Raw genomic sequence first — 144,179 nt, 5'->3', positions numbered from 1 at the left:
GGTCAAACTTGATCTTTGCATATGTGAATATGAGCAAATGTGAGTATGAATTCCAGCAACAATTCGATGCAAATTCTCATTCAAGCTTTCAAAATGAAGAGATGAGGGTCTCTTAAATAGACTTTCCTAGAATTCATCAACGGTTGAGATCGATTTCAATCAACGGTCAAGATTAAAGGTGAAGTTCAGTCATAAAGGGAGATTTCCAAATTAAAGGGAGTTAACAGATTTAATTTTAGTAAAGTAAGGAGTTAACTAATTCAATTTGAGTAGAAAAAAGAGTTAACTCATTTAACTCATTTTTTATTAATAGTGAACTGAAAATTTCCCGTTTTGAACTGAAGAGATATTTTCATGAGATATTTAATTTAATAAGATGAGATATGCTCTCATAATTACTTTTTCTACTTAATTAAATAATCTTTAATTAATTAGAGACAGTTTTCTTATTTAATTAAATAACTTCATTTAATTAATTAAGAATGGCTTCTCATTTAATTAAATAACTTTATTTAATTAACTAGAAGTAAGTACTCAATTTAATTAAATAATTTCATTTAATTATTTCAATTTTTTTTTAAAACTAGTCAACTCAAGTCAACCGTGGTTAAATTTGGTCAACTTTTGGTCAATCTTGATCTTTACGTATGTGAATATGAGCAAATGTGAGTATGAATTCCAGCAACAATTCGATGCAAATTCTCATTCAAGCTTTCAAAATGAAAAGATCAGGGTCTCTTAAATAGACTTTCCTAGAATTCATCAACGGTTGAGATCGATTTCAATCAACGGTCAGGATTAAAGGTGAAGTTCAGTCATAAAGGGAGATTTCCAAATTAAAGGGAGTTAATAGATTTAATTTGAGTTAAATAAGAAGTTAACTGATTCAATTTGAGTAGAAAAAAGAGTTAACTGATTTAATTCAGTTTTGATCAATAGTGAACTGAAAATTTCACTTTTTGAACTGAAGAGAGATTTTGCTGATATATTTAATTTAATACAGTGAGATATGCTCTCATAATTACTTTTTCTATTTAATTAAATAATTTTAAATTAATTAGAGACACTTTTCTTTTTTAATTAAATAACGTCATTTAATTAATTAGGAATGGCTTCTCATTTAATTAAATAACTTTGTTTAATTAATTAGAAGTAAGTACTCCATTTAATTAAATAATTTCATTTAATTATTTTAAAATTCTTTTCAAAACTAGTCAACTCAAGTCAATCGTGGTCAAATATAGTCAACATTTGGTCAAACTTGATCTTAGCGTATGTGAATATGAGCAAATGTGAGTATGAATTCCAATAACAGTTCGATGCAAATTCTCATTCAACCTTTCAAAATGAAGAGATGAGGGTCTCTTAAATAGACTTTCCTAGAATTCATCAACGGTTGAGATCGATTTCAATCAACGGTAAGGATTAAAGCTGAAGTTCAGTCATAAAGGGAGATTTCCAAATTAAAGGGAGTTAATAGATTAATTTGAGTAAAATAAGGAGTTAACTGATTCAATTTGAGTAGAAAAAGGAGTTAACTGATTTAACTTATTTTTGATCAATAGTGACCTACAAATTACACTTTTTGAACTGAAGAGAGATTTTGTTGAGATATTTAATTTAATAAAATGAGATATGCTCTCATAATTAATTTTTTTATTTAATTAAATAATCTTTAATTAATTAGAGACACTTTTCTTTTTTAATTAAATGACTTCATTTAATTAATTAAGAATGGCTTCTGATTTAATTAAATAACTTTGTTTAATTAATTAGAAGTAAGTACTCCATTTAATTAAATAAATTTGTTTAATTATTTCAAAAAAAAAATTGAAACGAGTGAACTCAAGTCAACCCTGGTTAAATCTGGTCAACTTTTGGTCAAACTTGATCTTTGCATATGTGAATATGGGCAAATGTGAGTATGAATTCCACAAACAATTCGATGCAAATTCTCATTCAACCTTTCAAAATGAAGAGATAAGGGTCTCTTAAATAAACTTTCCTGTAATTCATCAACGGTTGAAATGGATTTCAATCAACGGTCAAGATTAAAGGTGAAGTTCAGTCACAAAGGGAGATTTTCAAATTAAAGCGAGTTAATAGATTTAATTTGAGTAAAATAAGGAGTTAACTTATTCAATTTGAGTAGAAAAAGGAGTTAATTGATTTAACTCATTTTTGATAAATAGTGAACTGGAAATTTTAACTTTTGAACTAAAGAGATATTTTGTTGAGATATTTAATTTAATAAAATGAGATATGCTCTCATAATTACATTTTCTATTTAATTAAATAATCTTTAATTAGTTAGAGACACTTTTCTTATTTAATTAAAAAACTTCATTTAATTAATTAGGAATGGCTTCTCATTTAATTAAATAACTTTGTTTAATTAATTAGAAGTAAGTACTCCATTTAATTAAATAATTTCGTTTAATTATTTCAAAATTCTTTTTGAAACTAATCAACTCAAGTCAACTGTGGTTAAATCTTGTCAACTTTTGGTCAAACTTTATCTTTGCGTATGTGACTATGAGCAAATGTGAGTATGAATTCTAGCAACAGTTCGATGCAAATTCTCATTCAACCTTTAAAATTGAAGAGATGAGGGTCTATTAAATAGACTTTCCGGGAATTCATCAACGGTTAAGATCAATTTCAATCAACGGTCAACATTATAGGTGAAGTTCAGTCATAAAGGGAGATTTCCAAATTAAAGGGAGTTAACAGATTTAATTTGAGTAAAATAAGGAGTTAACTGATTCAGTTTGAGTAGAATAAAGAATTAACTTATTTAAGTCATTTTTGATCAATAGTGAAATGGAAATTTCAACTTTTGAACTGAAGAGAGATTTTGTTGAGATATTTAATTTAATAAAATGAGATATGCTCTGATAATTATATTTTCTATTTAATTAAATAATCTTTAATTAGTTAGAGACACTTTTCTTATTTAATTAAATAACTTTATTTAATTAATTAAGAATGGCTTCTCATTTAATTAAATAACTTTGTTTAATTAATTAGAAGTAAGTACTCCATTTAATTAAATAATTTCTTTTAATTATTTCAAAATTTCTTTCGAAACTAGTCAACTCAAGTCAATCGTGGTTAAATCTGATCAACTTTTGGTCAAACTTGATCTTTGCGTATGTGAATATGAGCAAATGTGGGTATGAATTCTAGGAACAATTCGATGCAAATTCTCATTCAACCTTTCAAAATGAAGAGATGAGGGTCTCTTAAATAGACTTTCCTTGAATTCATCAACGGTTAGGATCGATTTCAATCAACGGTCAGGATTAAATGTGAAGTTCAGTCATAGAGGGAGATTTCCAAATTAAAAAGAGTTAACAGATTTAATTTGAGTAAAACAAGGAGTTAACTGATCCAATTTGAGTAGAAAAAGGAGTTAACTAATTTAACTCATTTTTGATCAATAGTGAACTGGAAATTTTTCTTTTTGAACTGAAGAGAGATTTTGTTGAGATATTTAATTTAATAAAATGAGATATGCTCTCGTAATTACTTTTTCTATTTAATTAAATAATCTGTAATTAATTAGAGACACTTTTCTTATTTAATTAAATAACTTCATTTAATTAATTAGGAATGGCTTCTCATTTAATTAAATAACTTTGTTTAATTAATTAGAAGTAAGTACTCCATTTAATTAAATAATTTCGTTTAATTATTTCAAAATTCTTTTCGAAACTAGTCAACTCAAGTCAACCGTGGTTAAATCTGGTCAACTTTTGGTCAAACTTGATATTTGCGTATGTGAATATGAACAAATGTGAGTATGAATTCTAGGAACAATTCGATGCAAATTCTCATTCAACCTTTCAAAATGAAGAGATGAGGGTCTCTTAAATAGACTTTCTTGGAATTCATCAACGGTTGACATCGATTTCAATTAACGGTCAGGATTAAAGGTGAAGTTTAGTCATAAAGGGAGATTTCCAAATTAAAGGGAGTTAACAGATTTAATTTGAGTAAAATAAGGAGTTAACTGATTAAATTTGAGTAAAAAATGGAGTTAACTAATTTAACTCATTTTTTATCAATAGTGAACAGGAAATTTTCCTTTTTGAACTGAAGAGGGATTTTGTTGAGATATTTAGTTTAATAAAATGAGATATGCTCTCGTAATTACTTTTTCTATTTAATTATATAATCTTTAATTAATTAGAGACACTTTTCTTATTTAATTGAATAACTTCATTTAATTAATTAGGAATGGCTTCTCATTTAATTAAATAACTTTGTTTAATTAATTAGAAGTAAGTACTCCATTTAATTAAATAATTTTGTTTAATTATTTTAAAATTCTTTTTGAAACTAGTCAACTCAAGTCAACCATAGTTAAATCTGGTCAACTTTTGGTCAAACTTGATCTTTGCGTATGTGAATATGAGCAAATGTGAATATGAATTCCATCAACAATTCGATGCAAATTCTCATTCAACCTTTCAAAATGTAGAGATGAGGGTCTCTTAAATAAATTTTACTGGAATTCATCAACGGTTGAGATCGATTTCAATCAACGGTCAGGATTAAAGATGAAGTTCAGTCATAAAGGGAGATTTCAAAATTAAAAAGAGTTAACAGATTTAATTTTAGAAAAATAAGGAGTTAACTGATTCAATTTGAGTAGAAAAATGAGTTAACTAATTTAATTCATTTTTTATCAATAGTGAACTGAAAATTTTCTTTTTTGAACTGAAAAGAGATTTTATTGAGATATTTAATTTAATAAAATTAGATATGCTCTCGTAGTTACTTTTTCTATTTAGTTAAATAGTCTTTAATTAATTAGAGACACTTTTCTTATTTAATTAAATAACTTCATTTAATTAATTAGGAATGGCTTCTCATTTAATTAAATAAATTTTTTTAATTAATTAGAAGTAAGTACTCCATTTAATTAGATAATTTCGTTTAATTATTTCAAAATTCTTTTTGAAACTAGTCAACTCAAGTCAATTGTGGTCAAATCTAGTCAACTTTTGGTCAAACTTGATCTTTTCGTATGTGAATATGAGCAAATGTGAGTATGAATTCCAACAACAATTCGATGCAAATTCTCATTCAACCTTTCAAAATGAAGAGATGAGGGTCTCTTAAATAGACTTTCTTGAAATTCATCAACGGTTGAGATCGATTTCAGTCAACGGTCAGGATTAAAGGTGAAGTTCTGTCATAAAGGGAGATTTCAATATTAAACGGAGTTAACAGATTTAATTTGAGTAAAATAAGTTGTTAACTGATTCAATTTGAGTAGAAAAAGAAGGTAACCGATTTAACTCATTTTTTATCAATAGTGAACTAGAAATTTCCCTTTTTGAACTGAAGAGAGATTTTGTTGAGATATTTAATTTAATAAAATTAGATATGCTCTCGTAATTACTTTTTTTATTTAATTAAATAATCTTTAATTAATTAGAGACACTTTTCTTATTTAATTAAATAATTTCAATTAATTAATTAAGAATGGCTTCTCATTTAATTAAATAACTTTGTTTAATTAATTAGAAGTTAGTACTCCATCTAATTATATAATTTTGTTTAATTATTTAAAAATTCTTTTCGAAACTAGTCAACTCAAGTCAATCATGGTTAAATCTGGTCAACTTTTGGTCAAACTTGATCTTTGCGTATGTGAATATGAGCAAATGTGAGTATGAATTCTAGCAACAATTCAATGCAAATTCTCATTGAACCTTTCAAAATGAAGAGATGAGGGTCTATTAAATAGACTTACCTAGAATTAATCAATGGTTGAGATTGATTTCAATTAACGGTCAAGATTAAAGGTGAAGTTCAGTCATAAAGGGAGATTTCCAAATTAAAGGAAGTTAACAAATTTAATTTGGGTTAATTAAGGAGTTAACAGATTCAATTTGAGTAGAAAAAGGATTTAACTCATTTAACTCATTTTTGATCAATAGTGAACTCGAAATTTCCCTTTTTGAACTGAAGAGAAATTTTTTGAGATATTTACTTTAATAAAATGAGATATGCTCTTGTAATTACGTTTTCTATTTGATTAAATAATCTTTAATTAATTAGAGACATTTTTCTTATTTAATTAAATAACTTCATTTAATTAATTAGAAATGGCTTCTCATTTAATTAAATAACCTTGTTTAATTAACTAGAAGTAAGTACTCCATTTAACTAAATAATTTCATTTAATTATTTCAAAATTCTTTTCAAAACTAGTCAACTTAAGTCAACGGTGCTTAAATCTGATCAACTTTTGGTGAAACTTGATCTTTGCGTATGTGAATATGAGAAAATGTGAGTATGAATTCTAGCAACAATTCGATGCAAATTCTCATTCAACCTTTCAAAATGAAGAGATGAGGGTCTCTTAAATAGACTTTGTTGGAATTCATCAACGGTTGAGAACAATTTCAATCAATGGTTAGGATTAAAGGCGAAGTTCAGTCATAAAGGGAGATTTCCAAATTAAAAGGAGTTAACGGATTTAATTTGAGTAAAATAAGGAATTAATTGATTCAATTTGATTAGAAAAAGGAGTTAACTGATTTAACTCATTTTTTATCAATAGTGAATTGAAAATTTCCCTGTTTGGACTGAAGAGAGATTTTGTTGAGATATTTAATTTAATAAAATGAGATATGCTCTCATAATTACTTTTTTTATTTAATTAAATAATCTTTAATTAAATAAAGACACTTTTCTTATTTAATTAAATAACTTCAATTAATTAATTAGGAATGGCTTCTCACTTAATTAAATAAGTTTGTTTAATTAATTAGAAGTAAGTACTCCATTTAATTAAATAATTTCGTTGGATTATTTCAAAATTCTTTTCGAAACTAGTCAACTCAAGTCATCCGTGGTTAAATCTGGTAAACTTTTGGTCAAACTTGATCTTTGCGTATGTGAATATGAGCAAATGTGAGTATGAATTCCAGCAACAATTCGATGCAAATTCTCATTCAATCTTTCAAAATGAAGAGATGAGGGTCTCTTAAATAGAGTTTCCTGGAATTAATCAACAGTTAAGATCGATTTCAATCAACGGTCAAGATTAAAGGTGAAGTTTAGTCATAAATGGAGATTTACAAATTAAATGGAGTTAACAGATTTAATTTGAGTAAAATAAGGAGTTAACTGATTCAATTTTAGTTGAAAAAAGAGTTAATTGATTTAACTCATTTTTGATCAATAGTGAACTGCAAAATTTCCCTTTTTGATCTGAAGAGAGGTTTTGTTGAGATATTTAATTTAATAAAAGGAGATATACTCTCATAATTACTTTTTCTATTTAATTAGATAATCTTTAATTAATTAGAGACACTTTTCTTATTTAATTAAATAACTTGATTTAATTAATTAGGAATGGGTTCTCATTAAATTAAATAACTATGTTTAAGTAATTAATAGTAAGTACTCTATTTAATTAAATAATTTCATTTAATTATTTAAAATTCTTTTCGAAACTAGTCAACCCAAGTCAACCATGGTTAAATTTGGTCAACTTTTGGTCAAACTTGATCTTTGTGTATGTGAATATGAGCAAATGTGAGTATGAATTCTAGCAAGAATTCGATGCAAATTCTCATTCAACCTTTCAAAATGAAGAGATGAGGGTCTCTTAAATACACTTTCCTAAAATTCATCACCAGTTGAGATCGATTTCAATCAACAGTCATGATTAAAGGTGAAGTTCAGTCATAAAGGGAGATTTCCAAATTAAAGGGAGTTAACGGATTTAATTTGAGTAAAATAAGGAGTTAACTGATTCAATTTTAGTAGAAAAAGGAGTTAACTGATTTAACTCTTTTTTGATCAATAGTGAATTGAAAATTTCCCTTCTTGAACTGAAGAGAGATTTAGTTGAGATATTTAACTTAATAAAATGAGATATGCTCTCATAATTACTTTTTCTATTTAATTAAATAATCTTTAATTAATTAGAGACACTTTTCTTATTTAATTAAATAACTTCATTTAATTAATTAGGAATGGCTTCTCAATTAATTAAATAACTTTGTTTAATTAATTAGAAGTAAGTACTCTATTTAATTAAAAAAAAATGTTTAATTATTTCAAAATTCTTTCTGAAACTAGTCAACTCAGGTCAACCGTGGTTAAATCTGATCAGCTTTTGGTGAAACTTGATCTTTATGTATGTGAATATGAGCAAATGTGAGCAAATGAGAAAGGAGTTAACTGATTTAACTCATTTTTTATCAATAGTGAATTGGAAATTTATCTTTTTGAACTAGAGAGAGATTTTGTTCAGATATTTAATTTAATAAAATGAGATATGCTCTCATAATTACTTTTTGAATTTAATTAAATAATCTTCAATTAATTAGAGACACTTTTCTTATTTAATTAAATAACTTCATTTAATTAATTAGGAATGGCTTCTCATTTAATTAAATAACTTTGTTTAATTAATTAGAAGTAAGTACTCCATTTAATTAAATAATTTTGATTAATCATTTCAAAACTCTTTTCAAAACTAGTCAACTATGGTTAGATTTGGTCAATTTTTGGTCAAACTTAATCTTTGCGTATGTGAATATGAGCAAATGTGAGTATGAATTCCAGCAACAATTCGATGCAAATTCTCATTCAACCTTTCAAAATGAAGAGATGAGGGTCTCTTAAGTAGACTTTCCTAGAATTCATCAAAGCTTGAGATCGATTTCAATCAACGGTCAGGCTTAAAGGTGAAGTTTAGTGATAAAGGGGGATTTCCAAATTAAATGGAATTAACAGATTTAATTTGAGTAAAATAAGGAGTTAACTGATTCAATTTGAGTAGAAAAAGGAGTTAACTGATTTAACTCATTTTTTATCAATAGTGAACTGGAAATTTCTCTTTTTGAACTGAAGAGAGATTTTGTTGAGATATTTAATTTAATAAAATCAGATATTCTCTCATAATTAGTTTTTCTATTTAATTAAATAATCTTTAATTAATTAGAGACACTTTTCTTGTTTAATTAAATAACTTCGTTTAATTAATTAGGAATAGCTTCTCATTTAATTAAATAACTTTGTTTAATTAATTAGATGTAAGTACTTCATTTAATTAAATAATTTCGTTTAATTATTTCAAATTTTTTTTCAAAACTAGTCAACTCATGTCAACCGTAGTTAAATCTGGTCAACTTTTGGTCAAACTTGATATTTGCGTATGTGAATATGAGCAAATGTGAGTATGAATTCCATCAACAATTCAATGCAAATTCTCATTCAACCTTTCAAAATGAAGAGATGAGGGTCTCTTAAATAAATTTTCATGGAATCCATCAACGGTTGAGATCGATTTCAATCTATGGTCAGGATTAAAGGTGATGTTTAGTCATAAAGGGAGATTTTCAAATTAAAGGTAGTTAACAAATTTAATTTGACTAAAATAAGGAGTTAACTGATTCAATTTGAGCAGAAAAAAGAGTTAACTCATTTAACTCATTTTTGATCAATAGTGAACTGGAAATTTCCCTTTTTGAACTGAAGAGATATTTTGTTGAGATATTTAATTTAATAAAATGAGATATGCTCTCATAATTAGTTTTTCTATTTAATTAAATAATCTTTATTTAATTAGAAACACTTTTTTTATTTAATTAAATAACTTCATTTAATTAATTAGGAATGGCTTCTCATTTAATTAAATAACTTTAATTAATTAGAAGTAAGTACTCCATTTAATTAAATAATTTTGATTAATTATTTCAAAATTCTTTTCGAAACTAGTCAACTCAAGTCAACGATGGTTAAATCTGGTCAACTTTTGGTCAAACTTGATCTTTACGTATGTGAATATGAGCAAATGTGAGTATGAATTCCAGCAACAATTCGATGCAAATTCTCATTCAACCTTTCAAAATGAAGAGATGAGGGTCTCTTAAATAGACTTTCTTAGAATTCATCAACGATTGAGATCTATTTCAATCAACGGTCAGGATTAAAAGTGAAGTTCAGTCATAAAGGGAGATTTCCAAATTAAAAAGAGTTAACGGATTTTATTTGAGTAAAATAAAGAGTCAACTAATTCAATTTGAGTAAAAAAAGGGGTTAACTGATTTAACTCATTTTTGATCAATAGTGAACTAGAAATTTCCCTTTTTGAACTGAAGAGAGATTTTGTTGAGATATTTAATTTAATAAAATGAGATATGCTCTCATAATTACTTTTTCTATTTAATTAAATAATCTTTAATTAAGTAGAGACACTTTTCTTATTTAATTAAATAACTTCATTTAATTAATTAGGAATGGCTTCTCATTTAATTAAATAACTTTGTTCAATTAATTATAAGTAAGTACTCCATTTAATTAAATAATCTCGTTTAATTATTTCAAAAAAATTTTTGAAACTAGTCAACTCAAGTCAACTGTGGTTAAATCTGGTCAACTTTTGATCAAACTCGATCTCTGCGTATGTGAATATGAGCAAATGTGAGTATGAATTCCAGCAATAATTCGATGCAAATTCTCATTCAACCTTTCAAAATAAAGAGATAAGGGTCTGTTAAATAGACTTTCCCTGAATTCATCAATGGTTGAGATCGATTTCAATCAACGGTCAGGATTAAAGGTGAAGTTCATTCATAAAGGGAGATTTCCAAATTAAAGGGAGTTAATAGATTTAATTTGAGTAAAATAAGGAGTTAACTGATTCAATTTGAGTAGAAAAAAGAGTTAACTGATTTAAGTCATTTTTTATCAATAGTGAATTGGAAATTTCTCTTTTTGAACCGAAGAGAGATTTTGTAGCCCATATTTCCCACAATGTAACAGCTAGGCAGAGCCAACTAACAAAACCCTCCTCAAATTCCTAAAGAAAGTTGTCAATGATTTTGGCCGTGATTGACACCTACAAATAAATCCAGCCCTATGGGCCTATCGAACTTCCTTCCATACATCCACAGGAACAACTCCATACTCCCTAGTCTATGGTGCCAAAGCGGTACTACCTATAGAGGTTGAACTTCCCTCCTTGCGCATATCTTTGCAAGGGCAAATATCAAATGAAGAATACAGAGTAGCTCAGCTCACCTAGCTAGATTTCTTAGATGAGAAGCGACAACAAGTTTATGATCATCTCACAGTCTATCAAACTCGTCTCAAAAAGAATTTCAACAAGAAGGTGCTTCCACGACACTTTCAGCCAGGTGACATGGTCCTCAAAGAAAACATGAAAGTCCAAGTAGATGAAGAAGAGAAAGGCAAGTTTGAACCTACATGGCTTGGTCCTTATGTTGTCACTACTTCCTTTGGCTCCAGAGCCTATCAGCTATCTACACTGGAAGGAGAACTCTTGAATGGTCCTATTAACATCATTCATCTCAAGAAGTTCTATGCTTGAAGATCCTTGGTATACCTAGCTTTTGAAAAATAAAAAATAAAAATAGTAAAGAGAAATAAGCGTCCAATGGTGAAAACTTGCCAATTCAAGCGCCTTGGATAGGCACCTTAGTGAAAACCTGGTAATTCAGGCACCTTGTGTACTAAGAATAATCCATTATCTATCACTATCCTATCCCTCATCCATTTATCCACCATCCAATAAAACACCTTCTTGTTCCCTGAGTGTTCCAACCAAATATCCAAAATCTAATGGAGCTTGTAAATACCTACTGTACAGCTTGTAAAATCTTGTACCTCAGCTTGTAAAATCTTGTACCAAAGCTTGTATTATACCTTGTAAATCTTGTACCATACCTTGTATATCTGAATCTTGTCCAAAGTTTGTACCATATTCCAGCTTGTAAATAAACTTGTATCCTAGCTTGTATACTATCACGTGCACACACAAAACCCCATTTTCACTTAAGCTTTTCGCAAACCATCTACCTATCCACCTATCACCTATTATAGACATCCCATCCTTCACAAACATTTCCATCTCACAAAAACCAAAACATGAACAAACTTGTACATTTGTAACATATCTTGGTCCATCAGCTTGTACATCCTCTTTAACTTAGTATTATTGTACCTATCCAGTGTTCGTGTTAGTTCGTCCTTGATCAGCATCTTGCACCCATCGCACATCTTGATTAGCTATTCCAATGCATCCTTTAGCTAGATTTCCTGTCACCAAAGTGTTATCTTTCTTAGTTCAGCTTGCCAGACGCATCACTCATCCAAATCCACCAGCTTAGGTTCTCTCCGATAGGTCCTTGCAGGATATAGCTTTCCTCATGTCTGATCTTGGTCCATTAGTACCTCATCCTACCCATCTCATTGGCAAATAGTTCTCATTTGGATTTTCACTTTATTTTGATTTGGACTCTTCCCTGTTGGGTCTTGAAATATCTTTTCCAAGCAATCTCCTTGTTCCCTCCTCAAGGTTGCCACGATCTTCCATATCACGGTATACTGCGAATGGGGCAATCAGAGCGTAAGGTCTTGATCATGTCTTTTGCTTGTTTTCTTTTTTGCTTGTGGGTTACCTAGTGTCGTTTCCACACTGCTTCCTTTGGGATTCATGTTTGATACTTGGGCAATCCTTGCATGTTTGTTTTGAGTCAGTTCGTCAGTCCTTTGGATAGTTGGTGAAAAGGCCTTGATGTTCTTGGTAACCTTGGCAATTAACCAACAGTCCTATAGCAAATCTAGTGCTCAACTACATGGTGGTACTTCTCTTTGAAGTATCCCCCCACTCAAAAAGCTTCAATGGTTTTCTTTCATCTCCATTATCCCCCATCTATATCCAACATTCATCTCTCCTACCTCAGCTTATGCATCAGTATCTCTTTGGATCAGTCCTCACCTTTAGCTTCAGGGATCCACAATCCTAGTCTTAGGGATCCACCAATCCAAATCAATCCACCAAGCCTCATCTTTCGAGATCCACAATCCTAGTCTTAGGGATCTTCGAAACCCATCTTCTGCCAATTTGACTCTTTGAAATCCTGTTGAAATCCTTAAGACCACTAACCTCTTTCAAAATCTTCTAATCCTTCTTTAATTTTGATTAAAGGCTAATCCCATCATTTCCTACCCCTAATCCCAATTCAAAATATTTAATTAAGATTAAATATTAATCCTCATGTTTATTAAAAAAGTTTTAATAAATATCTCCTCAACCCAAACCCTTGAAATAAATAAAACTTTATTTATTTTCCAAAAATCTAATTTATCCTCATCCTAAGAAGTTCTAGACTCTTCTAGAAAGTCTTCATCATCATCCTAGGAAGTTCTAGACTATTCTAGAAAGTCTTTATTCTCATTAAAAGTTTAGACTCTTCTAGAAGATGTCTTTAAACCTAATCCTAATCCCCTCCTAACCTTGTCACATTCTCTAAACATGGGTTAAGACTTACTAACCCAAGCCAAAGTTAACAAATATCTCCTCCTTCACCCACCCTCATTAAATGCCATCCACTTGCCTATCCCTAAGCTAATCCTAAACCATCCTAATCCATCCTCTAATCATTTGCACAATCCTAAGCAACCTTAAAACCCTCCTAATCAAACCCAAGTCAAAATTGCTCTCATCTCCCTCAAAATATCTCAACCATAAAACTTTATGAAGCCCACTAGGCCATAAATGACTCTTCCAAGCCTTTTTATTGCTCTTACAAGCCATTATGAGGGTCTTTATGAATGATTTATCCCTTGAGCCTCCTTTGTTGACTCATCCTTGCCCTTTCCTCTATCCTCTCACCCTGTGACATGTGTCATTCTCTGATTGGCTGTAAGGAAGCACAATCCATGTGTTCTCTTCTCATGCAATCTGAGCCCTCCATGAGCTTTTTCCCATCCTTGCATCTTAGCCCTCAATCCCTCAAGCCTCTTTCCTATAAATTGGATCCTTCCCCTTTGCAAAACAACACAATCCATGCAGTAAAGTCATAATGTCATTTTAAGAAACCATTTTACATCAAAACCATACACTCACACCCAAATTCCAACTCCATTTGAAGCTCTTTTTGAAGCATAATCTTGAGCATTCATCCTATTTATTTAGACAAAGCCACTCAACAAGAGAGCTTCTTATTGAGAGAGCCCATTAATGGATCATATTCTCAATTGAGAGCTCATCTTAGTCTATCTTGAAGTTTATGAATTTTGTTTAGTTTGTAGAAGTTTTATTTAAATTTGGTTTTTATTAGCATACTAACATTGCTCATATACAAGTACTCCATTTAATTAAATAATTTCATTTAATTATTTCAAAATTCTTTTCGAAACTAGTCAACTCAAGTCAATCGTGGCTAAATCCGATCAACTTTTGGTCAAACTTGATCTTTGCGTATATGAATATAAGCAAATGTGAGTATGAATTCTAGCAACAATTCGATGCAAATTCTCATTCAACCTTTCAAAATGAAGAGATGAGGGTCTCTTAAATAGACTTTCTTGAAATTCATCAACGGTTGAGATCAATTTCAATCAGCAGTGAGGATTAAAGGTGAAGTTCAGTCATAAAGGGAAATTTCCAAATTAAAGGGAGTTAACAGATTTAATTTGAGTAAAATAAAGAGTTAACTGATTCAATTTGAGTAGAGAAAGGAGTTAACTCATTTAACTCATTTTTTATCAATAGTGAACTAGAAATTTCCCTTTTTGAACTAAAGAGAGATTTTGTTGAGATATTTAATTTAATAAAATGAGATATACTCTCATAATTACTTTTTCAATTTAATTAAATAATCTTTAAATAATTAGAGACACATTTCTTATTTAATTAAATAACTTCATTTAATTAATTAGGAATGGCTTCTCATTTAAATAAATAATTTTTTTTAATTAATTAGAAGTAAGTACTCCATTTAATTAAATAATTTCATTTATTTATTTCAAAATTCTTTTCGAAACTAGTCAACTCAAGTAAACCGTGGTTAAATCTGGTATACTTTTGGTCAAATTTGATCTTTGTGTATGTGAATATGAGCAAATGTGAGTATGAATTCCAGCAAAAATTCAATGTAAATTCTCATTCAACCTTTCAAAATGAAGAGATGAGGGTCTCTTAAATAGACTTTAATGAAATTCATCAACGGTTGAGATCGATTTCAATCAGCGGTCAGGATTAAAGGTGAAGTTCATTCATAAAGGGAGATTTTCAAATTAAACGGAATTAATATATTTAATTTGAGTAAAATAAGGAGTTAACTAATTCAATTTGAGTAGAAAAAGGAGTTAACTAATTTAACTCATTTTTTATCAATAGTGAACTAGAAATTTCCCTTTTTGAACTGAAGAGAGATTTTGTTGAGATATTTAATTTAATAAAATGAGATATGCTCTCATAATTACTTTTTCTATTTAATTAAATAATCTTTAATTAATTAGAGACACTTTTCTTATTTAATTAAATAACTTCATTTAATTAATTAGGAATGGCTTCTCATTTAATTAAATAACTTTGTTTATTTAATTATAACTAAGTACTCCATTTAATTAAATAATTTCATTTAACTATTTCAAAAAAAAATTCGAAACTAGTCAACTCAAGCCAACCGTGGTTAAATCTGGTCAACTTTTGGTCAAACTTGATCTTTGCGTATGTGAATATGAGCAAATGTGAGTATGAATTCCAGAAACAATTCGATGCAAATTCTCATTCAACCTTTCAAAATGAAGAGATGAGGGTCTCTTAAGTAGACTTTCCTAGAATTCATCAAAGGTTGAGATCGATTTCAATCAACGGTTAGGCTTAAAGGTGAAGTTTAGTCATAAAGGGAGATTTCCAAATTAAATGGAATTAACAAATTTAATTTGAGTAAAATAAGGAGTTAACTGATTCAATTTGAGTAGAAAAAGGAGTTAACTCATTTAACTCATTTTTTATCAATAGTGAACTGGAAATTTCCCTTTTTGAACTAAAGAGAGATTTTGTTGAGATATTTAATTTAATAAAATAAGATATGCTCTCATAATTACTTTTTCTATTTAATTAAACAATCTTTAATTAATTAGAGACACTTTTCTTATTTAATTAAATAACTTCATTTAATTAGTTAGGAATGGCTTCTCATTTAATTAAATAACTTTGTTTAATTAATTAGATGTAAGTACTCCATTTAATTAAATAATTTTTTTAATTATTTCAAAAAAAAATTCAAAACTAGTCAACTCAAGTCAACCGTGGTTAAATCTGGTCAACTTTTGGTAAAACTTGTTCTTTGCGTATGTGAATATGAGCAAATGTGAGTATAAATTCCAGCAACAATTCGATGCAAATTCTCATTCAAGCTTTCAAAATGAAGAGATGAGGGTCTCTTAAATAGACTTTTTGGAATTCGTCAATGGTTGAGATCGATTTCAATTAGTGTTTAGGATTAAAGGTGAAGTTCATTCATAAAGGAAGATTTCCAAATTAAATGGAGTTAACAGATTTAATTTGAGTAAAAGAAGGAGTTAACTGATTTAATTTGAGTAGAAAAATGAGTTAACTCATTTAACTCATTTTTTATCAATAGTGAACTGAAAATTTCCCTTTTTGAACTGAAGAGAGATTTTGTTGAGATATTTAATTTAATAAAATGAGATATGCTCTCATAATTACTTTTTCTATTTAATTAAATAATCTTTAATTAATTAGAGACACTTTTCTTATTTAATTAAATAACTTCATTTAATTAGTTAGGAATGGCTTCTCATTTAATTAAATAATTTTTTTAAATTAATTAGAAGTAAGCACTCCATTTAATTAAATAATTTCATTTAATTATTTCAAAATTCTTTTCGAAACTAGTCAACTCAAGTCAGACATGGTTAAATTTGGTCAACTTTTGGTCAAACATGATCTTTGCATATGTGAATATGAGCAAATGTGAGTATGAATTCTAGCAACAATTCGATGGAAATTCTCATTCAACTGTTCAAAATGAAGAGACCGGAGTCTCTTAAATAGACTTCCCTAGAATTCATCGACGGTTTAGATCAATTTCAATCAACGGTCAGGATTAAAGGTGAAGTTCAGTCATAAAGGGAGATTTTCAAATTAAAGGGAGTTAACAGATTTAATTTGAGTAAAATAAGGAGTTAACTGATTCAATTTGAATAGAAAAAAGAGTTAACTGATTTAACTCATTTTTTATCAATAGTGAACTGGAAATTTCTTTTTTTGAACTGAAGAGAGATTTTGTTGAGATATTTAATTTAATAAAATGAGATATGCTCTCACAATTACTTTTTCTATTTAATTAAACAATCTTTAATTAATTAGAGACACTTTTCTTATTTAATTTTGTCATGCCCTAAATTTACCCTAAGTGTACATTAAGCACAATTTTTTTCTTTTTTAAATTATTATTATTATTATTATTATTCTTAATTAATTAATTTTATTAGCCAAAATAACCTCCAAAAGACATATGTGTGTTACAACTATATCATCACTGAGTTGGACATCCCTCTGACATCTACCGACCCATGGTTTGGAAAGAGAATACTCATACCTACTACTTCAATCTATACTCCACATTTCAATGTCATCTTTACTAATTTGTCATATGAGTTAACATTTCTTTAATGCATGTAACCCTTGATTAACCATCCATTAGAACTATCATCAACTTTGATGCCAACTATGCTACTCTAGGCAATCGATTCAAATAACAATATATACATAATTAACACTTTTGTAGAGTATTTAAAATGTTCCCAAAATCAATGGGTGTATATTTTAATTTTTTCATATCCCAACTTACATCTTTCATTGAAATAGTTATTAAGATTGAATTATCTATTTATTATTCATATTATATCTCTAATGCAAGCGACATCACATTTTAATATTAGGGTCAATACCTACTACAGTTGAAATTGTAGTGAAAAGAACGATCAATTCATTTATATAAACATATATCATAAAAGAATGATTTTAAAAGATAATCTATCCTTACTAATACTAAGGTAACAAAATGAATGCATATGAACATATTAACTATCCATCTATCTAAAATATCCTATTAGTCATAGTCCATTCACTTGACCCCACTCACATTTCTTTTAAGAAGATGAAATACTTTTTCTCTAGCAAAGTTCCAAATCACCCTACTACCCATGTGCTACTACCCCATAATCTTCTTCACTTACCCATAGATCAAGAAAATTCCTTGGGTTTCTCTCCATGGTGGACTCACTTACCAAATTTTTGGCCAAGACAAGCATAGGCACCTTTTTCATGAGTCAAATCCTATTAATTTTGAGCTAGAAGATATGCATTTCGAATTCCCATGTTAAATCGACTTGCTAGTTGGTCCCATATTGTTGGCAGTGTGGAGTTTATCCTAGTCTTAATTAGGTGGGTGAAGAAAGACATATAAAATGCCATAACTTCTTCCAAGGAAAATCAAGGCGTCAAGGACAAAATGGAAGCCATTCCCTCTTGTCAGAATTATGTCATAAACTTGCACGGTATTCCAATATAATATTTGAAGGCACAAAGTGCCTAGGGAATAGGTGGATGAAATAAGTCTTGGTCATGTTGGAGAAATTAAATACCTTGGTCTCCATAGCATATTAAATTGTTTTCTCATTCACCAACCTATGCTAGCCTAGGGTAGATAATATAGTAGGTTGTTTGTCATGCTATGTTTTGTTTAAAATATTACTTGGTGCTAGTTTAGGTTTTTTTAACATGAGCATTGTATATTTTTTTTTAAAAAGTTTCTTTTGATTTGATAGGGTGTTGACTCGAGTTATGTGTCTCATATGAGGTCCCTTCTAATGCAATTAATATGATGGTTAGTTTATTATGTTAAAATATGCTTTATAGGTTAAAGGGTCCTAGGAGTCTAAGGAATACTCTTGAATATTTTAATGTCTATATTAAGAGAAGAGATTTATTTTACTTTCTCATACATTTTCCAGAGGATAAAATGTACACCTACAACAAGCTTATGTATTAAGTCTTGTATATTTTATATCATCACTTGATTTTCTTCTTCTGTAATCTAGGATATTCAAGGTAAGTTATTGCAAGGATAATTAGGAGATAATTATAAACTAAGTACAATTTTAAAATTGTGATTCATTTAGCATTCAAAACATTAACTTAATCCAATAACTCAACATTTCATGACAAGACTTTATATGAAGTTATCTGGATTATCCCTATCTATGAATTATGAAATTTAGAAACCATTTTCTCAACATTATCTTCTTATGCAAATCTAGATTTGAATGTACATTCACAATTGGTAAACAACGAAACTAAAATGATAATAGCAATCCACCAGGATAATCCTTCCTATGAATATTATCTCTTCTATGATATCAAATTTCTTTTGCATTCCACTCAAGAGCATCAAGTAATTTGGATTTTTGATTGGTGTTACCATCCAATAAAACAACAATATTATTACAATGAATTATCTTCAATGATACCCTCATGATACACAAAAAGGTGGTGAAGTCAACATATCATAATATACACAATGGAAAATACTTTTACTACACATGAGCACTCACAACCTTTCCATTGACAATCAAATCAAGACAATAGCTTTGTCTTACAATACATTTAGGCTCACATAACAAAATGGAGTTTTTCTCTCTATCTCATCTCAATGCAATATTGTCTTCTCCTCCTATGCACATGGAAGATAACAAGGACTCCAAGTTTCCAAGATTTTTCTCTAAGAACTAGCAAATGCATCTCAACAAAAAAACAAGGACCATGGGTGCTTTCCACCCAACCATAGGCCTCAAAGAGACAACCCCCACGCTAGGGGAACAAGGCTCAAACAAAATCCACATACACACTTGTAAGAAACATATACACCACATAACAAAACTGCAACAAATCCCATCCCAAGGATATTTCACAAAGGCTCACCATTGGAACTTTGAACATAGGGTGAAGGTGGAAACACAAGGAGGTTTACCATTTCATATCATATTTGCCATAAAACTCATGCCCTTTCCGGGCTAAATCAACAAAATGCATGGCCCTTTCGGGGCTTCATAATATCATGCCCTTTTGGGGCTTCATAAACATCTTCCACCACACACACTACCAACACAACATCCTCCACCACACACAACCAACAGCTTTAGCTTCCTACAAACCCATACTTCAGTTACTTCCTTCCTCATTATTATTATTATTTTTTTTTCTTATCCTCCCCTAAGGAAAAATATGAATATGACAATGGGATACAATGGAGCCCATACTCCAAGGTCCTCAACTATGCAATCCAATTGCTTCCCGTTCACCCTGGACTTCTCTTCCGTTCCCACAAGGGTGAGTGTAAGTCCCACACCCATAAGAACACTCAAGCACAACAAGAAAACAAAACCAAGTAGCAATAAAATAACAAATTTTCAAGAGCACATCACATTATCATAACACAATATCAACACCCTTAATGCAACAAGGAAATAGAGGAAATCCAAACCTCGTACTCACAATACTCCACACAATACAACAAGATGCACAATGGTGTCACACTAATCTACATGGAATGAACACCATTCAAACACTCACATGAATGCTACTCCACAATGCAATGCAATGCATACTCCATTGATAAACTCCACACTTGCAGATTTGCTTAACAATGCTAAAAGAAAGAAAAAGGAAAGGAAGCAAGCTTGAGATACCAACCTTGGTCCAAGCTAGGGTAAGGATAGTTGCAGTAGAGCTCCCCTCCTCTCCCTCCAAAACCTAACTATCTCTGAAATTAGAGAGTGGCCAAGTGGTTCCTCATTTAGCCATACCTCTATATATATATCCTTCTCATTTTTGGATTCCATAAAGAATTTCATTTTCATGGGGTCTCCTAGGTCCACTAGACACCGTAGAGGTCATTAATAGCTCCCTATCCTATAGTACTAACATGGGTGGGGTTAATTTTAATCCCAACTTACCTTAAAGTTACTTTATGACCCTCCCAAAGCTAGGTGATTCAAATTTCAAATTCCCCAAGGTGATGACCATGTCCTTTTACTGACTAAGGTAATAATCAAATTCCTCAATTGAGACATTTATCACGGAATAAGGTGGCCACATGATCCATTGACGAATAACATGTCATATCACATAACAAGCACAAGTGTCAAGTGACACACACAAAATATCACATTATATTTTTAAAAAATGACTTGTTTTACAATAATACATGAACTAGGCTACTACGCACACATACAATTCACATATACGAAATAAAACACATTACAATTAGGTTTGAATATTTTCCACTGATTCAACCTTGGTATGTCATGTTTGTAGTAGTTTGAGCCTTAATTCCCCTTTAACCCATGGTCAAATTCCTGCACACTAAACTCGAGCGTCAGTAGTCCAAGAAAATCATATAAGCATATGTAAAATAAATCATTATCTCATTCAACATTAGACTTGCATATATTTCATCATCTCAAATGAACTTTCCCTTTCTTAATCATTTCAAATATAACCTTCAAAATATTAAAATATCAAAACTTACATATCGATTCGACATTTGAGTTCCATACTTCATTCCTTATAATTACATTACTTCTTATAACAATTTTCATGTAAAATGTTCAAAATACTATAAAACTAAACTTTACTTATCAACATAACATGGTCAATTTAATATTCTGAATAACTTCATATTCTACGACAAGATGCTGAATCCATAACTATTGAATCCCTAGGTATGCGGGTTAGGTCTCAATGCATAAAAAAATTTATCTTTTAACTCTAATTTCCACTTCAACATTACCTTCTTATATTACAAGCATCTCTACCATTCAATTTCTATTAAAGCAATGTCAATAGCTTACAACATGAAATAGAATCATTAAATGCATCAATTAGGTCATAATATGCAGACGTAATTGCGGATCATCAAAATGCAAATATTAAAATGACATAACCCTACAGTCTGAAAAGTGTATCAAACATAGGATTAAAATCACCGTAATGCAATCATCTCATTGGTACTATGATGAATTGGGTGAGGCCTCACAAATTAAATAACTTCATTTAATTAATTAGGAATGGCTTCTCGTTTAATTAAATAACTTTGTTTTATATAACCTTTCAAAATAAAGAGATGAGGGTCTCTTAAATAGACTTTCCTGGAATTCATCAACAGTTGTGATCGATTTCAATCAACGGTCAGGATTAAAGGTGAAGTTCAATCATAAAGGGAGATTTCCAAATTAAAGGGAGTTAACAGATTTGATTTGAGTAAAATAAAGATTTAACTGATTCAATTTGAGTAGAAAAAGGAGTTAACTAATTTAACTCATTTTTGATCAATAGTGAACTGGAAATTTCCCTTTTTGAATTGAAGAGAGATTTTGTTGAGATATTTAATTTAATAAAATGAGATATGCTCTCATAATTACTTTTTCTATTTAATTAAATAATCTTTAATTAATTAGAGACACTTTTCTTATTTAATTAAATAACTTCATTTAATTAATTAGGAATGGCTTCTCATTTAATTAAATAACTTTGTTTAATTAATTAGAAGTAAGTACTCCATTTAATTAAATAATTTTGTTTAATTATTTCAAAATTCTTTTTGAAACTAGTCAACTCAACTCAACCATGGTTAAATTTGGTCAACTTTTGGTCAAACTTGATCTTTGCGTATGTGAATATGAGCAAATGTGAGTCTGAATTCCAACAACATTTCGATGCAAATTTTCATTCAACCTTTCAAAATAAAGATGTAGTGCTTACCCTCGTTCACATATTTTCTAGACTTATTGTCGCTATTATTATCAGAGTATTTAGACTAGTTTTATGTTGATGGTTTAGTGGTGTTGTTTTGACACTATCAGATATTATGATAGGGATTTAGTTGATATATGATGAGATCATTTAGAGTTTACATTTCATGTATGTATGATGATCATTACATTGTTTTTAGTTATTAATGATTATTAGTTAGATGGTTTATTATCTCATGTGTTTTATTATGGTTACTTACCCCATACTTGCATGTGTATGGTGTGTGTGTTTTCTTATTGTATGGCATTTCTAATGTGGTTAAGGAAGGGAGTCGTAGTCACCTGCTTAGTCGAGATCTATACGATGCACCACTTCTTGCCATTTTTTGTTTAGCTTAACATTATATATTGTATGTACATTCATAATTTTTTTGCAGGTTGCAGGTACCAGGTATCGACTTCCCTGAATTGCCAGGATGAGCGTACCCTATTATACTATCTCAATGATAAGAGAAGTGAGATAAATTCTCAAGTCCAAATCCCAAACCTAAAAAAAACCATTTGTCCTAATGAGTTAGGACAAGTAACAGAGTTGAATACCCACCAAATGTGTCGAATGACATATTTCATGATTTTTAACCCTTTAGATTGATTTTGTATGATTTGTTCTATGATGGGTTTTCATATTTTATCTTGGAGGTCTATGGTGAATTTTCCATTAATTAAGTCTTAATAAATAGATTTAATTAACAAATTATTTATTTGAGAAAATTAATAAAATATCATGATCTTTGATATTTTGATTGTGATTAATTAAATGTGAATTATTGGGGAAAAGGAATTAAATAAAAGAAAACTAGAAATTAAAATTAATAATAATTATAAAATAATAATAAAGTAATAAATAAAATAATAATAATAAAAGTTATAAAAATTAAAATGAAATAAAATTTAAATAGAAATTATTTAAAAAGTAAATTGGAGTTATAAGCTTGCATGGGAATTAACATGTGTCAACAACACGGGTGTTAGTGCATCAATTAAGCACAAGGTGTCTACAATTCTATGACTCATCAAAAAGGTTGGAAAACACCCATGCTTAGTTGGTGACACCTTTCAGCGGTTTCAAGAAGCATTCCAAAGGTTTCTTGAGAGCTCTTTATATTTAGGCATACATAGAAGCTTAGGGAGAGAGAGCATGGAGAGCAATTGGAGCATTGGAGGACTCAAGAACTTTGAAGAAGGGAGCTTGCTCTGCGGGTTTTCTGAGGAAAAGTGAATTAGCATCAGAATTCGGGTAGATTCTTGTGATTTTTCTTATGCTATTTTCGCATCATGCATTCTTGTCTTCTTCGTGTCTTCCATATGTCTTCTGAGAAATTTCATATTTTTATTGTATGCATTTTCAATTTGGGTAATTAAATTTATTTGAGAATTTTATATGCATGGATTTTTAAAAAAAAAGAGAAAATAGGGCTAGGGTTAATTCATAGCCAAACCCATTAGATTATTTATTGGATAAATTTGAGATCAAAGTTTATAGGAAATTTCTGAAAATTAAAATTTTTAAATAAACTGTGTATATACATGTTTTTATTTTTTTTAATCTGCACACACACACACACACACACACACACACACACACACACACACACACACACACACACACACACACATATATATATATATGCAATATGTATACATGATTATATGCTGTGATGTTTTTTTTAAATTCTGCAAGTATATATATATATATATATATATATATATATATATATATATATATATATATATATATATATATATATATATACATACATATGTATATATAATATATATATTTAATTAAAAAAAATGAATATCATTAATCAAAAATATTTTTTGAAAAACATTGAACTTTATTTAAAAATCAAATCGCATACTCGCAAATGGAAATCGCATAAGCAATTTTTTTTTTAAAAAAAGAAAATTTAATGCAAATTGAGGCAATTGGGGAGGGTCGAGCCTGTACCCCCACCCCACTACGTATATGTGGCAGAGGTCGGCGGCTCTGCGACATTGTCGCAGGCCTACGACAATAGGCCCGCACGGTACCTCCTTTGTGTAGTGATATAGATATATATGAATTGACTTCCAAGGTTGTGACACAATTTTGCGATTTGCAAATTGCGATTTGATTATTATATTTTGTTTTATAAAATGTTATTATTATTATTATTTTTTTATATGTATAGATGTATATTTATGTATGTATATATATATATATATATATATACTTGTATATATATGTATATATATATACACATATATATACATATATATATGTATATATATACATATATATATATGTATATATATATACATATATATACAAGTATATATATATATATATATATATATAAGTATATATGTATATATATATTATTAACTATAAATGATTATTATAAAGTTCTTAATTAATGGATCACTCTTTTAATGATTAAAATATTGCTATTAAGCTTGTCAATTATGAAAAGATATTAACAATTAATTTAATTAAACTTAGTTATTTTTTAATTAAGATTAATTATTAGAATATATAATCGAAGTTTTTTCATTGAGAATGTCAATTTTCAAACATTGTCATACAAATCAATTAGAAAATTGAGTCTGATGGAGAAAACTTTTATCTATCAAATGAATACTTGGGTTAGGAAAAACGTGAAATTTTTCCACTTGATATAATTCGGAAAAACATAAACAAAGACTTTTAAAATTCAAAAAAAACTAGCAAAACCAAAACATGTGTTTACATTGTGTATTCCTTATCCTATTGTTTTGGGTTTTGGGTTGACTAGTGTTGACCAGTATAGGACATCTACCAGAGGCTTGGGGGTTATGTGATTGTGATGCCATGATGATGTTTTAATCTCGATCTTTATATCCCAACTATGGTTATGTGATGGAATGCTCTATGTATTGGATGTGAATACTGATTGTTATAGTTGAGATTCTTATTTATGAGACTTAACCATTATTTTTGGTCATCGATCAATTATCCTTGGTTATTTTCTAGTCGCCATGATGGGACTAAAATGTGGATTTATTCTTGATGATGTCATGTTGTGACATGTTTGACTCAACCATTTTTGGAGTCTTCGATCAGTGTGTTTGAGATATATTGTTGGTAATTGAGAACCATTGGATACTTTTGATTATCAGTGATGCTTCAGTTGCCAATAGAGAGCTGTTGTGCTCATGATTTTCTATGGATGTTTGCTCATGGAGATTTGATGCTTTTATTTGATGATTTTATCATGGATTATTTTTGTGATTTTGAGATTTATGATTACATGAGCATTAGGGTAGGATATCTGCATGTAGTGACGGGAAGTGGCTTGCAATGGAGGTCGAGGCCCTAAGAGGCTGCCAGGGTAACTCATTGTAAGTTGGATTAATAAGTGATAACATTCACACCTAATACTAACTGAATGAACCTAAAAAGATAAGTGTTTTGGTTCTCGCCCATGCCTTGAGTGCTTGTATAGGCTAGGATGGGAGTAGTGAGAATGCATGGTTGCAACCTTGCATTCCATAGTATGCCTTGTCAGTATGAGAGGATACTAGTGGCCGCATGAGATCAGTATGGACCCGTGGAGTTTAGCTAACTACCAGGGTAACTTGTACGTGATAAATGCCATGACACTTTTCCGCTTGCATAGTAGGTTCTTACATGTCATTGTGTGCCTCTGGGATTAGATGTCAGTTTTGTGATTGGAACCTTTGAGTTAGTATACTTTTAAGATTGCTGGATTATAGGGATTTATGCTATGTGATTTTGATAACCTGTTTGGGACTTGAGATTATCTCCTCAGCATGGTGGGAGTGGACCACTTAGGTACCACGCGGTCGAGTGGTAGTGTATTTTCCACTCTTATCATTTGAGATTCATTGAGACATTGTGGTTGATGCATCCTTCATGATGGTGGATATGTATCCTTTCATTGATGATTAGCATATGTTAGATGATGTTATCTTATGCTTATATTTGCATGTTAGATTTCTTTCTACATATGATGTTGTATATGTTAGGAGTGACATTCCTACTATGTTAATACTGATGATCTCTTCGGTGATTTGAGATGTTACGCACGGAGAGATGGCTATGGCACACGATGGTCTAATGATGCTATTAATGGTTGGGAGGAACCGTGCACTTAGTTAGTTATGTTTGAACTTACGATGGATGTATATGTATTCTATGATGATGTATCATGTGTATCATGTGATTGTCTTTGATGTATCATGGATTAGAATAGGATGATGTACCTTATTTCACATATGTATATTCTTTTAAGCCTTCATACCCTATGACATGTACAGTGGATGATTGAGCATTTGGAAATGTAATGTATGAACATTGGACTTATCATTATTATTTCATGTGGTTGTTGTACTAGATGGATTCATGTATGTAATTCAACGTTAGGGATCTTAAAGAATGAAATCGGTTATGTATGGTATGTTTACTTTTAGATGGACATTGCTATTGCTTCCGTTATTATGTACAAGTTATATGTGGTATTTACTTCCATGTTATTGTAAAAAAAAAAAAAAAAGTTACCAAACTTAGTGAAACTCTAGGTTAATTATTTGGATCCCTTGGCAGGGCATTACATTTGGTATCAGAGCCCAAGTTTCTACATTGGGAGCTCTAGGTATTTTGGAACAACTAGAACTGTGAACTATTAAGTGTATCTCTTCAACTTGAAACTAGGTGAACAGAAATAGAACTTGAATTGTTACTTGAATTTTTTTCATACTTCAACACTTAGTTTTCAAAACTGGAGATTTTACTTAAACCTAAACATAGAATTGAACTTAGTCTATTGCAAACATGTGTCTTTTGATTGTAATAGTAGCTTGTTCTATTGTGGGATGGTGTCTGGGATCGAGTCTTCTATTAGAGGCTGTGGTAGAGGCCGAGGAAGAGGTTGTGGTCGTGGCAGAGCTGTCAGTGCCCATGAGTCTGCCCATGAGGGATCGGCTCATGTAAAGAGTAGGGAAGAGCACTCTAATAGCTAGCAGGAAGAGAGCCGTAGAGAGGACCAAGCTAAGTCTAAAGAGGTTGGTTTGAGAAAAATGTTGCAGACTATTTTAGAATGTCTACCTCCTATTCAAGAACAGCCTACAGTGCATCAGACAGAACAAGAGCATAGACCCAAATCTAGAAGTCCTCGGAAGGATCGTCAGAGGTCCATTGTGTCTACTGAGTTGAAGGATCTTTCAAGATCCAAGGTCAAGCCTTTCAATGGGCAAGGTTATAGTTATGTGGCCGAGTAGTGGTTGATTTCCCTTGACAGGATTTTTGCCATGCAGGATTTTGATAGCAATGTTAAGGCAAGATTTGCGATCACTAATTTAGAGAATTTTGGGTCCACTTGGTGGACGATTGAGGAGAAGAAGCTGGGAATCGATATGAGTAGTGTCACATGGGAACTATTCTTAGAGAGTTTTCGTGAACAATTCCTACCAGAGGAATGGAAACTACAAAGGGCGGATGAGTTTCATAATCTCAAGTAGTACACTATGTCAGTGACCGAGTATGAGCGTAAGTTTAATGAGCTTATGCCTTTTTCAGGGTTCAGTGAAAATTCAGTTCAGTTGACACAACACTTTATTAGGGGTTTGAATAACCGTATAATTGGGGGTGTCAAGGTATTTGAGCCAAAAAATCTCAAGGATGCGGTACATCGAGAAATCCTTGTTGAGAAAAGTGTCAACCTTGGTCAAGGTGGTTTTGTAGGAGCACCAGCAGCATCAGAATCTAAAGGCAACTTCAATTCAGGTGGTAACAAGAAGCCTTTCTTTTCTAAGGGAAAACAATATTAGCAGCAGTCTCAATAGACGCAGCAGTAGAAGAGATCAAATTCTCAGGCTCAAGGTGGTGGCAAAGGTTCTAACTTTAAGAACAACCCTAATTCTCATCGCAATAAACAAAATCAGTCCAATCAGCCAGCTCAGAGTAGCCAGTCTTTTGTAAGCAGGAACAGTCGCCAGCAATCTAATGTACGACCTATGGGAAGAGGATCTGGCAGGAATACAGAATGTTTTTCATGTGGTCAGATTGGACATTATGCAGCTCAGTGTCCATAGCGAGCACCTCAGTTTTTAGGACCTAGGCCTACAGCTTCAGAACCCACAGTTGGTGATGCAGGGAGAGCTCATAGAGTTTTTGCAGTAGTTGATCAACATCAGGCAGATCATCAGGGAATAGTGGTTGAGACCACAGGTGCTATTCGAGGTATATCTCTTTCAGTATTGTTTGATTCAGGAGCTACAAATTCATTTATTTCATCATCTATAGTTTCTAAGTGTAAGCTGGATGCGGTGAAGCAAGATCATGGTTGGCAAGTGGAACTAGTCTTAGGGATTAAGGCCTCCACGGATTCTGTAGTTTATAAGTGTGGGCTTAGCTTAGGGAGCTTTGATACAGCAATGGATCTTCGAGTCATACCCCTTGGTTCCTATGATGTGGTTCTAGGCATGGACTGGCTTGGATCTCATAGAGCTAGTATAGATTGTAAGAAAAAAATTATTTTGTGCCAAGATGACCAAGGGAATGATGTGAATATAGTTGGGATACCGAGGCCTATATCTCTGCGAATGATTTTTGCTATGCAAATAAAGCGAAGTTTCCGTAAGGGATGTCAGATATTTGCTATTATGGTAAATGATCTTGATGAGGAAGATCCTGTGAAGAAGACTTTAGATCACTCAATTTTACAGGAGTACATAGATGTCTTTCCAAGTGAGATTCCAGGAATGCCTCTGAAGAGGGACATTGATTTTAGCATTGACCTAATTCTTGGAGTGGAGCCTATCTCTAAAGCTCCTTATCATATGACTACTCAGGAACTGGGTGAGCTACGTCTTCAGCTAGAGGAACTTCTGGCCAAAGGGAGCATTCGACCTAGTGTATCACCATGGGGAGCTCCAGTGCTCTTTGTGAAGAATAAAGACGGTTCTTTGCACCTTTGTTTTGACTACAGACAGTTGAACAAGGTGACTATTAAGAACAGGTATCCTTTGCCTAGGACTGATGACTTATTTGATCAGATCAAGGGAGCTACAATATTCTCCAAGATTGACCTTAAGTCAGGATACCACCAGCTTCGTATTAAGGAAGTAGATATTCACAAGACCACTTTTCGAATGCGCTATGGGCATTATGAGTTCATAGTGGTACCTTTTGGGTTGACTAATGCTCCATCAGTGTTCATGAGTTTGATGAATGGTTTTTTTCAATCATATCTTGACAAGTTTGTTCTCGTGTTTCTTGATGACATATTGAGATTTTCTAAGACTCAGAAGGAGCATGAGGAACACTTGCGGTTGGTATTGTAGTGTTTGAGAGGCAATCAGCTTTACGCCAATGCTGCTAAGTGTGAATTTTTCAAATCGAAGATTCAATATTTAGGGCATGTTATCTCAGGTGATGGTATTTTAGTGGATCTTGCAAAGATTCAGGTGATAATAGATTGACCTACCCCGACTAATGTGTCAGAGATTTGTAGTTTCATGGGTTTAGCTAGTTATTATCACAGATTTTTCTAGAACTTCTCTAGTATAGCACATCCTATCACTTCTCTTCAAAGGAAAGGTAAGAAGTTTGTGTGGATAGAGAAATGTGAGGAAGCATTTCAGAGGCTGAAGGAGCTTTTGACTAGTGCACTGATTTTAGCTGTACCTGAACTAGAAGGTGATTTCATGGTTTGTACAAATGCTTCTCTTGAAGGAATTGGAGCAGTGTTGATGCAGAATGGACGGGTGATTGTGTATGAATCACGCAAGATCAAGGATCATGAGTTAAATTACCCTACACATGATCTTGAGTTAGTAGCAATAGTTCATGCTTTGACAAGGTGGAGACATTTCTTGTTGGGGCACAAATTTGAGCTACATAGTGATCATCGTAGTATTCAGTAATTTTTTACTCAGCCTAATTTGAATGCTCGCCAGAGACGATGGATGGAATTCTTATGCGAGTATGATTTTGAGGTTAAGTACATTCAAGGTAAGGAGGATGTGGTGGCAGATGCTTTGAGTCACAGGAGACATGTGGTAACATCGATAACTCTTAGTGTGGATTTGAGGAGTCAGATTCTTCAGGCACTTCCTACGGATTCCTGGTATCAGGAACTGTGCAGAGACATAGATTCAAGGAGACCCTTGGAAGGTAAGTTTGCAGGTTACGTTTGAGAATCAGATGGTCTTTTGAGATATTTGGGGAGGATTTATGTGCCATTACTGGATGAGCTTCGTACCTTGATTGTGGCAAAACCCCATCGTACACCTTACTCAGCACATCCAAGTGTCAAGAAGATGCATGCTGATTTGAGACATTTGTTCTTTTGGTCCAGAATGAAGCGAGATATTGCTGATTTTGTGGCTAGGTGTCTTGAGTGTCAGAGAGTTAAGGCAGAACACCAGCACATGGCAGGACTATTGCAGCCTAATCTCATTCCTTCTTGGAAATGGGATATCATCTCTATGGATTTTATAGTAGGATTACCTATGACAGTTCGATGTCATGATGCTATCATGGTTACCATTGATCGGTTGACTAAGGTGGCACATTTTTCATTGATCAGGTCTTCCTACACATCAGCTTCTGTAGCGAATGTCTTCATGCATGACATTGTAAGATTACATGGTATTCCTAGAAAGATCATTTCTGATAGGGATCCTGCATTCACATCTGCATTTTGGACATCGTTGCAGCATGAGCTTGGAATGCAGCTAAACTTCAATTTGGCATATCATCCAGAGACTGATGGTCAAACAGAGAGGGTGAATCAGGTTTTGGAGGATATGTTACGAATGTATGTGATGGATAGGCAGACACATTGGGAGGACTATCTCTACCTAGTGGAGTTTTCTTACAATGGGTATCATAGTTCTATTGGCATGACACCATTTCAGGCATTATATGGACATCCTTGTCGTACACCCTTGAGTTGGGACAACCTTGAGGATCACATCCTGTTGGGTCCTGAGATGCTTCGTGATATGGAGCAATAGGTAGTGTCTATCTGTGAGCACTTGACTACGGTACAGGATAGGCAAAAAAAGTATGCGGATGCTCATAAGACAGATAAGTAGTTTGCTGTGGGTGATAAGGTTTTCTTGAGAGTGCAACTGCGAAAGAGTCTGATCCCGCACGGAAAGGGTTCTAAGCTAAAACCTCACTTTGTGGGACCATTCAAGATTTTGGAGAGGATTGGCCCGATTGCTTACCGCCTTTCTCTATCGCCCAGCCTAGCTCGTATTCATGATGTTTTCCATGTTTCAGTGCTTAGGCAGTATATTCCTGATATTGTGCATGTTCTTGATTGGAATGCGTTGCAGGTAGAGGACAGGCAACTGGCTTCGAAGTCGGTTCATATTTTGGAGCAGCGGGGGTTGACCCTCAGGGGTTGAACCATTGAGCAAGTAAGGGTCCAATGGGACCCTACTGATGATTCTTTATCGACTTGGGAGAATGCAGCTAGATTGAGGGAGTTATATCCCTATTTGTTTGTAGGCTTCCAAGAGTAAGCCTAATCCAAGGGGGGGTGGATGTAGTGCCTACCCTCGTTCACATCTTTTCTAGACTTATTGTTGCTATTATTATCAGACTATGTAGACTAGTTTTATGTTGATGGTTTAGTGGTGTTGTTTTGACACTATCAGATATTATGATAGGGATTCAGTTGATATATTATGAGATCATTTAGACTTTACATTTCATGTATGTATGATGATCATTACATTGTTTTCAGTTATTAATGATGATTAGTTAGATGGTTTATTATCTCATGTGTTTTATTATAGTTACTTGCATGTGTATGGTGTGCGTGTTTTCTTATTGTATGGCATTTTTGATGTGGTTAAGGAAGGGAGTCGTAGTCACTTGGTTAGTTGAGATCTACACGATGCACCACTTCTTGCCATTGTCTGTTTAGCTTAGCATTATATATTGTATGTACATGCATGGTTTTTTTGCAGGTTGCAAGTACCAGGTATCGACTTTCCTGAATTGCCAAGATGAGCGTACCTTATTATACTATCTCAATGATAAGAGAAGGGAGATAAATTCTCAAGTCCAAATCCCAAACCTAAAAAAAACCACTTGTCCTAGTGAGTTAGGACAAGTATCAGAGTTGAATACCCACCGAATGTGTCGGATGACATATTTCGTGATTTTTAACCCTTTAGATTGATTTTGTATGATTTGTTCTATGATGGGTTTTCATATTTTATCTTGGAGGTCTATGGTGAATTTTTCATTAATTATGTCTTAATAAATAGATTTAATTAATAAATTATTTATTTGAGAAAATTAATAAAATATCATGATCTTTGATATTTTGATTGTGATTAATTAAATGTGAATTATTGGGGGAAAGGAATTAAATAAAAGAAAACTAGAAATTAAAATTAATAATAATAAAGTAATAAATAAAATAATAATAATAAAAGTTATAAAAATTAAAATGAAAGTTATAAAATTTAAATAGAAATTATTTAAAAAGTAAATTGGAGTTATAAGCTTGCATGGGAATCAACATGTGTCAACAACACGGGGGTTAGTGCATCAATTAAGCACAAGGTGTCTACAATTCTATGACTCATCAAAAAGGTTGGAAAAGACCCATGCTTAGTTGGTGACATCTTTCAGCGGTTTCAAGAAGCATTCCAAATGTTACTTGAGAGCTCTTTATATTCAGGCATACATAGAAGCTTAGGGAGAGAGAGCATGGAGAGAAATTGAAGCATTGGAGGACTCAAGAACTTTGAAGAAGGGAGCTTACTCTGCGAGTTTTCTGAGGAAAAGCGAATTAGCATCAGAATCCGGGTAGATTCTTGTGATTTCTCTTATGCTATTTCTGCATCATGCATTCCTGCCTTCTTTGTGTCTTCCATATGTCTTCTGAGGAATTTCATATTTTTATTGTATGCATTTTCAATATGGGCAATTAAATTTATTTGAGAATTTTATATGCATGGATTTTTAAAAAAAAGAAAAAACGGGGCTAGGGTTAATTCATAGCCAAACCCATTAGATTATTTATTGGATAAATTTGAGATCAAAGTTTATAGGAAATTTTTGAAAATTAAAATTTCTAAATAAATCGTGTATATACATGTGTTTATTTTTTTTAATCTGCATACACATATATATATATATATATATATATATATATATATATATATATATATATATGCAATATGTATACATGATTATATGCTGTGATGTTTTTTTTAATATATACATATACACACACATATATATACATACATATGTATATATAACATATATATTTAATTAAATATATATATATATATCATTAATCTAAAACATTTTTTGAAAAATGTTAAACTTTATTTAAAAATTGAATCGCATACTCGCGAATGGAAATCGCATAAGTGATTTTTTTATTTTTTTTTTAAAGAAATTTAAAGCAAATTGAGGCGGGCGGGGAGGGCCGAGCCTGTAGCCCCACCCCACTACGTATATGTGGCAGAGGCCGGCGGCACTGCTGCCGCAGGCTCTACGACACTCTCGCAGGTCTGCGATAGCAGGCCCGCACGGTACCTCCTCTGTGCAGTGATATAGATATATATGAATTGACTTCCAAGGTTGTGACACAATTTTTTGATTTGCGATTTGCGGTTTGATTATTATATTTTGTTTTATAAAATGTTATTTTTTTAAAAAAAAATTTATATGTATAGATCTATATTTATGTATATATATATATATATATATACAAGTATATATATATATACAAGTATATATGTATATATACAAGTATATATGTATATATATATTATTAACTATAAATGATTATTATAAAGTTCTCAATTAATGGATCACTCTTTTAATGATTAAAATATTACTATTAAGCTTGTCAATTATGAAGAGATATTAACAATTAATTTAATTAAACTTAATTTTTTTTTAATTAAGATTAATTATTAGAATATATAATCCAAGTTTTTTCATTGAGAATGTCAATTTTCAAACATTGTCATATAAATCAATTAGAAAATTGAGTCTGATGGAGAAAACTTTTATCTATCAAATGAATAATTGGGTTAGGAAAAACGTGAAATTTCTCCACTTGATATAATTTGGAAAAACATAAACTGAGACTTTTAAAATTCAAAAAAACTAGCAAAACCAAAACATGTGTTTACATTGTGTATTCCTTATGCTATTGTTTTGGATTTTGGGTTGACTAGTGTTGAACAGTATAGGATGTCTACTAGAGGCTTGGGGTTTATGTGACTATGATGCCATGATGATGTTTTAATCTTGATCTTTATATCCTAACCATGGTTATGTGATGGAATGCTCTGTGTATTGGATGTGAATACTGATTGTTATAGTTGAGATTCTTATTTATGAGACTTAACCATTATTTTTGGTCATCGATCAGTTATCCTTGGTTATTTTCTAATCGCCATGATCAGACTGAAATGTGGATTTATTCTTGATGATGTCATGTTGTGACATGTTTGACTCAACCATTTTTGGAGTCTTTGATTAGTGTGTTTGAGATATATTGTTGGTAATTGAGAATCATTGGATACTTTTGATTATCAGTGATGCTTCAGTTGCCAATAGAGAGCTGTTGTGCTCATGATTTTCTATGGATGTTTGCTCATGGAGATTTGATGCTTTTATTTGATGAGTTTATTATGGATTATTTTTGTGATTTTGAGATTTATGATTACATGAGCATTAGGGTAGGATATCTGCATGTAGTGATGGGAAGTGGCTTGCAATGGGGGCTGAGGCCCTAAGAGGTTGCCAGGGTAACTCATTGTAAGTTGGATTAATAAGTGATAACATTCACACCTAATACTAACTGAATGAACCTAAAAAAATAAGTGTTTTGGTTCTCGCCCATGCCTTGAGTGCTTGTCTAGGCTAGGATGGGAGTAGTGAGAACGCATGGTTGCGACCTTGCATTCCATAGTATGCCTTGTCAGTATGAGAGGATACTAGTGGCCGCATGAGATCAGTATGGACCCGTGGAGTTTAGCTAACTGCCAAGGTAACTTGTACGTGATAAATGCGATGACACTTTCTCGCTTGCATAGTAGGTTCCTACATGTCATTGTGTGCGTCTGGGATTAGATGTCAGTTTTGTGATTGGAACTTTTGAGTTAGTATACTTTTTGGATTCCTAGATTATAGGGATTTATGCTATGTGATTTTGATAACCTGTTTGGGACTTGAGATTATATCCTCAGCACGGTGGGAGTGGACCACTTAGGTACCACGCGGTCGGGTGGTAGTGTATTTTCTACTCTAATCATTTGAGATCCATTGAGACATCGTGGTTGATGCATCCTTCATGATGGTGGATATGTATCCTTTCATTGATGATTAGCATATGTTAGATGATGTTATATTATGCTTATATTTGCATGTTAGATTTCTTTCTACATATGATGTTGTATTTGTTAGGAGTGACATTCCTACTATGTTAATACCAATGATCTCTTTAGTGATTTGGGATGTTACGCATAGAGGGATGGCTAGGGCCCACGATGGTCTAATGATGCTATTAATGGTTGGGAGGAACCATGCACTTAGTTAGTTATGTTTGATCTTACGATGGATGTATATGTATTCTATGATGATGTATCATGTGTATCATGTGATTGTCTTTGATGTATCATGGATTAGAATAGGATGATGTCAAGTCAACCGTGGTTAAATCTGGTCAACTTTTTCTCAAAGTTGATCTTTGCGTATGTGAATATGAGCAAATGTGAGTATGAATTTCAGCAACAATTCGATCCAAATTCTCATTCAACCTTTCAAAATGAAGAGATGAGGGTCTCTTAAATAGACTTTCTTGGAATTCATCAACGGTTGAGATCGATTTCAATCAACGGTCAGGATTAAAGGTGAAGTTCAATCATAAAGAGAGATTTTCAAATTAAAGGGAGTTAACAGATTTAATTTGAGTAAAATAAGGAGTTAATTGATTCAATTTGAGTAGAAAAAGGAGTTAACTCATTTAACTCATTTTTGATCAATAGTGAACTGAAAATTTCCCTTTTTGAATTGAAGAGAGATTTTGTTGAGATATTTAATTTAATAAAATGAGATATGCTCTCATAATTACTTTTTCTATTTAATTAAATAATCTTTAATTAATTCGAGACAATTTTCTTATTTAATTAAATAACTTCATTTAATTAATTAGGAATGGCTTCTCAATTTATTAAATAACTTTGTTTAATTAATTAGAAGTAAGTACTCCATTTAATTAAATAATTTCATTTAATTATTTCAAAATTCTTTTTAAAACTAGTCAACTCAAGTCAACCGTGGTTAAATATGGTAAACTTTTGGTTAAACTTGATCTTTGCGTACGTGATATGAGCAAATGTGAGTATGAATTCTAGCAACAATTTGATGAAAATTCTCATTCAACCTTTCAAAATGAAGAGATGAGGATCTCTTAAATAGACTTTCCTAGAATTCATTAACAGTTGAGATCGATTTCAATCAACGATCAGGATTAAAGGTGAAGTTCAGTCATAAAGGAAGATTTCCAAATTAAAGGGAATTAACAGATTTAATTTGAGTAAAATAAGGAGTTAACTGATTCAATTTGAGTAGAAAAAGGAGTTAGCTAATTTAACTCATTTTTGATCAATAGTGAACTGGAAATTTCTCTTTTTGAACTGAACAGATATTTTGTTGAGATATTTAATTTAATAAAATGAGATATGCTCTCATAATTACTTTTTCTATTTAATTAAATAATCTTTAATTAATTAGAGACACTTTTCTTATTTAATTAAATAACTTAATTTAATTAATTAGGAATGGCTTCTCATTTAATTAAATAACTTTTTTTAGTCAATTAGAAGTAAGTACTCCATTTAATTAAATATTTTTGTTTAATTATTTCAAAATTCTTTTCGAAACTAGTCAGCTTAAGTCAACCGTGGTTAAATCTAGTCAACTTTTGGTCAAACTTGATCTTAGCATATTTGAATATGAGCAAATGTGAGTATGAATTCCAGCAACAATTTGATGCAAATTCTCATTCAACCTTTCAAAATGAAGAGATAAGGGTCTCTTAAATAGACTTTCCTGGAATTCATCAACGGTTGAGATCGATTTCAATCAACAGTCAGGATTAAAGGTAAAGTTCAGTGACAAAGGGAGATTTCCAAATTAAAGGGAATTAACAAATTTAATTTGAGTAAAATAAGGAGTTAACTGATTATATTTGAGTAGAAAAAGGAGTTAACTAATTTAACTCATTTTTGATCAATAGTGAACTGAAAATTTTTCTTTTTGAATTGAAGAGAGATTTCGTTGAGATATTTAATTTAATAAAATGAGATATGCTCTCATAATTATTTTTTCTATTTAATTAAATAATCTGTAATTAATTAGAGACACTTTTCTTATTTAATTAAATAACTTCATTTAATTAATTAGGAATGACTTCTCATTTAATTAAATAACTTTGTTGAATTAAATAGAAGTAAGTACTCCATTTAATTAAATAATTTCGTTTAATTATTTAAAAATTCATTTCGAAACTAGTCAACTCAAGTCAACCGTGGTTAAATCTGGTCAACTTTTGGTCAAACTTGATCTTTGCGTATGTGAATATGAGCAAATGTGAGTATGAATTCCAGCAACAATTCGATGCAAATTCTCATTCAAACTTTCAAAATGAAGACATTAGGCTCTCTTAAATAGACTTTCTTGGAATTCATCAACGACTGAGATAGGTTTCAAAGAACGGTAAGGATTAAAGGTGAAGTTCAATCATAAAGGGAGATTTCCAAATTAAAGGGAGTTAGCAGATTTAATTTGAGTAAAATAAGGAGTTAACTGATTTAATTTGAGTAGAAAAAGGAGTTAACTGATTTAACTCATTTTTTATCAATAGTGAACTGGAAATTTACATTTTTGAACTGAAGAGAGATTTTGTTGAGATATTTAATTTAATAAAATGAGATATGCTCTCATAATTACTTTTTCTATTTAATTAAATAATCTTTAATTAGTTAGAGATACTTTTCTTATTTAATTAAATAACTTCATTTAATTAATTAGGAATAGCTTCTCAGTTAATTAAATAACTTTGTTGAATTAATTAGAAGTAAGTACTCCATTTAATTAAATAATTTTGTTTAGTTATTTCAAAATTCTTTTTGAAACTAGTCAACTCAAGTCAAGCGTGGTTAAATCTGGTCAACTTTTTGTCAAAGTTGATCTTTGCGTATGTGAATATGAGCAAATGTGAGTATAAATTCTAGCAACAATTCGATGCAAATTCTCATTCAGCCTTTCAAAATGAAGAGATGAGGGTCTCTTAAATAGACTTTCTTAGAATTCAACAACGGTTGAGATCGATTTCAATCAACGGTCAAGATTAAAGGTAATGTTCAGTCATAAAGGGAGATTTCCAAATTAAAGGGAGTTAACAGATTTAGTTTGAGTAAAATAAGGAGTTAACTGATTCAATTTGAGTATAAAAAAGGAGTTAACTAATTTAACTCATTTTTGATCAATAAAGAACTGGAAATTTCTCTTTTTGAACTGAAGAGAGATTTTGTTGAGATATTCAATTTAATAAAATGAGATATGCTCTCATAATTACTTTTTCTATTTATTTAAATAATCTTTAATTAATTAGAGACACTTTTCTTATTTAATTAAATAACTTCATCTAATTAAATAGGAATGGCTTCTCATTTAATTAAATAATTTTTTTTAATTAATTAGAAGTAAGTACTCTATTTAATTAAATTATTTCGTTTGATTATTTCAAAATTCTTTTTGAAACTAGTCAACTCAAGTCAACTGTGGTTAAATCTGGTCAACTTTTGGTCAAACTTGATCTTTGCGTATGTGAATATAAACAAATGTGAATATAAATTCCAGCAACAATTCGATGCAAATTCTCATTCAACCTTTGAAAATGAAGAGATGAGGGTCCTTTAAATAGACTTTCCTGTAATTCATCAACGGTTGAGATCGATTTCAATCAACGGTCAGGATTGAAGGTGAAGTTCAGTCATAAAGGAAGATTTCCAAATTAAAGGGAGATAACAGATTTAATTTGTGTAAAATAAGGAGTTAACAGATTCAATTTGAGTAGAAAAAGGAGTTAACTGATTTAACTCATTTTTGATCAATAGTGAACTGAAAATTTCTTTTTTGAACTGAAGAGAGATTTTTTTGAGATATTTAATTTAATAAAATGAGATATGCTCTCATAATTACTTTTTCTATTTAATTAAATAATCTTTAATTAATTAGAGACACTTTTCTTATTTAATTAAATAACTTCATTTAATTAATTAGGAATGACTTCTCATTTAATTAAATAACTTTGTTTACTTAATTAGAACTAAGTACTCCATTTAATTAAATAATTTTGTTTAATTATTTCAAAATTCTTTTCAAAACTAGTCAACTCAAGTAAACCGTGGTTAAATCTGGCCAACTTTTGGTCAAACTTGATGTTTGCGTCTATGAATATGAGAAAATGTGAGTATGAAATCCAGCAACAATTTGATGCAAATTCTCATTCAACCTTTCAAAATGAAGAGATGAGGGTCTCTTAAATAGACTTTTCTGAAATTCATCAACGGTTGACATCGATTTCAATCAACGGTCAGGATTAAAGGTGAAGTTCAGTCATAAAAGAAGATTTCTAAATTAAAGGGAGTTAACATATTTAATTTGAGTAAAATAAGGAGTTAACTGATTCAATTTGAGTAGAAAAAGGAGTTAATTCATTTAACTCATTTTTTATCAATAGTGAACTAAAAATTTCTCTTTTTGAACTGAAGAGAGATTTTGTTGAGATATTTAATTTAATAAAATGAGATATGCTCTCATAATTACTTTTTCTATTTAATTAAATAATCTTTATTTAATTAGAGACACTTTTCTTATTTAATTAAATAACTTCATTGAATTAATTAGGAATGGTTTCTCATTCAATTAAATAACTTTGTTTGATTAATTAGAAGTAAGTACTCCATTTAATTAAATAATTTCGTTTAATTATTTCAAAATTCTTTACGAAACTAGTCAGCTCAAGTCAACTGTGGTTAAATCTGGTCAACTTTTGGTAAAACTTGATGTTTGCGTATGTGAATATGAGCAAATGTGAGTATGAATTCCCACAACAATTCGATGCAAATTCTCATTCAACCTTTCAAAATGAAGAGATGAGGGTCTCTTAAATAGACATTCCTAGAATTCATCAGCGGTTGAGATCGATTTCAATCAATGGTCAGGATTAAAGGTGAAGTTCAGTCATAAATGGAGATTTCCAAATTAAAGGGAGTTAACAGATTTAATTTGAGTAAAATAAGGAGTTAACTGATTCAATTTGAGTAGAAAAAAGAGTTAACTGATTTTAACTCATTTTTTATCAATAGTGAACTGAAAATTTCCTTTTTTGAACTGAAGAGAAATTTTGTTGAGATATTTAATTTAATAAAATGAGATATGCTCTCATAATTACTTTTTCTATTTAATTAAATAATCTTTAACTAATTAGAGACACTTTTCTTATTTTATTAAATAAATTCATTTAATTAATTAGGAATGGCTTCTCATTTAATTAAATAACTTTGTTTAATTAATTAGAAGTAAGTACTCCATTTAATTAAATAATTTTGTTTAATTATTTCAAAATTCTTTTTCAAAAAAGTCAACTCAAATAACCGTGGTTAAATCTGGTCAACTTTAGGTCAAATTTGATCTTTGCGTATGTGAATATGAGAAAATGTGAGTATGAATTCCAGCAACAATTCGATGCAAATACTCATTCAACATTTCAAAATGAAGAGATGAGGGTCTCTTAAATAGTCTTTCCTGGAATTCATCAACGGTTGAGATCGATTTCAATCAACCGTCAGGATTAAAGGTGAAGTTCAGTCATAAAGGGAGATTTCCAAATTAAAAGGATTTAATAGATTTAATTTGAGTAAAATATGAAGTTAACTGATTCAATTTGAGTAGAAAAAAGAGTTAACTAATTTAACTCATTTTTGATCAATAGTGAACTAGAAATTTCTTTTTTTGAACTGAAGAGAGATTTTTTTGAGATATTTAATTTAATAAAATGAGATATGCTCTCATAATTACTTTTTCTATTTAATTAAATAATCTTTAATTAATTAGAGACACTTTTCTTATTTAATTAAATAACGTCATTTATTTAGTTAGGAATGGCTTCTCATTTAATTAAATAACTTTATTTAATTAATTAGAAGTATGTCCTCCATTTAATTAAATAATTTCATTTAATTATTTCAAAATTATTTTTGAAACTAGTCAACTCAAGTTAACTGTGGTTAAATCTGGTCAATTTTTGGTCAAACTTGATCTTTGCATATGTGAATATGAGCAAATGTGAGTATGAATTCAAGCAACAATTTGATGTAAATTCTCATTCAACCTTTCAAAATGAAGAGATGTGGGTCTCTTAAATAGACTTTCCTAAAATTCATCAATGGTTGAGATCGATTTCAATCAGCGGTCAGGATTAAAGGTAAAGTTCAGTCATAAATGGAGATTTCCAAATTAAAGGGAGTTAACGAATTTAATTTGAGTAAAATATGGAGTTAACTGATTCAATTTGAGTAGAAAAAGGAGTTATCTGATTTAACTCATTTTTGATCAATAGTGAACTGGAATTTCCCTTTTTAAACTGAAGAGAGATTTTGTTGAGATATTTAATTTAATAAAATGAGATATGCTCTCATAATTACTTTTTCTATTTAATTAAATAATCTTTAATTAATTAGGAATGGCTTCTCATTTAATTAAATAAGTTTCTTTAATTAATTAGAAGTAAGTACTCGATTTAATTAAATAATTTTATTTAATTATTTGAATATTCTTTTCGAAACTGGTCAGCTCAAGTCAATCGTGGTTAAATCTGGTCAACTTTGGGTCAAACTTGATATTTGTGTATGTGACTATGAGTGAATGTGAGTATGAATGCCAGAACCAATTCGATGCAAATTTTTGTTCAACCTTTCAAAATGAAGAGATGAGGGTCTCCTAAATAGACTTTCTTGGAATTCATGAACGGTTGAGGTCGATTTCAATCAACGGTCAGAATTAAAGGTGAATTTCAGTCACAAAGGGAGATTTCCAAATTAAAGGGAGTTAACAGATTTAATTTGAGTAAAGTAAGGAGTTAACTTATTCAATTTGAGTAGAAAAAAGAGTTAACTCATTTAACTCATTTTTTATCAATAGTGAACTGAAAATTTCCCTTTTTGAACTGAAGAGAGATTTTGTTGAAATATTTAATTTAATAAAATGAGATATGCTCTCATAATTACTTTTTCCATTTAATTAAATAATCTTTAATTAATTAGAGACACTTTTCTTAATTAATTAAATAACTTCATTTAATTAATTAGGAATGGCTTCTCATTTAATTAAATAACTTTGTTTAATTAATTAGAACTAAGTACTCCATTTAATTAAATAATTTCGTTTAATTATTTCAAAATTCTTTTCAAAACTAGTCAGCTCAAGTCAACCGTGATTAAATCTGGTCAACTTTTTGTCAAACTTGATTTTTGCGTATGTCAATATGAGCAAATGTGAGTATGAATTCCAACAACAATTCAATTCAAAATCTCATTCAACCATTCAAAATGAAAAGATGAGGGTCTCTTATCTAGACTTTTTTGGAATTCATCAACGGTTGAGATCGATTTCAATCAATGGTCAGGATTAAAGGTGAAGTTTAGTCATAAAAGGAGATTTCTAAATTAAATGGAGTTAACAGATTTAATTTGAGTAAAATAAGGAGTTAACTGATTCAATTTGAGTAGAAAAAGGAGTTAACTAATTTAACTTAGTTTTTATCAATAGTGAACTGAAAATTTCCCTTTTTGAACTGAAGAGATATTTTGTTGAGATATTTAATTTAATAAAATGAGATATGCTTTCATAATTACTTTTTCTATTTAATTAAATAATCTTTAATTAATTAGACACTTTTCTTATTTAATTATATAACTTCATTTAATTAATTAGGAATGGCTTCTCATTTAATTAAATAACTTTGTTTAATTAATTAGAAGTAAGTACTCCATTTAGTTAATAATTTCATTTAATTATTTCAAAAAAAAATTTGAAACTAGTCAGCTCAAGTCAACCGTGGTTAAATCTGGTCAACTTTTGGTCAAACTTCATCTTTGCGTATGTGAATATGAGCAAATGTGAGTATGAATTTCAGGAACAATTCGATGCAAATTCTCATTCAACCTTTCAAAATGAAGAGATGAGGGTCTCTTAAATAGACTTTCTTGTAATTCATCAACGGTTGAGATCGATTTCAATCAACGGTCAGGATTAAAGGTTAAGTTCTGTCATAAAAGGAGATTTCCAAATTAAAGGGAGTTAACAGATTTAACACATTTTTGATCAATAGTGAACTGAAAATTTCTCTTTTTGAACTAAAGATAGATTTTTTTGAGATATTTAATTTAATAAAATAAGATATGCTCTCGTAATTACTTTTTCTATTTAATTAAATAATCTTTAATTAATTAGAGTCACTCTTCTTATTTAATTAAATAACTTCATTTAATTAATTAGGAATGGCTTCTCATTTAATTAAATAACTTTGTTTAATTAATTAGAAGTAAGTACTCCATTTATTAAAATAATTTTGTTTAATTATTTAAAAATTCTTTTCGAAACTAGTCAGCTCAAGTCAATCGTGGTTAAATCTGGTCAACTTTTTGTCAAACTTGATCTTTGCATGTGTGAATATGAGCAAATGTGAGTATGAATTCCAGCAACAATTTGATGCAAATTCTCATTTAACCTTTCAAAATGAAGAGATGAGGGTCTCTTAAATAGACTTCTCTGGAATTCATCAACGGTTGAGATCGATTTCAATCAACGGTCAGGATTAAAAGTGAAGTTTAGTCATAAAGGAAGATTTCAAAATTAAAAGGAGTTAACAGATTTAATTGGAGTAAAATAAGGAGCTAACTGATTCAATTTGTGTAGAAAAAGGAGTTAACTGATTTAACTCATTTTTTATCAATAGTGAACTGAAAATTTCCCTTTTTCAAATTGAAGAGGGATTTTGTTAGGATATTTAATTTAATAAAATGAAATATGCTCTCATAACTACTTGTAATATTTAATTAAATAATCTTTAATTAATTAGAGACACTTTTTTTATTTAATTAAATAACTTCATTTAATTAATTAGGAATGGCTTCTGATTTAATTAAATAACATTGCTTAATTAATTAGAAGTAAGTACTCTATTTAATTAAATAATTTTGTTTAATTATTTCAAAAAACATTTCGAAACTAGTCAACTCAGGCCAACTGTGGTTAAATCTGGTCAACTTTTTGTCAAACTTGATCTTTGCGTATCCGAATATGAGCAAGTGTGAGTAAGAATTCCAGTAACAATTCGATGCAAATTCTCATTCAACCTTTCAAAATGAAGAGATGAGAGTCTCTTAAATAGACTTTTCTGAAATTCATCAATGGTTGAGATCGATTTCAATCAACGGTCAGGATTGAAGGTGAAATTCAGTCATAAAGGGAAATTTCCAAATTAAAGGGAGTTAACAGATTTAATTTGAGTAAAATAAGGAGTTAACTGATTCAATTTGAGTAGAAAAATGAGTTAACTGATTTAACTCATTTTTGATCAATAATGAACTAGAAATTTCCCTTTTTGAACTGAGGAGAGATTTTGCTAAGATATTTAATTTAATAAAATGAGATATGCTCTTATAATTATTTTTTCTATTTAATTAAATAATCTTTAATTAATTAGAGACACTTTTCTTGTTTAATTAAATAACTTCATTTAATTAATTAGGAATGGCTTCTCATTTAATTAAATAACTTTGTTTAATTCATTAGTAGTAAGTACTCCATTTAATTAAATAATTTCGTTTAATTATTTTTTAAAAAAAATTCGAAATTAGTCAACTCAAGTCAACCGTCGTTAAATCTGGTCAACTTTTGGTCAAACTTCATCTTTGCGTATATGAATATGAGCAAATGTGTATGAATTCCAGCAACAATTCAATGCAAATACTCATTCAACCTTTCAAAATGAAGAGAGGAGGGTCTCTTAAATAGACTTTCCTAGAATTCATCAACGGTTGAAATCGATTTCAATCAACGGTTAGGATTAAAGATGAAGTTCAATCATAAAGGAAGATTTCCAAGTTAAAAGGAGTTTACAGATTTAATTAGAGTAAAATAAGGAGTTAACTGATTTAATTTGAGTAAAAGAAGAGTTAATTGATTTAACTCATTTTTGATCAATAGTGAACTAGAAATTTCTCTTTTTGAACTGAAGAGAGATTTTGTTGAGATATTTAATTTAATAAAATGAGATATGCTCTCATAATTACTTTTTCTGTTTAATTAAATAATCTTTAATTAATTAAAGACACTTTTCTTATTTCATTAAATAACTTCACCTTATTAATTAGGAATGGCTTCTCATTTAATTAAATAGCTTTTTTTAATTAATTAGAAGTAAGTACTCCATTTAATTAAATATTTTTGTTTAATTATTTCAAAAAAAAATTCGAAACTAGTTAACTCAAGTCAACCGTGGTTAAATCTAGTCAACTTTTGGTCAAACTTGATCTTTGCATATGTGAATATGAGCAAATGTGAGTATGAATTTCATTAACAATTCGATGAACATTCTCGTTCAACCTTTCAAAATGAAGAGATGAGGGTCTCTTAAATAGACTTTGTTGGAATTCATCAACGGTTGAGATCGATTTCAATCAACGGTCAGTATTAAAGATGAAGTTCAGTCATAAAGGGAGATTTCCAATTTAAAGGGAGTTAACAGATTTAATTTGAGTAAAATAAGGAGTTAACTGATTCAATTTTAGTAGAAAAAGGAGTTAACTCATTTAACTCATTTTTTATCAATAATGAACTGAAAATTTCTCTTTTTGAACTGAAGAGAGATTTTGTTGAGATATTTAATTTAATAAAATGAGATATGCTCTCATAATTACTTTTTCTATTTAATTAAATAATCTTTAATTAATTAGAGACACTTTTCTTATTTAATTAAATAACTTCATTTAATTAATTAGGAATGGCTTCTCATTCAATTAAATAACTTTGTTTAATTAATTAGAAGTAAGTACTCCATTTAATTAAATAATTTTGTTTAATTATTTGAAAATTCTTTTCGAAACTAGTCAAGTCAAGTCAACTGTGGTTAAATTTGGTCAACTTTTGGTGAAACTTGATCTTTGCGTATGTGAATATGAGCAAATGTGAGTATGAATTCCAACAACAATTCGATGCAAATTCTCATTCAACCTTTCATAATGAAGAGATGAGGGTCTCTTAAATAGACTTTCCTGAAATTTATCAACAGTTGAGATCAATTTCAATCAGCGGTCAATATTATAGGTGAAGTTCAGTCATAAAGGGAGATTTCCAAATTAAAGGGAGTTAATGGGTTTAATTTAAGTAAAATAAGGACTTAACCTATTCAATTTGAGTAGAAAAATGAGTTAACTGATTTAACTCATTTTTTATCAATAGTGAATTAAAAATTTCCCTTTTTGAACTGAAGAGAGATTTTGTTGAGATATTTAATTTAATAAAATGAGATATGCTCTCATAATTACTTTTTCTATTTAATTAAATAATCTTTAATTAATTAGAGACACTTTTCTTATTTAATTAAATAACTTCATTTAATTAATTAGGAATGCCTTCTCATATAATTAAATAACTTTATTTAATTAATTAAAAGTAAGTACTCCATTTAATTAAATAATTTCGTTTAATTATTTCAAAATTCTTTTCGAAACTAGTCAACTCAAGTCAACTGTGGTTAAATCTGGTCAACTTTTGGTCAAACTTGATCTTTGCATATGTGAATATGAGCAAATGTGAGTATGAATTCTAGCAACAATTCAATGCAAATTTTCAATCAACCTTTTAAAATGAAGAGATGAGGGTCTCTTAAATAGACTTTCATAGAATTCATCAATAGTTGAGATCGATTTCAATCAACGGTCAAGATTAAAGGTGAAGTTTGTTAGTGTAGTTTTTTATTTTTCCTATTTTGCTAAGTTTTTCCTACATCTTTTAATAATCTCGCTTAGGTTAATAAAGTATGTCTTATTAGGTGAATGGTTGTGAGGTGTCACCTTCCTACATGTGAGCATCCATTAGCTATCTTGGGAAGATACTTTGCTATCTTTAGTCTGACAGATGGTTGCTCATCATTGGTTGGTGTTGCCACCTCCTCCTTCTTCCTTGCCTATATAAGCATGCTACCTGGCTTGTATTTGCATCTCTGGTTTTTGCATCCTCTTAATGCTATTTTGCTTCCAGCATTTGCATTACTCTCTTGGAGACTAATTCTCATTTGCATTCATAGTTTAGATATTTACTCTTTGCACTAGTTTTCTGGGTTATTAATTTTTTCAGATTCTAACATGGTATCAGAGGTTTTCTATGTGCAAGAGTAGATTTTAGTTTCTTTATTTGAGAGATTCGGGGGGTGGGGGTGGGGAGCAAATAAACTTTATTGTAGTTTTTTGAAAAACAAAGTATGCTATTCTCTTGCATCTTTGGATGATCCTGAGAATCAGAAAAGTTTTGACAAAAGTAGTTTTTCTTTGGGGTTTCAATCTCAAATCTGATAACCAACTTGCATATTTGGAGTTTTCAATCAGTTTTGCAGGTTCCAGCATGCCATTGATGGACTTAAGAAGCTGATCCAGCATTTGCATATCATATTTTGGTTGCTGGGGTCATATTTTAATTTTTGGAGCCATTTTTTACTATTAAAGGCATCTAATTTACACCACAAAAACATGTTCTGTACATCAGCAAGAAAAATGCTTTCTGGGTTTTGTTCGCAGCCCTGAAAAACTATCTGGGTATCTTTTAGATTTTGCATGCAAGCTATATATTTTTTAGAATCGAGCATGCAAAGCTACAGCCATACCCCTCTCCGTTGGCAGTCGGAGATTTGAAAGCAGTTTTCAAATGTCTCGTTCTTGCTCATACGGACTCCAATTTTGATGATTTTTGTTATGAACTTGACTATTTTTTTGTGCTCTATCCACAAGTGGAGTTGTTTTTTGATTTTCATGCATGAATTCTTCAAAAATTGCAAATTCTCAGCCGTGACTGTGCACAGTTCTCATTTTGAAAACTTTGAAGGATCATAACTTTTTCATACGACCTCGTATCGAGGCGATTCTTTTTTTGAAAGTGCATGATTTTTTGAGTAGATCGCAATGGTGCTATTTGTTTTCTTGATTATTGTGCCCAAGTTTCACTTTTAGCATATGCTCTTCATGAGGGTTTGTAATGCATTGAAATCAAGACCACTAAGTATCTCTTTCTAGTGGTAGTTGTTAATGCACTAAAATAAAATGCAAAATCATATTTCTTTGGAGGGGGTTCTTCTATTGAGTAAAAAGGGAGGGGGGGGGGGGGGGCATTGTCGTGGTTGGGTTCTCTTCTTTTTAGCATTTTTTTGCATTTCTTCATCATGGATCAAACAAATATGCCCATCCTAACTCCATACAATTACTTTGAGTGGAAATCACGCATGATAATTCACTTAAGGAAAGCTGGATTAAATAGGATAACTATGGGACTTGAAACTGAACCTGCTAAAGATGAAGACAAGCCTAAGTGGTTTAACAAATGTGATGAGGCATATGGAACATTGTGTTTTTCTGTTTCTCCTGACTTGCTATTTCACATTGAGTCTTTAGATACACCAAATGAAGTATGGACAAAGCTAGAAACATTATTTGGCACACAAGATTCAATGAGGGGTCATATGTTGGAAAATGAATTAATTAGTTTGAGTCCAGGCAATTTCAACACAATCCAAGATTTCTTCACCAAATTGAAATCACTAAGGCTGCAGTTAAAACAATGTGGAATTAAAAAGAAAGATGAACAACTGATTCTCAGTATTCTCTTTAAGCTAAGTTCAGAATATTCTGTGTTTGTCTCTACCTTCTATGCTACTAAGGGTGCACTTGGTACTCAATTCACCATGCCATCTCTAGATGATTTTGCTGTCAATCTCACTCGAGAACAGGACAAGCTAATCTAGATGGGCACTCTTAAGTCCTCTAAGTCACATGCCTTAGCAACCAACCAAGGCACAAAAGAACAAAAAAGACAAAGTAGTTACAACAATAGTAAGGATGAGAAACAAAATAATAGTAAGGAAAAGAAGGATCAGATACCAATTGCTTCAAAAGCAACTATTGATACCTCATCCTCTAAGGGCGATAAGCCTAAGAAAGAAAAGGTTAAATGTGCCTATTGTAAAAGACCCGATCATGATGAACATAAATGTTTGAAGAAACAAATTGATCACTTGACATACATTCTTGAGAAGAATAATATTAGTGTTCTTGAGTCTATCAAACAAAGTTCTAATGAAGAGTCTAACAAGGCAAAAGAAAACAACAAAGGGAAAGGAAAGGGCAAAGCTCTTGTTGCAGTTGCTTCCTCACCATCCACTTGGGTTTTTGATTCGGGTGCTTCGCACCACATGGCTTCATCTAAGGAAGAACTTGCATCCTTGGAGCCATGTACTATGCCTTCTATTTTGATGGGTGATGACACTCCTATTGAGGTGTGTGGGAGAGGGTCTATTGATGTGGGGGATGGCACATTCCATGATGTTCTTTGTGTACCCTCATTATCAACTAATCTCCTATCAATATACCAAATCACTCACACAGGTTTAGGCAAGTGGGTTGAGTTCACTCCTGATTTAGTGGAGATATGTGAGTTGCATAGTGATTCTGTAGTTGCAGTTGGGAGAGCAGATCATCAGTCACGACTCTATCTATTTTCTCACTTTGTTCCTGATCCTCCTTCATCTGTTTTGCTCACTCACTCTAATGATGTGAGTAAATTATGGCATGAGCGGTTTGGCCATCTTAACTTCCGCTATTTGCATCAGCTCAACTAGCAGAGCATGGTCATAGGGTTTCCTTCGGCTCAATTCTCATGAGGTGTTTGCCAAGGTTGCATTCTTGGTAAGCATCCTAAGGAAAAGTTTGACAAAAGTAGGGCATGGAGAGCTTCACAGATACTAGAGTTAGTTCACAGTGATTTGGCTGGTCCATTTCAACATGCTTCTTTCAGCAGGGCTCGATATGTCCTCACATTCATTGATGACCTTTCTCGATATACATGGGTGTACTTTCTCAAACAGAAGTCAGAGGTATTTGATCATTTTCAAGACTTCAAAAATTTTGTAGAAAAGCAATCTGGGAAAGCCATCAAGGTTTTGCGCACAGACAATGGTGGTGAGTATGTCAACCATCGATTTGAAAGATTTTGCACTTCAGAGGGGATTGATTTACAACATTTAGTTCCATACAATCCTTAGCAAAATGGTGTTGCAGAATGGAAGAATAGATCCTTGAAAGCAATGGCAAACTGTATGATTCACTCTAGATCTCTTGCACCACAATATTGGGTAGAAGCCATTAACTGTGCTTGTTATATCCAGAACCGTGTTCCTCACCGAGCCTTGAAGGGAGTTACTCATTTTGAAGCTTGGAGCAGTCGGAAACCATCAGTTAAGCACTTTCGAGTTTTTAGCTCCCCTGCATGGGCCCACATTCCTACAGAGAAACGTAAGGCCTTGGATCCACAAAGTAGACCTTGCATATTTGTAGGTTATCTTGATGGTGTGAAGGGTTATCGGTTGCTCCACCCTACTACACATGAGTTATTCATTGAGAGGAGTATTCAGTTTGAGGAGGGATCTTCAAGCTCACTTTCTATCACTCCTCCAACTCCTTCTACCTTGACATTAGAGTCACCTGGAATACATGACAGATCTTCCGATGAGTCAGATTCACCTGAACAGTCTTCTACCTCTACTTTTGATGCAGAAAGTGATTCAAAGAACTCACCTCCTTCCTCTCCTAGTCATCATTCAGAGGTTAATGATTCTCCACCAGATTCTCCATCTTCTTGCCCACTTTGGGCTAGACAGACCTTGCAGTCTGCAGGTAATTGGGTTGGGGATCCATAAGACACTAGACAAAATCGTTCACAATTCCAAGATGCTCCACATGTCTTCATTGCTACTGCCTCAGATCCACAGTCCTTTCATTAGGCTTCTGGTATTTTTGAGTGGGATATAGCTATGCAGGAAGAGTATAGTTCTTTGATGAGGAACCACACTTGGGATCTTGTCCCTCTTCCTAAACGAAGAAAACTTGTTCAATGTAAGTGGATCTATCAGACAAAATTTGCAGCAGATGGGTCAGTTGACAAACACAAGGCTCACTTGGTCGCCAAAGGATTCTCCCAAGTTTCTGGGATTGACTACTCTGAGACTTTTGCACCAGTTGCCCGAATGAATTTCATTCGAATTGTTCTTGCCATTGCTGCAGCTAATCGTTGGGAAGTACATCAGATGGATGTGAAGAGTGCTTTTCTTCATGGTGACCTTCATGAGGAGATCTACATGGAGTAGCCACAGGGCTTCCTTCAGGATTCTTCACTTGTGTGTCATCTTCGAAAGTCTCTCTATGGCCTCAAACAGGATCCTTGGGCCTAGTATGCCAAGATGGACTCCTTCCTTCTATCAGTTGGGTTCACTCGGTGCCATTCTGATCCTAATGTGTACATTTTGCAACAGGGTGATTCACTTCTATTTTTGGTTTTGTATGTTGATGACTTGTTGATCACAGGAAGTTCTTCACCCACCATTAAGGCTATCAAAGTGGCCCTTCAAGACAGTTTTTTGATGACTGACTTGGGCTTGTTGCATTACTTTCTTGGGATTGAGATCCTTCAGTCTCCTTCTGGGATCACCATCACACAATCCAAGTATGCTCTAGATTTACTCTCGAGGTTTCATATGGTTGACTGTAAGCCTGCTCTAACTCCCTTCCTTTCTGGAGTCAAACTTGAGGCTCAATGTTCTTCTCCACTTGTTGATGGCACTTTGTACCACCAACTTGTTGGGAGTCTCATTTATCTGACTCATACGAGACCTAACATCTCCTATGGTATAGGCATGGTCTCTCGATTCATGCAGGAGCCCCATGAGTTACACTGGAAAGTAGCCAAGCGGATCCTTCACTACATTCAGGGTTCTCATAATTGTGGGATTCACTACGCAGTAGGTATTGAGCTTGATTTGGTGGGCTACACAGATTCAGATTGGGCAGGTAATTCTGAGGATCACAAGTCTACTTCAGGGTATAGCTTCTCACTTGGGTCAGGTCCAGTTTGTTGGTCGAGCAAAAAGCAGTCTGGTATTGCTTTGTCTTCTACCGAGGCCGAGTATCGGGGGGCTGTAAATGCCGCCATTGAGGCCATTTGGATTCAACATCTTCTCACTGAGTTTGGTATCTAGATCAGACGGCCATCAGTCATATTTTGTGACAACCAGAGTGTAATTTAGATCTCATGGAATCCAGTTCATCATCAACGGACCAAACACATAGAGGTCCACATGCACTACATCCGGGAGCTCATCCATGGTCATGTCATTGACCTTCGCTATTGTCCAACTTTTGAGCAAGTTGCTGATATCTTCACCAAACCCTTCACTGAGAGCAAGTTCCTTCATTTGCGAGCTTTGCTGGGGGTGCGGGATGCTTCATCTTTTGGGGGGGCCTCTTCCTCTCACTTGGAGTCCTAACATTTTGTGGGGGGGTCTCTTTTCTCTCTCTTTTGAGAAATCTTATGTACATGGGTACCTCATCAGGCTTGACTTGCCGAGACCCATTTCTACATCCACCTAAGCTTTGCTTATGGGGGGGTGTTAGTGTAGTTTTTTATTTTTCTGATTTTGCTAAGTTTTTCCTACATCTTTTAATAATCTCGCTTAGATTAATAAAGCATGTCTTATTAGGTGAATGGTTGTGAGGTGTCACCTTCCTACATGTGAGCATCCATTAGCTATCTTGGGAAGATACTTTGCTATCTTTAGTCCGATAGATGGTTGCTCCTCATTGGTTGGTGTTACCACCTCCTCCCTCTTCCTAGCCTCTATAAGCATGCTACCTGGCTTGTATTTGCATCTCTTATTTTTGCATCCTCGTAATGCTATTTTGCTTCCATCATTTGCATTACTCTCTTGGAGACTAACTCTATGATGCTATTTTGATTTTGTATCATTTGCATTCATAGTTTAGATATTTACTCTTTGCACTAATTTTCTAGGTTATTAATCTTTTCAGATTCTAACAAAGTTCAGTCGTAAAGGGAGATTTTCAAATTAAAGGGAGTTAACAGATTTAATTTGAGTAAAATAAGGAGTTAATTGATTCGATTTGAGTAGAAAAAGGAGTTAACTGATTTAATTTGAGTAAAATAAGGAGTTAACTGATTCAATTTGAGTAGAAAATGGAGTTAACTGATTTAACTCATTTTTTTATCAATAGTGAACTAGAAATTTCCCTTTTTGAACTGAAGAGAGATTTTGTTGAGATATTTAATTTAATAAAATGAGATATGCTCTCATAATTACTTTTTCTATTTAATTAAATAATCTATAATTTTTAGAGACACTTTTCTTATTTAATTAAATAACTTCATTTAATTAATTAGGAATGGCTTCTCATTTAATTAAATAACTTTGTTTAATTAATTAGAAGTAAGTACTCCATTTAATTAAATAATTTTGTTTAATTATTTCAAAAAAAAATTTGAAACTTGTCAACTCAAGTCAACTGTGGTTAAATCTGGTCAACTTTTGGTCAAACTTGATCATTACATATGTGAATATGAGCAAATGTGAGTATGAATTCCAGCAACAATTCGATGCAAATTCTCATTCAACCTTTCAAAATGAAGAGATGAGGGTCTCTTAAATAGACTTTCTTGCAATTCATCAACGGTTGAGATCGATTTCAATCAACGGTCAGGATTAAAGGTGAAGTTCAGTCATAAAGGGAGATTTCCAAATTAAAGGGAGTTAACAGATTTAATTTGAGTAAAATAAGGAGTTAATTGATTCAATTTGACTAGAAAAAGGAGTTAACCGATTTAACTCATTTTTGATCAATAGTGAACTAGAAATTTCCCTTTTTGAATTGAAGAAAGATTTTGTTGAGATATTTAATTTAATAAAATGAGATATGCTCTCATAATTACTTTTTCTATTTAATTAAATAATCTTTAATTATTTAGAGACACTTGTCGTATTTAATTAAATAACTTCATTTAATTAATTAGGAATGGCTTCTCATTTAATTAAATAACTTTGTTTAATTAATTAGAAGTAAGTACTCTATTTAATTAAATAATTTCATTTAATTATTTCAAAATTCTTTTCGAAACTAGTCAACCATGGTTAAATCTGGTCAACTTTTGGTCAAACTTGATCTTTGCGTATGTGAATATGAGCAAATGTGAGTATGAATTCCAACAACAATTCGATGCAAATTCTCATTCAACCTTTGAAAATGAAGTGATGAGGGTCTCTTAAATAGACTTTCTTGAAATTCATCAACGGTTGAGATCGATTTTAATCAACGGTCAAGATTAAATGTAATGGTCCGCCAAGGGATCCAAAGAATTTCACTAAGTTTGCCAAACAATTTTTATTTTTTTTAACATGAAAGTAAATACCACATATAACTTGTACATAATAATGGAAGCAATAGCATTGTCCATCTAAAAGTAAACATAACATACATAACCAATTTCATTCTTTAAGAATCCCTTAACGTTGAGTTACATCTAAACTAACTAACATACATAAATCCATCTAGTACAACATCCACATGAATAATAATGATAAGTCCAATGTTCATACATTACATTTCCAAATGCTCAATCATCCACTGTACATGTCACAGGGTATGAAGGCTTAAAAGAATATACATATGTGAAATAAGGTACATCATCCTATTCCAATCCATGATACATCAAAGTAGAGATAATCACATGATACATCATCATAGAAGACATATACATCTATGATAAAGATCAAAAAAAATAAACTAAGTGCACGGTTCCTCCCAACCGTTAATAGCATCATTAGACCATCATGGATCCTAGCAATCCCTCCATGCGTCACATTCCAAAGCACCGAAGAGATCATCGGCTCTTAACATAGTAGGAATGTCACTCCTACAAACATCCTACTAACATGCAAAGTAAAGCATAATAAATCATCAACTAACATATGCAAATCATCAATATAAGAAACATACCAATAAATACATTCATCATAAGGTATATCATCTTTCATAATGCTCCAAGAACATAATGAAGATAAATACCAACCAAGAATGCTCCAGCCACGGTGTCTCCGACAGATCTCGAATGATAAGAGTGGAAAATACACTACCACCCGACCGCATGGAACCTAAGTGGTCCACTCCCACCATGCTGAGGAGATAATATCATGTCCCAAACAGGCTATCAAAACCACATAACAAAAGTACTCTATAAGTCCAGGAATCCTAAAAGTATACTAACTCAAAGGTTCCAATCACACACAAAATCGACATCTAATTCCCAGAGGCACACAATGATATGTAGGAAACCTACTCCACAAGCGGGAAAGTTTCATCATATTTATCACGTACAAGTTACCCTGGCAGTTAGCTAAACTCCACGGGTCCATACTGATCTCATGCGGCCAGTAGTATCCTCTCATACTGATGAGGCATACTACGAAATGCATGGTCACAACCATGCATTCTCACTACTCCCATTCTAGCTTGTACAAGCACTCAAGGCATGGGCGAGAACATCAAAACAATTATCTTTTTAGGTTCATTTAATCCCCATTTAGTGTGTAAATGTTATCACTTATTAACCAAACTTACAATGAGTTACCCTGGCAGCCACTTAGGGCCCTGGCCCCCATTGCAAGCCACTTCCTGACACTACAAGTAGATTACCTACCCTAAGCTCATGGAATCATAAATTTTAAAATCACAAAAGATAATCCATAATAAAATCATCAAATATGCATAAAAGCATCAAATGTCCATAATAAAAATCATCAAATCTCCAAGATAAGAATCATCAAATCTCCATGAGCATCCGAAAAGCATCCATAGAAAATCATGACCACAACAGTTCTCTATTGGCAACTGAAGACATCACTGATAATCATTGTAATGCCCCGCCAAGGGATCCAAAAGAATTAACCTAAATTTTTACTAAGTTTGCTAAACATTTTTTTTTTAAAACTAGAAAGATAGATCATACACATCAAACACATAGTAGCGAAATCAATAACATACTATCAACTGTAAACATATATAATAGGTTACATTCCTTAAGGATCCCAAGATGTTGAGTCACATTTAAATTTAATTAATTCTAAGTCTAACAACTACCACATGCACATGAAAGAATAATAAAAAAGTTCAATGTCCATTTAATATACATTTGTTCTAAATGCCTCTTGGCAAATTAATTCGAAATGCTCAATCATCCACTGTACATATCACAGGGTATGAAAGGCTTAAAAGAATATACATAAGTAGAAATAAATATACATCATCCTCCAAGAATCCATGATACTAAGTACAGTAAAATAAATGAAACCATATACCATACATGATACATCCATCCATCATAAAAGATATAAACTTCCAATCATGAAATACAACTATCCATTAATGTTGAGCAAGGAACGAGAAACAATCCAAGTAAGTTAAGTGTGAAACAATATTACCATAAGATAAGCAACTCCAAGAGCATACACCAAGATGGTTCAACAATGGAGACAAGGATTTATAAGGGGAAAGCAAAGAAAACCCCTTGTGAGTATTATGAATGAAGGCAATTGCCTAGAGAAGAGAGAGAGAGTGTGTTGGAGCAAAAGTAGCTCAATACAATAACATCAAGTGCTTAGAGTGTTGTTGTAGTTGTGAAGAAAGAAGGAGGAGCATCTCTTATATAGAGATGAGAGAGGAGTTGCATTTGTAACTCCCATTTCTATGAATGCCACATTCATAATAGGTGTGTGCAAAGTGTCACAATCCTCTTAAGGAGGATAAACTAAATAAAGAAATAAACAAGAGTTGTCCTTACATGTGGAATAAAGGACAAACAATGACATGTCCTCCACATGTGTACAAGTGGACAAACTACATGTAGGGACCCTTGGAATATCCCAATTAAAATATATATCCAAGGAAAGATTAACCTTTCTAACACCCCCCCTTAATCTTTACTTGGGGAGTTTACTTCAACGGGTTGTAAACCCAAATTTTTACAATGGAACTGAAATCTCTCTTTAGAAAGTGGTTTGGTTAAAATATCAGTCACTTGATCTTCTCCTTTACAATAAAGAAGAATAATTTGATTGTCTTCAACTTGTTCTTGAATGAAGTGATGTTGAAGTGGAATATGTTTGGTGCGTGCATGATAAACTGGATTCTTTGCCAAGGCAATAGCACTTTGATTGTCACAATGTATAGGTGTAGGTAATTGTTGAGGTAGACCCAAATCATCAAGAAGTCTTCGAATCCACAAAGCTTCCTTAGCTGCATTGGTACAACCTTTGTATTCAGCCTCAGTTGAGCATAGGGAAATAGAGTGTTCTTTTTTGCTTTTCCAAGAAATTGGACCTGAACCAACAAAGAAAAAATAACCACAAGTGGATTTCCCATCATTGGGATCTCCACCTAGATCGGAATCAGTATAGCCATGTAAAATAAATTCAAAGTTTGGATCATAAAATAAGCCTATATTAATAGTTCCTTTAATATACCTTAAGATGCATTTAGCAACTTTAAAATGAGTTTGTTGAGGTTTAGACATAAAGCGAGAAACTAAACCAACACTATAAGCAATATCAGGTCTAGTAAGAGTTAAATAATTTAAGCTTCCTACTAACTGTCTATACAAAGTTTCATCAACAAAAGGAGTATTCATATCATTCATTAATTTAGTTCCTAATTCACATGGAATTGAAACATGGTTAGAGTCATTCATCTTAAATTTTTCTAAAAGATCATAAGCATACGTGCTTTGAGAAACAAAGATACCTTTAGGAGTTTGAAAAATTTGCATACCTAAGAAATAATGTAAGATACCTAAGTCTGTCATTTAAAATTTTTGTTTAAGTTGGAATTTAATATCAGAAATCAAAGTGTCTGACTTAGAAGTGAGAATTAGATCATCTACATAAACAATAACAATGATAATATCATCGTTAGTATGTTTAATATACAAATTAGGATCATTTTTGCTTCTAGTAAAACCTTGAGAAATGAAGAAAGAATTAATTTTAGAATACCATTCTCTAGGTGATTGTTTAAGACCATAAATAGATTTGTTCAATTTTCAAACTAGATTTTCACTACCTTTCTTAACAAATCTAGGAGGTTGAGCCATATAGATTTCTTCATGTAACTCACCATTTAAGAAGGCACTTTTAACATCCATTTGATGAATGGGCCAATTCAGTTTAGATGCTAAAGCAAGAAATAATTTGATAGTAGGCATTTTAGCAACAGGAGCAAAAGTTTCATTATAGTCTAATCCTTCAATTTGGGAAAAACCTCTAGAAACTAGTCTAGCTTTAAATTTACTAATTTCATTATTAGTATTCAATTTTTTTTTGTATAACCATTTACATGAAACTAGATTTTTGCCAGGAGGTAATGTGACTAAGTTCCAAGTTTGATTAGCAAGTAAAGAATCATATTCCTCTTGCATGGCTTTTTGCCAATGAGGTTGAGAGTTAGCTTGATCAAAAGACTTAGGATCGTTAGAATTCATAATAGTAGTCATCAAAGCATAATTACAATAATTAATCCTTCTATGTTTAATTCCACCAGATTTAGAAATATAATCATCAGCTTCATTGATGAGGTTTTGAGCCCATTTAGGTTTACGTTTAGTTGTAATGGAATTATCACTAGAGGAAGAATCATGAGTAATAAAAGTATCATTAGTATCTAATTGAGTATCATGAGATGTAGGAGTAGAAATAATCGGTGGTACTTGATTAAGAGAAAGAGTAGGGTTAAGAGGAGGTTGGTCCTCCACCAGCACAATTTTAGTGCCACTCAATTCTTCATCCTGTGTAGTAGAGCAATCATGAACTCCATTTTCTGCAATACAAACATCTCTAGCAATTTGAACTTTGTTAGTAGTGGAATCATAAACACGATAACCCTTAGTGTTTTCATCATAGACAACAAACATATAAGGAGATGACTTAGCATCTAATTTATGCCTTTTCTGTTTAGGCGTATGAACATAAGCAATAGAACCAAATATCCGTAAATGATGTAAATCCGGTTTCCTACCAGACCAAGCCTCTTCTGGAGTGATAGCCTTTAGAGCTTTGGTAGGAGTCCGATTAAGAATATAAGTTGCACAAAACATGGCTTCAGCCCAAAATTTATAATGCAAATTCTTAGCATGCAACATGCTTCTAGCCATTTCAACAATGGTCCGATGCTTTCTTTCCGCTACACCATTTTGTTGTGGTGTATAAGGAATAGTAAGCTCGTGCTTAATTCCACATGATTTCAAATAAGAATGAAAAGCATTATTCACATATTCCTTCCCATTATCAGTTCTAAGAATTTTAAGTTTATACCCAAATTTCCTTTCAACATATAACTGAAATTCAATAAATATATCAAGAACTTGATCCTTGCTATGCAAAAAATAGATCCAAGTTCGTCTAGAAAAATCATCAACAAAGGTAAGTGCATACCGAGAACCTTGGATGGAGGTATTCTCCATGGGGCCCAAAAGATCACTATGGACAAGATGCAACTTATGAGTTGCTCGCCATGATTTTCCACTTGGAAAGGGCTCCCTATGCATCTTACCACTCATACAACTTGTACAGGCAATCTTGGAAGGAATAATGTGAGGCAAGCCATCAACCATATTATGCTTTTGCATGAAAGTAATATAATCGGAATTTAAATGACCAAGTCTTTCATGCCATATATTGAAATCAATAGAAGTATGTAAAGAATATCGTGAACTAGCAAATTCATGGAATTTAAACAAATTGTCATTATCCATTTTAGCATGAGCAATAACTTTGAGAGTTTGAGGATCTATAATATAACATCTATCTTTGTAGAATTCAACTTTATAGTTCTGACATAGCTGTGAAACAGAAAAAAAATTAGTTTTCAAGTCAGGTACATATAAAACATCATGCAATTTACCATTAGGAATAGTAACATCACCTAGTCCTTCAACTTTACAAGTCTGATTATTAGCTAACTGAATAGGAATGTTAGCAATATCAGGTTGTAAAGAATCAAAAATTTCTTTATGAGAAGTGGCATGTTGTGATGCACCACTATCAACAATCCATTCTAAAGGTTTACAAAGATTAAAGCTACAAGTAAAAGCATGATGAGGATTAGAACTAGTCGAATTACCTTTTTTATGGTTTGAGGTTTGATGATTGTTACTATGATTTATAGGTTTTTTATCATTTTGCTTTTTAAAACAGTTATTGACAAGGTGACCATCTTTGCCACAATAAGAACAATGAGGTTTGGAATTGGAATGGTTCTTTTGATTATTAGTATTACGATTATTATTAGGATGATTGGTATTATTATTATATTTGGGATGAAATTTATTGTTGGTGTTATTTGAATTAGAATTAGATTGTTTGTAATTATTATTATTGGAACAAAAATTATTAGTTGAATTTCTAGACACAAATGCATGTTCAGTTGATTTGAGGGTACCAAACTGAATTAGCTTAGATTCTTCCTGTCTTAATAAAGTTTGAAAATTAACATAAGTTAACTGAGAAGTTAAAGTAGGAATAGCAAGCTGTGCATGAATATTAGTTATAAATTGTTGAAACTATCTAGGAAGACATTTTTTAAGAATAAGATAAATTAAACGAATGTCCTCTAATTGAACACCTAAAGCCATAATTTGGCTTTTAAGAGAATCAAATTTTAAGAGGAATTCATCCATACTTTTAAAATCTGCATACCTGAGATCTTCGAGTTGATCTTGCAATTGTATTTTGCGGTATTCATCACCACTGTCATACTTGGTTTTCAAGATGGATCATGCATCATGAGCTTTAGAAAAATGAGCAATTAAGACATATAAATCTGGAATAATGGAAATACCAATTAACCCTAAAGCTTCTTCATTTTTAGCTTTCCAAGTATCTTTCTCGTCTTGAGTAGCCGCTGAACTGGGCTCAAGAGAAGGGTCAGTGGCTATTTCGAAGAGATGTTTAAAACGAAAAATAAATGAGATATGAGTTTTCCAAGAATGATAATTAGAATAATTAAGTTTGATTTCTGGAATTAATGTTGACATGATTAAGAAAAAAAATTCTTCTCTTTTCTGAAAAAAAAATCCTTAATTGGAAAAAGTTAAATGAAAAAAATATATATATATATTAAAATGATTAAAAAAGTTTTATTTTATGTTTTTTTTTTAAAAAGAAAAAATTAAGAAGATATCTTTTGTTGGTTTTTGAATTAATATTTTATTTGTTTTAAAAAAAAGAAAAAAAATGTGATAAAAAATGTTAGAAAAGTTTTGTTTTAATAACTAAAACATGTTTTTGTTTATTTGAAAAGGGTGGAAAAGGCGGGATGCTAGAATTTGAAAAAAAAAAGGATAAGGTTGCGGGCTTGGCCCGCGCGGGCGGCGGTTGCCGCGTGGCCGGGACGCGGGCCGTGCCAAGAAGCTGAGAAGTGGGTTTAAATGGTGCGGGTGGCGGTTGGATAAGGCAAGGTGCAGGTGTAAATGGCAGAACCTTGCGGCGGAGGCTTTGGAGTGTAGCCACGGACGCAACCGCGACTGGGTTTCGTGCGGCGGCGCGGCGACTCTGCAAACGGCGGCGGCAGCAGCGGCGATGCGGGGTTTTGCAAATAGCGGCGACAGCGGCGGTGTTTTACAAACAGTGGCGGCGATGCGGGGTAAACAAACTACAGGCAGTGGTTGTGCACGGGGCTCTGTGCGAAAGTGGCTGCAGAAGTGGCGCCTCGGCGGTGGTTGCTCGTGGAGGCGCGGGGGTGGCGCGGCCGCCCAACACAAACCAAGTTTTTGTTTATTTATTTATTTATTTTTATTTACAAAATGAAATAATAATGCAATTTACAAATTATAAGAAATAATGGATGTACCAAAATAATAAATAATAAGAAATAATTATAATAATGCAATATACCAAAATTTTGAAAGCATATAACATAAACCCAATATGTAGGAATATTTAATTTTTTTAAAAGGAAGTAAGAAATAATAGAGAATTATATAAAACTTTAATAATGTAATACTTTTTGTTTTGGCGGCATGCCGTCCAAAACAAAAAGAAATTGAAGATTAATGAGAAAACCCTTTGGCGGCAAGCCTTCCAAAGAGGGTTAGATAAAAAAGATGAAGCTTTACAAGAAAACCCTTTGGCGGCAAGCCTTCCAAAGAGGGTTAGTAAAAAAAATATGAAACTTGCATGCACAAGATTAGTTAAAAAGAGCTAAAATCACAACACAAACTTCTTCTCTCAATAACGTCTCCAAATAAGGTGTGCTCCAATGCATGGCAACCTTCACCACAAAACTTAAAACAAGGATTAGATAACCAAGCTCTGATACCATGTAAGAAATGATAATGTTGAGCAAAGAACGAGAAACAATCCAAGTAAGTTAGGTGTGAAACAGTGTTACCATAAGATAAACAACTCCAAGAGCATACACCAAGATGGTTCAACAATGGAGACAAGGATTTATAAGGGGAAAGCAAAGAAAACCCCTTGTGAGTATTATGAATGAAGGAAAATGCCTAGAGAAGAGAGAGAGAGAGTGTTGGAGCAAAAGTAGCTCAATACAATAACATCAAGTGCTTAGAGTGTTGTTGTAGTTGTGAAGAAAGGAGGAGGAGCATCTCTTATATAGAGATGAGAGAGGAGTTGCATTTGTAACTCCCATTTCTATGAATGCCACATTCATAATAGGTGTGTGCAAAGTGTCACAATCCTCTTAAGGAGGATAAACTAAATAAAGAAATAAACAAGAGTTGTCCGTACATGTGGAATAAAGGACAAACAATGACATGTCCTCCACATGTGTACAAGTGGACAAACTACATGTAGGGACCCTTGGAATATCCCAATTAAAATATATATCCAAGGAAAGATTAACCTTTCTAACATCCATCAATCATAAAACACAACTAATATAAGTGTGTGGTTCCTCCCAACCATCAATAGCATCATTAGACCATCGTGGGCCCTAGCCATCCCCCACGCATAACATCCCAAGTCACCAATAAGATTGTCGGTACTATAGTAATAGGGATATCCCACCTAAAACATGCTACAACATATGCATAAAGAAATCTAACATACTAGAATAAAGCATAAGTATACAACATCATCTAAATATGATAAACAAGCATACCAAGAAGCTCCAACCACGGTAGCAACAAGCAGATGGATCTCAAATGGTAAGAGTGAAAAAGCACTACCACCCGACCATGTGGAACCTAAATGGTCCACTCCCACCGCGCTGAGGAGATAGTCTCAAGTCCCGAATAGGATATCAAATCACATAATCACAAGTACTCCCTAAGTCCAAGAAATCCTAAAAGTATACTAACTCAAAGGTTCCAACACATAGATTGACATCTAGACCCAGAGGCACCACAAAGACACAAGTAAGAAATCTACCATGTAAGCGGGAAAGTGTCATCGCAAAAGTCACGTAGAAGTTACCCGAGCAATCCCTTAGGAATCTCGGGTCCCTAGTGATCCTTGTGACCACTAGTATCCTCTCATATTGACGAGGCATACTACGGAATGCAAGATCGTAACCAAGCATTCTCTCTACCCCATCCTAGCCTATACTAGCACTCAAGGCATGGGAGAGAACATACAATTATCTTATTAGGTTCATTTTAATCCCCATTTAGTGTAAATATTTTCACTTATTAAAATAACTTACAATGAGTTACCCTGGTAGCCACTTAGGGCCCTGGCCCCCATTGTAAGCCACTTCCCAACACTACACATAGATTACCTATCCTAGGCTCATGAAATCACAAATCTCGAAATCACCTCAACCCTATACAAGCGACTGGAAAGCATCACAAGTATAATCCACAATAATCACATCAGTTCTCATGAGCAACTGACAAGCATCAAATAATAATCATATGATCACAACAGTTCTCTATTAGCAACTGAAGGCATCAATGATAAATCACAATATCCAATGGTTCTCTAATGAGCAACCTGAAAGTATCCCAAAATAAATCACAATACTAATCGAAGACTCCAAAATGGTCAAGTCAAAACATGTCACACAATGACATCATCAAGAACAAATCATACACCTCAGTCCTCTCAAAGTGACTGGAAGTAACCCAAATATAACTGATCGAGACTCAAAAATGGTTAAGTTAGGTATCTCAAATACATACACCTCAGCTTCACACAAGGAAACTGGAAAGCAATAACAACCAGAAATACATCACATCATAGAGCATATCACAACTCAAAATTAACTTTTATTAACCTTTTCTTTTATCTTGCATTAATATTTTTCATGCACATTTATGAATTATAAAATTACTTTATTTAAATATTTTGGAGAGGGCCAAGTTGAGTCGATTCTGACTGGAGTGATCGAATAAATTCGATCACGATAAAAAATTATGAATGACTGAATTCAGGTCTATCCAAGGGGCAACGACAAGACAATTTGTGATGAATTAATAATTTTCTCTTCAAATAATTGTTCTCTAAATTTAACCATAAAAGGGTTTGTTCATATGCATCTAAAAATATAATTGATAGAAAGATTACATCTAATCATTCGAATTTTCACCATAAAATTTCTATTTTAATTCCAAATCTTGTCTATCTAATTTCACACGTCACAACTCAAAATTAACTTTTATTAACCTTTGCTTTTATCTTGCATTAATATTTTCCATGCACATTTATGAATTATAAAATTACTTTATTTAATATTCACTCAACTTCTATTTTCAATCTTTATTGCTTTTAATCCCATGCGCACTTTATGAAATTAAAATAACATTATTATTTTCACTTATTTTATCTTTTAATTAATTTCTCATATTTTAACCTCATGCATACATCATGTGATCTAAAATTCTCTAATAATTTAATATCTTTTCACTTCTTAATTTTATTTTAGAAACTTAATTGATAAAATATTTATTAATTCAATTAATAATAATATTTAGCATTTATTTAAAAATGAACTCTAAATATTTTATTATTAAATTAAATAAATATTATCACATTCTAAATTTAAACTTTTAACTTTTATCTCCAAATTTAATTCTTTTTATTTAATTAATTTCTCAATTAATTAAATATTAAAATGTCATAATAATGTAAAATATTAAATTAAATAAATATTATCACATTCTAAATTTAAACTTTTAACTTTTATCTCCAAATTTAATTCTTTTTATTTAATTAATTTCTCAATTAATTAAATATTAAAATGTCATAATAATGTCTAATCAGGACTTATTCTCCTCATATCACAAGTCACAACTCAAAATTAATTTTTATTAACCTTTGCTTTTATCTTGCATTAATATTTTCCATGCACATTTATGAATTATAAAATTACTTTATTTAATATTCACTCAACCTCTATTTTCAATCTTTATTGCTTTTAATCCCATGCGCACTTTATGAAATTAAAATAACATTATTATTTTCACTTATTTTATCTTTTAATTAATTTCTCATATTTTAACCTCATGCATACATCATGCAATCTAAAATCTTTTAATAATTTAATATCTTTTCACTTCTTAATTTTATTTTAGAAACTTAATTGATAAAATATTTATTAATTCAATTAATAATAATATTTAGCATTTATTTAAAAATGAACTCTAAATATTTTATTATTAAATTAAATAAATATTATCACGTTCTAAATTTAAACTTTTAACTTTTATCTCCAAATTTAATTCTTTTTATTTAATTAATTTCTCAATTAATTAAATATTAAAATGTCATAATAATTTTTTCATTAAATTAAATCATTAATTAATATTTTAATTAGACTTAATTAATAAAAATTACTCCAAAGACTCATAAAGCAACATACGAAAACCCATCATTGCAAAACACATACTAAATCAAACAAAATGGTTATAATCATGAATTAACGTCATTCGACACATTCAAAGGGTACTGACTCAAATACTTGTCCTAATTTTCAATTAGGACAAATGGCTTAAAGGTATGGGCATTTGGACTTAAGAATTCATCTCCCCTCTCTTATAATTGAGATAATGCGATAGAGTACGCTCATCCTAGCAATTCAGGGAAATTGATACTCGGTACCTACAACTTGCATAAAATTCATGCATGTACAGACACAATATTCTAAGCTAAATAGGCAATGGCAGGAAGTGGTGCATCGTGTAGATCCCGACTAGCAGGTGACTACGACTCCCTTCCTTAACCACATCAGAAATGCCATATATAAAGAAAATAAACACGCACACCATACACATGCAAGTATGGGGTAAGTATCCGTAAGAAAACACATGTGATAATAAACCATCAATATATGAAAATAGTGTATAATCATCATGCATATATGAAATATAGAATAAAAATCAACTGAATCTAAGATAATATTTGATAATCACCAAACAAAACTACTAATCATTAAACATAAAATTAGCCTAAAAGAGTTCGACAAAAATAACAAAAATGCGAACTAGGGGCAGGCACTACAATCATAAGTATCCATTGGTTCTCAATAACCAAAATATATCTCAAAATAAATCACAATATCCATTGGTTCTCAACAAGCAACCAAGAATATCTCAAAATCATACTGATCGAAAACTCCAAAATGGTTGAGTCAAATATGTCACAACATGACATCATCAAAAAATAAATCAACACTTTAGTCCCATCATGGCGACTACAAAGCAATCCAAGGATAACTGATCAATGACTCAAAAATGGTTAGCTCAAGTGTCTCATACACATACCTCTCATCTTTACACATGAAGATTGATGAACAAATACAAACATTTCATAGAGCACATGATCACATAACCATGGTTGGGCTTATAAAGAGCGAGACCAAATAAGATCAACATGCCAACACATCTCATAACCCCCAAGCCTCTGGTCACAACCTAGGACTGGTCAACACTATTCAAACCAAAACTCAAAACAAGAAGCATATAGAATACACGATGCAAACACATGTTTTGGTTTTGCTATCTTACATAGTTGAATCAAGTGTAGAAGTTTCCAGTTTTCTGTTTGCAAGTATATTTTCAAGTGTCTTAAGTTTCATCATTTGACCTACAAGTCAATCCATTTGTTTCTCGATAGCATTATCCTTCCATTATTAAGAATTACATTCTAAGAATAACTTAAGGATAACTATTTACTCATTAAACTGATCATCATTAAATTTTCTTAATTTATCTATGATCCATATTCTAATTGATTAACCTTTCAACTTTTTTAGGATCCTTATTCGTTATATTATAAGAGGACCAATTATCATTCTTCGAATAAGAGATTATAACTTTATTTATCTCAATCCATTAACATAGGTACACCATCCATGACCTATTAACATCTTATTAGTTTTCAATTAGAAACTTAATTAAGTATTACTAAAGTTTGAGTCTTTGAATTTAATCGTCGCCATCGTTGATAACCATACAATATCTAAAGTCATAATTCAAGTCATAAGAATAAGACCTATCAACTTTAATATAGATAATCTACAATCTCGTTAAAAGAATTATATCAAATAAATCTCTATTACATAACTTAATTATTAATTAAATCTAATTAACTCTCATTAATTGATTTAATTAATAATTGTATAACCATAGCAATGTTCTAATTAACATCAGTTGACTAATAACTAACTAGAATTCTGTAAGTTAAAAGTCAACTATAATTCAATACTCAAGTGATCATATTAATAATTTAATAATAATAACTTGTTAATATTTAATGACAAGCTATATTGAGAATCTTATTATTAAATCTTTAATGATCACATACATCACTCTGCAACAATGTTCTCATTTATATTTTAATAATAACAAGTTATAATAAATCCTCAATACCAAGTATTATTATTTCAAATAAGTTTTCCTTATGTACGTTGATTCAGTTAACTGATAATCCTCCAAATTATTAACCAATTCAATTTGATTAATATCTTTTACAGTACTTCGATCATTAACTAATCTCCTTTAGAGTAACACTATTTGTATTAGTTGATAACTATTTAAACTATTTATACTATTATTTATTAATAGTTTGTTAGACCCAACAAACATTAATAAATAATAAACTTATCACAACTATAAATAATCAATCTAGAGAACTTTACATAGAACTTCATTAGCTAACTCTTAATACCATTAAGGTATTCAAATGTATTAACCAATAACATAATAATTCAATCTTAATCCAATATCATTTAGAATTTCTAAATTTAAATCAACATAATATAAATTATCATCTTACAATTATTTAATCAATATTAAAATCAACCTCCTGAATTATTATTTTTCTCTTGCTCTTCATCCTGATGATGGATCACTATGTGTGATCCGAAACGTTGATGCAAAAAACTTACAACACAATCAAATTCCAGAAGTACGAACCAGTTTTTATTAAAATCAACCATTAGACTCTATTTTCTGATTGTTCTAATAATTTTTTGTCTATATAAAAGTTGTTTGAAAAAGATCCCTATCAAAAACCAATAAGACGCATTATAGATTTTAACATGAATAATCTCCAAATTCTTAACATTATCATCTTCATTAAACAACTCTAAAATTGTTTTATATATATTAAATAACATTTAATATACATTATAAAAAGTCCACTATATAAACTATATTAAAATATCTTTTCTTTTAATTTTCTCTCATTTAAAAATTCATTTACTTAGATTGACTAATAATTAATTACACTTCTTCTACTATTAACTAATCTTAATTAAATTTGATTTAATTAGATTAGATAATAGACCATATAAAACTAATGCATATTAATAAGATTCCAATAAGGAAAGATTACAATAATATCTTTAATTCATTTCATGCTTTGATATATATTATTTTTGTGAAGTTTAAGCATAAAGAACTCTTGGTTATGAGAAATGAAGAGAAATCCGTTCTTGAATAAAATAGTCCCAGTACGACGACCATATCTCTCTAATGAACTATTGGATCAGACTAAAATTTAAATATGTTGGAGAAGGCCAAGTTGCGTCGATTCTGACTGGAGCGATCAAGTAAATTCGATCACGATAAAAAGTTATGAATGACTGAATTCAGGTCTATCCAAGGGGCAACGACAAGACAATTTGTGATGAATTAAGAATTTTCTCTTAAAATAATTGTTCTCTAAATTTAACCATAAAAGAGTTTGTTCATATGCATCTAAAAATATAATTGATAGAAAGATTACATCTAATCATTTGAATTTTCACCATAAAATTTCTATTTTAATTCCAAATCTTGTCTATCTAATTTCACAATATAAATTCGAACCCAAACTCGATTAAGATCTAATTATTTCTCTTTAATTGGATCTAAGATTTTTCTATCGTTTCCTTCTCAACCAAATAAAATATCTTGATTCCAATTTCAAATAGTAGATTCAATCATAGAGAGTATTCAAATACATAAAACATATATGATGAAGATAGGAAGAGAAAGAGTGCAAAGGAAATATGAGAATATCACGAGTGCACCTGGACACTGATACTAATTTGCTATGCCTCAAAAGTCCATAGAAAATTCCTTCCTTCTCTATCATTCGCAATTCTTCCAAGAATCCAGGCCGATCGAATCCTCCAAGTGATTAGAAATGCTAGGAGCATAGAAGCAAGTAGAAAATATATGAGCATATGAATCTTCTCCCATGCATGTAAGCTTTGAAGCTTCTATTTTTTCTTGTAACTCGTGGCTTCCATTAAACTTGTAGCTTCCATTAAGCTTTTCTTTTAAGCTTCTATGAATGCCTGAATATCAAGAGCTCCCAAGAAACCTTTGGAATGCTTCTTGAAACCGCTGAAAGGTGTCACCAACTAAGCATGGGTCTTTTCCAATTCTTTTTGATGAGTCATAGAATTGTAGACACCTTGTGCTTAATTGATGCACTAACCTTTGTGTTGTTGACACATGTTAATTCTCATGCAAGCTTATAACTCCAATTTACTTTACTCTTTCCAATTTAATTTATTTATTTATTAAGTCTCATGCACTAACTTTAATATCTCCACTTTTCAATCTTAATATATTTATATTTTAATCATATGAGATTTATAATCTTTTAATAATTTAAAATATATTTTCTACTTTTAAATTTCATTGCTAAAATATTTATTAGCTTTAATAATATTATTATTTAGTCATTTATTTAAAAATGAGCTCCAAATATATTATTATTAAAATAAATATTGTCACATTCTAAATTTAATATTATAACTTTTATCTTCCAATTTAATTGTTTTATTTTCAAATTTAATTATTTTATTCAATTAATTTTTTAATTAATTAAATAAAATAAATATTAAAATTATCATATTAATTTTTTCATTTAATTAAATCATTAATTAAATCTTTTAATTAAGCTTAATTAATAGAAAATACATCAAAGACTCATAAGGTAAAAATACGAAAAAATCCATCATAGCCAAAATACATACAAATCAAATTAAGAGGTTTATATCACGAATTATATCATCTGACGCATTCGGAGGGTACTCAACTTAGATACTTGTCCTAATTTTTTAATTAGAACAAATGGCTTAAAGAGTTGGGATTTGGACTTAAGAATTTATCTCTCCTCTCTTATCATTGAGATAATGTGATAGGGTACACTCATCCTGGCAATTCAGGGAAGTCGATACCCGGTACCTACAACATGCATAAAAACCATGCATGTACAAGCACAATATATACTAAACTAAACAGGCAATGGCAGGAAGTGGTGCATCGTGTAGATCTCGACTAGTAGGTGACTAAGACTCCCTTCCTTAACCACATCAGACACACCATACAAAAGAAAACACACAAAGCAAACACACACACCATACACATGCAAGTATGGGGTAAGTATCGATAAGAAAATACATATGATAATAAATCATCTTATTAATCATCATTAATAACTGAAAGCAATGTAATGCTCATCATTAATAATTGCGAACACTAAAAATAATCATTATACATACATGAAATGTACAATCTAAGTAATCTCATCACATATCAACTGAATCCATAGTACAATATCTGATAATCTCATAATAATGTTACTGACCATCAACATGAAACTAGCTCTAAAAGAGTTCAACAATGATAACAAAATGCGAACTAGGGGCAGGCACTACATTAAAGGTGAAGTTTAGTCATAAAGAGAGATTTCCAAATTAGAGGGAGTTAACAGATTTAATTAGAGTAAAATAAGGAGTTAACTGATTCAATTTGAGTAGAAAAAGGAGTTAACTGATTTAACTCATTTTTTATCAATAGTAAACTGGAAATTTCCCTTTTTGAACTGAAGAGAGATTTTGTTGAGATATTTAATTTAATAAAATGAGATATGCTCTCATAGTTACTTTTTCTATTTAATTAAATAAACTTTAATTAATTAGAGACACTTTTCTTATTTAATTAAATAGCTTCATTTAATTAATTAGGAATGGCTTCTCATTTAATTAAATAACTTTGTTTAATTAATTAGAAGTAAGTACTCCATTTAATTAAATAATTATGTTTAATTATTTCAAAATTCTTTTCAAAGCTAGTCAACTCAAGTCAATCGTGGTTAAACCTGGTCAACTTTTGGTCAAATTTGATCTTTGTGTATGTGAATATGAGCAAATGTGAGTATGAATTCCAGCAAAAATATGATGCAAATTCTCATTCAACCTTTTAAAATGAAGAGATGAGGGTCTCTTAAATAGACTTTTCTGGAATTTATCAATGGTTGAGATCAATTTCAATCAACGGTCAGTATTAAAGGTGAAGTTTAGTCATAAAGGGAGATTTCCAAATTAAATGAAGTTAACGGATTTAATTTGAGTAAAATAAGGAGTTAACAGATTCAATTTGAGTAGAGAAAGGAGTTGACTAACTTAACTCATTTTTTATCAATAGTGAATTGAAAATTTCCCTTTTTGAACTGAAGAGAGATTTTGTTGAGATATTTAATTTAATAAAATGAGATATGCTCTCATAATTACTTTTTCTATTTAATTAAACAATCTTTAATTAATTAGAGACACTTTTCTTATTTAATTAAATAAATTCATTTAATTAATTAGGAATGCCTTCTCATTTAATTAAATAACTTTGTTTAATTAATTAGAAGTAAGTACTCCATTTAATTAAATAATTTTGTTTAATTATTTCAAAAACAAAATTGAAATTAGTCAACACAAGTCAACCATGGTTAAATCTGGTCAACATTTTGGTCAAACTTGATCTTTGCGTATGTGAATATGAGCAAATGTGAGTATGAATTCTAACAACAATTCGATGCAAATTCTCATTCAACCTTTTAAAATGAAGAGATGAGGGTCTCTTAAATAGACTTTCCTGAAATTCATCAACGGTTGAGATCGATTTTAATCAACGGTCAGGATCAAAGGTTAAGTTCAGTCATAAAGGGAGATTTCCAAATTAAAGGGAGTTAACAGACATAATTTGAGTAAAATAAGGAGTTAACTGATTCAATTTGAGTAGAAAAAGGAGTTAACTGATTTAACTCATTTTTTATTAATGGTGAAACATAAATTTTCTTTTTTGAATAGAAGAGAGATTTTATTGAGATATTTAATTTAATAAAATGAGATATGCTCTGATAATTACTTTTTCTATTTAATTAAATAATCTTTAATTATTTAGAGACACTTTTCTTATTTAATTAAATAACTTCATTTAATTAATTAGGAATGGCTTCTCATTTAATTAAATAACTTTTTTTAATTAATTATAAGTAAATACTCCATTTAATTAAATAATTTCATTTAATTATTTCAAAAAAAATTTTGAAACTAGTTAACTCAAGTCAACTGTGGTTAAATTTGGTCAAATTTTGGTCAAACTTGATCTTTGCATATGTGAATATGAGCAAATGTGAGTATGAATTCCAGCAACAATTCGATGCAAATTCTCATTCAACTTTTCAAAATGAAGAGATGAGGGTCTCTTAAATAGACTTTTCTGAAATTCATCAACGGTTGAGATCAATTTCAATCAATGGTCAGGATTAAAGGTGAAGTTCAGTCATAAAGGGAGATTTGCAAATTAAAGGGAGTTAACACATTTAATTTGAGTAAAATAAAGAGTTAACTGAATCAATTTGAGTAGAAAAAGGAGTTAACTGATTTAACTGATTTTTGATCAATAGTGAACTGGAATTTTCTCGTTTTGATCTGAAGAGAGATTTTGTTGAGATATTTAATTTATTAAAATAAGATATTCTCTCATAATTAACTTTTCTATTTAATTAAATAATCTTTAATTAATTAGAGACACTTTTCTTATTTAATTAAATAACTTCGTTTAATTAATTAGGAATGGCTTCTTTTTTAATTAAATAACTTTGTTTAATTAATTTAGAAGTAAGTACTCCATTTAATTAAATAATTTCGATTAATTATTTCAAAATTCTTTTTGAAACTAGTCAACTCAAGTCAACCGTGGTTAAATTTGGTCAACTTTTGGTCAAACTTGATCTCTGCGTATGTCAATATGAACAAATGTGAGTATGAATTCTAGCAACAATTCGATGCAAATTCTCATTCAACCTTTCAAAATGAAGAGATTATGGTCTCTTAAATAGACTTTGCTTGAATTCATCAATGGTTGAGATCGATTTCAATCAGTGGTCAGGATTAAAGGTGAAGTTCAGTCATAAAGGGAGATTTCCAAATTAAAGGGAGTTAACAGATTTAATTTGAGTAAAATAAAGAGTTGACTGATTCAATTTGAGTAGAAAAAGGAGTTAACTGATTTAACTCATTTTTGATTAATAGTGAACTAGAAATTTCCCTTTTTGAACTGAAGAGAGATTTTGTTGAGATATTTAATTTAATAAAATGAGATATGCTCTCATAATTACTTTTTCTATTTAATTAAATAATCTTTAATTAATTAGAGACAATTTTCTTATTTAATTAAATAACTTCATTTAATTAATTAGGAATGGCTTCTCATTTAATTAAATAACTTTGTTTAATTAATTAGAAGTATGTACTCCATTTAATTAAATAATTTCATTTAATTATTTGAAAATTCTTTTTCGAAACTAGTCAACTCAAGTCAACCGTGGTTAAATCTGGTCAACTTTTAGTCAAACTTGATCTTTGCGTATGTGAATATGAGCGAATGTGAGTTTGAATTTCAGAAACAATTTGATGCAAATTCTCATTCAACCTTTCAAAATGAAGAGATGAGGGTCTCTTAAATAGACTTTCCTGGAATTCATCAACGGTTGAGATCGCTTTCAATCAACGGTCAAGATTAATGGCGAAATTCAATCATAAAGGGAGATTTCCAATGTAGTGCCTACCCTCGTTCACATCTTTTCTCGACATATTATTTATATTATTATCAGACTATGATAGACTAGCTTTATGTTAATGGATTAGTGGTATTGTTTTGATACTATCAGACATTATGTTATGGATTCAGTTGTTATATGATGAGATCATTTAGACTTTACATTTCATATATGTATGATGATCATTATATTGTTTTCAGTTATTGTTGATGATTAGTTAGATGATTTATTATCTCATGTGTTTTATTATGGATACTTATCCCATACTTGCATGTGTATGGTGTGCATGTTTTCTTATTGTATGGCATTTTTGATGTGGTTAAGGAAGGGAGTCATAGTCACCTGCTTAGTTGGGATCTACACAATGCACCACTTCCTGCCATTGCCTGTTTAGCTTAGCACTATATATATATATATATATTGAATGTACAAGCATGGTTTTTCTGCAAGTTGCAGGTACCGAGTATCGACTTCCCTAAATTGCCAGGATGAGTGTGCCCTATTATACTATCTCAATGATAAGAGAGGGGAGATAAATTCTCAAGTCCAAATCCCAAACCCTAAAACCATTTGTCCTAGTGAGTTAGGACAAGTATCAGAATTGAGTACCCACTGAAGGTGTCAGATGACATATTTCGTAATTTTTAATCCTTTAGAATGATTTTGTATGAATTGTCCTATGATGGGTTTTCATATTTTATCTTGAAGGTCTATGGTGAATTTTCTATTAATTAAGTCTCAACAAATAGATTTAATTAATTAATTTATTATTTGAGAAAATTAAATATCATGATCTTTGATATTTTGATTATAATTAATTAAAGGAGAATTAATTGAGAGAAAAGAATTAAATAAAAGAAAATTAGAAATTAAAATAAATAATAATTATAAAATACTAATAAATTAATAAAAAAATAATAATAATAAGATTTATAAAAATTAAAATAAAAGTTATAAAATTAAAATGGGAGTTATAAATATTTAAATGGAAATTTTTTAAAAAGTAAATTGGATTTATAAGCTTGCATGGGAATTAACGCATTTCTCTATTTCTTATGTGTCAACAACACGGGGGTTAGTGCATCAATTAAGCACATGGTGTCTACAACCCTATGGCTCATCAAAAAGGTTGGAAAAGACCCATGCTTAGTTGGTGACACCTTCCACTTGTTTCTAGAAGCATTCTAGAGGTTACTTGAGAGCTCTTTATATTCAGACATTCCTAGATGCTTAGATATAGCGTGGATAGCATGAAGAACATTTGGAGCATTGGAGGACTCGAGAATTCTGAAGAAGGGAGCTTGCTCTGCGAGTTTTCTGAGGAAGAGTGAATTAGCATCAAAATCTGGGTAGATTCTTGTGATTTTACTTATGCTATTTCTGCATCTTGCTATCCTTGTCTTCTTCGTGTCTTCCATATGTCTTCTTAGGAATTTCATATTTCTATTGTATGCATTCTCAATTTGAGTAATTATTTTTTCTGAGAATTCTATATGCATAGATCTGAAAAGGAAAAACGAGACTAGAGTTTTAAATTCATGGCCAAATCCATTAGATTAATATTTGGATAAATTTGTGATTTAGAGACTTATAGAAAAATTCTGACAATTGAAATTTATATATATTTATATTTCCAAATCTGAATACATATATATGTATATATGTCTAAACCCTATATATATATATATATACACACACACATATATATATACATATATACTTATATATATATATATATATATATATATATATATATATATATATATATATATATATATATATATATATAATTAAAAATTCTAATATCATTTACAGCGAGCGAATGACGCATCGCTATGGTGGAATGCATTTTAATGAAGTGCAAATATAATTATAAACTTTGTGCGAGGGGACGTGTTTTCCCACCCCCACCGGTGGAAATTGATATAGTAAATCTGCGGCACCGCAGTGTACCTGCGGTCTGTAGTGTACCTGCGACCGCAGCGTACCCTATGATCCGCAGGTATTACGTATATATATGTTTCGTATAAAGTTTTTAACATTGTTTTATGATATAAATGAAATCGTATTTCATTTCAATTTTCATATGATATTTGGATTCAATCGAAATTAATGTTATTCGATTTTCTTTATAAATCGAGATAAAAATAAATATTTATATATTATATATGTATGTATATATATATTTAATTATAAATATATGTATATGTATATATGTAATATGTAAATATGTTATTTATAAATTTAAATTGTTTGATAAAAGATTTAAGGATTCATTTTTATAATGATGAATTATTTTATAATATTATAATTTGACTATTAAGACTGAATTAATAGTTTTAAATTATAAAATATATTAAGTATATGAAATTTAATTGAAAGTTGGTGGGGAACGATTTTATTAAAATATTATAATTGGAAATTGGAGTTTAGAGGAAAAATTTTAATCCATCCAAAAATAGTACATGGGAAAAACATACAAAATGTTCCTTTAAATTCTTTCTCTTAACTTGGAAATGTAAACTGAGACTTTTGCATTTGATTTCAAAATTTGAAAACTTAGCAAAACCAAAATATGTGTTTACATTGTGTATTCCTTATGCTAATGTTTTGGGTTTTGGGTTGACTAGTGTTGACCAATTATAGGACGTCTACCAGAGGCTCGGGGGTTATGCGATTGTGATGTCATGATGATGTTTTATTCTCGATCTTTATAAACCCAACCATGATTATGTGATGGAATGCTCTATGTATTGGTTGTGACTACTAATTGTTAAAGTTGAGATTCTAGTGTTTGAGACCCTTGACTTAACCATTGTTTTTGGTCATCGATCAATTTTTCTTGGTTATATTCTAGTTGCCATGATGGGACTGATATGTGGATTTATTCTTAATGATGTCATGTTGTGACATGTTTGACTCCACCATTTTGGAGTCTTCGATCAATATGATTTTGAGATATTCTTGGTTGCTTGTTGAGAACCAATGGATATGGTGATTTATTTTGAGATATATTTTGGTTATTGAGAACCAATGGAAACTTTGATTATCAGTGATACTTCAGTTGCCAATAGAGAGCTGTTGTGGTCATGATTTTGTATGGATGATGCTCATGGAGATTTGATGCTTTTATGCATATTTGATGATTTTATCATGGATATTTGATGATTCTTATTGTGGATATTTGATGATTTTATTATGGATTTTCTTTGGTGATCTTGATGATTTATGATACCATGAGCATTAGGGTAGGATATCTGCATGTAGTGTCGGGAAGTGGCTTGCAATGGGGGCTGGGGCCCTAAGAGGCTGCTAGGGTAACTCATTGTAAGTTGGATTAATAAGTGATAACATTCACACTTAATACTAACTGAATGAACCTAAAAAGATAAGAGTTTTGGTTCTTGCCCATGCCTTGAGTGCTTGTATAGGCTAGGATGGGAGTAGTGAGAATGCATGGTTGCGACCTTGCATTCCATAGTATGCCTTGTCAGTATGAAAGGATACTAGTGGCCGCATGAGATCTGTATGGACCCGTGGGGTTTAGCTAACTGCCAGGGTAACTTGTACGAGATAAATGTGATGACACTTTCCCGCTTGCATAGTAGGTTCCTACATGTCATTGTGTGCCGCTGAGAAGTAGATGTCAGTTGCTTCATGATTGGAACCTTTGAGTTAGTATACTTTTAGGATTCCTGGACTTTAGAGATTTGTGCTATGTGATTTTGATAGCCTGTTTGGGACTTGAGATTATCTCCTCAGCACGGTGGGAGTGGACCACTTAGGTTCCACGCGGTCGGGTGGTAGTGTATTTTCCACTCTTATCATTTGAGATTCATTGAGACAATCGTGGCTAAAGCGTCCTTCGTGATTGTGGATATGTATCCTTTTATTGATGATTAGCATGATGTTATCTTATGCTTATATTTGCATGTTAGATTACTTCTACATATGATGTATTTATTAGGAGTGACATTCCTACTATGTTAATACTGATGATCTCTTCGATGATTTGGGATGTTACACACTGAGGGATGGCTAGGGCCCATGATGGTCTAATGATGCTATTAATGGTTGGGAGGAACCGTGCACTTAGTTTATTTTATTTGATCTTTATGATGGATGTATATGAATTCTATGATGATGTATCATGTGTATCATGTGATTATCTTTACTTTGATATATCATGGATTAGAATAGGATGATGTACCTTATTTCACATATGTATATTCTTTTGAGCTTGTCATACCCTATGACATGTACAGAGGATGATTGAGTATTTGAAATGTAATGTATAAACATTGGACTTATCATTACTATTTCATGTGGATGTTGTACTAGATGGAAACATGTATGTAATTCACGTTAAGGGATCTTAAAGAATGTAATCTATTAAGTATGTTATGTTTGTTTTAGATAGACATTGCTATTGCTTCCATTATTGTGGATAAGTTATTTTTGGTATTTACTTTCATGTAATTTTTAAAAAAAAATGTTACCAAACTTAGTGAAATTCTAGGTTAATTCTTTGGATCCCTTGACGGGGCATTACATTTGGTATCAGAGCCTGAGTTTCTACATTGGGAGCTCTGGGTATTTTGGAATAACTAGAACTTGAACTATTAAGTGTATCTCCTCAACTTGAAACTAGGTGAACTGAAAAACAGAACTTGAACTGTTACTTGTATATTTTTCATACTTCAACACTTAGTTGTCAAAACTGAAATTTTACTTAGACCTAAACATAGAAATAACTTAGTCTATTACACACATGTGTCTTTCAATTGTAATAGTACTTTGTACTATTGTAGGTTGGTATCTGGGACTAGGTCTTCTGTTAGAGGCCGTGGTAGAAGCCATGGAAGAAGCCGTGGTCATGGTAGAGCCGTCAGTGTGCATGAGTCTTCCCATGAGGGATCGACTCATATAGAGAGCAGGGAAGAGCACTCTAATAGGTAGCAGGAAGAGAGTCGTAGAGAGGACCAAGAAGAGTCTGAAGAGGTTGGTCTAAGATAGTTGATGTAGACTATTCTAGAACGTCTACCTCCTGTTCAAGAACAGCCTAAAGTGCATCAGACAGAACAAGAGCATAGACCCAGATCTAGAAGTCCTCGGAAGGATCATCAGAGGTCCATTGTGTCCACTCAGATGAAGGATCTTTCAAGATCAAAGGTTAAGCCTTTCAATGGGCAAGGTTCTGGTTATGTGGCCAAGCAGTGGCTTATTTCTCTTGATAGGATTTTTGCTATGTAGGACTTTGATAGCAATGTTAAGGCAAGATTTGTGATCACCAATTTAGAGAATTTTGGGGCCACTTGGTGGACAATTGAGGAGAAGAAGCTGGGGATGAATATGAGTAGTGTTACTTGGGAGCTATTCTTAGAGAGTTTTCATGAACGATCCCTACCAGAGGAATGGAAATAGAAAAGGGTAGATGAATTTCATAATCTCAAGCAGTACACCATGTCAGTGACCGAGTATGAGCGTAAGTTTTATGAGCTCATATCTTTTTCAGGGTTCAGTGAAAATTCAGCTCAGTTGACACAACACTTTATTAGGGGTTTGAACAACCATATTATTGGGGGTGTCAAAGTATTTGAGCCAAAAACCCTCAAGGATGCAGTACATCTAGCAATCCTTGTTGAGCAAAGTGTCAACCTTGGTCAAGGTTTTTTTGTATGAGTGCCAGCAGCGTCAGGATCTAAAGGCAACTTCAATTCAGGTGGTAACAAGAAGCCTTTCTTTTCTAAGGGAAAATAGTTTTAGCAGCAGTCTCAGCAGACGCAACAGTAGAAGGGATTCAATTCTCAGGCTCAAGGTGGTGGCAAAGGTTCTAACTTTAAGAACAACCGCAATGCTCAACGCAATAAACAAAATCAGCCCAACCAGCTAGCTCAGAATAGTCAGTCATTTGTTAGTAGGAACAGCCGTCAGTAATCAAATGTACCACCTATGGGTAGAGGATCTGGCAAGAATACAGAATGTTTTTCATGTGGACAGATTGGTCATTATGTAGCTCAGTGTCCACAGTGAGCACCTCAATTTTCAGGACCTAGGCCTACAGCTTCAGAGCCTACAGTTGGTGATGCAAGTAGAGCTCATAGAGTATTTGCAGCAGTTGAACACCGTTAGGTGGATCATCAGGGAATAGTGGTTGAGACCACAGGTGCTATTTGAGGTATATCTCTTTCAGTATTATTTGATTCAGGAGCTATAGATTCATTTATTTCACCATCTATAGTTTCTAAGTGTAAGCTGGATGCAATGAAGCAAGATCATGGTTGGCAAGTGGAACTAGCCTCAGGTATCAAGGTCTCCACGAACTCTATAGTACATAAGTGTGGGCTTAGCTTAGGGAGATTTGATACTGCAGTGGATCTTCGAGTCATACCCCTTGGTTCCTATGATGTGGTTTTAGGCATGGATTGGCTTGGAACTCATAGAGCCAGTATAGATTGCAAGAAGAAGATTATTATGTGCCAAGATGAACAAGGGAATGATGTGAAGATAGTTGGGATACCAAGGCCTATATCATTGTGGATGATTTCTGCTATGCAAATGAAGCAAAGTTTCCGTAAGGGATGTCAAATATTTGTTGTTATCGTAAATGATCTTGATGAGGAAGATCCTGTGAGGAAGACTTTAGATCACCCAATTTTGCAGGAGTACGCAGATGTTTTTCCAAGTGAGATTCCAGGCATGCCTCCAAAGAGGGATATCAATTTTAGCATTGATCTAATTCCTAGAGCGGAGCCTATCTCTAAAGCTCCTTATCGCATGACTACACAGGAACTGGGTGAGCTACGTCTTTAGCTAGAGGAACTTCTGGCCAAAGGGAGCATTCGACCTAATGTATCACCATGGGGAGCTCCAATGCTCTTTGTGAAGAAGAAAGATGATTCCTTGCACCTTTGTATCGACTATAGACAGTTGAATAAGGTGACTATTAAGAACAGGTAGGATTGATGACTTATTTGATCAGAACAAGGGAGCTACAGTATTCTCCAAGATTAACCTTAAGTCAGGATACCACTAGCTTCGCATTAACGAAGCTGACATTCACAAGATCGCTTTTCGAACTTGCTATGGGCATTATGAGTTCAGAGTGGTACCTTTTGGATTGACTAACACTACATCAGTGTTCATGAGTTTGATGAATGGTGTATTTCGAACATATCTTGACAGGTTTGTACTTGTGTTTCTTGATGATATATTGATATACTCTAAGAATCAAAAGGAGCATGAGGAACACTTGCGGTTGGTATTGCAGTGTTTGAGAGACAATCAGCTTTATGCTAATGCAGCTAAGTGCAAATTCTTCAAATTGAAGATTCAGTATGTAGGGCATGTTATCTCAAGTGATGGTATTTCAGTGGATCCTGCAAAGATTCAGGCGATAATAGATTGGCCGACATCGACTAATGTGTCAGAGATTCATAGTTTCATGGGTTTAGCTAGTTATTATCATAGATTTGTACAGAACTTCTCTAGGATAGAACATCCTATCACTTCTCTTCAGAGGAAAGGAAAGAAGTTTGTGTGGAAAGAGAAATGTGAGGAAGCATTTAAGAAGCTCAAGGAGCTTTTGACTAGTGCACCGATTTTAGCTGTACCTGATCCAAAGGGAGATTTCATGGTGTGTACAGATGCTTCTCTTGAAGGGATTGGGGCAGTGTTGATGCAGAATGGATGGGTGATAGTGTATGAATCGCACAAGCTCAAGGATCATGAGTTAAATTATCCTACGCATGCTCTTGAGTTAGCAGCAGTAGTTCATGCTTTGACAAGATGGAGACATTTCTTGTTGGGGCACAGATTTGAGCTACACAGCTATCATCGCAGTCTTCAGTATATTTTTTACTCAGCCTAATTTGAATGCTCGCCAGAGACGATGGATGGAGTCTCTATGCGAGTATGATTTTGAGGTTAAGTACATTCAAGGTAAGGAGAATGTGGTGGCAGATACTTTGAGTCGCAGGAGACATGTGGTATCATCTATGACTCTTAGTGTCGATTTGAGGAGTCAGATTTTTCAGTCACTTCCTATGGATTCATGGTATCAGGAAGTGTGCAGAGAGATAGATTTAAGAAGACCATTGCAAGGTAAGTTTGCAGGTTACGTTCGAGAATTAGATGGTCTTTTGAGACATTTGGGGAGGATTTATGTGCCATTACTGGATGAGCTTCGCACGTTGATTCTAGCAGAAGCCCATCGTACACCCTACTCAACACATCTAGGTGTCAAGAAGATGCATGCTGATTTGAGACATTTGTTCTTTTGGTCCAGAATGAAGCGAGATATTGCTGATTTTGTGGCTAGGTGTCTTGAGTGTCAGAGAGTCAAGGCAAAACACCAGCACTTGGCTGGACTTTTGCAGCCAAATCTCATTCCTTCTTGGAAGTGGGATATCATCTCTATGGATTTCATTGTAGGATTACCTATGACTGTTCGTCGTCATGATGCTATCATGGTCACTGTTGATCGGTTGACTTAGGTGGCGCATTTTTCACCCATCAGGTCTTCCTACACAGAAGCTTCTATAGCTAATGTCTTCATGCGTGACATTGTGAGATTACATGGTATTCCTAGAAAGATCATTTCTGACAGGGATCCTGTATTCACATCTGCATTCTGGACATCGTTGCAGCATGAGCTTGGAGCGCAGTTAAACTTTAGTTTGGCATATCATCCAGAGATTGATGGTTAGACAGAGAGGGTGAATCAGGTTTTGGAGGATATGTTATGGATGTATGTGATGGATAGGCAGACATATTGGGAGGACTATCTCTATCTAGTAGAGTTTTCTTACAACAATGGGTATCATAGTTCTATTGGCATGACACCTTTTCAAGCATTATATGGTCATCCTTGTCGTACACCCTTGAGTTGGGATAACCTTGAGGATCGCATCATGTTGGATCCTGAGATGCTTCGTGATATGGAGCAACAGGTAGTGCGTATCCGCGAGCATTTGACTATGGCACAGGATAGGCAGAAGAAGTATGCTGATGCTCATAGGACTGATAAGCAGTTTGCAGTGGGAGATAAGGTTTTCTTGAGAGTGCAACCGTGAAAGAGTCTGATCCATTACGAAAAGGGTTCTAAGCTAGCACCTCATTTTGTGGGACCATTCGAGATTCTAGAGAGGATTGGCCCGATTGCTTACCGCCTTGCTCTACCGCCCAGCCTAGCTCGCATTTATGATGTTTTCCATGTTTCAGTGCTTAGGTAGTACATTCTTGATACTCTGCATGTTCTTGATTGGAATGCATTGCAGGTAGAGGACGGGAAGCTGGCTTTGGAGCTGGCTCGTATTCTGGAGCAGCGGGGGTTGACCCTTAGGGGTCGAACCATCGAGTAGGTAAGGGTCCAATGGGACCCTACTGATGATTCTTCAGCTACTTGGGAGGATGCAGCTAGATTGAGGGAGTTATAACCCTACTTGTTTGTAGGCTTACAGGAGTAAGCCTAATCCAAGGGGAGGTGGATGTAGTGCCTACCCTCCTTCACATCTTTTCTAGACATATTATTGCTATTATTATCAGACTATGATAGACTAGCTTTATGTTAATGGATTAGTGGTATTGTTTTGACACTATCAGACATTATGTTATGGATTCAGTTGTTATATGATGAGATCATTTAGACTTTACATTTCATGTATGTATGATGATCATTATATTATTTTCAGTTATTGTTGATGATTAGTTAGATGGTTTATTATCTCATGTGTTTTATTATGGATACTTATCCCATACTTGCATGTGTATGGTGTGTGTGTTTTCTTATTGTATGGCATTTTTGATGTGGTTAAGGAAGGGAGTCATAGTCACCTGCTTAGTCGGGATCTACACGATGCACCACTTCCTGCCATTGCCTGTTTAGCTTAGCACTATATATATATATATATATATATATATATATATATATATATATATTGTATGTACATGCATGGTTTTTTTACAGGTTGTAGGTACCAGGTATCGACTTCCCTGAATTGCTAGGATGAGCGTACCCTATTATACTATCTCAATGATAAGAGAGGGGAGATAAATTCTCAAGTCCAAATCCCAAACCCTAAAACCATTTGTCCTAGTGAGTTAGGACAAGTATCAGAATTGAGTACCCACTGAATGTGTCGAATGACATATTTCGTGATTCTTAATCCTTTAGAATGATTTTGTATGAATTGTCCTATGATGGGTTTTCATATTTTATGTTGAAGGTCTATGGTGAATTTTCTATTAATTAAGTCTCAACAAATAGATTTAATTAATAAATTAATTATTTGAGAAAATTAAATATCATGATCTTTGATATTTTGATTATAATTAATTAAAGGAGAATTAATTGAGAGAAAAGAATTAAATAAAAGAAAATTAGAAATTAAAATAAATAATAATTATAAAATACTAATAAATTAATAAACAACTAATAATAATAAGAGTTATAAAAATTAAAATGAAAGTTATAAAATTAAAATGGGAGTTATAAATATTTAAATGAAAATTATTTTAAAAGTAAATTGGAGTTATAAGCTTGCATGGGAATTAACGCATTTCTCTATTTCTCATGTGTCAACAACAAGGGGGTTAGTGCATCAATTAAGCACATGGTGTCTACAACCCTATGGCTCATCAAAAAGGTTGGAAAAGACCCATGCTTAGTTGGTGACACCTTCCAGCTATTTCTAGAAGCATTCTAGAGGTTTCTTGAGAGCTTTTTATATTCAAACATTCCTAGAAGCTTAGATATAGCATGGATAGCATGGATACCGTGAAGAACATTTGGAGCATTGGAGGACTTGAGAATTCTGAAGAAGGGAGCTTGCTCTACAGATTTTCTGAGGAAGAGTGAATTAGCATCAGAATCCAGGTAGATTCTTGTGATTTTACTTATGCTATTTCCGCATCTTGCTATCCCTGTCTTCTTCGTGTCTTCCATATGTCTTCTGAGGAATTTCATATTTCTATTGTATGCATTCTCAATTTGAGTAGTTATTTTGTCTGAGAATTCTATATGCATAGATTTGAAAAGGAAAAACGGGACTAGGGTTTTAAATTCATGGCCAAATCCATTAGATTAATATTTGGATAAATTTGTGATTTAGAGACTTATAGAAAAATTCTGACAATTGAAATTTATATATATTTATATTTCCAAATCTGAATACATATATATGTATATATGTCTAAACCCTATACACACACACACACACACACACACACACACATATATATACTTTAATAAATATATCTATATATACATATATATATATATATATATATATGTATATATACATATGTATATATATATATATATATGTATATATACATATGTATATATACATATGTATATATATATATATGTATATATACATATGTATATATATATATGTATATATACATATGTATATATACATATGTATATATATATATATATAAAATTAAAAATTTGAATATCATTTACAGCGAGCAAAAGACGCATCGCTATGGGGGAATGCATTTTAATGAAGCACAAATATAATTATAAACTTTGGGCAGGGGGACATGTTTTCCCAACCCCGCCGGTGGAAATTGCCATAGTAAATCGGCGGCACCGCAGTGTACCTGCGACCGCAGCGTACCCTACGATCCGCAGGTATTACGTATATATATGTTTTGTATAATTTTTTTAACATTTTTTTATGATATCAATGAAATCGTATTTCATTTCGATTTTCTTTATAAATCACGATAAAAATAAATATTTATATATTATATATGTATGTATATATATATTTAATTATAAATATATGTATATGTATATATGTAATATGTAAATATGTTATTTATAAATTTAAATTATTTGATAAAAGATTTAAGGATTCATTTTTATAATGATGAATTATTTTATAATATTATAATTTGACTATTAAGATTGAATTAATAGTTTTAAATTATAAAATATATTAAGTATATGAAATTTAATTGGAAGTTGGTGGGGAACGATTTTAATAAAATATTATAATTGGAAATTGGAGTTTAGAGGAAAACTTTTAATCCATCCAAAAATAGTACATAGGAAAAGCCTACAAAATGTTCCTTTAAATTCTTTCTCTAAACTTGGAAACGTAAACTGAGACTTTTGCATTTGATTTCAAAATTTGAAAACTTAGCAAAACCAAAACATGTGTTTACATTGTGTATTCCTTATGCTAATGTTTTGGGTTTTGGGTTGACTAGTGTTGACTAGTTATAGGACGTCTACCAGAGGCTTGGTGGTTATGGGATTGTGATGTCATGATGATGTTTTATTCTCGATCTTTATAAACCCAACCATGATTATGTGATGGAATGCTCTATGTATTGGTTGTGATTACTGATTGTTAAAGTTGAGATTCTTATGTTTGAGACCCTTGACTTAACCATTGTTTTTGGTCATCGATCAGTTATCCTTTGTTATATTCTAGTTGCCATGATGGGACTGATATGTGGATTTATTTTTAATGATGTCACGTTGTGACATGTTTGACTCAACCATTTTGGAGTCTTCGATCAGTATGATTTTGAGATATTCTTGGTTGCTTATTGAGAACCAATGGATATGGTGATTTATTTTGAGATATATTTTGGTTATTAAGAACCAATGGAAACTTTGATTATCAGTGATACTTCAGTTGCCAATAGAGAGCTGTTGTGGTCATGATTTTCTATGGATGATGCTCATGGAGATTTCATGCTTTTATGCATATTTGATGATTTTATCATGGATATTTGATGATTCTTATTGTGGATATTTGATGATTTTATTATGGATTTTCTTTGGTGATCTTGATGACTTATGATACCATGAGCATTAGGGTAGGATATCTGCATGTAGTGTCGGAAAGTGGCTTGCAATGAGGGCCGGGGCCCTAAGAGGCTGCCAGGGTAACTCATTGTAAGTTGGATTATAAGTGATAACATTCACACTTAATACTAACTGAATGAACCTAAAAAGATAAGAGTTTCGGTTCTCGCCCATGCCTTGAGTGCTTGTATAGGCTAGGATGGGAGTAGTGAGAATGCATGGTTGTGACCTTGCATTCCATAGTATGCCTTGTCAGTATGAAAGGATACTAGTGGCCGCATGAGATCTGTATGGACCCGTGGGGTTTAGCTAACTGCCAGGGTAACTTGTACGAGATAAATGCGATGACACTTTTCCGCTTGCATAGTAGGTTCCTACATGTCATTGTGTGCCTCTGGGAAGTAGATGTCAGTTGCTTTGTGATTGGAACCTTTGAGTTAGTATACTTTTAGGATTCCTGGACTTTAGAGATTTGTGCTATGTGATTTTGATAGCCTATTTGAGACTTGAGATTATCTCCTCAGCACGGCGGGAGTGGACCACTTAGGTAAAACGTGGTCAGGTGGTAGTGTATTTTCCACTCTCATCATTTGAGATTCATTGAGACAATCGTGGCTGAAGCTTCCTTCGTGATGGTGGATATGTATCCTTTCATTGATGATTAGCATGATGTTATCTTATGCTTATATTTGCACGTTAGATTACTTCTACATATGATGTTGTATTTATTAGGAGTGACATTCCTACTATGTTAATACCGATGATCTCTTCAGTGATTTGGGATGTTACGCACGGAGGGATGGCTAGGGCCCACGATGGTCTAATGATGCTATTAACGGTTGGGAGGAACCGTGCACTTAGTTTATTTTGTTTGATCTTTATGATGGATGTATATGACTTCTATGATGATGTATCATGTGTATTATGTAATTATCTTTACTTTGATATATCATGGATTAGAATAGGATGATGTACCTTATTTCACATATGTATATTCTTTTGAGCTTGTCATGTCCTGTGACATGTACAGAGGATGATTGAGTATTTGAAATGTAATGTATAAACAATGGACTTATCATTATTATTTCATGTGGATGTTGTACTAGATGGAAACATGTATGTAATTCACGTTAAGGGATCTTAAAGAATGTAATCTGTTAAGTATGTTATGTTTTTTTTCGATGGACATTGCTATTACTTCCGTTATTGTTGATAAGTTATTTGTGGTATTTACTTTCATGTAATTTTTTTAAAAAAATGTTACCAAACTTAGTAAAATTCTAGGCTAATTCTTTGGATCCCTTGATGGGGCATTACATCCAAATTAAGGGGAGTTAACAGATTTAATTTGAGTAAAATAAGGAGTTAATTGGTTCAATTTGAGTAGAAAAAGGAGTTAACTTATTTAACTAATTTTTGATCAATAGTGAACTGAAAATTTTGCTTTTTGAACTGAAGAGAGATTTTGTTGAGATATTTAATTTAATAAAATGAGATATGCTCCCATAATTATTATTTTTATTTAATTAAATAATCTTTAATTATTTAGAGACACTTTTCTTATTTAATTAAATAACTTCATTTAATTAATTAGGAATGGCTTCTCATTTAATTAAATAACTTTGTTTAATTAATTAGAAGTAAGTACTCCATTTAATTAAATAATTTTGTTTAATTATTTCAAAAAAAATTCGAAACTAATCAAATCAAGTCAACTGTGGTTAAATTTGGTCAACTTTTGGTCAAACTTAATCTTTGCGTATGTGAATATGAGCAAATGTGAGTATGAATTTCAGCAACAATTCGATGCAAATTCTCATTCAACCTTTCAAAATGAAGAGATGAGGGTCTCTTCAATAGACTTTCCTAGAATTCATCAACGGTTGAGATCGATTTCAATCAACGGTTAGGATTAAAGGTGAAGTTGAGTCATAAAGGGAGATTTCCAAATTAAAGGGAGTTAACAGATTTAATTTGAGTAAAATAAGGAGTTAACTGATTCAATTTGAGTAGAGAAAGGAGTTAACTCATTTAACTCATTTTTGATCAATAGTGAACTGGAAATTTTTTTTTTTGAACTGAAGAGAGATTTTGTTGAGATATTTAATTTAATAAATGAGATATGCTCTCATAATTACTTTTTCTATTTAATTAAATAATATTTAATTAATTAAAGACACTTTTCTTATTTAATTAAATAACTTCATTTAATTAATTAGGAATGGCTTCTCATTTAATTAAATAACTTTGTTTAATTAATTAGAAGTAAGTACTCCATTTGATTAAATAATTTTGTTTAATTATTTCAAAATTCTTTTCGAAACTAGTCAACTCAAGTCAACCATGGTTAAATCTGGTCAACTTTTGGTCAAACTTGATCTTTGCATATGTGAATATGAGCAAATGTGAGTATGAATTCTAGCAACAATTTGATGCAAATTCTTATTCAACCTTTCAAAATGAAGAGATGAGGGTCTCTTAAATAGACTTTCTTAGAATTCATCAATGGTTGAGATCGATTTCAATCACCGGTCAGGATTAAAGGTGAAGTTCAGTCATAAAGGGAGATTTTATAGGATTTCCTTGAGTTAGCATACTTATAGGATTTCCTGGACTTAGAGAGTATTTATGATTATAGGTTTGTTATCCTATTTGGGACTTGAGACTATCTCCTCAGCGCGGTGGGAGTGGACCATTTAGGTTCCACGCGGTCGGGTGGTAGTGCTTTTTACTCTTACCATTGAGATCCGTTTCGTGGTCATCGTGGCTGGAGTTTTCATGATTGGCATTTACCTTCACTATGTTCTTGGATTATTATGATGGATGGTTAGATTTTATGATAGATGTTTTATCATTATGGATGGATGGATGTATCAAGTATGGTGAATAGTTTTGTATATATCTTTACTGTACTTTGTATCAATAATTCGTGGAGGTTGATGTATTTCTATTTTTACATATATTATCACTTATCTTTTTAGGTTCCATTTGTTAGTATTAGGTGTGAATGTTATCACTTATTAATCCAACTTACAATGAGTTACCCTGGCAGCCTCTTAGGGCCCCGACCCCCATTGCAAGCCACTTCCCGTCACTACATGCAGATATCCTACCCTAATACTCATGGACTCATAAATCTCAAAATCACAAAAGATAATCCATAATAAAATCATCAAATATGCATAAAAGCATCAAATCTCCATGAGCAAATATCCATAGAAAATCATGAACACAACAGCTCTCTGTTGGCAACTGAAGTATCGCTGATAATCAAATATCCAATGGTTCTCAATAACCAAAATATATATCTCAATCATACTAATCGAAGACTCCAAAAATGGTTGAGTCAAACATGTCACAACATGACATCATCAAGAATAAATCCACATCTCAGTCCCATCATGGCGACTAGAAAATAATCAAGGATAACTGATCGATGACCAAAATAATGGTTAGGTCAAGAGTCTCATACACAAGAATCTCAACTTTAACAACCAGTAATCACATCCAATACATAGAGTATTCCATCACAAACCATGGTTGGGTTTATAAAGATCGAGATTAAAACATCATCATGACATCACAATCACATAACCCCCAAGCCTCTGGTAGATGTCCTATACTGCTCAACACTAGTCAACCCAAAATCCAAAACAATAGCATAAAGAATACACAATGTAAACACATGTTTTGATTTTGCTAAATTTTCAAATTTGAATTTAAAAGTTTCAGTTTACGTTTTTCCAAATTATATTAAGTGGAAAAATTTCATGTTTTTCCTAACCCATGTATTTGTTTGATAGATAAAAGTTTCTCCCCAAAACTATTAGACTCAATTTTCTAATTGATCTAATAATATTTTGTTTATATAACATTGTTTGAAAATTGACACTCTCAATGAATCAAAACTTCAATTATATATTCTAATAACTAATCTTAATTAAACTGAGTTTAATTAAATTAATTATTAATATCTCTTCATAATTGACAAGCTCAATATCAATATTTTAAATAATTAAAAGAGTGATCCATTAATTTAGAACTTTATAATATGTATTTATAATTAATTATATATACATATATACTTATATATATATATATATAATAACATTTAATAGTTAATAATATTGCAACAAAATTGAGATTCCTATCCAAATCTCATATGAAATAACGTTGCAAATAAAATTTTATATAATTTAAAACCAAACTCAAATCACAATGCGATTTTAAAATCGCGTGGCCCAATACATCCGCACCACAGGTACACTGTGGATTGTAGGTACACTACGGTCTCGTAGGCCTACGTTGGGTGGGGTATATAATACTCACCCAACATCATATATATATATTTTTTAAACGCGATTTTCAACAACATTTTTTATAAAAATGTTCCCATGCGATATGATATACTATTAATATGAAACTCTATCGCGATTTGACATTCGATTATTATATAAATAAATATATATGTATATATATACATATGCATGTATATATATATATGGGTATATATATGTATATATATGTGTATATATATATATATATACATGTAGAGTTTATCACCATCACATCACATACGTATATATATGTATATAATGATATATACATATATGTGTATGCAGATTCACAGTTTACTTAGAAATTCTAATTTTCAGAATTCTCCTTTAAATCTTTGATCTTCAAATTTATCCAATAAATAATCTAATGGGTTTGGCTATGAATTTAAACCCTAGCCCCGTTTTCTTTCAGATCTATGCATATAAAGATTTCTACATAAATTCAATTGCCCATATTGAGAATGCATACAATAAAAATATGAAATTTCTCAGAAGACATATGGAAGACACGAAGAAGACACGGAATGAAAGATGCAGAAATAGCATAAGTAAAATCACAAGAATCTACCCGAATTCTGATGCTAATTCGCTCTTCCTCAGAAAACCCGCAGAGCAAGCTCCCTTCTTCAGAATTCTCGAATCCTCCAATGCTCCAATTGCACTCCAAACACTATATCTAAGCTTCTATGAATGCCTAAATATAAAGAGCTTTCAGGAAACATCTAGAATGCTTCTAGAAATAGCTAGAAGGTGTCAGCAACTAAGCATGGGTCTTTTCCAACTTTCAAGATGAGCCATAGGATTGTGGACACCATGTGCTTAATTGATGCACTAACCCCCGCGTTGTTGACACATGAGAAATAGAAAAGTGCATTAATTCCCATGCAAGCGTATAACTCCAATTCACTTTTTATATAATTTCTATTTAAATATATATAACTTTTATTTTAACTTTATAACTTTTATTTTTATTATTTATTTATTACTTTGTTAGTATTTTATTATTATTAATTTTAATTTCTAATTTTTTTTTATTTAATTCATTTCTCTCAATTAATTCTCATTTAATTAATTATACTCAAAATACCAAATAACATGATATTTTATATTAATTTTTTCCAAGATAATTAATTTATTAATTAAATCTATTTATTAAGACTTAATTAATAGAAAATTCACCATAGACCTCCAAGATAAAATATGAAAACCCATCATAGAACAAATCATACAAAATCAGTCCAAAGAGTTAAAAATCACGAAATGGTTTAAGGGTTTGGAATTTGGACTTGAGAATTTATCTTCGTTCTCTTATCATTGAGATAGTATAATAGGGTACGCTCATCCTGGCAATTCAGGGAAGTCGATACTCAGTACCTGCAACCTGCACAAAAACTGTGCATGTACATATAATATATATAATGCTAAGCTAAACAGATAATGGCAGGAAGTGGTGCATCGCATAGATCCCGACTAAGTAGGTGACTACGACTCCCTTTATTAACCACATCAGAAATTCTATACAATATGAAAATACGCACACCATACACATGCAAGTATGGGGTAAGTATCCATAATAAAACACATGAGATAATATACCATCTAACTAATCATCATTAATAACTGAAAATAATGTAATGATCATCATACATACATGAAATGTAAACTCTAAATGATCTCATCATATATCAACTGAATCCATATCATAATATCTGATAGTGTCAAAACAATAACACTAAGCCATCAACATAAAATTAGTCCATCAAAGTCTGATAATAATAACAATGTCAAGAAAAGATGTGAACGAGGGTACGCACTACAGAGGGTCTCTTAAATAGACTTTCTTAGAATTCATCAATGGTTGAGATTGATTTCAATCAGCGGTCAGCATTAAAGGTGCAGTTCAGTCATAAAGGGAGATTTTCAAATTAAAGGGAGTTAACAGATTTAATTTGAGTAAAATAAGGAGTTAACTGATTCAATTTGAGTAGAGAAAGGAGTTAATTGATTTAACTCATTTTTTATCAATAGTGAACTGAAAATTTTCCTTTTTGAACTGAAGAGAGATTTTGTTGAGATATTTAATTTAATAAAATGAGATATGCTCTCATAATTACTTTTTCTATTTAATTAAATAATCTTTAATTAATTAGAGACACTTTTCTTATTTAATTAAATAACTTCATTTAATTAATTAGGAATGGCTTCACATTTAATTAAATAACTTTTTTTAATTAATTAGAAGTAAGTACTCCATTTAATTAAATAATTTTGTTTAATTATTTGAAAATTAATTTCGAACCTAGTCAACTCAAGTCAACCGTGGTTAAATCTGATCAACTTTTGGTCAAACTTGATCTTTGCGTATGTGAATATGAGCAAGTGTGAGTATGAATTCCAACAACAATTTGATGCAAATTCTCATTCAACCTTTCAAAATGAAGAGATGAGGGTCTCTTAAATAGACTTTCCTAGAATTCATCAACGGTTGAGATCAATTTCAATCAACGGTCAGGGTTAAAGGTGAAGTTCAGTCATAAAGGGAGATTTCCAAATTAAAGGGAGTTAACAGATTTAATTTGAGTAAAATAAGGAGTTAACTGATTTAATTTGAGTAGAGAAAGGAGTTAACTGATTTAACTCATTATTTATCAATAGTAAACTGAAAATTTCTCTTTTTGAACTGAAGAGAGATTTTGTTGAGATATTTAATTTAATAAAATGAGATATGCTCTCATAATTAATTTTTCTATTTAATTAAATAATCTCTAATTAATTAAAGACAATTTTTTTATTTAATTAAATAACTTCATTTAATTAATTAGGAATGGCTTCTTATTTAATTAAATAACTTTGTTTAATTAATTAGAAGTAAGTACTCCATTTAATTAAATAATTTCGTTTAATTTTTTCAAAATTCTTTTCAAAACTAGTCAACTCAAGTCAACCGTGGTTAAATCTGGTCAACTTTTGGTCAAAAATGATTTTTGCGTATGTGGATATGAGCAAATGTGAGTATCAATTCCAGCAACAATTCGATGGAAATTCTAATTCAACCTTTCCAAATGAAGAGATGAAGGTCTCTTAAATAGACTTTCCTGAAATTCATCAATGATTGAAATCGATTTCAATCAGCAGTCAGGATTAAACGTGAAGTTCAATCATAAAGGGAGATTTCCAAATTAAAGGGAGTTAAAAGATTTAATTTGAGTAAAATAAAAAGTTAACTGATTCAATTTGAGTAGAAAAAGGAGTTAACTCATTTAAGTCATTTTTGATCAATAGTGAACTAAAAATTTCTCTTTTTGAACTGAAGAGAGATTTTGTTGAGATATTTAATTTAATAAAATGAGATATGGTCTCATAATTACTTTTTATATTTAATTAAATAATCTTTAATTAATTAGAGAAACTTTTCTTATTTAATTAAATAACTTCATTTAATTAATTATGAATGGCTTCTCATTTAATTAAATAACTTTTTTTAATTAATTAGAAGTAAGTACTCCATTTAATTAAATAATTTCGTTTAATTATTTGAAAATTCTTTTCGAAACTAGTAAACTCAAATCAACCGTGATTAAATCTGGTCAACTTTTGGTCAAACTTGATCTTTGCATATGTGAATATGAGCAAATGTGAGTATGAATTCCAGCAACAATTCGATGCAAATTCTCATTCAACCTTTCAAAATGAAGAGATAAGGGTCTCTTAAATAGACTTTCCTGGAATTCATCAACGGTTGAGATCGATCTGAATCAGCGGTCAATATTAAAGGTGAAGTTATGTCATAAAGGGTGATTTCAAAATTAAAGGGAGTTAACAGATTTAATTTGAGTAAAATAAGGAGTTAATTGATTCAATTTGAGTAGAAAAAGGAGTTAACTGATTTAACTCATTTTTGATCAATAGTGAACTGGAAATTTCCCTTTTCGAACTGAAGAGAGATTTTGTTGAGATATTTAATTTAATAAAATGAGATATGCTCTCATAATTACTTTTTCTATTTAATTAAATAATCTTTAATTAATTAGAGACACTTTTCTTATTTAATTAAATAACTTTATTTAATTAATTAGGAATGGCTTCTCATTTAATTAAATAACTTTGTTTAATTCATTAGAAGTAAGTACTTCATTTAATTAAATAATTTTGTTTAATTATTTAAAAATTATTTTCGAAGCTAGTCAACTCAAGTCAACTGTGGTTAAATCTGGACAACTTTTGGTCAAACTTGATCTTTGCATATGTGAATATGAGCAAATGTGAGTATGAATTCTAGCAACAGTTCGATAAAAATTCTTATTCAAACTTTCAAAATGAAGAGATTAGGGTCTCCTAAATATACTTTCCTAAAATTCATCAATAGTTGAGATCGATTTCAATCAGCGGTCAGGATTAACGGTGAAGTTCAGTCATAAAGGGAGATTTCCAAATTAAAGGGAGTTAACAGATTTAATTTGAGTAAAATAAGCAGTTAACTTATTCAATTTGAGCAGAAAAAGGAGTTAACTAATTTAACTCATTTTTAATCAATAGTGAACTAGAAATTTCCTTTTTTGAACTGAAGAGAAATTTTGTTAAGATATTTAATTTAATAAAATGAGATATGCTCTCATAATTGCTTTTTCTATTTAATTAAATAATCTTTAATTAATTAGAGACACTTTTCTTATTTAATTAAATAACTTCATTTAATTAATTAGGAATGGCTTCTCATTTAATTAAATAACTTTGTTTAATTAATTAGAAGTAAGTAATCCATTTAATTAAATAATTTCGTTTAGTTATTTCAAAATTCATTTCGAAACTAGTCAACTCAAGTCAATCGTGGTTAAATCTGGTCAACTTTTGGTCAAACTTTATCTTTGCATATGTGAATATGAGAAATTGTGAGTATGAATTCCAACAAAAATTCAATGCAAATTCTTATTCAACCTTTCAAAATGAAGAGATGAGTGTCTTTTAAATAGACTTTCTTAGAATTCATCAACTGTTGAGATCGATTTCAATCAACGGTCAGGATTAAAGGTGAAGTTCCGTCATAAACGAAGATTTCCAAATTAAAGGGAGTTAATAGATTTAATTTGAGTAAAATAACGAGTGAACTGATTCAATTTGAGTAGAAAAAGGAGTTAACTGATTTAACTCATTTTTTATCACTAGTGAACTGGAAATTTTCCTTTTTGAACTGAAAAGAGGTTTTGTTGAGATATTTAATTTAATAACATGAGATATGCACTCACAATTACCTTTTCTATTTAACTAAATAATCTTTAATTAATTAGAGACACTTTTCTTATTTAATTAAATAACTTTATTTAATTAATTACGAATGGCTTCTCATTTAATTAAATAACTTTGTTTAATTAATTAGACCTAAGTACTCTATTTAATTATTTCAAAATTCTTTTCGAAACTAGTCAACTCAAGTCAGCCATGGTTAAATTTGGTCAACTTCTGGTTAAACGTGATCTTTGTGTATGTGAATATGAGCAAATGTGAGTATGAATTCCAACAACAATTCGATGAAAATTCTCATTCAACCTTTCAAAATGAAGAGATGAGGGTCTCTTAAATAGACTTTCTTGAAATTCATCAACGGTTGAGATTGATTTCAATCAACGGTCAGGATTAAAGGTGAAGTTTAGTCATAAAGGAAGATTTCCAATTTAAAGGGTGTTAACAGATTTAATTTGAGTAAAATAAGGAGTTATCTGATACAATTTGAGTAGAAAAAGGAGTTAACTAATTTAAATCATTTTTTATCAATAGTGAACTGGAATTTTTCCTTTTTGAACTTAAGAGAGATTTTGTTGAGATATTTAATTTAATAAAATGAGATATGCTCTCATAATTACTATTTTTATTTAATTAAATAATCTTTAATTAATTAGAGACACTTTTCTTATTTAATTAAATAACTTCATTTAAATAATTAGGAATGGCTTCTCGTTTAATTAAATAACTTTGTTTAATTAATTAGAAGTAAGTACTCCATTTAATTAAATAATTTCATTTAATTATTTCAAAATTCTTTTCGAAAGTAGTCAACTCAAGTCAACTGTGGTTAAATCTGGTCAGCTTTTGGTCAAACTTGATCTTTGCGTATGTGAATATGAGTAAATGTGAGTATGAATTCCAGCAACAATTCGATGCAAATTCTCTTTCAACCTTTCAAAATGAAGAGATCAGGGTCTCTTAAATAGACTTTCTTGGAATTCATCATTGATTGAGATCGATTTCAATCAACGGTCAGGATTAAAGGTGAAGTTCAGTCATAAAGGGATATTTCCAAATTAAAGGGAGATAACAGATTTAATTTGAGTAAAATAAGGAGTTAATAGATTTAATTTGAGTGAAATAAGGAGTTAACTGGTTCAATTTGAGTAGAAAAAAGAGTTAACTGATTTAACTCATTTTTGATCAATAGTGAACTGGAAATTTCCCTTTTTGAACTGAAGAGTGATTTTGTTGAGATATTTAATTTAATAAAATGAGATATGCTCTCACAATTACCTTTTCTATTTAATTAAATAATCTTTAATTAATTAGAGACACTTTTCTTATTTAATTAAATAACTTCATTTAATTAATTAGGAATGGCTTCTCATTTAATTAAATAAAGTTTTTTAATTAATTAGAACTAAGTACTCCATTTAATTAAATAAATTCGTTTAATTATTTCAAAATTCTTTTCGAAACTAGTCAACTCAAGTCAACCGTGGTTAAATTTGGTCAACTTTTGGTTAAACTTGATCTTTGCGTATGTGAATATGAGCAAATGTTAGTATGAATTCCAACAACAATTTGAAGCAAATTCTCATTCAACCTTTCAAAATGAAGAGATGACGGTCTCTTAAATAGAAATTCCTAGAATTCATCAACTCTTGAGATCAATTTCAATCAACGGTCAGGATTAAAGGTGAAGTTCAGTCATAAAGGGAGATTTTAAAATTAAAGGGAGTTAATAGATTTAATTTGAGTAAAATAAGGAGTTAACTGATTCAATTTGAGTAGAAAAAGGAGTTAACTGATTTAACTCATTTTTGATCAATAGTGAACTAAAAATTTCTCTTTTTGAATTGAAGAGAGATTTTGTTGAGATATTTAATTTGATAAAATGAGATATGCTCTCATAATTACTTTTTCTATTTAATTAAATAATCTTTAATTAATTAGAGACACTTTTCTTATTTAATTAAATAACTTCATTTAATTAATTAGGAATGACTTCTCCTTTAATTAAATAACTTTGTTTAATTAATTAGAAGTAAGTACTCCATTTAATTAAATAATTTTGTTTAATTATTTCAAAATTATTTTCGAAACTAGTCAACTCAAGTCAACCGTGGTTAAATATGGTCAACTTTTGGTCAAACTTGATCTTTGCGTATGTGAATATGAGCAAATTTGAGTATGAATTCCAGCAACAATTCGATGCAAATTCTCATTCAACCTTTCAAAATGAACAGATGAGGGTCTCTTAAATAGACTTTCCTGCAATTCATCAATGGTTGAGATCGATTTCAATCAACAGTGAGGATTAAAGGTGAAGTTCAGTCACAAAGGGAGATTTTTAAATTAAAGGGAGTTAACAGATTTAATTTGAGTAAAATAAGAACTTAACTGATTCAATTTCAGTAGAAAAAGGAGTTAACTCATTTAACTTATTTTTTATCAATAGTGAACTGGAAATTTCCCTTTTTGAACTTAAGAGAGATTTTGTTGAGATATTGAATTTAATAAAATTAGATATGCTCTCATAATTACTTTTTCTATTTAATTTAATAATCTTTAATTAATTAGAGACACTTTTCTTATTTAATTAAATAACTTCATTTAATTAATTAGGAATGGCTTCTAATTTAATTAAATAAATTTGTTTAATTAATTAGAAGTAAGTACTCAATTTAATTAAATAATTTCGTTTAATTATTTCAAAATTATTTTTGAAACTAGTCAACTCAAGTCAACTGTGGTTAAATCTGGTCAACTTTTGGTCAAACTTGATCTTTGCGTATGTGAATATAAGCAAATATGAGTATGAATTCTAGCAACAACTAAATACAAATTCTCATTCAACCTTTCAAAATGAAGAGATGACGGTCTCTTAAATAGACTTTCCTGGAATTCATCAACGGTTGAGATCGATTTCAATCAACAGTTTGGATTAAAGGTGACGTTCAGTCATAAAGGGAGATTTCCATATTAAAGGGAGTTAACAGATTTAATTTGAGTAAAATAAGGAGTTATCTGATTCAATTTGAGTAGAAAAAGAAGTTAACTGATTTCACTCATTTTTTATCAATAGTGAACAGAAAATTTCCCGTTTTGAACTGAAAAGAGGTTTTGTTGAGATATTTAATTTAATAAAATGAGATATCCTCTCATAATTACTTCTTCTATTTAATTAAATAATCTTTAATTAATTAGAGACACTTTCCTTATTTAATTAAATATCTTCATTTAATAAATTAGGAATGGCTTCTCATTTGATTAAATAACTTTTATTAATTAATTAGAAGTACTGCATTTAATTAAATAAATTTCGTTTAATTATTTTAAATTTTTTTCAAAAATAGTCAACTCAAGTCAACTGTGTTTAAATATGGTCAACTTTTGGTCAAACTTGATCTTTGCGTATTTGAATATGATCAAATGTGAGTATTAATTCCAGCAAAAATTCGATGCAAATTCTCATTAAACCTTTCAAAATGAAGAAATGAGGATCTCTTAAATAGATTTAACTGGAATTCATCAACAGTTTAGATCAATTTCAATCAACAGTCAGGATTAAAGGCGAAGTTCAGTCATAAAGGGAGATTTCCAAATTAAAGAGAGTTAACATATTTAATTTGAGTAAAATCAGGAGTTAACTGATTCAATTTGAGTAGAAAAAGGAGTTAACTGATCTAACTCATTTTTGATGAATGGTGAACTGAAAATTTTCCTTTTTGAACTGAAGAGAGATTTTGTTGAGATATTTAATTGAATAAAATGAGTTATGCTCTCATAATTACTTTTTCTATTTAATTAAATAATCTTTAATTAATTAGAGACACTTTTCTTATTTAATTAAATAACTTCATTTAATTAATTAGGAATGGCTTCTCGTTTAATTAAATAACTTTGTTTAATTAATTAGAAGTAAGTACTCCATTTAATTAAATAATTTCATTTAATTATTTCAAATTTTTTTTTGAAACTAGTCAACTCAAGTCAACTGAGGTTAAATCTGGTCAGCTTTTGGTCAAACTTGATCTTTGCGTATGTGAATATGAGTAAATGTGAGTATGAATTCTAGCAACAATTCGATGCAAATTCTCATTCAACCTTTCAAAATGAAGAAATGAGGGTCTCTTAAATAGACTTTCTTGGAAGTCATCAATGGTTGAGATCGATTTCAATCAACAGTCAGGATTAAAGGTGAAGTTCAGTCATAAAGGGACATTTCCAAATTAAAAGGAGATAACATATTTGATTTGAGTAAAATAACGAGTTAACTGATTCAATTTGAGTAGAAAAAGGAGTTAACTCATTTAACTCATTTTTTATCAATAGTGAACTGGAAATTTTCCTCTTTGAACTAAAGAGAGATTTTGTTGAGATATTTAATTTAATAAAATGAGATATGCTCTCATAATTACTTTTTCTATTTAGTGTAATAATCTATAATTAATTAGAGACACTTTTCTTATTTAATTAAATAACTTTATTTAATTAATTAGGAATGACTTCTCATTTAATTAAATAAATTTGTTTAATTAATTAGAAGTAAGTAATCCATTTAATTAAATAATTTCGTTTAATTATTTCAAAATTCTTTTCGAAAGTAGTCAACTCAAGTCAACCATGGTTAAATCTGGTCAACTTTTGGTCAAACTTGATCTTTGCGTATGTGAATATGAGCAAATGTGAGTATGAATTCCAGCAACAATTCGATGCAAATTCTCATTAAACCTTTCAAAATGAAGACATGAGGGTCTCTTAAATAGAGTTTCTTGGAATTCATCAACCGTTGAGATCGATTTCAATCAATGGTCAAGATTAAAGGTGAAGTTCGGTCATAAAGGGAGATTTCAAAATTAAAGGGAGTTAATAGATTTAATTTGAGTAAAATAAGGAATTAACTGATTCAATTTGAGTAGAAAAAGGAGTTAACTCATTTAACTCATTTTTGATCAATAGTGAACCGAAAATTTCCCTTTTTGAACTTAAGAGAGATTTTGGTGATATATTTAATTTAATAAAATGAGATATGCTCTCATAATTACTTTTTCTCTTTAATTAAATAATCTTTAATTAATTAAAGACAATTTTCTTATTTAATTAAATAACTTCATTTAATTAATTAGGAATGGCTTCTCGTTTAATTAAACAACTTTGTTTAATGAATTAGAAGTAAGTACTCCATATAATTAAATAATTTCGTTTAATTATTTCAAAATTCTTTTCGAAACTAGTCAACTCAAGTAAATCATGGTTAAATCTGGTAACCTTTTGGTCAAACTTGATCTTTGCGTATGTGAATATGAGAAAATGTGAGTATGAATTCTAGCAACAATTCGATACAAATTCTCATTTAACCTTTCAAAATGAAGAGATGAGGGTCTCTTAAATAGACTTTCCTGGAATTCATCAATGGTTGAGATCAATTTCAATCAACGGTCAAGATTAAAGGTGAAGTTCAGTCATAAAGGGAGATTTCCAAATTAAAAGGAGTTTACAGATTTAATTTGAGTAAAATAAGGAGTTAACTGATTCAATTTAAGTAGACAAAGGAGTTAACATATTTAACTCATTTTTTGTCAATAGTGAAGTAAAAATTTCTCTTTTTGAACTGAAGAGAGATTTTGTTGAGATATTTAATTTTATAAAATGAGATATGCTCTCATAATTACTTTTTCTATTTAATTAAATAATTTTCAATTAATTAAAGGCACTTTTTTTATTTAATTAAATAACTTCATTTAATTAATTAGGAATGGCTTCTCATTTAATTAAATAACTTTTTTTAATTAATTAGAAGTAAGTACTCCATTTAATTAAATAATTTCATTTAATTATTTCAAAATTCTTTTCAAAAATAGTCAACTCAAGTCAACTGTAGTTAAATCTAGTCAACTTTTGGTCAAACAAGATCTTTGCGTATGTGAATATGAGCAAATGTGACTATGAATTCCAGCAACAATTCGATGCAAACTCTCATTCAACCTTTCAAAATGAAGAGATGAGGGTCTCTTAAATAGACTTTCCTGGAATTCATCAATGGTTGAAATCGTTTTCAATCAACGGTCAGGATTAAAAGTGAAGTTCAGTCATAAAGGGAGATTTCCAAATTAAAGGGAGTTAATAGATTTGATTTGAGAAAAATAAAGAGTTAACTGATTCAATTTGACTAGAAAAAAGAGTTAACTCATTTAACTCATTTTTGATCAATAGTGAACTTGAAATTTCCATTTTTGAACTGAAGAGAGATTTTGTTGAGATATTTAATTTAAAAAAATGAGATATGCTCTCATGATTACATTTTCTATTTAATTAAATAATCCTTAATTCATTAGAGGCACTTTTCTTATTTAATTAAGTAACTTCATTTAATTAATTAGGAATGGCTTCTCATTTAATTAAATAACTTTGTTTAATTAATTAGCAGTAAGTAATCCATTTAATTAAATAATTTTATTTAATTATTTCAAAATTATTTTTGAAACTAGTCAACTCAAGTTAACCATGGTTAAATATGGTCAACTTTTGATCAAACTTGATCTTTGCATATGTGAATATGAAGAAATGTGAGTATGAATTCCAGCAACAATTCGATGCAAATTCTCTTTCAACCTTTCAAAATGAAGAGATCAAAGTCTCTTAAATAGACTTTCTTGGAATTTATCAATGGTTGAGATCGATTTCAATCAACGATCAGGATTAAAGGTGAAGTTCAGTCATAAAGGGATATTTCCAAATTAAAGGGAGTTAACAGATTTAATTTGAGTAAAATAAGGAGTTAATAGATTTAATTTGAGTGAAATAAGGAGTTAACTGGTTCAATTTGAGTAGAAAAAGGAGTTAACTGATTTAACTCATTTTTTATCAATAGTGAACTGGAAATTTCCCTTTTTGAACTGAAGAGAGATTTTCTTGAGATATTTAATTTAATAAAATGAGATATGCTCTCACAATTACTTTTTCTATTTAATTAAATAATCTTTAATTAATTAGAGACACTTTTCTTATTTAATTAAATAACTTTATTTAATTAATTAGGAATGGCTTCTCATTTAATTAAATAAATATGTTTAATTAATCAGAACTAAGTACTCCATTTAATTAAATAATTTCGTTTAATTATTTTAAAATTATTTTTGAAACTAGTCAACTCAAGTCAATTGTGGTTAAATATGGTCAACTTTTGGTCAAACTTGATCTTTACGTATGTGAATATGAGCAAATTTGAGTATGAATTCCAGCAACAATTCAATGCAAATTCTCATTCAACCTTTCAAAATGAACAGATGAGGGTCTCTTAAATAGACTTTCCTGGAATTCATCAATGGTTGAGATCGATTTCAATCAACAATGAGGATTAAAGGCAAAGTTCAGTCACAAAGGGAGATTTTTAAATTAAAGGGAGTTAACAGATTTAATTTGAGTAAAATAAGGAGTTAACTAATACAATTTCAGTAGAAAAAGGAGTTAACTCATTTTTTATCAATAGTGAACTGGAAATTTCCCTTTTTGAACTGAAGAGAGATTTTGTTGAGATATTTAATTTAATAAAATTAGATATGCTCTCATAATTACTTTTTCTATTTAATTTAATAATCTTTAATTAATTAGAGACACTATTCTTATTTAATTAAATAACTTCATTTAATTAATTAGGAATGGCTTCTAATTTAATTAAATAAATTTGTTTAATTAATTAGAAGTAAGTACTCCATTTAATTAAATAATTTCGTTTAATTATTTCAAAATTATTTTTGAAACTAGTCAACTCAAGTCAACTGTTGTTAAATCTGGTCAACTTTTGGTCAAACTTGATCTTTGCGTATGTGAATATGAACAAATGTGAGTATGAATTCCAGCAACAACTAAATGCAAATTCTCATTCAACCTTTCAAAATGAAGAGATGAGGGTCTCTTAGATAGACTTTTCTGGAATTCATCAACGGTTGAGATCGATTTCAATCAACGGTTTGGATTAAAGGTGAAGTTCAATCATAAAGGAAGATTTCCATATTAAAGGGAGTTAACAGATTTAATGTGAGTAAAATAAGGAGTTATCTGATTCAATTTGAGTAGGAAAAGGAGTTAACTGATTTCACTCATTTTTTATCAATAGTGAATAGGAAATTTCCCGTTTTGAACTGAAGAGAGGTTTTGTTGAGATATTTAATTTAATAAAATGAGATATGCTCTCATAATTACTTCTTCTATTTAATTAAATAATCTTTAATTAATTAGAGACATTTTTCTTATTTAATTAAATAACTTCATTTAATTAATTAGGAATAGCTTCTCATTTAATTAAATAATTTTATTTAATTAATTAGAACTAAGTACTCCATTTAATTAAATAATTTTTTTTAATTATTTCAAAATTCTTTTCGAAACTAGTCAACTTAAGTCAACCGTGGTTAAACCTAGTGAACTTTTGGTCAAACTTGATCTTTGCGTATGTGAATATGAGCAAATGTGAGTGTGAATTCCAGCAACAATTTGATGCAAATTCTCATTCAACCTTTCAAAATGTAGAGATGAGGGTCTCTTAAATAGGCTTTTTTGGAATACATCAACGATTGAGATCGATTTCAATCAACGGTTATGATTAAAGGTGAAGTTCAGTCATAAAGGGAGATTTCCAAATTAAAGAGAGTTAACAGATTTAATTTGAGTAAAATAAGGAGTTAACTGATTCAATTTGAGTAGAAAAAGGAGTTAACTGATTTAACTTATTTTTGATCAATAGTGAATTGGAAATTTCCCTTTTTGAATTGAACAGAGATTTTGTTTAGATATTTAATTTAATAAAATGAAATATGCTCTCATAATTACTTTTTCTATTTAATTAAATAATCTTTAATTAATTAGAGACACTTTTCTTATTTAATTAAATATCTTCATTTAATAAATTAGGAATGGCTTCTCATTTGATTAAATAATTTTTATTAATTAATTAGAAGTACTCCATTTAATTAAATAAATTTCGTTTAATTATTTTAAATTTTTTTTCGAAAATAGTCAACTCAAGTCAACTGTGTTTAAATTTGGTCAACTTTTGGTCAAACTTGATCTTTGCGTATGTGAATATAAGCAAATGTGAGTATGAATTCCATCAAAAATTTGATGCAAATTCTCATTAAACCTTTCAAAATGAAGAAATGACGATCTCTTAAATAGATTTTCCTGGAATTCATCAACAGTTTAGATCGATTTCAATCAACAGTCAGGATTAAACGTGAAGTTCAGTCATAAAGGGAGATTTCCAAATTAAAGGGAGTTAACAGATTTAATTTGAGTAAAATCAGGAGTTAACTGATTCAATTTGAGTAGAAAAAGGAGTTAACTGATCTAACTCATTTTTGATGAATGGTGAACTGAAAATTTCCCTTTTTGAACTGAAGAGAGATTTTGTTGAGATATTTAATTGAATAAAATGAGTTATGCTCTCATAATTACTTTTTCTATTTAATTAAATAATCTTTAATTAATTAGAGACACTTTTCTTATTTAATTAAATAACTTCATTTAATTAATTAGGAATGGCTTCTCATTTAATTAAATAACTTTGTTTAATTAATTAGAACTAAGTACTCCATTTAATTAAATAATTTTGTTTAATTATTTCAAAAAAATATTTGAAACTAGTCAACTCAAGTCAACTATGGTTAAATCTGGTCAACTTTTGGTCAAACTTGATCTTTGCATATGTGAATGTGAGCAAATGTGAGTATGAATTCCAGCAATAATTTGATTCAAATTCTCATTCAACCTTTCAAAATGAAGAGATTAGGGTCTCTTAAATAGACTTTCTTGGAATTCATCAACGGTTGAGATCAATTTCAATCAACGGTCAGGATTAAAGGTGAAGTTCAGTCATAAAGGGAGATTTCCAAATTAAAAGTGTAGTGCCTACTCTCGTTCACATCTTTTCTAGATATTGTTGTTATTATCAGACTATGATGGACTTTTTTTATGTTGATGGATTAGTGGTATTATTTTGACACTATCAGACATTATTTTATGGATTCAGAGGTTATGAGATGAGATCATTTAGACTTTACATTTCATGCATATATGATGATCATTATACTTTTTTCAGTTATTATTGATGATTAGTTGATGATTATTATCTGATGTGTTTTATTATGGATACTTACCCCATACTTGCATGTGTATGGTGTGCATATTTTCTTATTGTATGGCGTTTCTGATGTGGTTAAGAAAGGGAGTCATAGTCACCTGCTTAGTTGAGATCTACACGATGCACCACTTCCTACCATTGTTTGTTTAGCTTAGCATATATATATATATATATATATATATATATATATATATATATATATATATTGTATGTACATGCATAGTTTTTTTGCAGGTTGCAGGTACCAGGTATCGACTTTCTTGAATTGCCAAGGTGAGCGTACCCGATTATACTATCTCAATGATAAGAGAAGGGAGATAAATTCTCAAGTCCAAATCCCAAACCCTTAAACCAATTGTCCTAGTGATGTAGGACAAGTATTTGGATATTTTACCCACCGAATGTGTCAGATGACATAATTCGTGATTTTTAACCCTTTAGACCGATTTTGAGTGATTTGCTCTATGATGGATTTTCATATTTTATCTTGGAAGTCTATGGTGAATTTTTTATTAATTAAGTCTTAATAAATAGATTTAATTAATAAATTAATTAATTGAGAAAATTAATATAAAATATCATGTTATTTGATAGTTTGATTATAATTAATTGAATGGAAATTAATTGAGAAAAAAAAAATTAAATAAAAGAAAATTAGAAATTAAAATTAATAATAATAATAAAATAATAATAAAGTAATAAATAAATAATAATAATAAAAGTTATAAAAATTAAAATAAAAGTTATAAATATTTAAATAGAAATTATATTAAAGTGAATTGGAGTTATAAGCTTGCATGGGAATTAACGCACTTCTCTATTTCTCATGTGTCAACAACACGAGGGTTAGTGCATCAATTAAGCACACGGTGTCTACAACCCTATGGCTCATCTTGAATGTTGGAAAAGACCCATGCTTAGTTGGTGACACCTTCCAGTTGTTTCTAGAAGCATTCTAGATGTTTCCTGAAAGCTCTTTATATTCAGGCATTCATAGAAGCTTAGACATAGCGTTGGGAGAGCAATTGGAGCATTGGAGGACTTGAGAATTCTGAAGAAGGGAGGAGCTTGCTCTGTGAATTTTATGAGGAAGAATGATTTAGCATCAGAATCCGGGTAGATTCTTGTAATTTTAATTATGCTGTTTTCACATCACACATTCCTTGTCTTCTTTGTGTCTTCCATATGTCTTCTGAGAAGTTTCATATTTATATGCATTCTCAATATAGGTAGATTAATTTATTGGAGAATTTTATATGCATTCTATAATGCAAATATTTTATTCTTAAATTGTAGATATAATCTTTGTGAAAAAGAAAAAAACATACATGGTTATATATTCAAATTAGCATACATATACATATATATATATATATATATATATTTATATATATGCATATATATACATTTATTATGAATCTATTATAAAATTTGAATATATATATATACATACACACTGATATATATATATATATATATATATATATATATATATATATATATATATATATACCTATGTATATTTATATATAATACGTCGAATGAGCGATTGATAAATCGCAGTGGAGAAATTTAATAAATCGCATCACGATTCATATCGCATGAATCAATGTATATAATGAAATGTCATGGGCACGGATTGTACCCACGCCTGCAGAAGGTAGAGACCTGCCATCGTAGGTCTGCGGTGACAAGGGTACTACGTACCCACTGTCGGCGCAGTGCCTACGATCGTAGGTACTGCTTACTGCAACAAGTGTTTGGGAGGGTAAATTAATGTTAATGTGATGCAAAAAAAAATGTTTATGTTAAAACGTTTATAAACAATCGATTCTCATTGCTATATAATATAGTGTCAATCGAAATTGTTAAATCAATTTTATGAAAACGTATTAACTATTTATATATTTACACACACACACACACACACATATATATATAAACATGTTACTTATAAATTTAAGTTATTATTATTTGATAAATGATTTATATTGAAGGTTTATTTTCATAAAGGTGACTCTTTAATAACTTTCAACTATTTAATAATTTAATTGTTTTTAAATTATTAAATAAAGAATTGATAGTTTGGTGGGGAATGTATCAAACAAATATTATTAATTGGAAAATGGATTTTTTTACTTCTAATAAGGAAAACTTTTATCCAAAAACAATATATATGTGTTCCTCCATTCAAACTTGGAAACTAAAACTGAGATCTCTACATTTTGTAAACTTGGTATAACCAAAACATGTGTTTGCATTGTGTATTCTTTAAGCTATTGTTTTGGGTTTTGGGTTGACTAGTGTTGACTAGTATAGGACGTCTACCAAAGGCTTGGGAGTTATGTGATTGTGGTGACATGATGATGTTTTAATCTCGATCTTTATAAACCCAACCATGGTTATGTGATGGAATGCTCTATGTATTGGTTGTGATTACTGATTGTTATAGTTGAGATTTTTATGTATGAGACACTTGACTTAACCATTCTTTTGGTTATCGATTAATTATCCTTGGTTATTTTTTAGTCGCCATGATGGGACTATAATGTGGATTTATTTTTTATGATGTCATGTTGTGACATGTTTGACTCAACCATTTTTGGAGTCTTCAATCAGTATGATTGAGATATATATTTTGGTTATTGAGAACCATTGGATATTTGATTATCAGTGATACTTCAGTTGCCAATAGAGAGCTGTTGTGTTCATGATTTTCTATGGATGATAGCTCATGGAGATTTGATGGTTTTATGCATATTTGATAATTTTATTATGGATTATCTTTTGTGATTTTGAGATTTATGATTCCATGAGCATTAGGGTAAGATATCTGCATGTAGTGACGGGAAGTGGCTTGCAATGGGGGCCGGGGCCCTAAGAGGCTGTTAGGGTAACTCATTGTAAGTTGGATTAATAAGTGATAACATTCACACCTAATACTAACTGAATGAACGTAAAAAAATAAGTGTTTTGTTCTCACCCATGCCTTGAGTGCTTGTACAGGCAAGGATGGGAGTAGTGAGACGCATGGTTGTGACCTTGAATTCCGTAGTATGCCTCGTCAGTATGAGAGGATATTAGTGGCCACATGAAATTAGTATGGACCCGTCGAGTTTAGCTAACTGTCAAGGTAACTTGTACGTGATAATTGCGATGACACTTTCTCGCTTGCATAGTAGGTTCCTACATGTCATTGTGTGCCTTTGAGATTAGATGTCAGATATTGTGTTGGAACCTTTGAGTTAGTATACTTTTAAGATTCCTAGACTTATAAAGATATGTGCTATGTGAATTTGATAGCCGGTTTGGGACTTGAGGTTATCTCCTTAGCACGGTGGGAGTGGACCACTTAGGTACCATGCGGTCGGGTGGTAGTGTATTTTCCACTCTTATCATTTTGAGATTCATTGAGATATCATGGCTGATGCGTCCTTCATGATGGTGGATATGTATCCTTTTTCATTGATGATTAGCATATCTTAGATGATGTTATCTTATGCTTTCATTTGCATGTTAGATTACTTCTACATATGATGTTGTATTTATTAGGATTGACATTCTTATTATGTAATACCGATGATCTCTTCGGTGATTTGGAATGTTACGCATGGAGGGATGGCTAGGATCCATGATGGTCTAATGATGCTATTAACGGTTGGGAGGAATCATGCACTTAGTTTATTATGTTTGATGTTTATGATGGATGTATATGACTTCTATGATGATGTATCATGTGTATCATGTGATTATCTCTACTTTGATGTATCATGGATTAGAATAGGATGATGTACCTTATTCTATGTATGTATATTCTTTTGAGCTTGTCATACACTGTGACATGTATAGTGGATGATTGAGTATTTGAAATGTAATGTATAAACATTGGACTTATCATTATTATTTCATGTGGATGTTGTACTAAATGGATTCATGTATGTAATTCAACGTTAAGGGATCTTAAAGAATGTAATTTGTTATTTATGTTATGTTTATTTTAAGATGGACATTACTATTGCTTCCATTATTGTGCATTAGTTATATGTGGTATTTGCTTTCAAAAAAAAAAAAAGCTACTAAACTTAGTAAAATTCTAGATTAATTCTTTGGATCCCTTGGTGGGGCATTACAAAAGGGAGTTAATAGATTTAATTTGAGTAAAATAAGGAGTTAACTGATTCAATTTGAGTAGAAAAAGGAGTTAACTGATTTAACTCATTTTTTATCAATAGTGAACTAAAAATTTCTCTTTTTGAACTGAAGAGAGATTTTGTTGGGATATTTAATTTAATAAAATGAGATATGCTCTCATAATTACTTTTTCTATTTAATTAAATAATCTTTAATTAATTAGAGACACTTTTCTTATTTAATTAATTAGGAATGGCTTCTCATTTAATTAAATAACTTTGTTTAATTACTTAGAAGTAAGTACTCCATTTAATTAAATAATTTCGTTTAATTATTTCAAAATTCTCTTCAAAATTAGTCAACTCAAGTCAACTGTGGTTAAATCTAGTCAACTTTTCGTCAAACTTGATCTTTGCATAGGTGAATATGAGCAAATGTGAGTATGAATTCCAGCAACAATTCGATGCAAATTCTTATTCAACTTTTCAAAATGAAGATATGAGGGTCTCTTAAATAGACTTTCTTAAAATTCATCAATGGTTGAGATCGATTTCAATCAACGGTCAAGATTAAAGGCGAAGTTCAGTAATAAAGGGAGATTTCTAAATTAAAGGGAGTTAACAGATTTAATTTGAGTAAAATAAAGAGTTAACTGATTCAATTTGAGTAGAAAAAGGAGTTAACTGATTTAACTCATTTTTTATCAATAGTGAACTGAAAATTTCCCTTTTTGAACTAAAAAGAGATTTTGTTGAGATATTTAATTTAATAAAATAAGATATGCTCTCATAATTACTTTTTCTATTTAATTAAATAATCTTTAATTAATTAGAGACACTTTTCTTATTTAATTAAATAACTTCATTTAATTAATTAGGAATGACTTCTCATTTAATTAAATAACTTTGTTTAATTAATTAGAAGTAAGTACTCCATTTAATTAAATAAATTTATTTAATTATTTCAAAATTCTTTTTGAAACTAGTCAACTCAAGTCAACCGTGGTTAAATCTGGTCAACTTTTGGTTAAACTTGATCTTTGCGTATGTGAATATGAGCAAATGTGAGCATGAATGTCAGCAACAATTCGATGCAAATTCTCATTCAACCTTTCAAAATGAAGAGATGAGCGTCTCTTAAATAGACATTCTTGGAATTCATCAATGGTTGAGATCGATTTCAATCAACGGTAAGGATTAAAGGTAAAGTTTAGTCATAAAGGAAGATTTCCAAATTAAAACGAGTTAATGGAATTAATTTGAGTAAAATAAGGAGTTAACTGATTCAATTTGAGTAGAAAAATGAGTTAACTGATTCAACTCATTTTTTATCAATAGTGAACTCAAAATTTGCCTTTTTGAACTAAAGAGAGATTTTTTTGAGATATTTAATTTAATAAAATGAGATATGCTCTCATAATTACGTTTTCTATTTAATTAAATTATCTTTAATTAATTAGAGACACTTTTCTTATTTAATTAAATAACTTCATTTAATTAATTAGGAATGGCTTCTCATTTAATTAAATAACTTTGTTTAATTAATTAGAAGCAAGTACTCCATTTAATTAAATAATTTCGTTTAATTATTTCAAAATTCTTTTCGAAACCAGTCAACTCAAGTAGACTGTGGATAAATCTGGTCAACTTTTGGTCAAACTTGATCTTTGCGTATGTGAATATGAGCAAATGTGAGTATGAACTACAGTAACAATTCGATACAAATTCTCATTCAACCTTTCAAAATGAAGAGATGAGGGTCTCTTAAATATACTTTCCTAGAATTCATCAACGGTTGAGATCAATTTCAATCAACGGTCAAGATTAAAGATGAAGTTCAGTCATAAAGGGAGATATCCAAACTAAAGGAAGTTGACGGATTTAATTTGAGTAAAATAAGGAGTTAACTAATTCAATTTGAGTAGAAAATGGAGTTAACTCATTTAACTCATTTTTGATCAATACTGAAGTGGAAATTTCCTTTTTTGAAGTAAAGAGAGATTTTGTTGAGATATTTAATTTAATAAAATGAGATATGCTCTCATAATTACTTTTTTTATTTAATTAAATAATCTTTAATTAATTAGAGACACTTTTCTTATTTAATTAAATAACTTTATTTAATTAATTAGGAATGGCTTCTCATTTAATTAAATAACTTTGTTTAATTAATTAGAAGTAAGTACTCCATATAATTAAATAATTTCGTTTAATTATTTCAAAATTCTTTTCGAAACTAGTCAACTCAAGTCAACCGTGGTTAAATCTGGTAAACTTTTAGTCAAATTTGATCTTTGCATATGTGAATATGAGCAAATGTGAGTATAAATTCTACAAATAATTCAATGCAAATTTTCATTCAACCTTTCAAACTGAAGAGATGAGGGTCTTTTAAATAGACTTTCCTGCAATTCATCAACGGTTGAGATCGATTTCAATCAACGGTCAGGATTAAAGGTGAAGTTTAGTCATAAAGGGAGATTTCTAAATTAAAGGGAATTAATAGATTTAATTTGAGTAAAAAAAGGAGTTAACTGATTCAATTTGAGTAGAAAAAAGAGTTAACAGGTTTAACTCATTTTTTATCAATAGTGAATTGGAAATTTCCCTTTTTGAACTGAAGAGAGATTTTGTTGAGAAATTTAATTTAATAAAATGAGATATGCTCTCATAATTACTTTTTCTATTTAATTAAATAATCTTTAATTAATTAGAGACACTTTTCTTATTTAATTAAATAACTTCATTTAATTAATCAGGAATGGCTTCTCATTAATTATATAACTTTGTTTAATTAATTAGAAGTAAGTACTCCATTTAATTAAATAATTTCGTTTAATTATTTCAAAATTCTTTTCAAAACTAGTCAACTCAAGTCAACCGTGGTAAAATTTGGTCAACTTTTGGTCAAACTTGATCTTTGTGTATGTGAATATGAGCAAATGTGAGTATGAATTCCAACAACAATTCGATGCAAATTCTCATTGAACTTTTCAAAATGAAGAGATGAGGGTCTCTTAAATAGACTTTCCTGAAATTTATCAATGGTTGAGATCGATTTCAATAAAGGGTCGGGATTAAAGGTGAAGTTTAGTCATAAAGGGAGATTTTCAAATTAAAGGGAGTTAACGGATTTAATTTGAGTAAAATAAAAAGTTAATTGATTCAATTTGAGTAGAAAAAGGAGTTAACTCATTTAACTCATTTTTTATCAATAGTGAACTGGAAATTTCCCTTTTTGAACTGAAGAGAGATTTTGTTGAGATATTTAATTTAATAAAATGAGATATGCTATCATAATTACTTTTTCTATTTAATTAAATAATCTTTAATTAATTAGAGACACTTTTCTTATTTAATTAAATAACTTCATTTAATTAATTAGGAATGGCTTCTCATTTAGTTAAATAACTTTGTTTAATTAATTAGAAGTAAGTTCTCCATTTAATTAAATAATTTCGTTTAATTATTTCAAAATTCTTTTCGAAACTAGTCAACTGTGGTTAAATCTGGTCAACTTTTTGTCAAACTTGATCTTTGTGTATGAATTGTAGCAACAATTCGAGGCAAATTCTCGTTTAACCTTTCAAAATGAAGAGATGAGGGTCTCTTAAATAGACTTTCTTCAAATTCATCAACGGTTGAGATCGATTTCAATCAACACTCAGGATTAAAGGTGAAGTTCAGTCATAAAGGGAGATTTCTAAATTAAAGGGAGTTAACAGATTTAATTTGAGTAAAATAAGGAGTTAACTAATTCAATTTGAGTAGAAAAAGGAGTTAACTGATTTAACTCATTTTTTATCAATAGTGAACTGAAAATTTTTCTTTTTGAACTGAAGAGAGATTTTGTTGAGATATTTAATTTAATAAAATGAGATATTGTAATGCCCTGCCAAGGGATCCAAAGAATTTTACTAAGTTTGTTAAACAATTTTTTTTTAAAACTTGAAAGATAAACCATCTATAACATTTGCAGAAGCAATAGTAACAATTCGAATAAAAGTACACATAACATAACATAATATATTACATTCTTTAAAGATCCCTTAATGTTGTATCACATCTAAATAACTATTCATCTAACATCACATCCTTAGCAATGTTACGTTCAATGTTCTTAAACAATATTACAAGTGTCTTTTTTGTAATTACATTTTAGCTCAATCATCTACTGTACATGTCATAGGGTATGAAAGGCTTAAAATAATATACATTCATAAAAATAAACTACATCATCATCCAATATTAATCCATGATGCATTAACATAAATGAAACCACATATCATACATGATACATCATCACAAAGATATAAACATCCATCATAAGAGATAACCATAAATCACAAACATAAATAACTAAGTGCACGGTTCCTCCCAACCATAAATAGCATCATTAGACCATCGTGGATCCTTGCCATCCCTCTGTGCATAACATTCCAAAGCACCGAAGAGATCATCAATATTATCATAGTAGGAATGTCACTCCTAAAACATCCTACTAACATGCAAAGTAAATCATAGGATAACATCATCTAATATATGCAAATCATCAATATAAGAAACATACTAGTAAATACATTCATCATAAGGTATATCATCTATCATAATGCTCCAAGAACAAAATGAAGATAAATATCAACCAAGAAAGTATCAGCAACGATGTCTCAGACGGATCTCAAATGATAAGAGTGGAAAATACACTACCACCCGACCATGTGAAACCTAAGTGGTCCACTCCGACCGTGCTGAGGAGATAATTTCAAGTCCCAAACAGGCTATCAAAATCACATAGCATAAATCTTTATAAGTCCAAGAATTTCTAAAAGTATACTAACTCAAAGGTTCCATCACACACAAAATTGACATCTAAATTTCCAGAGGCACACAATGACATGTAGGAAACCTACTCTGCAAGCGAGAAAGTGTCATCGCAATTATCACATACAAGTTACCCTAGTAGTTAGCTAAACTCCATGGGTCCATACTGATCTTATGCGGCTACTAGTATCCTCTCATACTAATGAGGCATACTATGGAATGCAAGGTCGCAACCATGTGTTCTCACTACTCCCATCCTAGCCTATACAAGCACTCAAGGCATGGGTGAGAACCAAAAAAATTATCTTTTTAGGTTCATTTAATCCCCATTTAGTGTGTAAATGTTATCACTTATTAACCAAACTTACAATGAGTTACCCTGGCAGCCACTTAGGGCCTCGGCCCCATTGCAAGCCACTTCCCGACACTACAAGTAGATTACCTACCCTAAGCTCATGGAATCATAAATCTCAAAATCACAAAAGATAATCCATAATAAAATCATCAAATATCTACAATATAAGCATCAAATATCCATAATAAGAATTATCAAATCTCCAAGATAAGAATCATCAAATCTCCATGAGCATCAGAAAAGCATTATTAGAAAATCATGACCACAACAGTTCTCTATTGACAACTGAAGGCATCATTGATAATCATAAGTATCATTTGATTCTTAATAACCAAAATATATCCCAAAATAAATCACAATATCCATTGGTCCTCAACAAGCAACCAAGAATATCTCAAAATCATACTGATCAAAGACTTCAAAATGGTTGAGTCAAACATGTCACAACATGACATCATCAAGAAATAAATCAACATTTCAATCCCATCATGGCAACTAGAAAATAATCCAAGGATAACTGATCGATGATTCAAAAATTATTAGCTTAAGTGTCTCATACATAAGAATCACAACTATAATAATCAATAATCACATCCAATACATAGAGCATTCTATCACATAACCATGGTTGGGTTTATAAAGATCAAGACCAAATAAGATCAACATGCCATCACATCTCATAACCCCCAGGCCTCTGGTAACAACCTAAGACTGGTCAACACTAGTCAACCCAAAACTCAAAACAAGAAGCATATAGAATACACAATGCAAACACATGTTTTGGTTTACTAATATCACATAGATGAGTTAAATGTAGAGGTTTCCAATTTTCGTTTCAAGTATACTTCAAGTGCCTAAGTTTAATCATTTGACCTACAAGTCAACCTGTTTGTTTCCTGAAAGCATTATCCTTCAATTATTAAGAATTACATTTTAAGAATAACTAAAGGATAAATATTCACTAAACTGATCATCATTGACCTTTAATTAAATTTTCCTTTTTATTTAACTAAGATCGATATTAAATTGATTAGCTCTCCTTTATTGTTACTTCAACTTCCAACATAAATCAAGGATCATTATTCGTTAAAATATAAAAAGGCCAATTACCAGTCTTCGAATAAGAAGATTATAACTTTATTAAAATGATCAATTAACATCGGTTCACAATATTTGACGTTTTATCATTCTAATAATTCTCAATTATATATATTACTAAGTCTTCCATTAAAATATCTAAAGTTGTTATTCAAGTCATTAGAATAAGACTTATCAACTTGATATCAATATTTTTACAATCTCATTAAAAGAATTATATCAATTAAATCTCTATTACATAACTTAATTATTAATTAAATCTATTTAACTCTCATTAATTGATTTAATTAATAATTGCATAACCATAGCAACGTTCCAATTAATATCAGTTGACTAATAACTAACTAAAATTTTGTAAAATAAAAGTCAACTATAATTCAATACTCAAATGATCATATCACTAATTCAATAATAATAACTTGTTACTATTTAATTACAAGCTATATTGAAAATTTTAATAATAATTCTGTAATGACCACATTCGTCATTCTTATATGAATACTGATGTTTCCTTAATTAATCTGTATCATCAATAACCATTTAGATCATTATACTATTATTTACTAATAATTTGCTAGACCCAACAAACATTAATAAATAATAAACTTATCACAACTATAAATAGTCAATCTAGAGAACCTTTACATAGAACTTCATTACCTAACTCTTAATACCATTAAGGTATATCAATAATACACAATGTATTAATCATAACAATAATTCAAATCATAGCTATGTTATAACAAGGTCAAAATGTAACAATGACCCATTGTCCAATATCATTAAAATTTGAGTCTCTTAATTTAAAATCATCTTCGTAATATAAAATTACCATCTCTAAACTATTTAATATTTATTAAATAGTATTTAATATACGTTAAATAAATTTAAAAAGTCCACTATATAAACTATATCAAAATCTTTTTTCTTTTAATTTTTTCTCATTTAAAAATCCATTTACTTAGATTGACTAATAATTAATTACACTTCTTCTACTATTAACTAATCTTAATTAAATTTGATTTAATTAGATTAGATAATAGACCATATAAAACTAATGCATATTAATAAGATTCTAATAAGGGAAGATTACAATAATATCTTTAATTCATTCCATGCTTTGATATATTATTTTTGTGAAGTTTAAGCATAAAGAACTCTTGGTTATGGGAAATGGAGAAATATATGTCCTTGAATAAAACAGTTCCAGTACGAGGGCCATATCTCCCTAATGAACCATTGGATCGGGATAAAAATTGAAATATGTTGGAGAGGGCCAAGTTGCGCCACCTCTGATTAGAACGATCAAATAAATTCGATCACAATAAAAAATTATGAATGACTAAGTTCGGGTCTATCCAAAGGGCAGTTTGTGATGAATTAAGAATTTCCTCTTAAAATAATTGTTCTCTAAACATATCCATTAATCAATCCAATAAGTTTATTTATAAATTTGAAATCATCATTCTCAATTTGATTCTAATTCGAATCAAAACCCGTTTAGATCTAATTTTTTCCTTAATTGGATCTAGGATTTCTAATATTTTCTTCTCAACCAAATAACATATCTAGATTCCAATTGTAGATTTAATCACAGAGAGTATTCAGATACATATAACAAACATGATGAAGACAGGAATAGAAATAGTGCAAAGAGAATATGCGAATATCATGAGTGCACCTGGACACTGATGCTAAATTGCGATGCCTCAGAAGTCCATAGAAAATCCCTTCCTTCTCCATCTTTCGCAATTCCTCCAAGATCCAAGCCAATCGAATCCTCCAAGTGACTAGAAGTGCTAGAAGAAGCATCGTAGCATATAGAAAAATATAAGCATGTAAAAATATATGAGCATGTAGAAACATATGAGCATGAAGGAGCATATGAGCATGAAGAAGAATATGAGCATGTAAGCTTGAAGCTTGTAGCTTGTAGCTTCCATTAAGCTTGTCCAAACACACTAAGAGAGCCTCTATTTAAAGGCCTCTAAGGTGCATCTAGAGTGTCTCTAGAAACAACTAGAAGATAAGAATGACAACCAAGCATGAGTCTTCTCCAACCTTTTAGATAAGTCTTAAGGTTGTAGAGACCATGTGCTCAAATAAAATGCTAACTTCTAAGTGTAGACAACTAGTGCATTCTTAGAGTGCAAACTTCTGTGTTGTCTACATGACAACTCTCAAGAATTTTCAAACTTCTAAATATTAAAATAATGCACAATTATTAATATAATATTTAATTTACTCTTTCCAATTTAATTAATTAATTTATTAAATCTCATGCACTAACTTTAATATTTCCACTTTTCAATCTTAATATATTTATATTTTAATCACATGAGATTTAGAATCTTTTAATAATTTTAAATATATTTTTCACTTTTAAATTTTAGTTTCAAAAATTTTATTGCTAAAATATTTATTAGCTTTAATAATATTATTATTTAGTCATTTATTTAAAAATGAACTCCAAATATATTATTATTAAAATAAATATTGTCACATTCCAAATTTAAACTTTTAACTTTTATTTTCAAGTTTAATTATTTTATTTAATTAATTTTCCAATTAATTAAATAAAATAAATATTAAAATACCCTATTAATTTTCTATTTAATTAAACCATTCATTAAATATTTTTAATTAGGTTTAATTAATAGAAAATACATCAAAGACTCACAAGGTAAAAAAACGAAAACCCATCAAAGTCAAAATACATACAAAATCAAACCAATGGTTTAAATCATGAATTACGTCATCTGGCGCATTCAGAGGGTACTCAACTCAGATACTTGTCCTAATTTTTCAATTAGAATAAATGGCTTAAAGGGTTGAGATTTAGACTTGAGAATTTATCTTCCCTCTCTTATCATTGAGATAATCTGATAGGGTACGCTCCTCTTGGAAATTCAGGGAAGTCGATACCCAGTACCTGCAACCTGCATAAAAATCATCCATGTACAAACACAATATACACTAAACTAAATAGGCAATGGCAGGAAGTGGTGCATCATGTAGATCCCAACTAGCAGGTGACTACGACTCCCTTCCTTAACCACATCAGACACGCCATACAAAAGCAAACACACAAAGCAAACACGCACACCATACACATGCAAGTATGGGATAAGTATTTATAAGAAAACACATATGATAATAAATCATCTTACTAATCATCATTAATAACTGAAAGCAATGTAATAATCATCATCAATAATTGCAAACACTAAAAATAATCATCATACATATATGAAATGTACAGTCTAAGTAATCTCATCACATAATAAAATGGATCCATAGCACAATATTTGATAATCTCATAACAATTCTGCTAACCATCAACATAAAATTAGCTCTTAAAATAATTCAACAATGATAACAAAAATGCGACCTAGGGACAAACATTACAAATATGCTCTCATAATTACTTTTTCTATTTAATTAAATACTCTTTAATTAATTAAAGACACTTTTCTTATTTAATTAAATAATTTCATTTCATTAATTAGGAATGGCTTCTCATTTAGTTAAATAACTTTTTTTAATTAATTAGAAGTAAGTACTCCATTTAAATAAATAATTTTGTTTAATTATTTCAAAATTCTTTTCGAAACTAGCCAACTCAAGTCAACCGTGGTTAAATCTAGTCAACTTTTTGTCAAACTTGATCTTTGCATATGTGAATATGAGCAAATGTGAGTATGAATTCCAGCAACAATTCGATGCAAATTCTCATTCAACCTTTCAAAATGAAGAGATGAGGGTCTCTAAAATAGACTTTCCTAAAATTCATTAACGGTTAAGATCAATTTCAATCAACGGTTAGGATTAAAGGTGAAGTTCAGTCATAAAGGAAGATTTTTAAATTAAAAGGAGTTAATAAATTTAATTTGAGTAAAATAAGGAGTTAACTAATTCAATTTGAGTAGAAAAAGGAGTTAATTGATTTACCTCATTTTTGATCAATAGTGAATTAGAAATTTCTCTTTTTGAACTAAAGAGAGATTTTGTTGAGATATTTAATTTAATAAAATGAGATATGCTCTCATAATAACTTTTTGTATTTAATTAAATAATCTTTAATTAATTAGAGACACTTTTTTTATTTAATTAAATAACTTCATTTAATTAATTAGGAATGGCTTTTCATTTAATTAAATAACTTTGTTTAATTAATTAGAAGTAAGTACTCCATTTAATTAAATAATTTCATTTAATTATTTAAATTTTTTTTTCAAAATTAGTCAACTCAAGTCAACCATGGTTAAATCTGGTCAACTTTTGGTCAAATTTGATCTTTGCGTATGTGAATATGAGCAAATGTGAGTATGAATTCTAGCAACAATTTGATGCAAATTCTCATTCAACCTTTCAAAATGAAGAGATGAGGGTCTCTTAAATATACTTTCCTAGAATTCATCAACAGTTGATATCGATTTCAATCAACGCTCAGGATTAAAGGTGAAGTTCAATCATAAAGGGAGATTTTCAAATTAAAGGGAGTTAATAGATTTAATTTGAGTAAAATAAGGAGATAACTGGTTCAATTTGACTAGAAAAAAGAGTTAACTGATTTAACTCATTTTTTATCAATAGTGAACTCCAAATTTGTCTTTTTGAACTGAAGAGAGATTTTGTTGAGATATTTAATTTAATAAAATGAGATATGCTCTCATAATTACCTTTTCTATTTAATTAAATAATCTTTAATTAATTAGAGACACTTTTCTTATTTAATTAAATAACTTTAATTAATTAATTAGGAATGGCTTCTCATTTAATTAAATAACTTTGTTTAATTAATTAGAAGTAAGTACTTCATTTGATTAAATAATTTTGTTTAATTATTTTAAAATTATTTTTAAAATTAATCAACTCAAGTCAACCGTGGTTAAATCTGGTCAACTTTTGGTCAAAATTGATCTTTGCATATGTGAATATGAGCAAATGTGAGTATGAATTCTAGCAACAATTCAATGCAAATTCTCATTCAACCTTTCAAAATGAAGAGATGAGGGTCTCTTAAATAGACTTTCCTAGAATTCATCAATGGTTGAGATCGATTTCAATCAACGGTCAGGATTAAAGATGAAGTTCAGTCATAAAGGGAGATTTTCAAATTAAAGGGAGTTAACAGATTTAATTTGACTAAAATAAGGAGTTAACTAATTCAATTTGAGTAGAAAAAGAAGTTAACTGATTTAACTCATTTTTGATCAATAGTGAACTGAAAATTTCCCTTTTTCAACTGAAGAGAGATTTTGTTGAGATATTTAATTTAATAAAATGAGATATGCTCTCATAATTACTTTATTTATTTAATTAAATAATCTTTAATTAATTAGAGACACTTTTCTTATTTAATTAAATAACTTTATTTAATTAATTAAGAATGGCTTCTCATTTAATTGAATAACTTTGTTTAATTAATTAGAAGTAAGTACTCCATTTAATTAAATAATTTTGTTTAATTATTTTTAAAAAAAATTTGAAACTAGTCAACTCAAGTCAACCATGGTTAAATATGGTCAACTTTAGGTCAAACTTGATCTTTGCGTATGTGAATATGAGCAAATGTGAGTATGAATTCCAGCAACAATTCGATGCAAATTTTAATTCAACCTTTCAAAATTAAGAGATGACGGTCTCTTAAATAGACTTTCCTAGAATTCATCGACGATTGAGATCAATTTCAATCAACGATCAGGATTAAAGGTGAAATTCAGTCAAAAAGGGAGATTTTCAAATTTAAGAGAGTTAACAGATTTAATTTAAGTAAAATAAGGAGTTAACTGATTCAGTTTGAGTAGAAAAAAGAGTTAACTGATTTAACTCATTTTTTATCAATAGTGAACTCCAAATTTCTCTTTTTGAAATGAAGAGAGATTTTGTTGAGATATTTAATTTAATAAAATGAGATATGCTCTCATAATTACTTTTTCTATTTAATTAAATAATCTTTAATTAATTAGAAACAATTTTCTTATTTAATTAAATAACTTCATTTAATTAATTAGGAATGGCTTCTTATTTAATTAAATAAATTTTTTAATTAATTAGAAGTAAGTACTCCATTTAATTAAATAATTTCATAAAAAATTTCAAAACTAGTCAACTCAAGTCAACCATGGTTAAATCTATTCAACTTTAGGTCAAACTTGATCTTTGCGTATGTGAATATGAGCAAATGTGAGTATGAATTCAAGCAACAATTTGATGCAAATTTTAATTCAACCTTTCAAAATGAAGAGATGAGGGTCTCTTAAATAGACTTTCCTGGAATTCATCAACGGTTGAGATCAATTTAAATCAACGGTCAGGATTAAAGGTCAAGTTCAGTCATAAAGGGAGATTTTCAAATTAAAGAGAGTTAACAAATTTAATTTAAGTAAAATAATGAGTTAACTGATTCAGTTTGAGTAAAAAAAAGAATTAACTGATTTAACTCATTTTTTATCAATAGTGAACTCCAAATTTCCCTTTTTGAAATGAAGAGAGATTTTGTTAAGATATTTAATTTAATAAAATGAGATATGCTCTCATAATTACTTTTTCTATTTAATTAAATAATTTTTAATTAATTAGAAACAATTTTCTTATTTAATTAAATAACTTCATTTAATTAATTAGGAATGCCTTCTCATTTAATTAAATAACTTTGTTTAATTAATTAGAAGTACTCCATTTAATTAAAAAAAATTGTTTAATTATTTCAAAATTCTTTTTGAAACTAGTTAACTCAAGTCAACTATGGTTAAATTTGGTCAACTTTTGGTCAAACTTGATCTTTGCGTATGTGAATATGAACAAATGTGAGTATGAATTTTAGCAACAATTCAATTCAAATTCTCATTCAACCTTTCAAAATGAAGAGATGAGGGTCTCTTAAATAGGCTTTCTTGGAATTTATCAACAGTTGAGATCGATTTCAATCAACGGTCAGGATTAAAGGTGAAGTTCAGTCATAAAGAGAGATTTTCAAATTAAAGGGAGTTAACAGATTTAATTTGAGTAAAACAAGGAGTTAACTGATTCAATTTGAGTAGAAAAAGGAGTTAACTCATTTAACTCATTTTTGATCAATAGTGAATTGAAAATTTCTCTTTTTCAACTGAAGAGAGATTTTTTTGAGATATTTAATTTAATAAAATGAGATATGCTCTCATAATTACTTTTTCTATTTAATTAAATAATTTTTAATTAATTATAGACTCTTTTCTTATTTAATTAAATAACTTCATTTAATTAATTAGGAATGGCTTCTCATTTTATTAAATAACTTTGTTTAATTAATTAGAAATAAGTACACTATTTAATTAAATAATTTCATTTAATTATTTCAAAATTCTTTTCGAAACTAGTCAACTCAAGTCAACCGTTGTTAAATCTAATCAACTTTTTTTCAAACTTGATCTTTGCGTATGTGAATATGAGTAAATGTGAGTATGAATTCCAGCAACAATTCGATGCAAATTCTCATTCAACCTTTCAAAATGAAGAGATGAGTGTCTCTTAAATAGACTTTCTTGGAAGTCATCAACGATTGAGATCGATTTCAATCAACGCTCGGGATTAAATGTGAAGTTCAGTCATAAAGGGAGATTTCCAAATTAAAAAGATTTAGTAGATTCAATTTGAGTAAAATAAGGAGTTAACTAATTCAATTTGAGTAGAAAAAGAAGTTAACTGATTTAACTCATTTTTAATCAATAGTGAAATAGAAATTTCCCTTTTTGAACTAAAGAGAGATTTTGTTGAGATATTTAATTTTATAAAATTAGATATGCTCTTGTAATTACTTTTTCTATTTAATTAAATAATTTTTAATTAATTAGAGACACTTTTCTTATTTAATTAAATAACTTCATTTAATTAATTAGGAATGACTTCTCATTTAATTAAATAACTTTGTTTAATTAATTAGAAGTAAGTACTCCATTTAATTAAATAATTTTGTTTAATTATTTCAAAATTCTTTTCGAAACTAGTCAACTCAAGTCAGCCGTGGTTAAATCTGGTCAACTTTTGGTCAAACTTGATCTTTGCGTATATGAATATGAGCAAATGTGAGTATGAATTCCAGCAACAATTTGATGCAAATTCTCATTCAACCTTTCAAAATGAAGAGATTAGGGTCTCTTAAATAGACTTTCCTAGAATTCATCAACGATTGATAGCGATTTCAATGAACGGTCAGGATTAAAGGTGATGTTCAGTCATAAAGGGAGATTTCCAAATTAAAAGGAGTTAACAGATTTAATTTTACTAAAATAAGGAGTTAACTGATTCAATTTGAGTAGAAAAAACGAGTTAACTGATTTAACTCATTTTTGATCAATAGTGAACTGAAAATTTCCCCTTTTGAACTGAAGAAAATTTTTGTTGAGATATATAATTTAATAAAATAAGATATGCTCACATAATTAGTTTTTCTATTTAATTAAATAATCTTTAATTAATTAGAAACACTTTTCTTATTAAATTAAATAACTTCATTTAATTAATTAGGAATGGCTTCTCATTTAATTAAATAACTTTGTTTAATTAATTAGAAGTAAGTACTTTATTTAATTAAATAATTTTGTTTAATTATTTCAAAATTCTTTACGAAACTAGTCAACTCAAGTCAACTGTTGTTAAACCTGGCCAACTTTTGGTCAAACTTGATCTTTGCGTATGTGAATATGAGCAAATGTGAGTATGAGTTGTAGCAACAATTCGATGCAAATTCTCATTCAACCTTTCAAAATGAAGAGATGAGGGTCTCTTAAATAGACTTTCTTGAAATTCATCAATGGTTTAGACCGATTTCAATCAAAGCTCAGGGTTCAAGGTGAAGTTCAGTCATAAAGGGAGTTAACAAATTTAATTTGAGTAAAATAAGGAGTTAACTTATTCAATTTGAGTAGAAAAAGGAGTAAACTGATTTAACTCATTTTTTATCAATAGTGAAATGGAAATTGCGCTTTTTGAACTGAAGAGAGATTTTGTTGAGATATTTAATTTAATAAAATGAGATATGATGTCATAATTACTTTTTCTATTTAATTAAATAATCTTTAATTAATTAGAAATACTTTTCTTATTTAATTTAAAAACTTCATTTAATTAATTAGGAATGGCTTCTCATTTAATTAAATAACTTTGTTTAATAAATTAGAAGTAAGTACTCCATTTAATTAAATAATTTCATTTAATTATTTCCAAATTCTTTTCGAAACTAGTCAACTCAAGTCAACCGTGGTTAAATCTGGTCAACTTTTAGTCAAACTTGATATTTGAGTATGTGAATATGAGAAAATGTGAGTATGAATTCCAACAACAATTCGATGCAAATTCTTATTCAACCTTTCAAAATGAAGAGATGAGGGTCTCTTAAATAGACTTTCCTGGAATTCATCAACAGTTGAGATCGATTTCAATCAATGGTCAGGATTAAAGGTGAAGTTCAGTCATAAAAGGAGATTTCCAAATTAAAGGGAGTTAACAGATTTAATTTGAGTAAAATAAGGAGTTAACTGATTCAATTTGAGTAGAAAAAGGAGTTAACTAATTTAACTCATTTTTTATCAATAGTGAACTGGAAATTTCCCTTTTTGAACTGAAGAGAGATTTTGTTGAGATATTTAATTTAATAAAATGAGATATGCTCTCATAATTACTTTTTCTATTTAATTAAATAATCTTTAATTAATTAGAGACACATCTCTTATTTAATTAAATAACTTCATTTAAATAATTAGGAATGGCTGCTCATTTAATTAAATAACTTTGTTTAATTAATTAGAAGTAAGTACTCCATTTAATTAAATAATTTTGTTTAATTATTTCAAAAAAAAATTCAAAACTAGTCAACTCAAGTCAACCGTGGTTATATCTGGTCAACTTTTTATCAAACTTGATCTTTGCCTATGTGAATATGAGCAAATGTGAGTATGAATTCCAACAACAATTCAATGCAAATTCTCATTCAACCTTTCAAAATGAAGACATGAGGGTCTCTTAAATAAACTTTCCTGGAATTCATCAACGGTTGAGATCGATTTCAATCAACGGTCAGGATTAAAAGTGAAGCTCAGTCATAAAGGGAGATTTCCACTTTAAAGGGAGTTAATAGATTTAATTTGAGTAAAATAAGGAGGTAACTGATTCAATTTGATTGGAAAAAGGAGTTAACTAATTTAAGTCATTTTTGATCAATAGTGAACTGAAAATTTCCCTTTTTGAACTGAAGAGAGATTTTGTTGAGATATTTAATTTAATAAAATGAGATATGCTCTCATAATTAGTTTTTCTATTTAATTGAATAATCTTTAATTAATTAGAGACACTTTTCTTATTTAATTAAATAACTTCGTTTAATTAATTAGGAATGGCTTCTCATTTAATTAAATAACTTTGTTTAATTAATTAGAAGTAAGTACTATATTTAATTAAATAATTTCTTTTAATTATTTTAAAATTCTTTTTGAAACTAGTCAACTCAAGTCAATCGTGGTTATATCTGGTCAACTTTTGGTCAAACTTGATCTTTGCATATGTGAATATGAGAAAATGTGAGTATGAATTCCAGCAACAATTCGATGCAAATTCTCATTCAACCTTTCAAAATAAAAAGATGAGGGTCTCTTAAATAGACTTTCTTGGAATTCATCAACGGTTGAGATCGATTTCAATCAACGGTCAGGATTAAAGGTGAAGTTTAGTCGTAAAGTGAGATTTCCAAATTAAAGGGAGTTAACAGATTATAATTTGAGTAAAATAAGGAGTTAACTGATTCAATTTGAGTAGAAAAAGGAGTTAACTGATTTAACTCATTTTTTACCAATAGTGAACTGGAAATTTCTCTTTTTGAACTGAAGACATATGTGTGTTACAACTATATCATTACTGAGTTGGACATCCCTTTGACATCTACTGACCCAGGGTTTGGAAAGAGAATACTCATACCTACTACTTCAATCTGTACTCCACATTTCAATGTTATCTTTGCTAATTTGTCATATGAGTTAACATTTCTTCAATGCATGTAACCCTTGATTAACCATCCATTAGAACTATCATCAACTTTGATGCCAACTATGCTACTCTAGGCAATCGATTCAAATAACAAGGTATACATAATTAACACTTTTCTAGAGTATTTAAAATGTTCCCAAAATCAATGGGTGTATATTTTTATTTTTTTCATATCGCAACTTACATCTTTCATTGACATAGTTATTAATATTGAATTATCTATTTATTATTCATATTATATCTCTAATGCAAGGGACATCACATTTTAATAGTAGGGTCAATACCTACTACAATTGAAATTGTAGTGAAAAGAATGATCAATTCATTTATATAAACATATATCATAAAAGAATGATTTTAAAAGATAATCTATCCTTACAAATACTAAGGTAACAAAATGAATGCATATGAACATATTAACTATCCATCTATCTAAAATACCATATTAGTCATAGTCCATTAACTTGACCTCACTCACATTTCTTTTAAGAAGATGAAATACTTTTTCTCTAGCAATGTTCCAAATCACCCTACTACCCATGTGCTACTACCCCATAATCTTCTTCACTTACCCATAGACCAAGCGAATTCCTTGGGTTTCACTCCATGGTGGACTCACTTACCAAATTTTTGGCCAAGACAAGCATAGGCGCCTTTTCCATGAGTCAAATCCTATTAATTTTGAGCTATAAGATATGCATTTCGAATTCCCATGTTAAATCGACTTGCTACTTGGTCCCATATTGTTGGCAGCGTGGAGTTTATCCTAGTCTTAATTAGGTGGGTGAAGAAAGACATATAAAATGCCATAACTTCTTCCAAGGCAAATCAAGGTGTTAAGGACAAAATGAAAGTCATTCTCTCTTTTCACAATCATGTCATAAACTTGCACGGTATTCCAATATAATATTTGAAGGCACAAAGCGCCTAGGGAATAGGTGGATGAAATAAGTCTTGATCATGTCAGAGAAATTAAATACCTTTGTTTCAATAGCATATTAAATTTTTTTCTCATTCACCAACCCATGCTAGCCTAGGGTAGATAATATAGTAGGTTGTTTGTCACAATATGTCTTATTTAAAATATTGCTTGGCGCTAGTTTAGGTTTTTTTAACATGAGCATTGTATATTTTTTTTTTTAAAAGTTTCTTTTGATTTGATAGGGTGTTGACTCGAGTTATGTGTCTCATATGACGTCCCTTCTAATGCAATTAATATGATTGTTAGTTTATTATGTTAAAATATGCTTTATAGGTTATAGGGTCCTAGGAGTCTAAGGAATACTCTTGAATATTTTAATGTCTATATTAAGAGAAGAGATTTATTTTACTTTATCATACATTTTCCAGAGGATAAAATGTGCACATACAGAAGGCTTATGTCTTAAGTCTTGTATATTTTATATCATCACTTGATTTTCTTCTTTTGTAATCTAGGATATTCAAGGTAAGTTTTTGCAAGGATAATTAGGAGATAATTATAAACTAAGTATAGTTTTAAAATTGTGATTCATTTAGCATTCAAAACATTAACTTAATCCAATAACTCAACATATCATGACAAGACTTTATATGAAGTTATCTGGATTAACCCTATCTATGAATTATGAAATTTAGAAACCATTTTCTCAACATTATCTTCTTATGCAGATCTAGATTTGAATGTACATTCACAATTGGTAAACAATGGAACTAAAATGATAATAGCAATCCATCAAGATAATCCTTCCTATGAATATTATCTCTTCTATGATATCAAATTTCTTTTGCATTCCACTCAAGAGCATCAAGTAATTTGGATCTCTGATTGGTGTTACCATCCAATAAAACAACTATATTATTACAATGAATTATCTTCAGTGATACCCTCATGATACACAAAAGGGTGGTGAAGTCAACATATCATAATATACACAATGGAAAATAATTTTACTACACATGAGCACTCACAACCTTTCCATTGACAATAAAACCAAGATAGTAGCTTTCGCTTACAATACATTTAGGCTCACATAACAAAATGGAGTTTTTCTCTCTATCTCATCTCAATGAAATATTGTCTTCTGCTCCTATGCACATGGAAGATAACAAGGACTCCAAGTTTCCAAGATTTTTCTCTAAGAACTTGCAAATGCATCACAACAAAACAACAAGGACCATGGGTGCTTTCCACCCAACCATAGGCCTCAAAGAGACCACACCCGCGCTAGGGGAACAAGGCTCAAACAAAATCCACATACACACTTGTAAGAAATATATACACCACATAAAAAAACTGCAACAAATCCCATCCCAAGGATATTTCACAAAGGCTCACCATTGGAACCTTGAACATAGGGTGAAGGTGGAAACACAAGGAGGTTTACCATTTCATATCATATTTTCCATAAAACTCATGCCCTTTTGGGGCTAAGTCAATGAAATACAAGGTCCTTTCAGGGCTTCATAATATCATGCCCTTTCGGGGCTTCATAAACATCTTCCACCACACACACACTACCAACACAACATCCTCCAGCACACATAACCAACAGCTTTAGCTTCCTACAAACCCATACTTCAGTTACTTCCTTCCTCACCATTTTTTTTTTTCTTATCCTCCCCCAAGGCAAAATATGAATATGACAATGGCATACAATGGAGCCCATACTCCACAGTCCGCAACTATGCAATTCAATTGCTACCCGTTCACCCTGGACTTCTCTTCCCTTCCCACAAGGGTGAGTGTAAGTCCCACACCCATAAGAACACTCAAGCACAACAAGAAAACAAAACCAAGTAGCAATAAAACAACAAATTTTCAAGAGCACATCACATTATCACAACACAATATCAACACCCATAATGCAACAAGGAAATAGAAGAAATCCAAACCTCATACTCACAATACTCCACACAATACAACAAGGTGCATAATGGTGTCACACTAATCTACATGGAATGAACACCATTCAAACACTCACATGAATGCTACTCCACAATGCAATACAATGCATACTCCATTGATAAACTCCACAATTGCAGATTGGCTTAACCATTCTAAAAGAAAGAAAAAGGAAAGGAATCAAGCTTGAGATACCAACCTTGGTCCAAGCTAGGGTAAGGAGAGTTGCAGTAGAGCTCCCCTCCTCTCCCTCCAAAACCTAACTGTCTCTAAAATTAGAGAGTGGCCAAGTGGTTTCTCATTTAGCCATACCTCTATATATATATATCCTTCTCATTTTCGGATTCCATAAAGAATGTCATTTTCATGGGGTCTCCTAGGTCCACTAGACACCCTAGAGGTCATTAATAGCTCCCTAGCCTATAGTACTAACATGGGTGGGGTTAATTTTTGTCCCAACTTACCTTAAAGTTACTTTATGACCCTCCCAAAGCTAGGTGATTCAAATTTCAAATTCTCCAAGGTGATGACCTTGTCCTTTTACTAAGGCAATAATCAAATTCCTCAATTGAGGCATTTATCATGAAATAAGGTGGCCACATGATCCATTGACGAATAACATGTCATATCACGTAACAAGCACAAGTGTCAAGTGACACACACAAAATATCACATTATATTAAAAAAAATGACTTGTTTTACAATAATACATGAACTAGGCTACTACGCACACATTCAATTCACATATACGAAATAAAACACATTACAATTGGGTTTGAATCTTTTCCACTGATTCAACCTTGGTTATGTCATGTTTTTAGAAGTTTGATCCTTAATTCCTCTTCAACCCATGGTCAAATTCCTGCACACCAAACTCGAGCATAAGTAGTCCAAGAAAATCATATAAGCATATGTAAAATAAATCATTATCTCATTCAACATTAGACTTGCATATATTTCATCATCTCAAATTAACTTTCCCTTTCTTAATCATTTCGAATATAACCTTCAAAATATTAAAATATCAAAACTTACATATCACATTCGACATTTGAGTTCCATACTTCATTCATTATAATTACATTACTTCTTCTAACAATTTCCATGTAAAATGTTCAAAATACTATAAAACTAAACTTTAGTTATCAACATAACATGGTCAATTTAATATTCTGAATAAATTAATATTCTATGGCCAGATGTTAAATCCATAACTATTGAATCCCTAGGTATGCGAGTTTGGTCTCAATGCATAACAAAATTGATCTTTTAACTCTAATTTCAACTTCAACATTACCTTCTTATATTCCAAGCATTTCTACCATTCAATTTCTATTAAAGCAATGTCAATAGCTTACAACATGAAATAGAATCATTAAATGCATCAATTAGGTCATAATATGTAGACGTAATTGCGGATCATCAAAATGCAGATATTAAAATGACATAACCCTACAGTCTTAAAAGTGTATCAAACATAGGATTAAAATCACCGTAATGCAATTATCTCATTGGTACTATGACGAATTGGGTGAGGCCTCACAAATTAAATAACTTCATTTAATTAATTAGGAATGGCTTCTCATTTAATTAAATGACTTTGTTTAATTAATTAGAAGTAAGTACTCCATTTAATTAAATAATTTCGTTTAATTATTCCAAAATTCTTTTCGAAACAAGTCAACTCAAGTCAACCGTGGTTAAATTTGGTCAACTTTTGGTCAAACTTGATCTTTGCGTATGTGAATATGAGCAAATATGAGTATGAATTCCAGAAACAATTCGATGCAAATTCTCATTCAACCTTTCAAAATGAAGAGATAAAGGTCTCTTAAATAGACTATCCTGGAATTCATCAACGGTTGTGATCGATTTCAATCAACGGTCAGGATTAAAGGTTAAGTTCAGTCATAAAGGGAGATATCCAGACTAAAAGGAGCTAACAGATTCAATTTGAGTAAAATAAGGAGTTAACTGATTCAATTTGAGTAGAAAAAGGAGTTAATTGATTTAACTCATTTTTGATCAATAGTGAACTGCAAATTTCACCTTTTTCAACTGAAGAGAGATTTTTTTGAGATATTTAATTTAATAAAATGAGATATGCTCTCACAATTACTTTTTCTATTGAATTAAATAATCTTTAATTAATTAGAGACACTTTTCTTATTTAATTAAATAACTTCATTTCATTAATTAGGAATGGCTTCTCATTTAATTAAATAACTTTGTTTAATTAATTAGAAGTAAGTACTCCATTTATTTAAATAATTTCATTTAATTATTTCCAAATTCTTTTCGAAACTAGTCAACTCAAGTCAACCATGGTTAAATCTAGTCAACTTTTGGTCAAACTTGATCTTTGCGTATGTGAATATGAGCAAATGTGAGTATGAATTCCAGCAACAATTCGATGCAAATTTTCATTCAACCTTTCAAAATGAAGAGATGAGTGTCTCTTAAATAGACTTTTCTGGAATTCATCAACGGTTGAGATCGATTTCAATCAACGGTCGGGATTAAAGGTGAAGTTCAATCAGAAAGGGAGATTCCCAAATTAAAGGGAGTTAACAGATTTAATTTGAGTAAAATAAGGAGTTAACTAATTCAATTTGAGTAGAAAAAGGAGTTAACTCATTTAACTCATTTTTGATCAATAGTGAATTGAAAATTTCCCTTTTTGAACTGAAGAGAGATTTTGTTGAGATATTTAATTTAATAAAATAAGATATGCTCTCATAATTACTTTTTCTATTTAATTAAATAATCTTTAATTAATTAGAGACACTTTTCTTATTTAATTAAATCACTTCATTCAATTAATTAGGAATGGCTTCTCATTTAATTAAATAACTTTGTTTAATTAATTAGAAGTAAGTACTCAATTTGATTAAATAATTTTATTTAATTATTTCAAAATTCTTTTCGAAACTAGTCAACTCAAGTCAGCCGTGGTTAAATCTGGTCAACTTTTCGTCAAACTTGATCATTGCGTATGTGAATATGAGAAAATGTGAGTATGAATTCCAGCAACAATTCAATGCAAATTCTCATTCAACCTTTCAAAATGAAGAGATGAGGGTCTCTTAAATATACTTTCCTTGAATTCATCAACGGTTGAGATCGATTTCAATCAACCGTCAGGATTAAAGGTGAAGTTCAGTCATAAAGGGAGATTTCCAAATTAAAGGGAGTTAATAGATTTAATTTAGTAAAATAAGGAGTTAACTGATTCAATTTGAGTAGAAAAAAGGAGTCAACTGATTTAACTCATTTTTTATCAATAGTGAACTAGAAATTTCCCTTTTTGAATTGAAAAGAGATTTTGTTGAGATATTTAATTTAATAAAATGAGATATGCTCTCATAATTACTTTTTCTATTTAATTAAATAATCTTTAATTAATTAGAGACACTTTTCTTATTTAATTAAATAACTTTATTTAATTAATTAGGAATTGCTTCTCATTTAATTAAATAACTTTGTTTAATAAATTTGAAGTAAGTACTCCATTTAATTAAATAATTTCATTTAATTATTAGAAAATTCTTTTAGAAACTAGTCAACTCAAGTCAATCGTGGTTAAATTTGGTCAACTTTTGGTCAAACTTGATCTTTGCGTATGTGAATATGAGAAAATGTGAGTATGAATTCCAGCAACAATTCGATGCAAATTCTCATTCAACCTTTCAAAATGAAGAGATGAGGGTCTCTTAAATAGACTTTCCTAGAATTCATCAACGGTTGAGATCGATTTCAATCAACGGTCAAGATTAAAGGTGAAGTTTAGTCATAAAATGAGATTTCCAAATTAAATGGAGTTAATAGATTTAAATTGAGTAAAATAAGGAGTTAATTGATTCAATTTGACTTGAAAAAGGAGTCAACTGATTTAACTCATTTTTGATCAATAGTGAACTGGAAATTTCCCTTTTTGAACTGAAGAGAGATTTTGTTGAGATATTTAATTTAATAAAATGAGATATGCTCTCACAATTAGTTTTTCTATTTAATTAAATAATCTTTAATTAATTAGAGACACTTTTCTTATTTAATTAAATAACTTCATTTAATTAGTTAGGAATAGTTTCTCATTTAATTAAATAACTTTGTTTAATTAATTAGAAGTAAGTACTCCATTTAATTAAATAATTTCGTTTATTTATTTGAAAATTCTTTTTAAAATTAGTCAACTCAAGTCAACCGTGGTTAAATCTGGTCAACTTTTGGTCAAACTTGATCTTTGCGTATGTGAATATGAGCAAATGTGAGTATGAATTCCAGCAACAATTTGATGCAAATTCTCATTCAACCTTTCAAAATGAAGAGATGAGGGTCTCTTAAATAGACTTTCCTAGAATTCATCAACGGTTGAGATTGATTTCAATCAACGGTCATGATTAAAGTTGAAGTTCAGTCATAAAGGGCGATTTCCAAATTAAAAGAAGTTAACCGATTTAATTTGAGTAAAATAAGGAGTTAACTGATTCAATTTGAGTAGAAAAAGGAGTCAACTGATTTAACTCATTTTTTATCAATAGTGAACTAAAAATTTCCCTTTTTGAATTGAAGAGAGATTTTGTTGAGATATTTAATTTAATAAAATGAGATATGTTCTCATAATTACTTTTTCTATTTAATTAAATAATCTTTAATTAATTAGAGACACTTTTCTTATTTAATTAAATAACTTCATTTAATTAATTAGGAATGGCTTCTCATTTAATTAAATAACTTTGTTTAGTTAATTAGAAGTAAGTACTCCATTTAATTAAATAATTTCATTTAATTATTTCAAAATTCTTTTCGAAACTAGTCAACTCAAGTCAACCGTGGTTAAATCTGGTCAACTTTTGGTCAAACTTGATCTTTGCATATGTGAATATGAGCAAATGTGAGTATGAATTCTAGCAACAATTCAATGCAAATTCTCATTCAACCTTTCAAAATGAAGAGATGAGGGTCTCTTAAATAGACTTTCCTGAAATTCATCAATGGTTGAGATCGATTTCAATCAACGGTCAAGATTAAAGGTGAAGTTTAGTCATAAAGGGAGATTTTCAAATTAAAGGGAGTTAAGAGATTTAATTTGAGTAAAATAAGGAGTTAACTAATTCAATTCAAGTAGAAAAAGGAGTTAACTCATTTAACTAATTTTTCATCAATAGTGAACTGGAAATTTGCCTTTTCGAACTAAAGAGAGATTTTGTTGAGATATTTAATTTAATAAAATGAGATATGCTCTCATAATTACTTTTTCTATTTAATTAGATAATCTTTAATTAATTAGAGACACTTTTCTTATTTAATTAAATAACTTCATTTAATTAATTAGGAATAGCTTCTCATTTAATTAAATAACTTTGTTTAATTAATTAGAAGCATGTACTCCATTTAATTAAATAATTTCATTTGATTATTTCAAAATTCTTTTCGAAACTAGTCAACTCCAGTTAACTTTGGTTAAATCTGGTCACCTTTTGGTCAAACTTGATCTTTGCATATGCGAATATGAGCAAATGTGAGTATGAATTCTAGCAACAATTCGATGCAAATTATCATTCAATCTTTAAAAATGAAGAGATGAGGGTCTCTTAAATAGACTCTCTTGGAATTCATCAATGGTTGAGATCGATTTCAGTCAACGGTCAGTATTAAAGGTGAAGTTCAGTCATAAAGGGAGATTTCCAAATTAAAGGGAGTTAACAGATTTAATTTGAGTAAAATAAGGAGTTAGCTGATTCAATTTGAGTAGATAAAGGAGTTAACTGATTTAACTCATTTTTGATCAATAGTGAACTAGAAATTTCCCTTTTTGAACTGAAGAGAGATTTTGTTGAGATATTTAATTTAATAAAATGAGATATGCTCTCATAATTACTTTTGCTATTTAATTAAATAATCTTCAATTAATTAGAGCCACTTTTCTTATTTAATTAAATAACTTCAATTAATTAATTAGGAATGGCTTCTCATTTAATTAAAGAACTTTGTTTAATTAATTAGAAGTAAGTACTCCATTTAATTAAATAATTCTATTTAATTATTTCAAAATTCTTTTCAGAACTAGTCAACTCAAGTCAACTGTGGTTAAATCTAGTTAACTTTTGGTCAAACTTGATCTTTGCGTATGTGAATATGAGCAAATGTGAGTATGAATTCCAGCAACAATTCGATACAAATTCTCATTCAACCTTTCAAAATGAAGAGATGAGGGTCTCTTAAATAGACTTTCTTAGAATTCATCAACGATTGAGATCGATTTCAATCAACGGTCAGGATTAAACGTGAAGTTCAGTCATAAAGGGAGATTTCCAAATTAAAGGGAGTTTACAGATTTAATTTGAGTAAAATAAGGAGTTAACTGATTCAATTTGAGTAGAAAAAGGAGTTAACTGATTTAACTCATTTTTGATCAATAGTGAATTGAAAATTTCCCTTTTTGAACTGAAGAGAGATTTTGTTAAAATATTTTATTTAATATAATGAGATATGCTCTCATAATTACTTTTTCTATTTAATTAAATAATCTTTAATTAATTAGAGACACTTTTCTTATTTAATTAAATAATTTTATTTAATTAATTAGGACTGGCTTCTCATTTAATTAAATAACTTTGTTTAATTAATTAGAAGTAAGTACTCCATTTAATTAAATAATTTTGTTTAATTATTTCAAAATTCTTTTCGAAACTAGTCAACTCAAGTCAACCGTGTGTAGTGCTTACCCCTAAGTCGCATTTCAGTCATCCTTGCCAAACTCTTTTAGGCCAATTTTATGTGTCATGATTAGTATGATTATTTTAGAGATTATCAGATGTTGTTTTACACTCAGTTTATTATATGATGAGATTACTTGGTACTCTATATTTCATGCATGTATGATGATTATTCAATGTTTTCAATTATCGATGATGATTAGTTAGATGGTTTATTATCACATGTGATTTCTTATGGATACTTACCCCATACTGCATGTGTATGGTGCGCGTGTTTGTTTTCTTTATGAATGGTGTTTCTGATGTGGTTAAGGAAGGGAGTCGTAGTCACCTGCTAGTCAGGATCTACACGATGCACCACTTCTTGCCATTGTTTGTTTAGCTTAGAATATTGTGTTTGTACATACGTAGATTTTATGCAGGTTGCAGGTACCGAGTATCGACTTTTTTGAATTGCCAAGATGAGCGTACCCTATCGCATTATCTCAATGGTAAGAGAGGGGAGATAAACTCTTAAGTCCAAATCCTAAACCCTTTAGCCAATTGTCCTAATTGATAATTAGGACAAGTATCTGAGTTAAGTACCCTCTGAATGCATCAAATGATGTTATTTCATGATTATAACTCTTTTGTTTTATTTAGTATGTGTTTTTCTATGATGGGTTTTCGTATGTTGATTTATGAGTCTTTGATGTATTTTCTATTGATTAAGTCTAATTAAAAAGATTAATTAATGATTTAATTTAATGGAGAATTAATATGATATCTTTAAATATTTAATTAATTGAAAAATTAATTAAATAAAAGAATTAAAATTTGGAGATTAAAGTTTAAAGGATAAATTTAGAACGTTATAATATTTATTTAATTAAATAATAATATATTTAGAGTTCATTTTTAAATAAATGCTAAATATTATTGTTATTTAAGTTAATTAAATATTCTATCAATTAAGTTTACAGAAATAAATTAAAAAGTGAAAATATATTAATTATTAAAAAGTTGTAAGATTGCATGATGCAAGCATGAGTTGAAAATATAAAAGAAATTAATTAAAAAGATAAAATAAGTGAATATAATAATATTATTTTAATTTCATAAAGTGTGCATGAGATTAAAGTAATAAGTTAATTAAAAATAGAAGTTAAGTGAAAATTGAATAAAGTTATTTGATAATTCATTTAATGTGCATTAAAAGATAAAGCAAAGAATTAATAAAAGTTAATTTTGGAGTTAACTCAGTTGAGCAAAGAGTCCTCTCGGGTGAACGCACAATTAGTGCCCCGATTTGAGGAGAAAACTCCTTATCACAACTTTGGGGTTCATTTTTGAGGGACACGAATTTGGACCGTGAATTTTGGAGACAGGAATTTTGGAGAGAGTTTTTGGAAGCAAATTTCAGAAGGAGAATTCTAGAAAAGATTTTTAGAAGAAAGTTATTGAAGAGGAGCGAGTTCTCTTATAGATTTTGGGGATCGCATATTAGCATCAGGTTTAGGTAGGGTCTGGTATTTTGACCCCTAAATGATTTAAGAAATTTAATATGTTATGTCTACTTCGTGATTGTAAGAATCTTGTCTTCTTGAATGTATCATTTCTTCGTTCTGGATCTTTTGCTATTCGATTTCATTTGTAATCTAGATTCAAAAACTGTTTAGGAACATCCTTCAACAAAATTAAATCGGGATTTAGAATTGAATTAAAATGGAGTAGAGATAGAATTAATTGGGGAGAGTTTTGAGATTAAAAAGAAAATTCATAGGGTTGGAATTATTTTCTCTATCAGATTATAATTGTAAATGTTTAAAATTTCTTTTTTAAAAATAGATAAATAAATAAAATATATATATATCTATATATATATATATATTAATAATAATATTAAAATTTAATGTCAAGAAATTGATTAATAAACAAAATTATATTTTAAATGAGCGAATTTAATATAAGTTAAAAGTTTGTTTTAAAAAAAAATTAATAATAATAAAATTAAATTAAACTAAAACAAAAATAAAATATGTGTTTTATGGGGGGGGGTCGTTGACTCACACCCCCTGCCACTTGCGTATCGCAGTATGTATTGCTGCGGCAGCAGTACTACTACGACAGCAGGTACTGCTGATGCAGCAGTACCCTGCGCTGTAGTACATATGTGCAGATAGCGATTTATTAAATCACTAGTCATTTTCATTTTATAAAACTTTATTATATGCCTTTGTTATATATAATTCAATTTTTTTATAAGTTTTAATAATATAAACTTTGAAATTATTTTATATAAATTTTAAATATTAATTATAATTTTATTAATAATTTTTATTATAATAACTATTTTTATTATTTTAATAATAAGTTTTATAATAATTTTTAAGAGGATTAAACTATAAATTTTAGTTGTTAATTAATTAAGTTAATTAACAATATATATATATATTGTTTTAAAGAAAATTGTTAATGATTGTTGATTAATTAATTAATAATTGATAAATAACATTTAATAATGTTAAGTATATTTATCTTTTAGAAAATCGATTTCGAGAATTATGGGAATAAATCCTTATTTTCATTCAACAAATATATGGGTTAACTATAGGGTAATAAGAGAATCTTCTTACTTGAAACATACTTTGAAACGCAAACTAAAACTTTACTTTTAACCCTATTGTGTATTTGAAATCAAACCCAAGATATGAACTGTACTGTTTTATTGTTCCGTCTGTGCTTTTGGGGTTTTGGGGATTGTTCTAGTGTTGACCAGTTTAGGTTGTTACCAGAGGCTCGGGGGGCTTATGAAATTGTGATGATATGATGAGTTGATCTCGATTTTTTTTACCCAACCATGGTAATGTGATGCTATGCTCTATGACATGTTTGTATTTACTATTTTTATTGCTTATTCAGTCTTCTTGTGTGAAGCTGAGGTGTATGTTTATGAGATACCTAACTTAACCATTTTTGAGTCTCGATCAATTATATTTGATAACCATTTTTGAGTCATCAATCAGTTATACTTGGATTTCTTTCCAGTCGCTTTGAGAGGACTGAAGTGTTTGTTATGTTCTTGATGATGTCATGTGGTGACATGTTTTGACTTGACCATTTTGGAGTCTTCGATTAGTATTGTGATTTATTGTGGGGTACTTTTTTGATTGTTCATTGGAGAACCGATGGATATTGTAATTTATCATTGATGCCTTCAGTTGCTGATATAGAACTGTTGTGATCATATGATTATTATTTGATGCTTATCATTTGCTCATGAAGAACTGATGTAATTATTGTGGCTTATCTTTTATGATGTTTTTCAGTCGCTTGTATAGGACTGAGGTGATTTTATCATGATTCTTTGATTGAGATTTCATGAGCCTAGGGTAGGTTATCTATGTGTAGTGTCGGGAAGTGGCTTGCAATGGGGATCGGGGCCCTAAGAGGCTGCCTGGAGTAACCCATTGTAAGTTGTTTTAACAAGTGAAAACATCTCACCTAAATACTGACTTAAATGAACCTAATAAGATAACTATATGTTCTCTCCCATTCCTTGAGTGCTAGTACAGGCTAGGATGGGGTAGAGAGAACGCTTGGTTATGACCTTGCATTCCGTAGTATGCCACGTCAGTATGAGAGGATACTAGTGGCCGCAGGATCACAGGGGACCCGAGATTCCTAAGGGATTGCTTAGGTAACTTCCGACGTGACTTTTGCGATGACACTTTCCCGCTTGCATAGCAGGTTTCCTACGTGTCTTTGTGGTACCTCTAGGTCTAGATGTCTATCTATGTTGGAACCTTTGAGTTAGTGTACTTTTAGGATTTTCCAGACTTAGAGAGTACTTGTGTTTTGTGTTTGATACCTTATTTGGGACTTGAGACTATCTCCTCAGCGCGGTGGGAGTGGACAATTTAGGTTCCATGCAGTCGGGTGGTAGTGCTTTTTACTCTTACCATTGAGATCCATCCGTAGTCATCATGGCTAGAGCTTTCTTGGTTGGCATTTACCTTCACTATGTTCTTGGATTATTATGATAGATGGTTAGATTTTATGATAGATATTTTATCATTATGGATGTATGGATGTATCATGTATGGTGAATGGTTTCATATATTTTTACTGTACTTTGTATCATGGATTCGTGGAGGTTGATGCATTTCTATTTTTACATATGTATATTCTTTTAAGCCTTTCATACCCTGTGGCATGTACAGTGGATGATTGAGCATTCCGAATTAATTTGCCAAGAGGCATTCAGAACAAATGTATATTATGGATATTGGATTTTTTGATTATTCTTTCATTTGTATGTGGTAGTTGTTAGACTTAGAATTAATTAAATTTAAAAGTGACTCAACGTCTTGGGATCCTTAAGGAATGTAACCTGTTATGTATGATTTTTGATGATTACATGTTATTGCTTCCGCTACTATGTGTTTGATGTGTATGTTATACATTCTTACTTTAGAATATAAAAAAAATTACTATGTGTTTGATGTGTATGTTATACATTCTTACTTTAAAAAAAAAAAAAAAAATGTTTAGCAAACTTAGTAAAACTTTAGGTTAATTCTTTTGGATCCCTTGGTGGGGCGTTACACCGTGGTTAAATCTGGTCACCTTTTGGTCAAACTTGATCTTTGCATATGCAAATATGAGCAAATGTGAGTATGAATTCCAGCAACAATTCGATGCAAATTCTCATTCAACCTTTCAAAATGAAGAGATGAAGGTCTCTTAAATAGACTTTCTTGGAATTCATCAATGGTTGAGATAGATTTCAATCAACGATCAGTATTAAAGGTGAAGTTCAGTCATAAAGGGAGATTTCCAAATTAAAGGGAGTTAACAGATTTAATTTGAGTAAAATAAGGAGTTAAATGATTCAATTTGAGTACATAAAGGAGTTAACTGATTTAACTCATTTTTGATCAATAGTGAACTAGAAATTTCCCTTTTTGAACTGAAGAGAGATTTTTTTGAGATATTTAATTTAATAAAATGAGATATGCTCTATTAATTACTTTTTTTATTTAATTAAACAATCTTTAATTAATTAGAGACACTTTTCTTATTTAATTAAATAACTTCATTTAATTAATTAGGACTGGCTTCTCATTTAATTAAATAACTTTGTTTAATTAATTAGAAGTAAGTACTCCATTTAATTAAATAATTTCATATAATTATTTCAAAAAAAAAATTGAAACTAGTCAACTCAAGTCAACCGTGGTTAAATCTGGTTACCTTTTGGTCAAACTTGATCTTTGCATATGCGAATATGAGAAAATGTGAGTATGAATTCCAACAACAATTCGATGCAAATTCTCATTCAACCTTTCAAAACGAAGAGATGAGGGTCTCTTAAATAGACT

This window comes from Cupressus sempervirens, chromosome 6, assembly GCF_028749045.1.
Source record: "Cupressus sempervirens isolate cs-2001-9-10 chromosome 6, ASM2874904v1, whole genome shotgun sequence".
Taxonomy (NCBI): domain Eukaryota; kingdom Viridiplantae; phylum Streptophyta; class Pinopsida; order Cupressales; family Cupressaceae; genus Cupressus; species Cupressus sempervirens.
Note: the sequence above shows the minus strand (reverse complement) of the source record.